Genomic DNA, 133,806 nt, shown 5'->3' with positions numbered 1-133,806 from the left:
AGATTCTCATTGGGATCAATTATTATTATTATTAATATTTATTTATATAGCGCAATTGATTCCATGGTGCTGTACATAAGGGGTTACATACAAATTACAGATATCACTTACAGTAAACAAACTAACAATCACAGACTGATATAGAGGGGAGAGAGGACCCTGCCCTTTCGGGCTCACATTCTACAGGATGGTGGGGAAGGAGACAGTAGGTTGGGAGGTTGCAGCAGCTCCATTGATGGTGAGGCGGTGGCTCCAGTAGTGGTGAGGGGGCAGCGGGGATCATTGCAGGCTGTAAGCTTTCCTGAAGAGATGGGTTTTCAGGTTCTGTCAGAAGGATCCAAGTGTGGTTGATAGCCGGACATGTTGGGGCAAAGAATTCCAGAGGATAGGGGCTATTCGGGAGAAGTCTTGGAGGCGGTTGGGTGAGGAGCGAATAAGTGTGGAGGAGAGAAGGAGGTCTTGGGAGGATCGGAGATTACATGAGGGAAGATATCGGGAGATTAATTCAGAGATATATGGAGGAGACAGGTTATAGATGGCCTTGTAGGTCAGTATTAGTAATTTGAATTGGATACGCTGAGGGAGTTGGAGCCAGTGAAGAGATTTACAGAGGGGAGAAGCGGAGGAGTAGCGAGGAGAGAGATGAATTAGTCGGGCAGCAGAGTTAAGGATGGACTGGAGAGGTTTAAGGGTGTTAGCAGGGAGGCCACAGAAAAGGATGTTGCAATAGTCGAGACGGGAGATGATGAGGGCATGCACAAGCATTTTAGTAGAGTGAGGGTTGATGAAGGGACAGATTCTGGAAATATTTTTGAGCTGGAGGCGGCAGGAAGTGGAGAGAGCTTGGATGTGTGGTTTGAAGGACAGGGCAGAGTCAAGGTTTACTCCGAGGCAGCGGACCTCCGGTACGGGGGAAAGCGTGATGTCGTCAATTGTTATAGATGGTTTAGGTAAGGAAGATCTGTGAAACGGGGGAAAGATGATCAGTTCAGATTTGTCCACATTCAGTTTGAGGAAGAGGGAGGAGAAGAAGGAGGATATGGCTGATAGACACTCTGGGATTTTGGAGAGCAGAGAGGTGACGTCTGGGCCAGAGAGGTAGATCTGGGTATCATCGGCATAAATGTGGTACTGGAATCCGTGGGACTTTATGAGTTGCCCCAGGCCAAGTGTATAGATTGAGAAGAGTAGGGGTCCTAGAACAGAGCCTTGGGGGACTCCAACATCTCTGAGGGTGGGATGAGGAGGTAGTGTGGGAGTGGGAGATGCTGAATGTGCGGTTGGAGAGGTATGAGGAGATCCAGGATAGGGCAAGGTCTTTGATGCCAAAGGACGAGAGGATCTGCAGTAGGAGGCAGTGGTCAACTGTGTCGAAGGCAGAGGACAGGTCTAGAAGAAGGAGTAGAGAGTATTGTCCATTTACTTTGGCTGTAAGTAGGTCATTAGTAATTTTGGTCAGGGCTGTCTCAGTGGAGTGATGGGGGCGGAAACCAGATTGTAGATTGTCAAAGAGCAGGTTAGATGAGAGATGGGAGGAAAGTTCAGCGTGGACGTGCTGCTCCAGGAGTTTGGAAGCGAAAGGGAGCAGCGATATTGGGCGATAGCTGGACATAGCAGTTGCGTCGAGGGTTGGCTTTTTGAGGATAGGCGTGATTGCAGCATGTTTGAAAGCAGAAGGGAAGGTACCGGAAGTTAGTGATAGGTTGAAGTGGTGGGTTAGAGATGGGATAAGAGTGTTGGCGAGGTTTTGGAGGAGGTGGGATGGGATGGGGTCAAGTGCACAAGTGGTGAGGTGTGATTTGAGAGAAGATGAGCAAGCTCCCCTTCAGTGATGTTGGATAAGGAGGTTATGGGGTTTGGGCATTGGTCTGGTATACAAAGAGGTTGTGGTGGTTGAATAATAAAGACTTGCCGTGTTTGGTCTATCTTGTTTTTGAAGTGCATGGCGAAGTCATCAGCAGAGATTAGGGAAGTTGGAGGGGGCAGTGGTGGGCGGAGGAGGGAGTTAAAAGTATTGAACAACTGTTTAGGGTTGTGGGATAAGGAAGATACAAGGAATGTAAAGTAAGCCTGTTTAGCTAAGGTGAGAGCTGATTTGAATGCAAGTGTTGCTTGTTTGAGTGCAGTGAAGTCGTCTTGGGAATGTGTTTTCTTTCAGTGCCGTTCTGCAGTTCTGGATGCTTGCCGAAGATTTTTAGTTGTGTTATTGTGCCAGGGTTGTCTATTGATTCGTCGCACTCTGTTATGCATGACAGGGGCGACCGAGTCGATGGCTGATGCAGGAGTGGCATTTTAGAAGCTAGTGGCAGTGTCTGTGTCGTGGAGTGAGGATATGGAGGACAGTGGTAGAATAGTCAGAGAGTGTGTGAGTCAGTAGTGTCACCCCGGGCCCCGAGGGGGCCCACCCAGCTACGCTACTGTAACTGTATCGGCGTGCACAGAGTGCCCATACAGTTACATTCTGCGGCATAGCAGGGAGAATCAATCTCCCTACTCTGCCGCCCAGCCACTATGGGCCCCTGAGAAGGCGGTGGGGGCCCCGGTTTCCAGCAGTGGGCCCCCCACCTCACAGCCAGCAATGTTGTCCTGGGTTATTCTGTGCGCACAAGGACCTGTGATGAGGTCACGGGAGGGGCGGAGTCAGGGGGTCACATGATCAGGGGCTTCAGCGGCTGGAGGGCTCTGCTGTGATGGTTGTCATGGTGCTGGATGAGGTGAAGTAAGTTTCTGTGTGGGGTCAGGAGGGGTTCACAGGGTGGATGTAGCAGAGCTGTGTGTGTATGAGGTGTACAGAGCGGAGCCGTGTGTGTAGAAGGTGTACGGAGCAGAGATATGCATGTATGAGGTGTACAGAGGAGCGGAGCCGCGTGTGTATGGAGTGAGCAGAGCCGTTTGTGTACGGAGCGGAGCCAAGTGTGTACGGTGCAGAGCCGTGTGTGCGGGGTGTACGAGTGGATCCGTGTGTGCAAGGTGTACGGATTGGAGCCATATGTGTACGAGGTGTATGGTGCGGAGCCGCATGTGTACGGAGTGTGCGGACCAGAGCCGTGTGTGTACAAGGTGTACAGAGCGGAGCCATGTGTATACAAGGTGTACGGAGCGGAGCCGCATGTGTACAGCGTGTACGGAGCAGAGCCGCGTGTGTACGGGGTGTAGGGAGCAGAGCCGTATGTGTACAAGGTGTACGGAGCAGAGCCACATGTGTACAAGTGCACAGAGCGAAGCCAGGTGCGTACAAGGTGTACGGAGCGGAGCCACGTTTGTACAGCGTGTACATAGCTGAGCCGCGTGTGTACAGCGTGTACATAGCAGAGGCGCCTGTATACAAGGTGTACGGAACAGAGCAGTGTGTGTACAAGGTGTACGGAACAGAGTCGCATGTGTACAAGGTGTACGGAGCAGAGGCGTGTGTACAAGGTGTACGGAGCAGAGTCGTATGTGTATAGGGGGTGTGGAGCAGAGCCGTGTGTGTATAGGGGGTATCAGGCGCAGTAATAGGGACACATACGGCAGCAGTGGCTCAGCATTGGGGTATCAGGTGCAGTAATAGGGACACATACGGCAGCAGAGGCTCAGTATTGAGGTATCAGTTGCAGTAATAGGGACACATACGGCAGCAGCGGCTCAGTATTGGGGTATCAGGTGCAGTAATAGGGACACATACGGCAGCAGAGGCTCAGTATTGGGGTATCAAGTACAGTTGTCAGGAACACCGCACTGCACTTGCTCACTGTGCCAGTGCGGGTGTCCTGAGTACAAAAACAGTACTCACAGATACCTGTGGAGCAGGGCAGCAGCGGTGACGATGCGTGCTTCAGAGTATCAGGACCTGAAGCACATGACTGCTGGGGGCGTGGCCTAAGCTCCACAGATCTAGGAGCTGCAGGGAAACTCCTAGAAAGGTAACTACGGGGCAATGTTACCAAGGGGCATAGACAGAGACAGAAACCAGATGAAACCAGGGTCAAAGCATCAGATAGCAATACAGTACCACGGGGTTTAGACAGAAAGGATAGTCAGGACGTAGCAATAGGTCAGAAAACCAGAACGGGAAATAGACGGTACAATAGGGACAAACTGTAACGGAGTAACGATAGCCAAGCCAGGAGGTCAGAACCGGAGAAGACAGTAGTACCAAAGCGAGAGACGGAGTACAGAGTGAGGGAACAGGCCGGGTCATACACGGGAATCAAACAAGCAACGCAGATACACGCACACCAGGGGTCAGACACATCAGAACAACAGTATAGCTGACAGAGAACCCTGGTAAAGAGTGAGTATAAATACCCCTCCCAGATCCAGAAAGAGGCCACGAACACTTAACCCTGTGAGTGCAGGGCAAGAACCCTGTTCAAACCATGACACAGTAATAGGGACACATACGGCAGCAGTGGCTCAGCGTTGGGGTATCGGGTGCAGTAATAGGGACACATACTGCAGCAGCAGAGGCTCAGTATTGGGGTATCAAGTGCAGTAATAGGGACACATAAGGCAGCAGCGGTTCAGTATTGGGGTATCAGGTGCAGTAATAGTGACACATACGGCAGCAGCAGCGGCTCAGCATTGGGGTAACAGGTGCAGTAATAGGGACACATACAGCAGCAGCGGCTCAACATTGAGGTATCAGGTGCAGTAATAGGGACACATACGGCAGCGGCTCAGCATTGGGGTATCAGGTGCAGTAATAGGGACACATACGGCAGCAGAGGCTCAGTATTGTGGTATTAAGTGCAGTAATAGGGACACATACGGCAGCAGAGGCTCAGTATTGGGGTTTCAGGTGCAGTAATAGGGACACATACGGCAGCAGCGGCTCAGTATTGGGGTATCAAGTGCAGTAATAGGGACACATAAGGCACATAGATCATGACTATGACTTTTTTTTAGTTGAAACGCGTTGATCCTCCTCACTGGTGTGCTTGGTGTTTGCTATAAGAGATTTTTAAAGAACCAACATATTTTTAAGTTGTCCAATAAAGCTTTGTAAAATTGCAGCCGCCTCCGTCTCAAGCTGGATCATTTTTTTTTTTCCTCTTGCTCCGGATTGGGTTGAAGGTGCAGTTGGAAGAAAGGAGAAGGCCCACTCCTCCACCATGTCTGTTGCCAGGGCGAGGAGTGTGAGTGAAGTGGAGGCCGCCATAGCATAGCGCAGCAGGGGAGGCGGTGTCGGAGGGTGTCAGCCATGTTTCAGTGAGGCCAAGGAAAGAAAAATTGTGAGAGGTAAATAGGTCGTGAATCACATGGCGTTTATTGCAGACAGAGCGGGCTTTCCAGAGTGATCCAGAGAGAGGGAGCAGGGTGGTGGGCGTCAAAGGCACGGATTTGAGGTTGGAAAGATTTTGGGTTTTTTTGGATTTGGAGTGATAGAAGGGGGTAATAATGGGAAGTATGAGCTGTGGGAGTCCAGAATTGGGAGATATGTCGCCAGCAGTGAGGAGAAGCAGACTTTGCCAATGGTACTTTAAGTTTAATACTTTGGGATGACAACCAAACCTTATCACTTATTTTAAAGACAGGAACTGTCACACATTTTCTATCAGCCTGCATTTTTTGTGAATCTGAGTTGCACCAATATTTTTTGAACCTTTTCAAACATCCCCAAGTTTTGGTATGGCAACCTCCACCCCAGATTTTTATGGAATAAATTCATGGACTTCAGTGCGCTGCTTGACAAATTCACGAATCCAGGTTATGAGAAAGATTAACTGTTTATTTCCCAACGCGTTTCGAAGTGTATACCACTTCTTCCTCAGGGGATGACACTTCGAAACACGTTGGGAAATAAACAGTTAATCTTTCTCATAACCTGGATTCGTGAATTTGTCAAGCAGCGCTCTGAAGTCCATGAATTTATTCCATAAAAATCTGAAGTTCTGGCGGTCACGGAGTTGACCTTTGGACATGCAGCAAGCTGACTACGGATCTTATATGCCTGAACCCCTCCTGGAAAGGGTGAGTGAATTTTTATTTATTCTTCTAACAATAACCCGGATAAGACCCTATTGCGCTTTTTGTTCCTATAGTTTATTTGCATTGAACCTCCACCCCAGGACAGTCAAAACTTATCCTAGAAAATTTACCAAACTGGGGATGAAAATCATAATTCCAAAAAAAAATTGAGGTTTGAGTGGACTGATTGACTCAAATGTTAAAGACGAACTCAGCAAGAGATAAAAGAAAACACCAGTCCTTCTGCTATTACGCAAAAAAACACCTTAAAATTTGTTCCAAAGATTGATTCGTCATTTCTGTCTGACTGTTGGTTTCAGGATGGTAGGCAGAGGAAAATGACAAATTAATCCCCTGTTTCTTACAAAAAGCTCTCCAGAATTTGGAGACAAATGACACTCCCATATCAGCCACAATGTTAAGAGGAACTCTATGCAATTTCACAACTTGAAAACATGACAAATGAACAACCTGGAGAGTGTCGTTGCATTAGGTAGCCTTGACAAAGCAACAAAATGATCCTGATTTTTGAATCGGTCAACCACCACCAAATAACAGTTTTCTCCTGAGACAAAAGAAAATCTGTGATGAAATCCATGGACAGATGACTTCACGATCTTTCTGGAATTGGCAGTGGTACCAACTCCCCTGCTGGCTGGTTATAACAGACCTTAGTGTGTACGCAAACTTCACAAGCGGATACAAATTCTTTAATATCAATATCCATAGACGGCCACCAAAATAGCCTAGCTATGGCTTTCTGCGTAGCTGTGTCCTAGAATGACCATGAAAATCATGAAACTTCTGCAACAGACACAATCTTAGGTACACAGCTCCAAATAATGTGGACCATGGAGTGGTGTTAGGAGCCAATGACTAGACATTATGGATCTCTGCTTCGAACTCTGAGGATACCACAGAGACTACGCTGCCCTTAGAGAGAATGGAAGATGGTTCTGGAGGAGAAAATAAATTAAGACAGCGTGATAATGTGTCAGCCTTCACATTGTTAGACCATGGCCTAAAAGTGATAGACAAATTGAGCCTAGAGAAAAATAATGACCACCTGGCCTGTTTAGGGCTTAGTCGTTTAGCTGATTCAATGTAAGCTAAATTCTTATAGTCGGTGACAAGAGTAACTTGATTAATTACACCCTCCAAAAAATACCTCCATTCCTCAAAATCTACTTTAACAGCGAGTAACTTATGATTCCCCACATCATAATTTTTTTCAGCAAATGAAAATTTTCTCAAGAAATTGCACCTGGCCTCAAATTTGTTAGAGTTTTTAAAACCCTGAGATAAAACAGCCCCTAGTCTGAACTCCGAATCATCCACCTTTTCAATGAATGTTTCTTGAAGAAAGGTTTGGATTAGAACAGGAGTAGACATAAAACACTTTTTCAATTTCTCAAAAGCCTTAATAGCATCAGGTGACCAAACCTTACGTGTGAGGTCAGTACGAGGTTTAGTAATCAGAGAGAAATTTCTAATAAATTTCCTATAATAGTCGGGGAATCCTAGAAAATGTTGCAACCAAATCTATTATGGCTTGGACCTTCCCAGAATCCATCTTAGGGTGTGTGCACACGCTGCGGTATGCTCTGCGGATTTCACCGCACGGATTTAGTAAAATCCGCAGGTAAATCCGCAGATCTGCAGATTAGCCTGCGGTTTTGCCCTGCGGTTTATCATCTCTACAATGGAGCAGATGGCAAACCGCAGCGGAATCTGCAGAAAGAATTGACATGTCAATTCTTTCTGCGGATTTGAAACAGCAGCAAATCTGCACAGAAAATTCCGCAGCATGTGCACTACGGTTTTCATTTTGCATAGAAAATAAAGGTACTGTACAACGCAGCAGAAACTTCTGCGGATCCGCAGGGCCAAATCCGCTGCGGATCCGCAGCAGAATCCGCAGCGTGTGCACACACTCTTAAACTTATCGGCCTCTAAAATGAACCCCAGGAATGAAATTTCCTGAACAGAAAAAATATATTTCTCAATTTTAACCCCTTTCCGACATCGGGCGTAATAGTACGCCAATGTCGGACACCCTCCCTTTGATGTAGGCTCCGGCGGTAAGCCCACATCTTTTCCGGGACATGTCAACTGTTTTGAACAGCTGACATGTGCCCGGAAAAGTCGCAGGTGGAATTGCAATCCACCCGAGGCTATTAAACCATTAAATGCTGCTCACAGCGACATTTAACATGCATTTCCAGCAATCACACAGGAAATCCGCCCATCGGTGACCCCCCCGTCACATGATTGCGGGTGACTGATGGGTTGGCATGACAACCAGAGGTCTCCTGGAGACCTCTACGCTTGTCACTGCCGGATTGCTATGAACACCGCCCGGTGGTTGGAGCTCTTAGCAAATGAGGTATTCTGCTACATACAGGCGTTCTGATCATCGCCTGTATGTAGCAGAGCCGATCGGGTTATGGCAGCTTCTAGTCTCCCATGGAAACGATTGAAGTGTGCAAAAAAAGTGTTTAAAAATATAAAAAAAATATAAAAGTTAAAATCACCCCCACTTTCGCTCCATTCAAAATAAAACAATAAAAAAAATCAAAATACACATATTTGGTATCGCCCAATCTCTGAATAAAAAAAAGATTAACCTGATCGCTAAACAGTGTAGCGAGAAAAAAAGTCAAAACAACAGAATTCTTCAGAAAAAACCCTGATTGAGGGAAAGAGGGAAGAAAGACAGGTGAGGCGCTTCCTCTGAGTGTAATACCTTTTTGCCAAAAATAAAAAATTCTTTTAGTTATGGTTATGCTCACCTTTAATCAATAGGAAATGCACGTTGAGATTCTCTAGGAATCGATTCTTTGTGCACCTCTCTTCCGTGTCTTGTATAATCCAATAAGGTGTAGCTCACATTGGAGAACTATGTACAGATCCTGCTTAAGATCTACATAGGTAGTGAATTCAGAGTAAGGAGGAACTCCAAGCAAATGTGGTGCTCGTCACCTAAGGATTTCTTAAATACATCCAATTCCAGTGAAAATCTATTCCAAAAAATTGATTTAATTTTTCAAAGAAAAATTGTTAAAATACAATACAACACGATTCGGCAGCTATTTTTACATTGCAGCCTTCATCAGGTTCGAAAAAAAACAAAAAGCAAACAACATACAATAGCACTATAGGATGACCAGCGCCACATTTGCATGGTAAAAAAAAAAAGGCAAAAAACTATCCTTTATCATCATACATAAATAATAGGTATTAGACCTACCGGTAATTGGGTTTCCAGGAGTTCATCCTGACAGCACCTTGGAGGACTTCCTCCTCCTCTTTGCAGGGACAGGAAAGCACCCGAGAGGTTAAAAGGTCCCACCCCACCCCCTTTTCTTCAGTGTTTTGACAAGTACGACACCATGGATAATGCAATTGACAAACTTTTATTGACTAAGTCATATTACAGCATATGTGTCACGTGCCCCATCTTGAGTGACACGGCCAGCAGGCCGGTAATTGATACAACTGGACGCGGCACGTGTAAATGTCCTATGTGACGCGGCCAGCAGGCTGGTAACTAATACAATAAGACATTGGGGAAAAGGGGGAAAACCTGGGTAACAATAACAATGGTGGCCCTGCGATAGGTAGTGTTGACTTGGACACCTCCTGCACTCCCCTGAGTCAGTGTCTCTACACTCCTAATGTTCCCTAGGCCGTTTTCGCACCGGGCGCCACTCAGGATACCTTTTAACCCTAGCTCGCCCTGCACCTAAACCCTCATTCGGGAATTGGTCGTGCAGAAACTAATCCCACCACTGCACTAAACACACATAAGGAAAAGTGACAAAAGAGGGGAAACACCACTTAGCTTTGCTCTGTTGCTTACGCTCCTAGCAACAGAGCCCACCACCTGCTTGCATCTTTTCCTCCACCGTGTCCGACATCTGGGTGCACTGAAACGGACCTTCTCAGCATCATAGTGCAGCCTTGGAGTAACCAGAGTCCACCACCTCCATGCAGCTGTCCAGAAACGGAGTCCCGCAAATGAGTCCAGCTTTTCTGCCAAAAAGTCCAGCATGCTTGAGTCCAGCTCTCAGCAACCAAGTCCAGCACCGTGAGTGCAGTTCTATACCGCAACGGCCACTCCACCAAGCCATGCAGGCACTCCTTGCTGACACCATCGCTACGACTCCACCACGCCATGCCAGCACTCCTTGCAGACACCATCGCTGACTCCACCAATCCACTCTAGGACTCTCTCTGAGCTGCCTGTGACTCTCCTTTAGCTCCATCCTTCACCCAGGCTTGCTTGCAAATGAATGCTTTACAATATCACCAACAGTGATTAACACACCTGACACTCTTTTATAGAGCTTCACACCTGTTACATAATTAAGTGCACAAACTAAGGTAACCAAAGTGCAATGACCCTAATGGCCACCGGGGGAAAAACTAACTGAAATCACCACAGTGCAATAATCCCAAAGACCACCGGGGGCAAAACCACCTTTGGCACACAGCCAAAGGAAAAAAAAGGTTACCTTGTGCATTTAAATCTGTCAGATCCAACCTGGATCATGACAATATGATATAGCATACCTAGGGGGGAATTAACCGTACTGTCAGGATGGACTCCTGGAAACCTAATTACCGGTAGGTCTAATACCTATTTTCCAGGACATCCCTACTGACAGCACCATGGAGAATACAAAAGAACCTCCTCAGGGTGGGATTACTGTCTGGAGAACCTTTCTCCCGAAAGCCGTCTGCTGGTCAGATAACACATCTAGTTTGTAATGCCTGCAGAACATGTTTACCCTGGCCCAGGTGGCAGCCCTGCAGATCTGCTCTAGAGATGCTCCTGCTCTATTGACCCAATATGCTGATATGGTCCTGATAGAATGAGCTTTTATCCCCTCTGGGGAATCTACCTCTTCTGATCAATAGGCGTTAGAAATTACAGTGGTAATCAATCTTGCGATGGACGCATTGGAAGCTTTTTTCCCCTTGTTTTACCCCCAACATCATGCACTAGTTAGGGTCCTTTCTCCAGCTTCGAGTGGCCTCCAGATAATCAATGACTGCCCGTCTAACATCCAGAGAGTGCAAAGCCTGATCTTTTTCGTTTGAGGGGTTCTTGCAGAAGGAGAGTAACACAATTTCCTGGTTTAGGCTTTGGCCGGAGGCTAATTTAGGTGTAAAAGCTGGATCCAGCCTTAAGATTATGCGATCCTCCCATATGTGTAGTTACGGGTCTCTAGTATACAGAGCCTGGATCTCCCCTACTCTCTTGGCCATGGCAATGGCCATCAGAAATGCAGTCTTCCATGTGCAAGCTGAAATGGGCATGTCTCTTTCCAGAACATAGGGTTCTGTTATGATGAGTCACCGAAGGAGGAAAAAACAAAATACCAGCTAAATCCAGAAAAACCAGAGAGGTTGGCAGCTATCGGATTGCAGACCCCTGAACCTATCCACAACAACTAGCAGTAGCCGTGGGGGGTTCCTATGGTGCCCTAGACCCCTCGATCACAGCCGGAGAGCTACATAGCCTAAAGACAGAAAGGGGAAAAACTAAACTGCCCCAGAGCAGACCCCAAAGCAATAGGCAGCCCCAACATATAATGACGGTGAAGCAAGATGAAAACACTAACACAGATAGAAAGATAGGTTGAGCAAACGATGGGGCCCAAGCTAACTACATAGGACAGGATAGGAAAGCTGCTGTCTGCCATTCGCAAAAACCCTATCAAAATGAGCCAACCAACTGATAGGAAAAACAGGCCCTGAAGTCGCTAGGCTTCAAAAGACTATATCAGCACTCAGGTATATACTGAAGACAGAGCAAAAGATCAACAGATCAGAGACAAAAATGGAATTCAGCTCACCCCTGGCCGGGGATGGCAGAACTCCCAAAAAACAAGGCAAAACAAAAACATAACTGAAGAGTACAAAGCAGAGCAGAAAAACTTAGCTTTGAGATGCAGGAATCAGACTGGTCTCCAAGAATCCAGCAGGAAAATCACCAGCCAGGAAGAAGGGCGTCGGCAGCCTTATATCCAGTCCTCAATTCCAGCCACCCAGTTATCATCTAGCTGCCCAGGTGTTTGGTAATCAGTCTCACTACCTTCCTTCACCAGAGGAGGGAGTTCATCAGACCTCAATGATGAAGGGAAAAATGAACTCACAACACGGTTCCTTACAAAGAGCCCTGAGGACCCAGTTTAGATCCCATTGGGGGTTAACTGCTTGATAGTAGGGCGCAGTCTCTCGATAGCTCTTACAAACCAAACAACCCATGGGTGAGAGGAGGTAGTCCAAGTAGGTACTTAGTGCCAAGATTTGAACTTTTAGGGTGCTAGGCCTAAGACCTTTATTAAACCCTGCCTGGAGAAAGTCCAAGACCCGTGGGATGTCGGGAACCCCTGCTACGAAGTTGGATCTGTCACCTTCCAGACAGAACCACTTCCAGATCTTGTAATATATTGCCGAGGTCACCGGCTCCCTGCTGGCCTGGATAGTAGATATGACCTGGTCCGACAAGCCCCGGGCCTTCAGGATGTCCCGCTCAGGATCCATGCTGAAAGGTGTAATCTTCCTGGTTTCCTGTGGAAGACAGGGCCCTGCTGGATGTCTCTCCTTAGAAGAAGCTCGATCAGATTCTCTATGACCAGGGTTCCCAGCAGTCGGAACCAGCTCCTCTTCAGCCAGAATGGAGAGATCAGTACAACTTTTGCCCGATCCTCTTGAATCTTCCAGAGCACTGCTGGAATGAGTGCAAACGGTGGGAAGGCATAGGAGAGCAGTTCGTCCCATGTCTGACTCAGGGCATCGACTGCCTCTGGCATGTCTGATGGATTCAGTGAATAGAACCTGGGTACTTTTGAATTTTTCCTTTTAGCGAACAGGTCTATCCAGGGAGTCCCCCAGTGGTGACACAGGTACTGAAATATCTCCTGATTCAGCTCCCACTCGGTTGGGTAAATCCTTTGCCTTCTCAGCTAGTCCGCTACGACATTTAGCAAGCCGTCCATATGTACAGCGGTTATCGAGAGAACTGTGTTCTCTGCCCAGGAGAATATCTTTTCCAACAGGTCCTGTAGTGCTCTGTGTCTGGGACCTCCCTGGTGCCTCAGGATTGCCACTGCTGTTACGTTGTCCGATAGCATTCTAACATGCTGGTTCCACAGTCGTGACCGGTATCTTCTTAGGGCCTCCCATACTGCTTAGAACTCTCTGCAGCTGGAGGACCTGTGGCTGATATCTTCGGGCCACCTGCCCTGGAGGATTCTTCCTTCTAGGTGGGCTCCCCATCCCCATGTGCTGGCATCCATGGTGATTGCCACACAAGGAGGAGATCTACGTGATGCTTGTCCGTAGGTTCCTGTGCCGAGTCCACCAGAGTAGTGATCTTCTTACCACTGCTGACAGACCTTTTGTCTTGTCTAGGGAGGCCTAACGACGATTCCATGCAGACAGGATCTCCCTCTGCAAAGACCTTGAGTGAGTCTGCGCTCACCTGATGCATGCAAGGGATGCACGCCGTCATCAGACCTAGAACCTTCATGGCTGATCTTATGGTGGCACGATGACTTAGTAACTTGCCGACTCTGCTTCATATCGTGTCCTGTTTCTCTGTTGGTAAAAAGGATGTTCTGCATCTATAATCAAGAAGTACCCCTAGGAATACCTTTCGGGATTCTGATGTTAGATCTGACTTCTGCCAGTTTACCGACCAGCCAAGGAACTCCATCACTGAAATGGTCCGATCTCTGAGCTGGGCCAAAGTCTCCGCCAATCCTGCCACCAGGAGAAAATCGTCCAGGTAAGGTATGATTGTGATTCCCTGGCTTCTTAGGTAGGCCACCACCTCTGATACCAGCTTCGTAAATATTCTGGTAGCTGAGACCAGGCTGAATGGGAGGCACTGGAACTGGGAGTGGCAGGTACGGTTTGGCAGCCTTACGGCGAATTTTAGCAGTTCCTGTTAAGCCGGGTGGACCGGGACATGGTAATAAGCACCCTTCAGGTCGAGAGTGCACATCCCCGAATCCCTGTCTATGAGAAGGACCGTCAACCTTATCAACTCCATCCTGAACCTCTTGTATCTGACCCACGTATTTAGAGGTTTCAAGTTTATGATCATGCGTGATTCCCCCGAAGGTTTCATGATTGGGAACAGGGAGAAGTGACCCTTGTCTACCTCTGGCGGGGGAACCGGCTTTATGACCTCTAAGCTGACCAGGTCCTGAAGGTCTGCAAGCATGGCGGAGTCTGCAGGTAAGCTCTATTCTGTAGCCCTCTGCTATGGTTTTTAGGACCTACTTGTTTTGGTGATTTAGCTCGTTTTCCGCAGTGTCTGAGCCTGCCTGCCGATACAGATGGCATCATTGCCTTTTAGACCTAGAGCCTGACCCGAAAAGGGAGCCCCTGCCCCTCCTGCTCTGGTTATAGGGACTTCTGTAAGTTCCTCTACTGGACCTTCCCTGACCACTGTAGTCGGAATGTCTGCGGGTGGGCACCCCTCTCTGAAAGGGCTGTATCCTTTTCGGTCTGTCCTCGGGGAACCCCTTCTTCCTATCAGATGCGAGCTTTAGAATGTCATCTAAAGCTTGCCCTAATACTCTAGACCCTGAGAAGGGAAAGGAGCATAGCTTGTTCTTGGAGGCATTATCCCCCGACCAAGATTTTAGCCAGATGGCTCTACAGGTCGCATTGGACAGAGAACTGTTTCTGGTGGCAAACCTTACTGACTCGGCCAAAGTATCAGCCAAGAAGGCAGTGGCGGACTTCATAAGGGGGAGAGAAGCTATAATCCCTGCTCTAGGGGTCTTACTGCATAGGTGTTCCTCCAATTGTCTTAACCATAGGAACATGGACCTAGCCACGGAGGTGGCCGCTATGTTTGTTCTGATCAGGGCCGCAGATGACTCCCAAGCCGGTCTCAGGAGAACGTCCGCCTTCCGGTCCATTGGGTCCCTCAAGCTTGACGAGTCCTCAAATGGGATGGAAGCCTTTTTAGCGACTTTAGCCACTGGCACATCAATTCTAGGAATTTCTTCCCACGTTTTAATGTCATCTGTATCAAATGGTAGGCGACTCTTAAAGTCTCGGGACAGCACCAGTCGACGTTCCGCCTCCTACCATTCTTCTAATATCATGGCACAAACGTGGTCACTTATTGGGAACACCGTCTGCCTCAGATGTAAGGCCCCCGAACATTAAGTCCTGTCTGGACTGTGGCCTTGGGACCTCCTCTATTTGCATAGTATTTCTCACGGCCTGTGGGTCGCCCTCACACCCAGGGCTGTGGGGTACTTGGTGTCGGTCCCGATGAGCCTCACTGAGAAATGTCACGGCAGCGGGGACCCGGCCCGTGGCCCTGGGCGCCCATTGTAAATGTTCGGTGTGAATAAGTCGTGACGCCACCTGTGGTGTTTGGCAATGTAGATGCTAAGCCGACGCTGCAGACAGTTCCTCTGGGACAGATGGTGTGGTGAAGCAGTGATGGTATAGCCCTCCACAGACAGGGCTGTAGTCCCAGGGCAGAGTGAATATAGCAACACTTAGATGGTGTAGTGTCAGGCGCAGGGGATGTAGCAGTGTCGGGAGGTTAACGCAGGAATAAGTGGAGGACACCAGGGCATGTAGTTCCAAAGCTTTACTCACAGTCTGTTGTGGCTCAAGAGCCCGCATCGATGCCGTGTCCTCCGGGTCAGGAGCTGAGCCAACCTCCAGGCAAGATGAAGCACACCTTTCCAACACTCCTCCAACTTATGTGCCTTTTCGGAACGTCTCCCTCTTAGCACCTTTAGTGAAGTACTCACAGTACTGAGTTACACTGGAGTTCCTCCTGTCAGATGTTCCTATGAATTCTACTTGTATGGCAGACAGCTGTAGCCTGCTTCGGGGACTCTCTGCTACCAATCCCGGCTCTCTATCTCATTGCTGCTGTGCCCCCAAGTCTGGTGTGGGAAGTGATGACAAACTTCTATTACTCCGGTGTCTGTTGCGGGACCATAAGCATCCAAACAACCTCGGGGACTGGACCACGGCCTTGCACTTAGAACTTGGAAAGGGTTGTCTTCTAACCCTCGATCCTCTGTTCTCATCCTCTCCTCACGTTCCGTACTAATCCTTTCCTTCTTATGGAGTCAGGCTTTCTTTCAGTGTTCCCTTCTTGTGCCAGCAGACGCAGATCACTGAGGTCGGCTGCAGCACTTTCCTTCCTCCATCCCTCTCAGGGGATCTCCTTACACAGGTCCGACCTCGTCAGACTCCTGTGACTGTCTAACTCCTATCCTCTTCCCGCTCTTTTGGTGCAATCTAAACTCTACTCGCCTTCCAGCACGCTTCGTGTTCCAAGCAGGGAGCCACCAAAGGGTGCTTTGCTACACTACTCTATTGTGTGGGGTGCAGGTGTTGGAGCGTGGTCAGGGGTCTCCACCTTACCTGGATGGTGGGGCACCACACCTCAGAAGGAGGTACAGTACCTCTGTGGCGACTTAACCCTCAGGGGCGTCACATACCCCCCCCCCCCGTTAAACACATCACGTCCGCGAGCTGCAAGAAAACAAAACTTGACAAACACAGGAAAATACAAAATTTTGTAATGCTTAATAAACAATAATTATCTAATCTTCTCAATATGACACTCATTCTTGAACGTTGCAAACAATTCTTAATTAACTATCTAGAGTCCTAATTCCAAAAGTGCAAGTTTCATCATCAACACATTTCTTCATCATCTATCCTTTTCACATTTTCTACTTTCTATCATTAACTTTAAGTGACAACCGCTGATGCCTGGTTCGTCACCGGTATTTTCCAAATCTGTATATTTTATTCAGATCTCTCATCTCTTTATTAAAACATTCCTAAATCCTATATAAAAGCTGTTCTCTATCTATTACTGTAATACTTTCATAAGACACATTATAAAATGCTTCACATTAAAACTTCAATAATTCTTGTAAGTGCTGGACACCGCTCCCAGCCGGGATCTCTTGCAGTGTCCTTGGATTGGAGCCACGCTCCAGATGAGGTAGTCCTTTTCTTCAAAAGGTCTATGTAAAACCAAGAGAGGGCACCTAAAGAGGTGCAACTACTTACAAACACAGTTCTGGATCATTCAGTGTCCATGATCTCCACAGTTCAGAAGAAAAAGCTCTGCCAATCAAACTGGGCTACTAAACTGGAAACAGAAAAAACATGATGAGCAAAAATAGAAGGAGGCACAACGGTGCAAATACCCTCCTGGGTAACAAAGTTAGGTTAGTTATTTTTCTTTAGTGTTGGTGGGATGCTCCTCCTGGGGTACTGGAAGCTGTTGGCTTGGGCTGCTTCCAGGGGAGATGCTCTGAGTGTCTTCATCCTGTCGCCGGCTGTCTACAAATTGCAGGTATTCTCTCTCCCAAGGAGTTAAATTGGTATCTGTTGGTGAGGGTAGCATTTCAGCTGCTGCTGGTTGTGATTCTGCTGCCACTGATTCCGCAGGGGTTGCAGCTGGTACTACTGGATGTTGTTCTTCAGCTTCAGGTGATACCACAGTTTTGATTTTCAGCCTGACGCCTGGTGTCTCTGGCGTCTGTGGGCGCTGGTAAGGGTTGAGGCGGGGGTCCTGAACCTGTGGCAAAGGAAACCCATGATGCATAGTAACACCCATCAGCTGCTCAGACTCCTCTGCTGGGATCAGAAGATGTCGAATGGGGCGCGCCTGCTCCAGCCGCACTCTTTTCAGTAAGGATTTCTTCCACTTCCCCATTGCAGTCAGCTTAGTGCGTCAGAATTGAGAGCATAGCTCGTCTAATTGTCCCATTTGGAGTTCAAGCATGCCAGCCTCACTATAGGTAAACTCGGGGGTTAATCCGTTTGGAGGGGTGGCAGTCATACCTGGGGCTTCCCGGCGGCGCACAACGTTCTCCGGCGCCATCAGACCCAAGGTTGGGGACGATAGTGGAGCAGATGGCAGTTCTGGGTCCGCAGGGGTCTCTGGTTGGACCTGCGCAGCCGCGTCAGGTCCAGGGGTCTCCGGTGACTCTTCCGGACAGGCCGCAACCAGCCGTATGGACAGCGTGGAGGTATAAACTTGCGCTGCCTGAGAATAGTCCAGTGCAGCGGTGGCAGGTACCACCGGTGAGGGTACCAGGGTGGCAGCTGTAACAGCAGGTACCAACAAGTTAGGCACCGGGTCCGGAGGTGCCGATGGTGTAGGCCCCTCCTGGGCGTGCTGCCAACTCAACTTCTGCAATGCCTCCTGCCTCAGTCGCAGACGGGTAGTCAACTGGGCTATTTCCTCCTCCAGCTGCCGGCGGTTCATTGTGGAAGCCAGATCAGAGCCTTCAGTTGCTGCGCCTGGGAGATTCAGCTCAACCTCCCTTCGCTCTTCAGGCCTCCTTTCTCCTTCCATGATGGCGTCTTCTCTTTCTCCTTCTTCTTCCTGTCTCTGCTCTTTTCCCACCACTGGCTCCCGCTCCTCCATCTCAGGGCGGCGTATTTTTCCTACTCCTCCATACCAGGCCAGTATACGAACCCCTCGGGGGGTGGGTCATGTTGCAGTTGCATAGTTCAGACAGGGAAGGCCAAGGACAGTCCGTGGTCTTTTCTTAGGACCACCCATGTTATCACGCCCCTCTTCTCCGCGCTGGTGGCCATTTTTAGCGTTCATTTTACAGTCTATCAAATTGGGTCTTCTGCACATTTCCACAAACTTTTAAGCTCAATAAATCGTAGGCACACAGAACCCGCTGGCACCGGGCTTCGTCATCCTGTTTGTGACGCCAATTTGGGTCGCCCTCACACCCAGGGCTGTGGGGTACTCGGTGCCTGTCCCGATGAGCCTCACTGAGAAATGTCACGGCAGCGGGGACCCGGCCCGTGGCCCTGGGCACCCATTGTAAATGTTCGGTGTGAATGAATAAGTCGTGACGCCACCTGTGGTGTTCAGCAATGTGGATGTTAAGCCGACGCTGCAGACAGTTCCTCCGGGACAGATGCTGTAGTGCAGCAGTGATGGTATAGCCCTCCACAGGCAGGGCTGTAGTCCCAGGGCAGAGTGAATATAGCGACACTTAGATGGTGTAGTGTCAGGCGCAAGGGATGTAGCAGTCCTGGGCAGGTTAACGCAGGAATAAGTGGAGGACACCAGGGCATGTAGTTCCAAAGCTTTACTCACAGTCTGTAGTGGCTCAAGAGCCCGCATCGGTGCCGTGTCCTCCTGGTCAGGAGCTGAGCCATCCTCCAGGCAAGATGAAGCACACCTTTCCAACACTCCTCCAACTTATGTGCCTTTTCTGAACGTCTCCCTCTTAGCGCCTTTAGTGAAGTACTCACAGTACTGAGTTACACTGGAGTTCCTCCTGTCAGATGTTCCTATAAACTCTACTTGTACGGCACACAGCTGTAGCCTGCTTCGGGGACTCTTTGCTACCAAGTCCCGGCTCTCTATCTCGTTGCTGTTGTGCCCCCCAAGTCTGGTGTGGGAATAAAGTGATGACAAACTTCTATTCCTCCGGTGTCTGTTGCGGGACCATAAGCATCCAAACAACCTCGGGGACCGGACCCCGGCCTTGCGCTTAGAACTTGGAAAGGGTTCTCTTCTAACCCTCGATCCTCTGTTCTCATCCTCTCCTCATGTTCCGTACTAATCCTTTCCTTCTTATGGAGAGTCAGGCTTTCTTTCAGTGTTCCTTTCTTGTGCCAGCGGACCCAGATCACTGAGGTCGGCTGCAGCACTTTCCTTCCTCCATCCCTCTCAGGGGATCTCCTTACACAGGTCCGACCTCGTCAGACTCCTGTGACTGTCTAACTCCTATCCTCATCCCGCTCTTTTGGTGCAATCTAAACTCCACCCGCCTCCCAGCACGCTTCGTGTTCCAAGCAGGGAGCCACCAAAGGGTGCTTTGCTACACTACTCTATTGTGTGGGGTGCAGATGTTGGAGCATGGTCAGGGGTCTCCACCTTACCTGGATGGTGGGGCACCACACCTCAGGAGGAGGTGCAGTACCTCTGTGGCGACTGAACCCTCAGGGGCGCCACACCTGCACCAGTTCCTCTGTATCCTCGACTGGGAATAGATACTTCCTGCCTCATTCCTGGCTTTCTAGGGGTAGTTCGCCCTCCTCCTGGTCTGAGCCCTGTAGATCGGATTCCTCGTCTAAGCTCAGTTCCAATTCTCTCTGCTCCGTCTCCCACCTAGGTCTTTTATGGCTCGGACCCGGACTGGAGGGTTGCTGGTGTGAGAGATTAGACAGGGAGGCCTGCACCTCCTCACGGATCAGAGTCCTCATTTCAGACAGGAGGGACTGCTGTTCCTCCCTTACAACTCTGGACATGCAGGGACCGCAGAGAGTTTTGCCGTATCTGCCAACTTCACATGGCATATGGGACATCGGTTGGACTTCGCAGAGGCCTTACCAGGCCGTTTAGCCATGGGCAGGGGTGTTGCTGGGGTTCCCTTATCCTAAATGGCACTGGTATCTATATAACCCCCATACTGGCACATAGCCCCCCTGTGCTTCTGGTACATTGGCACATTGCCCCCCATCCCATCCTGGATATGGCCCCCCTGATCATTATATGCCCCCCTGCTGGCACTCACATGGCCCCCCTCTCTCTATATGCCCCCCTGCTGGCACACACATGGCCCCCACCTCTCTCTATATGCCCCCCTGCTGTCATGCACACAGCTCCACCATCCCTATTTTCCCCCCTGCTGGCGTGCACACGGCCCCCCGTCCCTATATTCCCCCCTGCTGGCATGCACACTGCCCCCTGTCCCTATATTCCCCCCTGCTGGCATTCACAAGGGCCCCCCATCCCTATATTCCCCCCTGCTGGCAACCACATGATAAAATAACAAACACTTAACTCACCTTCCAATGATGGCTCCGTGCTCCCAGGTCCCCCATGGCTCTTCCTGTGTCTGTGCCGACATCCTCCTCCTGCGAGGGCACGCGGCAGGAGCTGCTCATTCAGGCACTTCATCGTAGCTTCAGGACCTTCCGTCACATGACCGCAGTGCACACTGAGGGTCACATGACCGCAGGTCCTAGTGGTCACATGACGGAACCCCTCATTATTAATGGATTATGGCGGAAAGGTGAGTATAGGTTGGTTTATTATTTTAATATAATTTGCAGGAGACGAAGGCTTCGGGAAATTAGGTGTGTGCGGTATGTACTCTATGCTATGTGTTGTATGCTATGTGTATATACTGTATGTTATATGTTGTATGTTCTGTATGTCTTTTTTTTTTTACATTCACATTAGCTGGATGGGAATACTACTTTCCCATCATCCGCTAAATGCTGTCACTGTAGCGGGCATAGCCAGATGGGACAAGTAGTCCCATTGGACGATGCCGACACAGCCCGTACAGCCGGCACAGGCCCCAAATAGCCCCGCAAAATCCGTTTTGGTTTCGTTTTGGTATGCTTTTTGGTGCACTGGTAAAAATGGCATGAAACTCTGACATTGTTTAAAGCTGTGAACTAGGAGTCAGAAATGCTTCCAGGGGTGATCCCCATGATGTCCCCGTGTCATTTGAGCAGTGTTTCCATCATTTTCTGACGTTTATAGACCTTAAAAGAACCCCTGGGGGGGAGATCGCGGTAAAAATGCTCAGGTCTCCCACAGACTTACATTGGGCTCGTTGCTCGGGTCGAGTACCCGAGTATTCCAATGTTCTCGGCTCGAGCAACAAGCACCCGAGCATTTTAGTGCTCGCCCATCACTACAGTTAATTCAACACAAATGAAATAGCATTTGTAGTTTTGTGGCTCCCCACACCTCCCCTGTCCCGGGACCACATTTTCTTGACGACCTGACCCCCGACGTTCCATTTTGGACTACTCTTTATGGTGACCATTTCTTTACTTTCTACTATATACTGTGGCATTTATCTCCATTTTTTTTTTTCTTGCCCTCAATATTCTATTTGGGTCTAGATCTCCTAACCATCCTTATATTGGATGGTTCCCTGCTCCCTCCTATATCAGGGCTATTTACAGGGCTCCTCAGATCTTATGGGGTCTTCTGGAGTGAGTGTTGGTATGATAGCCCCTCTATTCTTATAATGGATGGTCACCTTGCTTATAGTACCTTTTGGTCTATCTATAAATATAAATATTTTGAGTAAATAGCTACATTTCTCTGGGGATGCCCAGATTCAGGGTTGTTGGGTCATGCCCTATGTATTATTATGTACATTTTGGTGAATTTTGTGTAATTTTCCATAAGTGGTCTTTGCCTATCAGCATTTATTATTAGATCTGTTTGGGACATTTGGGGGTGTGCCTTCCTTTTTAAATGTTTTTATTCTGTATACCTGTTTGTCTCTCAATAAAATTTATATGTATTGGTCACATACTTTATTGCCTTGGGTGTGCGCTTTATATGCTGGGTCCTTTTTTCTTCTTTTGTTGATCATTGCTTTTGCCTTTGCATTGTGCAGCACCCCTCATTTATTTTCAATATTAATTATTCTCCTGCCCCTTAGTAGTGCTCCCTAACCATCTCTTTTTTCACAAATGAAACAGAAGCGGTCAGGCGAATTAACCCCTTACTGCCAGCTGACGGAATAGTACTTCAGCTGGCAATATCCCCCGCTTTGAGGTGGGCTCCGGCGGTGAGCCCACCTCAAAGCCGCGACATGTCAGCTGTTTTCAACAGCTGACATGTGCATGCAATAGGCGCGAGCGGAATCGCGATTCGCCCACACCTATTAACTAGTTAAATGCCTCTGTCAAACGCTGACAGCGCCATTTAACAAGCACTTCCAGCTGCTGGGCCTGAAACACGCGCATCGCTGACCCGTCATGTGATCGGGGGTCAGCAATGCATTGCCATCACAACCAGCCGTCTCCTGGAGACCTCTATGGTTGTTGATGGCAGATTGCTATAAGAACAACCCTGTGGTCGGCATTCATAGCAAGCCTGTAATTCTACTACATAGAGGTGATCTATGCATCTCCTCTATGTAGCAGAGCCGATCGTGCTATGGAAGCTTCTAGCCTCCCATGGAGACTATTGAAGCATGCCAAAAGTAAAAAAAAAAAAAAAAAAAAAAATGTGCTTAAAAATGAAAACAAAAATAAAAGTTCAAATCACCCCCTTTCACCTCAATCAAAATAAAACAATAAAAAAAAAAATCACACATACACATATTTGGTATCGCCGCGTTCAGAATCGCCCGATCTATCAATAAAAAATGATTAACCTGATCGCTAAACGGAGTAGTGAGAAAAAAAAATCAAAACACCTCACCCGACCCGAGATCACTAAAAATGGAGATGCTACGGGTATCGGAAAATGGAGCAATTTGTTTTTAGCAAACTTTGGAATTTTTCTCACCACTTAGATAAAAAAGAACCTAGACATGTTTGGTGTCTATGAACTCGTAATGACCTGGAGAATCATAATGGCAGGTCAGATTTAGCATTTAGGGAACCTAGCAAAAAAGCCAAACAAAAAACAAGTGTGGGATTGCACTTTTTTTGCATTTTCACCGCACTTGGAATCTTTTTTCCTGTTTTCTGTTACACATGGTAAAACCAATGGTGTCGTTCAAAAGCACAACTCGTCCCGCAGAAAATAAGCCCTCACATGGCCATAGTGACGGGAAAGTAACAAAGCTATGGCTCTGGGGAGGAGGGGAGTGGAAAATGAAATTGCAAAACCGAAAACACTCCTGTCATTAAATGGTTAATGACACTTACACAAAAGTCGTAATTTGGGGAAACAAGGTTGATGAACGAAACTCCAGAGCAAGGTTTTTGAAAACAAGGACCTTTCACTGACCACCTGACGGCCACCAGCCAATCACACAGTTCCTAGTGCTGTGGAGGGGGAAACAAAGTGAGCTGCCTGCTGCTGCTGATGATTGGGCCCAGAGACCCCATGTCACAGGCAGTGCCGGCCACACTGCCGCTAAACTGGGGCCTTTACCGCTCTGCAGCGCGGCCACTGGCAGTCCGGCTCCGCCCACACACGTGACTGCTACGTGACGCACGACGTCAGCGCAGGTCCTTTCTCCTCCTCACCAGTGCCTGATTCTGCAGTGCAGTGAGGTAGTGTACGGATGTGACTGTGTGACCCCGGGGGTGCACGGGAGAGGACGGCGCTGGTGTGGTGCAGTGTGAGCTGCGCTGTACGCACCACTCGACAGAGAGAGTCTCCACAGTGTATACACACAGTCTCAGAATTGCAGAGCTGGTGTTCCGTCACTGTGGCAAGAGTTCATTACCCCGCAGCAAACAGGCTGGGGCACATTGATGAAACTGTCCTAAAGAAGAAAAAAGCCGTTTGTTGCCCATAGCAACCAATCAAACAGCAGCTTTCATCTTATTAGAGCTGTTTAAAAAATGAGCTCAGTGCTCTGAATGGTTTCTGTGGGAACACGCACGTTTCATGACCCTGCCCCGTAAGTGGGGCTCCGAGCTCTGTGCGTTGTGCTCGGCTTGAGGCTGCCAAGACAATGTGGCACTGACAGCCCAAACCGAAGAACGGACCACACAGTACCGAGCTGGCACTTTGGAAACGTGGCGCTCCCTTCCCATTTTTGCCCCGTAACCCCTATCTGTGGGGCTGTGTTCACACCGGCGGCGTCAGACATACAGGCTTGTGCCAATCAGACTAGTACATTAGTGGGGGCCTCATGATGTAACCTAACTGCAGGCTATCCATGGGATAGGTGGTAGCTGATGATTGCAGGGGGGCTGCACTGATCGGCAGGACTGGGGACTAGTAGCCCCTTTACAAGATGGCGTAGCAAGTCAGGCACCTGCCCTCCACGCCATTCATTCTCTATGGGGGGAAAAAGCCAAATGGGCAGCTCCATAGTGACTGAACGGAGCAGCGGTCGGGCATGCGCCCTGCAGTGCCGCTCTCCAGATCAGTGTGGGTCCTAGCGGTTGGACCCCACCAAACACTTAGTTATCAGGTATGCTATGGATATCCTGCGTGTAGGAGATGATTTATTTTCCATGAACAGCCCCTTTAAGGCCGGAATCACACAAGAAACTCGCACGAGTCTCGCCTCTCAAAACCCAGCACTGCCTCCGGCACTCGGGACCGGAGTGTGCGGCTGCATGTATTTCTATGCAGCCGCACTCTCCGTTCCCGAGTGCTGGAGGCAGTGCTGTGTATTGATATGAAGAATCGCGCACGTTTTTCGCAAGTGTGTCCCCGGCCTAAGGGTCACACACGCCTGTTCTGTGTCCCTTAATTCCTGGCAATCAGTGTGGTCCTCTGAACAAGTCACCACTGACGTAAGTTACCATACCAGTACGAACAGAAGCCATGACAGATTTCTGATCAGAGACTTATAGAAAAAAAAATTCCCCTTGGGCCTTATTCAGACATCCATTTTTTTTTGTCTTGTGCATGAAAAAAAGCCCCTTTTTCTGTTGGATCAGCTTTATCTCCAGGTTTGGCCAACGTGAGCATTTTTTTTTTACCAACCATGTTTTATTGTTTTTTTTCTAAAAAAAAATGATACATTTCCAACCTCTCCTGCCGCCCATTAACCACCCAGGAATGTTTTCATTTTTCTCCTTTTGTTCCAAGAACCGTAACGTTTTATTTTTCCGTTATACCGGCCGTATCGGGGCTCGTTTTTCCCAGGACAGGTTGCACTTTTTTAATGGCACCGTTCATTTTACCATATCATGTACTGAAAATGGAACAAAAATTCCAAGGGCTGCGAAAAAACCTACAATTCGGCCATTGTTTTCCGAGTTTTATTTTAACAGTGTTTGTTGTGCTGTGATTCTTCAAGTCAGCTTGCTTACGGCGATGACGCGCTTGTTTGTTTTTTTCTTTATGCTGTATTTATTTATTTGTTATTTTAGTCATGAAAAAAATATTCTGAAGTTTGTGAAAAAAAAAATTGTCAGCCTATTCTGAGATCTGTAACTTTTATTTTCTGTCTTTGGAGCTGTAGGAGGGCTTGTTTTTGGGCGCAGAACTGACATTTTTATTAACATTTTGGGGGTACTTATTACAGTTTGATCACTTTTTATTGAATTTTGGGGGAAGTGCAGCAACTGAAAGGCAGGTTTGGGGGCATTTAGCTTGCACTTTAAGTAACTTTGTATTTTGATAGATCGGAGTTTCTTTGCACATGCCGATATCAAATGTGTTTAATTTCTTAGTTTAGAATGGAGAAAAATACAGTGATTTTAGTGTTTCCTTTTTTTTATTCTTATATTATTTTGTTAGGACTCATACAGAACTTCATCCTGCCATTGTTCAATCACTTACCAGTATACCGTGTATCCTGCAATTATTGCAGTCTTCCATGGAGGTCAGTCTTTGACCCAGCTATCATGTCAGTAGGAGAAGTGGAGGGGGTGCGATGGAAGCTCTTATGTGCTCACTGGCAATAACTTCATTTTAATGCCATAGTCAGAGATTGAGAGTGGCATTTAAATGCTTAAACCTTGGTGATCAGAGCAAGCTCCCAACTGCTGCAGTTACAGGCAGGTGCCTGCTGTATTACACAGACGCCATCTGCCTGGGATGAAGCAGGTTCAGCTCCTGAGCCAAATTCTTACTTAGCGACTTATGATGATAATTTACGTCGTAGGTCGTTAAGCAGATAACTAGACGAAAAAATTGAGTGGGTGAGCTTGATCAGTGACATGAATCAACAATGGATGTTTCCGTTTTTTTTTTTTTCCAAACGGATATTTTGTCCACAAAGTAAAACGGATGTGTTAACAGTCTCATAGACTGTGAAATCCGCAGGCAGAAGCCCCAAATGATTATCAGACATTTTTATTTGAAGGGCTCTGTATGGGTGAACTGAGCTCCTTGTCCTTCTTTGTGTCTGTGGGGCACAGCTTTATAATAGCACAGATCATCAATCAGTGGTTCTTGGGAAGGGGAGTCACAGTGGCTACCACTCTGTGGCCTCTTCTCCTAAGACTAGGTGGAATGTAACTAATGTGGGTACACACTAATAGAAATAGGCAGTAAAATATACATTCAGAGTCGTTGCTCAACAGTGGGTCCTAAGAGGAATCATACAGACCACAGACTGGGTGGGCGAGATAGCTGTAAGACCATCCTGGTCATCATCATTCTCACATTGTAACCCGGCTTTACAGTAGTGTGGAACCCCTTTAATAAGGAAATTGGTACAAGAAGTAACCATTAAAACTGTGTGTGTACATTACAATGTGTAAAATCACTGACATTTATGATGATCGCATTTAATTCTGCTCTTTAAGAAAAATCATGTTTATTTCTCTGCTAGATGGATCTTCAGTTGCCTTCCAGTGATCAGCTTATGGACCCTGCTCAAGCAACTTTGTGTGATGCCTTCCAGAGAGACTTTCTTTGTTGCCGGCGAATTGGATCCTTGCCATGGAAGGTGACATTTGGCATGATTGCCTTGTTTGTTCAGCAAAGTTAGCGCTCCTACTTAAGGGGATGAAGCTTCTTCCCCAATCAGGAGTGGATAAATATCCTCCAGATCACCACTATCCACCAGATCCCCAGCTCTAGTTTACAAGCCTCTTGTTAGTCAGTGGATTGAAAAGATGTCTTTTGTGAAGGGACAGATACTTCAGTAAGGCTACTTTCAGATTTCCGGATTTTAAATCCGGCGGGCTGCGGCGAAAAGTTGTCAAACTGGATCTGGTAGAAGCCGCAGCCCGCCGGATCATCTGTTTTTGCCGGATACGGTGCAGGAGAGGGAGAAAGAGTCTTCGCGCATGCGCTCTGCAAAAAAGCGGTCCGGCGCTGTAAAAAAAAACGTTGCATGGAACTTTTTTTGCAGACACCGGACAGGCATTTTTTGCCATTTCTGGCAAAAGCCGGACACACCGCATGGCCATCAGGCGCAATGTGGCGATAATGTACAGTAAGTCTATGGGAAAAAAGCCGGATCCGGTGGCAACAGGCGTCGAATCCGGTTTTTACATTTTTCGCCGCATCGCGCCTGATGCTTTAAAACGGAAATCTGAAAGTAGCCTAAGGGCACATTCAGACATTACCTGTTTTTCATTCATCAAAAACGGGACGTTTCTCTTGCACGTGTCATGCATGTTTTTGTCAATCCAAAGGAGGTAAATGCTGAACTTTTTCCAGTTGTCACTTAGCAATGTGTCAATTGAACATGGATGAAAAACTGATGTAAAACACATATTCTGTTTTTTCTTAATTTGTATTTAACAAATCTCCATAAGCTGTAATGACCAAGTCTGATCTACAAAAACCAATATGACATGTACTGAGTTTAATGGAATGACTACACGGATTCGTATGTGCGTCTATGGGTGAGAAAAAGGGATGAAACAAGGATGTGAAAAATTGATGTTTGAATGCAGCCTAAAGAGCAAATTCTACTGATCGAGTGGTAAAGCCGTATAATACTGAGACCCACCTGCCTGGGACAGGGTTCTTCTCTATTAGTAGTCTTAATAGTAAATAAGCTGTTATTAAGAGTTAGAATTAGAGACGGGGATACGTACATTGCTAATTTGCCCCAGAGCGATAGCCAAGTACCCAGCAGAGTCTCTGCGGTTCTGCCTATTAATTTGATTTTATCCCATGCTTCTCCTCTCCAGGAATTGGACCATCAGTTGAGCCTACAGCCATCATTTGCTCTCATTGTTTTGGGAAAGGTAAAAACATTCCTCTGCTAGTGATCATTACTATTGCTGATGTCCTGTACTTTTCATGAAACCAGCTTACAGCACTAGCTGTGCTTCAGCCTTGATGAAGTGTACATAAATGACTGCTGAACCCGGTGCCGGCATGTTCTTATGATAAAAATAATCTGTATAAGGCCACGTTCGCCCATTCAGTATTTGGTCAGTATTTTACATTAGGAGTGGGTGAAAAAATAGGTATTAGACCTACCGGTAATGATGTTTCCAGGAGTCCATCCTGACAGCACCATGGAGGACGTCCTCCTCCTCCTTACAGGGACAGGAAAGCACACGAGAGGTTAAAAGGCCCCGGCCCACCCCTCTTCCCTCAGTGATTTAACAAGTACCACAGCCTGGATAATGCAATAATTCTTTTAATGATACCATCATATTACATCATATGACATAGCATAACATAACAGGGAGGGAACTACCCGTGCTGTCAGGATGGACTCCTGGAAACATCATTACCGGTAGGTCTAATACCTATGTTCCAGGACGTCCCCCTGACAGCACCATGGAGAGTACCAAAGCACCTCCTCAGGGTGGGATCACTGCCTGGAGAACTTTTCTCCCGAATGCAGTATGTTGGCCTGATAACACGTCAAGCTTGTAATGTTTGCAAAATGTATTAAGGCTGGCCCAGGTTGCTGCTCTACAGATTTGCTTGACTGAGGCGCCTGCGCGCTCAACCCAGGAGGCCGAAACTGCCCTGGTAGAGTGGGCCCTTAAGGAATCTGGCGGGCTAGCACCTTCCGACTGGTAGGCGTCCGAAATTACCGAGGCAATCCATCTTGCGATGGACGCCTTAGAGGCTTTTTTCCCCTTATTTCTACCCCCAAAGAGGATGAACAGGTTTGGGTCAATACGCCAGTCATTAGTGGCCTCTAGATAGGTTATAACTGCCTGTCTTACATCTAGAGAGTGGAGACGCTGTTCCTTCCCATTGCGGGGATTGCTGCAGAAGGATGGTAACACTATCTCCTGATTTATATTCTGGTAAGAGGCTACCTTGGGGATAAACGCCGGATCTAATCTTAAGATTATCTGATCTTCTCTGATCTGGAGATATGGATCTTTGGTGGACAGGGCCTGGATCTCTCCTATTCTTTTGGCTGTGGTGATGGCTACAAGGAAGGCCGTCTTCCGAGTGAGAGTTGAAATGGTCATCCTTTCACTAGGGATGTAGGGGTCCCTACATAAGGATCTGAGTACCAGGCCGAGGTCCCAGGGCGGGGTGAGCTGCCTAATTGTGGGGCGAAGACGCTGCGTGGACTTTATGAATCTTACCACCCAAGGATGGGAAGCTAAGGGGTAGTCAAAGAAGGAGCTCAAGGCCGAAATCTGGACCTTTAACGTGTTGGGTTTATGGCCCTTATTATACCCCGACTGTAGAAAGCCTAGAACACTAGGGAGGTCGGGGCTACCTGCCAGGAGGTCGGACCTGCCACCTTTCAGGCAGTATCTCTTCCATATCTTCCGGTAGATTGCGGATGTTACTGGCTTCCTGCTGGCCATTAGAGTGGATATGACCTGATCGGATAAGCCCTTTGCTCTCAAGATGTTCCTCTCAGGATCCATGCCGAGAGGTGTAGTCTTGCTGGATCTGGGTGGCGGATCGGGCCCTGGTGGATGATGTCCTCCTTCAGGGGTAGCTCGACTGGGTTTCCTACTGCCATGGCCCCTAGTAGCGGAAACCAGCTCCTCCTTGGCCAGTATGGCACTATCATCATCACCGTCGCGCGGTCCTCACAGATCTTCCTGAGTACCGCCGGTATAAGCGCCAGTGGTGGGAATGCGTACAGGAGATATTCCTTCCAGGCCTGGCTCAGGGCATCCACTCCATCCGGGTGGTCCGCCGGGTTCAGGGAGTAGAATCTGGCAACCTTGGAGTTCTTCCGGTTTGCGAACAGGTCTATACTGGGGGTTCCCCAACGCTGACATAGTTGATGAAAGATCTCTTAGTTCCCACTCTGTCGGGCAGACCTGCTGTCTGCTTAGGTAGTCTGCCACTACGTTCTGAGAACCCTCCAGGTGGATTGCCGTTACTGAGAGGACAACTTCTTCTGCCAAGCGAATATTCTTCCTGCTAGTGCCTGGAGCGGACGATGTCTCGGGCCTCCCTGGTGCTTCAGGAACGAGACTGCCGTTGTGTTGTCGGAGAGTATTCGGACTTGTCGATTTCTCACTACCGACCGGTTCTGACGCAGGGCTTCCCAGACCGCATAGAGCTCCCTGAAGTTGAAGGATCTGTTTCTGATGCTGGCTGGCCATCTTCCCTGGAAAATTCTTCCTTCTACTTGGGCTCCCCACCCCCACGTACTGGCATCTGTAGTGATTACCACGTATGGCGAGGTTATCCATAGCACGCCCACCTGTAAGTTTCTGGGCTGCATCCACCACCATAGAGATTTTCTTACCGGATCTGGCAATTATATGGGCCCATCTAGTGAATCCTGACGTCTGTCCCATCTTGCGAGGATCTCTTTTTGCAGGGGCTTCGAATGGAACTGGGCCCATCTGAAGCACGGAATGCAGGCCGTCATCAGGCCCAGGACCTCCATTGCCCCTCTTATGGAGGAGCGATGTTTTAGGAGGCTCTTGGCTCTGTCCTGAATGATCCGCTGCTTCTTTTCTGGAAGCAGGGATACTCTGCTTCTTGAGTCTAGAAGGACTCCCAGGAAGATTTTCCTGCTTTCTGGCTTTAGGTCTGACTTCTGTTCGTTGATAAGCCAGCCGAGATATTCAAATGTTCTGATCGTTCGGCTCCTGTCCTGAATGAGCCTCTCTTCTGATCTTTCAACTAGGAGAAAGTCGTCTAGGTATGGTATTATAGTGACCCCCTGATTTCTCAGGTAGGCCACTACCTCTGTTACCAGCTTTGTAAATATTCGGGGGGCTGAAGCCAGCCCGAATAGAAGGCATTGGAACTGGAAGTGGCAGGTCCGGGCCGGTAGTCTGATTGCGAATCTTAGGCCGGTTTCACATTAGCGCTTTTTAAGCGCACGCACGGCCGGGGGTAGCTCCGCCCCCGAGCCGGCTCTCTGCCCGGCGTGCCCGCCCCTTGCTTGTAGCGCCGCCTACTAGCGGACAGCGGCGCCTGCGATCGGCGCACCCTATCTTTAGCATATGGTGCGCAGATCGTGCGCAGGCCGTGCGCTAGTTGCGCTTTGACCTGCGCTGCGCACTTTTGACGGTGCGCCGTGCGTGCCAAAATCCAACTTTTCGGATTTTGGCGCGCACGGCGCACCGTCAAAAGTGCGCAGCGCAGGTCAAAGCGCAACTAGCGCACGGCCTGCGCACGATCTGCGCACCCTATGCTAAAGATAGGGTGCGCCTATCGCAGGCGCCGCTGTCCGCTAGGAGGCGGCGCTACAAGCAAGGGGCGGGCACGCCGGGCCGAGAGCCGGCTCGGGGGCGGAGCTACCCCCGGCCGTGCGTGCGCTTAAAAAGCGCTAATGTGAAACCGGCCTTAGCAGGCTCTGAGATGAGGGATGGATGGGGACCTGATAATACGCACTCTTCAGGTTGAGGGTACACATAACGGCATTCCTGTCTATAAGATGAATTGCCGAACGTATTGATTCCATCCGAAACCTTTTGTATACCACCCAGGCATTTAGAGGTTTCAAGTTTATGATAGTTCTGGCCTCCCCGGATGGTTTTGTAATGGAGAACAGGGAGGAGTAGTGACCCTTTCCCCTTTCCTACTGCGGAACTGGCACAATGACCTTTGACCTGAGCATGTTCTGTAGGTCTGCCCACATGGCAGAGCCTTCCGGAACTACAGTGGGGACAATGTATCTGTCGGGGGGAGAGGAACAACATTTGCTATGCTGTAACCTTCTGTGATGGTTTTGAGGACCCACTGGTTGTGAGTTACCTGGCCCCACCTCTCTGCAAAGTGTCGCAGTCTTCCCCCGACGCCTATGGCGTCATTGCCTTCTGGACCTGGAGGTGGATGCAAAAAAAGGGGCTCTGCACGTTTCTATAGAAGCTTCTATTGGATCTACCCTGGCTCCTAATTTCGGTCTGTCTCCGGAAAAAGGGCCCCCTCCGAAAGGCCTGGGGACGCTTGGGTTTTTCCTCTGGAAACCCTTTGTTTTTGTCAGACACCTGCTCTAAGATGCTATCTAGAGCTGGTCCGAACACCCTTGAGCCTGAAAAGGGGATGGAGCAAAGCTTCGCCTTTGAAGCATTATCCCCCAACCAGGACTTTAGCCAAACCGCTCGCCTAGCTGCATTGGAAAGGGAGCTGTTTCTGGCTGCGAATCTTACTGATTCGGCCGATGTATCTGAAAGAAATGCCGTGGCTGATTTCATCAGGGGGAAGGAAGCTAGGATCTCGGATCTAGGGGTCTTGTTGGTTAAGTGCTCTTCCAACTTCCCCACCCATAGGAACATGGACCTGGCCGCCGAGGTAGCTGCTACGTTAACCCTAGTGAGGGCCGCCGCCGTTTCCCATGTTCTCTTTAACAGGACATCCGCCTTCCTGTCCATCGGGTCTCGGAGACCTGACGAGTCCTCGAAGGGGATGGCGGTCTTTTTGGTAACCTTAGCTACAGGAACATCGATCTTAGGAATTTCCTCCCACAATCGAGTTTCCTCTGGGTCAAAAGGCAGTCGGCTCTTAAAGTCCCGGGACAGCACGAGTCGACGTTCTGCCTCCTTCCACTCTTCTAGGACCATTGTCTTAATGTGCTCACTCACAGGGAACACAGTCTGTCTCCGAGCAACCAGTCCCCCAAACATCAGGTCCTCTCGGGACTGCGGCTTAGGAACCTCCTCAATTTGCATGGTGTTCCTTACCGCCTGCACCAAGTCCTCAGTGTCCTCTAGTCTAAACAGGTATTTCCTGTCTTGTTCCCGCCTGTCAGTCGGGATCTCTCCCTCTTCCTCGGGATCCGAGTCCCGGAGGTCTGACCCCTCAAGCGAGCTTGTTTCCGAGGCTAGCTCCATCTCCCACCTCGGCCGCTTCCGGCCTGGCCCCGGACTGGGGGACTGTGGCCGTGAGAGGTTGGATCTGGAGGCCTGTACTTCCTCCCGGATCAGGGATCGCATCTCGGCCAGGAGGGACGGTTGCTCATCTCTTACGACCCTTGAGGTGCAGGGTCCACAGAGAGTTTTGACGTGGGTGTCTGGCAGCTTTACCCTGCAGACCGGGCATCTGACAGATTTAGGTGTGGCCTTGGCCGGATCTTTAGCGTCTGCCGGGGGGGCTGGGGTACCCTTCTCCTGTATGGTACAGAACAGGGATAGTCGGGTCAATCGTCCTGGGCTGCGGGGGAGGCGGTGTGGGGGGTGGATTGCGCCAAGCGCACTTACCCCTGTCGGCTGGTGCCTCTGAGTCCATCACTACCAAAGATGCTGCTGGCGTGCGCTGAGCTTGCTGGCGTTCGGTGAGCCTGCTGGCCTGCACTAAGCTTGCTGGCGTGCTGATTCAAAGACAGCGCGTGACGTCACCGCCGCGCCACGGGTCCTCCCTGCTGCCGCTTCCTGCCCGGATCTGACGTGCCCCGGGCATTCTGTAATGGCGGCGCCCGTCTGCGGGGATCCGGCTTCCTGCGCCTGTGAGGCCGGCGCCTGCACCTCCCGCTGCCTGCGGGGACTCTGCTCCACTGCGGCGCCGCCTGGAGCCGAGAGCCTCCCTCCGAGAGGAACGGCTCCCTCCAGGAGCGCGTCCTGCTCCTGTCTTTGGGGCAGAGGGACTCCCCACCGGGAAGTGTCGGCCCTGGGCATCCCGGCAGGGGGAAGGTTTGGACTGGCTGCCCGATCCCCCTGCGCCCTCCGGTAAGCTGATCTTCCTCTCGTATATCCCTCCATGCAGGGACAGGAAAGACACTGAGGGAAGAGGGGTGGGCCGGGGCCTTTTAACCTCTCGTGTGCTTTCCTGTCTCTGTAAGGAGGAGGAGGACGTCCTCCATGGTGCTGTCATGGGGACGTCCTGTAAATTCAGAATACTGAACGTGTAAATGTGGCCTAAGGCCTGTTTCACACTTCCGTTTTTGTGTCCGCCAAACGGATCCGTTTCCGTTTTTTTGACGGAAACTGATGCAAACGGATCCGTTTTTTTAAAAACGGATCCATTTTTTTGACGGATCCGCGGTAACCGTAATGGAAGTCTATGGGACAAAAAAAAACGGATCCTGCAAAAAATGGCGGATCCGTTTTTTTACGGAAAACAACGGATTTTGACGGATTTGAGAAAACGGAAGTGTGAAACAGGCCTAAGACTAAGTAAAGGGGTTGACGTGGATTTTTAAATAAAATTGGCTACAAGGCAGGGTCTTTGATAAAAGAACTAATAATCGGCAGCTTCGGTGGCCCACCGGCTATTGTGCCAACAGGTTGGCAGGGAATTCGACAGGTAAGTATTAGTTTCCTAGATTTTTTTTTTTTTAATTATTGCGAACAACCATTTTAATGGTAACTTAAAGGGGAGACACTAAGGGGGGATGTTTTCCTCTACGTACTTTGAAGTTAGCCTTATGCAAGTGGGAGCATTTTTAATTAGAAAATGGCCTTAAAAAGCCCTTCAGAAGAGTCAGAGACATAAATTGTTACTCCAGTTAGAGCAAATGTCTATTTTTCTATAATGAAATGTTCTACAACTTTCAATGAAAGTTGTGGCATCAATTCTAAGGGTGTGTGCACACGCAGCGGATTCTGCTGCGGATTGATCCACGCGTATTTTGCAAAATCCGCAGGTAAATCCGCAGGTCAAAAGACCTGCGGATTAGCCTGCGGTTTTGCCCTGCGGTTTATCATCTCTACAATGGAGGAGATGGTAAACCGCAGCGGAATCCGCAGAAAGAATTGACATGTCATTTCTTTCTGCGGTTTGAAAACCGCAGCAAATTAGCGTGGAAAATTCCGCAGTGTCTGCACAGCGGATTTCATTTCCCATAGGCTATAAAGGTACTGTACAACGCAGCTAATTCTGCTGCGGATCCGCTGTACCAAAACCATTGCGGATCCGCAGCAGAAACCGCAGCGTGTGCACACACCCTTACTGGTTTTTCTGATATTTGCCGCCGTCGGTCAATAGAAACCTCAATGACGCTGAAGGGTAAATATCGCCCCATGGTCATGCGATGATCACACAGCTCTGATACGTGGTGCAGTAATTGCTCCAGCAAATAAATCCAAAGTAAACCTGAACTGCTCTTCCTCCGCATAACCTTTTTCGGGGGGGTATGCTGAGCCATCTAGAAACTAATCACACTCTTGGGTCATTGCATTTTATGCAGTCAGGTCATTGTGGAAGTTGAAGTTCTGTTGCTGATAAATATAGTACAGTGCTGGTCTATGGTAGACCGTTTATTACTTGGTTGCTAATGAGTGCTTTTCTTCTTCACAGACCATCAATCATCCAGTTTGTCAAAAGTGTCCACCATCATTACAGTACAGAAGACTATTTTTATCGGAGTTAATCAAAAAGGTGATCATTCACGTTGTACATTTTGGTGAAAGGAGGTTCCCAGCTCAGAATCTTCTGAGACCATGTAGAGACAGGTTCCTGCCTACAGTCTTAGGCCGGGATCACACATGCGAGGAATACGGCAGAGTCTCTCATGTTAATACCCGGCACTGCCGCCGGCACTCGGGAGTGGAGCGTGCGGCTGCATGTATTGCTATGCGTCCGCACGCTCCGATCCGAGTGCCGGGTATTAACATGCGAGACTCTGCCGTATTCCTCGCATGTGTGATCCCGGCCTTAAAGGGGGTTTCCCACTAATGAAGTTAATTTTAATCAACATTTTAATCAATAGATCTTGGAATAATAATAACTTCCACAATTGGAGGTGTTTCAATAAAATGTTCCTGTGCTGAGATAATCTTCATAAATGCGCCCCTGCTGTGTACTGTGTAATAGTCATGTCTGACCGTACAGGAACATGGTCTGTTCATACCACATCTCCTGGGCAGGGGGGGAGAAAAAGAGAGAATATAGACATTACGGCACGGGAACACAGCCGATTCATTCTTCGAGGTAATACATTGCTTAAAAACAGGCAGTGAAATGTTTTGCCTCATAAGAAGCAGTAGAAGCGATCCTATGCTGTAATGACTACATACTATCTTTTTCTTCCTCCCCCTACCCAGGAGATGTGGTATGATCAGACCATGTTCCTGCACGGTCAGACACAGCCACTACACAGTACACAGCAGGGGCACATTTATAAGATTATCTCAGCACAGGAACATTATTTCTTAACACATCCAATTGTGGAAATTATTATTATTCTAAGATCTGTTGATTGAAGTGTACTTTATTCATGGGAAAACCCAATTATAGGGAACCTGTCAGCAGGATTGGGCTCAGTAACTTACAGACAGTGTCATGTCGGTGCCTTTATACTGAATAAAATGACACCTGGTGATGAAATCTATTTTGTGGTTGTTGTGTAATCTTTATTTTCAGTTTTGAGTTAATGATATGCTTATGTTCCAGGGCGGCCTCTGTGAGGGTCTTTATCTGGTGCTCTGCTTACATGTTCATCCTTATGGCAGGTCACTGATCCTTCACTGACCTGCCACCTATTCTACCTACTGTATATCTTATTGTTTGAAAAAATAAAATAACATTAATCAAGCACACAGTTCCTGCTCTGTAGCATGACACAATCTATAATATCCATATTTTCAGAAATATTAAACATCAGATCACAGATATCAAGGTATTATTTTATTCAGCTTCCTATGACCTACATGTCCATATAGACGGCTTAGGAGGGACAATCCTACTGATAGATTCCCTTTAAGTGATTTGTCAGGTTCTTTAGTCTCAGAAAACTCTGTATACACATTCCCTTAGGAGTGTTATATGTGCAAAACTGGGCAGACAATGAGTGTAAGGGAAAATGTTAGCTGTTTGTTCTGTTATCTGAGAGCAGCATGATGTAGGGGCAGAGACCCTGATTCCAGGAATGTGTCACTTACTATTCTGTGTGCGGTTTCAATGCAATCAGTTTTATCAGCAGGAGATTATCATTAGAAGACTAAGTACCATACAAGTCAGTCCAGCTGTTCTGTATAACTACACCCCCCACCACTGATTGGCAGCCTGCTGCCATTGTACAGTGTACACAGGAATCTGCCAATCAGTGGTGTAGGTGGGGTTTTACAGAGCTCAGTATTTGAGCACTGCTACATCTACAGCAGAGAAAACAGGGATTCTATCACAACTGCACCAAGCAGCCCAGTAAGTGACACATCGCTTGAATCAGTTTCCCTATCCCTATGTTATGCTACTCTCAGATTAAATAGCAAAAACCTGGTGATAGATTCCCTTTAAATTTGGACAAATTAATAATTCAATATGTACATTATTATTAGACCACATTGTAATTTGGGAATAACATGTTAAAGGTGTTATCTAGAACTTTGTTCATTTTTCTCTATTGGTCTAAGATCTTACAGGTAGGTAGTTTCTCACTATCTGGCTGGCACAGATCTGCCAGCTCAGAGCAGTTATGCACCGCTCTTGATTGTGGTTCTTCTGCTTCATTTTACCTCAAGTCAACAGAGCAGCTCTTCCTTTTCCAGCTTACTCTTTTAAATGGAATCTGTCAGCAGGTTTTTGCTGTGTAATCTGAGAGCTGCATGATGTAGGGACAGAGAGCCTGACTCCAGTGATATATCAATAACTAGACTGCTTGGTGCTGTTTTAATAGAATCTCTGCTGCAGATGCAGCAGTGGTAAGAATGCTGACCTGTGTATAACATCACCCACACTACTGATCAACAGCAGCTTTGGTAGTGGGGGCTCGTTTACACAGATTAGATTGACTGGCTTGCATGTGAGACCTAGTCTGGCAGTGATAAACTCCAGCTGATAAAACACTAATTGTATTGAAACTACAGCACGGAGCCTAACAAGTGACACATCACTGCTAACATCTTGCTGATTGACAGCGGGGAGTCGGCTTTCAAATCAGCATGACATCGACAGAGCAGAAGAGAAAAAGCTGCTTTGTGGATGTGACATCACCTAAAGCCACAGGATTGCCGGCAGGAGCAGTCCGTTTCCACTCTGAGCCAGCAGAGATCGGTGGTGGGCAGAACAGGAAGGAAGTTAGCAACTATCTGCCTGCACGTTCTTCGCTCCATAGGGATAACCCTTTAACTTTATAAGTATTTGTTGTATAATGATGAAAAGTAAACTCCTCTGTAAATCTTCTGTGCTGCACGGCAGATGGATCATTCTTTGTTTTGCTATTTTCTACGTCTATGAATAAAACCCGTACATTTCTCTGTGGGTACAACGATATTGTTTCTATTTAAATATGAAGCTGCATAGTGAAGACGTATTATGTGCTGAGAGTTATACATATTGAAGATAATATTAAGGTCGTAATTCTTCCCGCCTTCTTCTCTGCAGCATGAGCGTACAGGAGCAGAACCGCTGGATGATTTATATAGTGCACTGGCGGAAATCTTAAATTCAGAAGACTCTGCAGTTTGCTACAAAAGCTACTGTTTGGTAAGTGTTGGCAGGTACAATAAGGGAGCAGTAACCTTACTGGAACCAAGAGATAGAGAGGTGTCATTCCTTAGCTTTACATGGTGTAAGGATTCACACTCTCAGGAAGGCATTAGGTAGCATTCACACAGGCAATACGGTTTTGTCCAAACATGCAGTTTTATTGCTTTCATAAAACAAGAGACAAAATGAGCGAAAACTTTGCTGTAAGTGAATAAGTAAAAAGCAGTGTAGGACCGTCCCGATCAGAGTCACCTTGTTGACGGTGGGACGGCTTTTATGCTATTTTTGACTAAAAACAGTATTAGTAAGAACTCTGTGTTATTTTAATGGACTTGGTTTTCACTTATTTAGTCACAGCAGGGTTTTTGCTCATTTTGTATCTTGTAGGTTTTGTGTGTTTTATGGCCAAAGTGAACATGCATTTATATGCTGCATGTATACCAACTCAAACCAAGCTCAATTTTTGTGTTTTTTTTTCTTTTTGCATTCTGTGCAAGCCGGGGTGTGGCCTCCCTCTCCTGAGCTGGAAATTGTATATAGTGCTTCCCCAGACTGGTGTTCACTGGTTGGGACCCGGTCCTTTTGTCTGCCCTTATTCACACACTGAGGTCAACTCTGACACATGGTAAGGTTTTTAGTATTAGTCAGTGAAGGACCGTCCCAGTCAGAATCACCTTGTCTACGGTGGGACAGCTTTTATGCTATTTTTGATCAAATACAGTATTACTAAGAACTCGGTGTTATTTAAATGCACTTTTGCTTTTTACTTATTCCCTTACAGCAGGATTTTTCTCATTTTGTCTCTTGCAGGTTTTATGTGTTTTATGGCCAATGTGAATGAGTTTATCTGCTGCATGTATATCAACTTAGACCAAGCTCAATCTTTGTGTTTTTTTTTTTTTTTTGCTTTCATAAAACTCTAAATGGATTCATGACCAAATATAGCCTAATCTGTGCACAAATGTATCACAGCAAGTAAACTGTTCATTCAGCAGCTGTCTAATCCTAACAGTTCACACTGAACAGGCTGCAGCTTCCACATGATTCTCTGCAGCACCAACACACAGACTGCTCAGCTGTCCTCGCTGACCCATGAAGTCTCCAGAGAGAGACCCATGCACGACTCTCAGCCACAGTTCTACGGCTTCCAGTCCAGCAGTGTGCCCTTTTTTTTAGGCAGACACCATAGCACGGTAAACTATGGTTTCGTGTCTGCCTTAAACAGTCAGGCACTGCCTGAATGAAGGCCCAAATGACTGTGTACCCCCTTATACTAATACTTATTGCTTTTTTACAAATTAATAAATAAAGCAGGTGAAGTTTACCTGTCGTTCAATGCAAAACGAATGAGCCCCAATGGTTGCTTGCATGATTTTCTTAAAAAGTGGCCGTCATTTTAATTTTTATTTCATAAATCAATAGTACACATGAAAATATGCAACTTTGTAATGTACCTTATTATATATGCAGGTAGAGTCCTCCATAGACCTTTATGGGCACTGTCATCTCCTATATCATGGGAAAGTCTGTATACAAAGACAGATTTTACCTGTGCATTGACTATTTTGAAAATCAGCTTTGAGAAAGAAAGATCAGTCATGGAGGTGAAAGAAGCCGATTTCTTGTATTACAACGTTTCTTACTTTCACATGTCCTATTGATTCCTGAGCAACCAGTCACTTAAAGCCGTATATCAGAATCTGATGCTGCAGTCGATCCAAACATTCACCTTCTCAGGTCTAATGAGAATTGCCTTCAGAATGCTGAATGCTGTTTTTTTTTTTTTGTACACATGTAAAGAAAATTAGTAGAGATCAGTCAATGCTCAGTTGCCTGACCCTCAGTAACATAATGATATGGCTGCAATGCGGTGTCATTAATTAGGCGTTCCACATTACGCTAATGACTTGAGGAAAGGGCTCTTCCTCTTAGGAAGTTCAGTAATTAAAAGATACCCTTTACATGCCGTCCAAACCTCAGAATGGGCTCGGGGCATAACATGAGTGGCATCCCAAATCACTGGCAGCGGATACATGCTGCCCCATCCACGGGCGTCATGTACGAGACAGGCTGCATGATTCTAGCCGTGTACAATGCTCCGGATAAATCAGTACACCCCTTTGAAAAGTAAAATGTTAATCAATATCTCGCTGACCACAGGAACAATTTCCAAAATTTTGACCAGCCCGGGTTTCATAGGACACTTTTTAACCCATAACATGAAAGTAAGGTTAGTAATATAACTTTCATTACAAAATCTTCAGTTTTACTCAAATTGGTTCACGCAAAAATGAGTACACCCCATATCAAAACCTGCTACATCTACATATTTTGTAAGACCTCCATGATTTTTAAAGACGGTACCAAGTATTGTAGGCATGGATCGAAGAAGATGGCGACACACTGCAACATCTATCTTTCTCGTTCGTCTTATTGGGGGACACAGAACCATGGGATAGTCTGCTGCCACCTGGAGGCTGACACTATTATTGCAATGAAATAAAATTGGCTCCTCCTCAGCAGACCTTACCTTGCCTGCTGGAGCCAGGCTTCCTCAGTTTAGGGTAGTGTCAGTTGGAGGCAAGGTCTGTCTCAGACCTGTCTTAGGTTAGGCGCTAATCACTTTTTTGTTTTTTTTCAGATGTGCATCTCATGGTAACAGAGTGTAATTGGGCACTCTGTCTCACCCACGTAGCGTCGGAGAGTACATGCTGTAATTGTTCAGTCTGTATCCTCTCGCGTCGATGTGGCCAGACTATGGTACCCTGGCAGAGTAGGTACGGGGGCGGCGGTCCGTAAGCCAACTAGCTCTTGCCACCACACCACATAACCGCGGTTGCTTAGAACAGAAGATAAAGGGTTCTGGAGCTTCAGGACAAGTAAGTATAACTCTGTCGTGAGTTTGTTCCATTTTCTGTCACTATTTAGGGAAGTCTTCTGTTTTTTCTTCCTATATTTTCTCTATCACTCATAACGTCTGAGTCTAGAGAGGACCGTGCACAGCCTGCACTTGTCACTTATTATGCTTGTGTGACTTGTAATAGTATGTTTTCCACTGTTTCCACTGGTCAGTTTGTGATCTGTTTCTTTGCTGGTAGCCACACAGGGAACCTCTATGATAGCTGAGGAGAATGTGGCCTCTCCTGCCTGGGCTTGTGATTTAGCTTAGCCCGTAGCCAAACTAACCAGGGTGTCCAGGACACTTGTTACTGTTGTAGAATGATTGTCGGCGACTACTACCTCCGCAGGAACGCCGATCACCACTGTAAGTGGGTCGGATCCTCCAGCCACCCCGTACCAATATGACCGTTCACGAAAACGTTCCAGACGGCCATGGGTACTTCCTCGTCCCTGTCACTTTCACATGGGAGGCTCCCAGATTCCTTTTCCACTTCCCAGGGGATTCTCTCCCCTGAGCACTCAGAATCCAGTTCAGAACCCGTCCTGGATCCATATCAGTTGGCAAAACTAAGGGAGATGATGGATAGTTTTGTGTCTGCAGTGGACACCTCTCTGGAAGTGACAGCTGCGTCACCTCCTCGCATTACTATATTAGGTTTCTCTAGGAAGGGTAAGCATGTTTCTAGATCCTTTCCTAACAGTGTGGAGTTTACTGAGGTGTTACAGAAAGCATGGGAACACCCCAGACAGATGCTCTCAGAAGTGTAGCCATATGGAGGTTTCATATCCCTTCCCAGCAGAGCTAGTGGCTGCTTTGTCTATTCCCTCCAGTGGCAGAATACGCCGGTATCTCGCTTATCTAAGGTGATCACTCTACCTCTTGTTGAAATTGCGGTGATTAAAGGTCCCTCGGACAGGCATATAGAGTTTGTGGCACAGTCCGCTTTTGAGGCAGCAGTTTAGCCCTTTGTCTAGCCTTTTCTGCTACCTGGGTTTTCAAGAGGGTAAAGGCTTTGGCTAGGCATTTGCAGTTTGTTGGCTGGTTACCATGATCTGGGATTAGGCAAGATCGCTGACCAGATAGCACAGGCAGGGAAGTATCATTATTCAGCATCTTTATAAAATACAAAGGAAAGAAAAGAAAAAAGTATCTGAATAAAACAACTCTTCTGTATGGGACTATATCAGGAAGTAGAGATAATTAAGGAAAAATTTGGACTTTACACTCTGTGAGTGGCTTTATAAACCACTAACAAAGACAAACATGCTTTCAATGAATTATAATCAGCCTGCAGCTTTTGATGCCGCAAAGAGAGCATCCTTGGATGTGACTGAGTGCTCTGCTCAGGTGGCAAGTAATAGTCGTAATTCGCCACATGCTGTAGCTCACGGTATGGAGGGCAAACTTGGTTTCAAGGAAATCTTTGACAGGTCTACTTTTCCAAGAGTCTTGTTTATTTGGGACCTGGTTAGATGAGATCATTTCAGACGTAACAGGAGTTAGAAGCACTCTGCTTCCTCCACCAGAGCCAGCTTTTCCTTTCAAAGGCATGGGGCCTTGCAGGTCCATCCTTTTTGCCAGTTTCCTGCACCCGACAACTCAGGTCGGCAGGTTAGACTGAAGGTCTCTCAGGAGCCTGGGAGAGCTACCTTTAGAGCAACACCCACCGGATGCTCCTCTGGGTTAAGAGCTAGGCTCACCAGGTCCAGAGGTGGTAGGAGGTTCAATACTCGATGGGCGGCCTCCTCTCGGGGTTTCTTTCAGGGTGGGTGGCCACCTCCACCTTTTTCAGAAGGCATAGCTGGGGGCAGTCAGTGATATGTGGGTCAGGGAGGAGGTCTGTATATTTTTTCTATCTTATATGATAGCTTTTGTTATAGTCATCACTTCAATTACAAGGGTCTCAGAGGTTGCGGCTCTGTCTTCATCTGGATAAGGTAGTGTAAAGGCCAGTTCCATCTTTTCTCCCAAAGGTGGTATCTATTTTTCACGTTAATAAAGATCTTGTTTAACTATCTTGTGTCCAGCACCATCTCATCCTAGGGAGAAAGCTCTGCACAGGTTGGCTGCTGGAACCATAAGGTATTATTTATTGGCCACTGGTATTGTTTTTTTTACCAAAGTGCCCTATTAAAGGTCAGTCTGCTTCTAAAGCGACAATTTCCCTCTGAATCAAGACTGCTATTATCCAGGCTTATGAGGCTAAGGCCCGGGTGGCTCCATTTAGGATTAGGGCACACTCTATTTGGGCGGTGGGGGCTTCCTGGGCGGTTCGTCATCAGGCATCCGCTTTGCAACTATTTAAAGCAGCTACTTGGGCATCAGTGCATACTTTTTCTATGTTTTACAGGGTGCACTCTTTCACCTCGGAAGATGCAAGCCTTGATAGGAAGATACTGCAGGCAGCAATAGCCCAGACTTCCGCTTAGGTTATGGCAGAAAACTAGGTAATAATGGTATGGTATGAAATTCTATCCTACTCTAGGGACAGCTTTAGGATGTCCCATGGTTCTTTGTCCCCCAATAAGATGAAGGAGAAAAGTAGATTTTTTACTGAATGTAAAATCTATTTCTCGCAGTTTTCATTGGGGGACACAGCTCCCTGCCTTGGTTGCCCGTTTGGGCGTTTAGTTATGTTTCTTCTTGCCTTAACTCTTTACTCCTCCTACTGCTTTCCCACAAAACTGAGGAAGCCTGCTCCAGCAGGCAGGGTATAATTCGCTGGGGAGAAGTCAATTTTATTTAATTGCAATAATCGGGTCAGCCTCCATGTGGCAGCAAACTATCTCGTGGTTCTGTGTCCCCCAATGAAGACTTTGACTAACAGATTTTACGGTAAGTAAAAAAATCTACTTTTTTCCATTCTTCAAGAACGGTCTGTTTTAGAGCCTCAGTGCTGTATGGAGAGTGACGCTCAACTTGTGTCTTCAGAAGGTTTTTGGTTGAGTTCAGATCTGGAGACATGCTTGGTCACTGAATTAGTTTCACCATGTTTTTCTTCAGAAATTCAACAGTGGCCTCTTATATGTGTTTTGGATCATTGTCATGTTGGAAAAGTGCACGTCGACCAGGAGCATGGAGTGATGGTAGCATCATCTTTCAATATAGAGCAGTACACATATCAATTCATAATACCATCAATGAACTGTACATCCCCGACACCAGAGCAGTCATGTAGCCCAACATAAGTACAACGTCACCACCTTGTTTCACTGTAGGCTCTGTGCATTTTTCTTTGTACTTCTCACCTTTTTGACACCATACTGTTTTGAAACCATCAGATCCAAAAACATTTATTTTTGGTCTCATTGCGCCAGAGTATAGTCCCAGTAGTCTTCATATTTTTCAGCATGTGCAAATTGTAAGCTGTTTTTTTGTTCACGGGCTTTAGAAGATTTTTCCTTTGTGGACGACACCTGTGCATGCCAACCCTCTCCAGTGTGTACTGTATTGTGTCATGGGAAAAACGCACCCCTGTTTGGCTTTCAACTTTTTTAGCTACCTGCATTGAACTTGCATGTTAATTTTCTTCAACCATTATGAGAAGATTTTCCCTTTTACTTCCATGCCTGGCTTGGATGTCCCTGAGATAGTTGCAGTTCCATCTTTGTTATATTTTTATACCACTTTTGCTACAATATTCTGAATGATAAGTAAAGCTTTGCTGATCTTTTTGAAGCCTTCATCTTGTGTAAATAAATGTTTCATTCTCAGGTCTTGTGACATTTCTCTACCATGTGGTGCCATTGCTGACAGCATGAAATTGCAAGGGGTTTTCTTTAAGTAACACCCTGTTATAGTTAATTGTCTGCTGCACACCTGTTTAATAAATAACTACACTTACCGCCGGTTGAAATTTTGTTAGTTTGTAGTCTAAACATTAGCTTTGCTCCTAATATTTTCATTGGGGTGTACTAATTTTTACAACATAGTTTTGAATGTATGTTAATAAAATTCCCTTTTTAGTGTGCAAACATTTTGTTTGCAATCAGTGGCCCACATTTATGGGAGTATTTTGAAGTTTGGTATCCCAAAGAAAATGTTCATACAGCCATGAATAGGGCAGCATGTATCCTCTGTCAGGGTCCCTTTAATGCCAATATCATTTTGTAATTTGTCGTCACAATTGTTTGTGAGGATTTAGGTCACACTTTTGAGCCTTTGCTGTAGATCATAGAACACCTTTCCAGTTTAATAAAAGTTGTTTTTCAGCCTACAGGGGACCTTGTAACGTTATCTGAAAATGTTGCAATGATCTCAGGAGGAACCACAGGCCTAGTGACATGGGAAGCCGCTCTATCCTTAGCTGAATGGGCAATTGAAAATAATGAAATCTTCAGCAATCGGTAAGCAAAGTTCTTGTTTATTCCATTCCCTTCACTAAATATCCTCTATGTTGCTTTTGCTTAAAATAAATGCCCACTGCCTAAATACTGCAGCTCTGAATTTGCAGTGATTGAATCAATTAGACCACATAGTAGAGGAATAGCCTGATATAGATTTGTGAACTTCTGTAGTTTTTTTTCTACACAGTTGAAGTTATTTCAGGCTTAAATCAAAATATATCAGAATAGGCTCACTCTTCTCGAGCTACAAGAAGAATTTGCCCTGATTCTTCCTTTACTTTGGTAGAGTTAAAAGCGGCAGGGAGCCATGTCGTACCTAATACGTCGTGGTTGGGAAGGGGTTCCTGACCAATGACATATAGGTACGTCATGGCGATCATGCGTGGTTCTACAGTAGCTGAACCCGCATGATCGCCACCAGGAGCTCAGCGTGATAGCCAAGCTCCGGCTGTCACAGCAAGGAGCGGTGCCTGCACTGCCCCTGGTGGTTTAACCCCTAAATGCCACAATCAGTATCAACCACAACATTTAGGGGAGCTCCCTCTCCCTTCTGATTGGAGCCCCAGCAACATCAACCCAAGGGCCCGATGGTAGTCATGGCAACCTAAGGATGTCATGTCAACCTCCGGGTCTGCTAGATATGGCGGCCTGTTAGTCTATTTCAGGAGCATGGTCTAAGAGGCTTCTGTCAGTGTAACACTGACAGGTGTAATGCATTTCAATGCATTACACCAGTGATCAGAGTAATAAAAGTTAAAGTTCCATAGCGGGACTAAATAAAGAAAAAAAAGTAAAAAAAAATTGTAAAAATATTTTTTTAGAAAGTAATAAAATATAAATGATAAAAAAATTATAAATATGTCTGTTTATGTAAAAGCAAAAAAATCACACATGCTTAGTATCAACATGTTGACCTGCTCTATAAAATTGTCCCACAAGTTAGCCCCTTCAGTGAACATTAAAAAAAAGGCAAAAAACTATGCTTTTTCATCATACCTGCAGATAAGTGTAGAATAAAACGCAATCAAAAAGAGGAATGTAAATTAAAAAGGTAATCTTGTCCTGCTGTTGATTTGTTCATTCTCCCTCCCAAAGATCGCATTAAGGCTCGGCTCACATTTATCCTGCGCTCGGTGTTGAGTGCTTACACCGGGGTTTCCATGTAAATCTGTGAACTACTGGATTCAGTTGGCACCCCCGATGGAAGATTCCTTATAATGAGGCAAATGGAGGCACAGTGGACACTGTCTGGCCTATGATCCAGCGGTGTCCGTCTTTTTAGGCAAGTATAAAAGGGCGGTCCGCCACTGTTTTGTGCATTTCTGAAAAGGACAACGCTGAACAGAGGCCAGACGGAGTCCGGAGTAACTCTGCTGCTTCATTATAGTGAATGGATCCTTCGGGGGTTTCATCTGAATCATATCACTCAGAGATTTAGATTGAAACCTCAATGTAAGTGCTCAGCGTAGAAAGCAGGATAAATGTGATCCAAAATGTTATGTAAAATGTTCCCAATAAAAGCTTCAACTCAATCCACAAAAAAAGGCAAGTCCCCACTCAGGGCCTTCATTTGTTAACAGAAATATAGGGGTAGATACACATTACTGGTAACACAAAGGCTCTGGAAAAGCACTATGGCTGATCGCTTCCCAATAGAAATCCAGCGATTTTTGCACTCCTAAGGCAAAATGCCCCTCTCCCTTCTGAGCCTCATATTGTGCCTAAACTACATTTAGCAACCTTCTGTAGCGATGAGAGCACGTTTAATTTACCTGTCCATGTCTCCAGAAGCACAAGTGGGCTTGGCACTACAACATACTGGGCACAACGATGGCAGATTTGCAATTTTCACTCGGCAACATCTACTGCTGTCTGTTTTTGGAAAACACTCATGGACTTAAAATCGTCACTACACCTTTTAAATAAATTCCTAGAGGGGTGTAATTTCCCAAATGGGATTCTGCTCTTCTGGCACTTAGGAATTCTATACATGGAGTCCACAAACTATTCTATCATAATTTGTTCTCAAAGAGTCAAATAGAGCTCCGTCCCTCCCGGGTCTCGCCATGTTTCTAAGCATTACAGACACATATGGGGTATTTCTACATTCAGCAGAAATTGTGAGACAAATTGGTTTCATTTTTACCGCTTCCAAGTGTGAAAATGTAAATCTGGGGCTAAAACAAAAATGTTGTGGTAAAAATGTATTTACCTTTTTCTTCACTAACCAATGGTACAGAATTCTGTGACCCACCCGTGGTGTCAATATGATCACTGTACCCGTAGATGAATTCATTGAGAAGTGAAGTTTGTAAATTGGGGTCACTTATGGAGGGATTCTGCTGTCCTGGCACCTCAGGGGCTCTTACAGTGGGTCATGGCACCCGTAAACCATGACCGCAAACTCTGCAATACAGTATGTCACTTATTCACTTCTGAGCTTTCCATTGTGCTTGAAAAGTAGTTCCCGAATATATGTAGGATATTAATGTACTCAGAAGAAATTGCACAACAAACTGAGGTCCATTTTTGTCCTATTAGCCCTTTTAAAAATCAAAAACTTGGGGCTAAAACATTTTAGTGGTAAATATGTAATTACTCTTTCTTCAGCTCACAATGGTATAAAATGTGGCGTCAACATGATCACTGCACCATAGATTAATTCACTTGAATTCAGTTTGTAAAATGACGTTACCTATGGGGAGTTTCGGGTGTTCTGGCAACTCAAGGGGCTCTGCCAATGGAATATGGCACCCTCAAACCATTGAAATAGCACAAAAAGAGGACTTAAAAATCCTCCAATAGAAGAAAACAGCAAAAAAGCAGAAAGGTTTACCCATCCAGGCCTCCAGACAAATGCACTATCAGGAGGCAGTGGACCCATATAATTAAGATGACAACACAGGTGCAAGAATACCTATGAAACAACCGCTCACAGCCTACCAATACATGGAGGGGGCGGCTGCCTGGTATGTTAATGCACAACAAAAAACTTGTATGCGGCGCTGTTCACACTATGGCCATGCACAGCATCCAGGCCAGCCTAGTAGTGACACCCTTCTATTAGCTCAGACGGGCTGCCCAGCGCCATCAAAATGCATGCCATGTGAACAGACGCCGCAGTTTACAAGACCAAATGGGCCCAACTGCACCCTGAAGATATTTTGTCCAAAATACGTGAGCCCGTAACCTGCGCCGAAGGTCTCCACGTTTACGGGTCCCTAATACTAAATCCTAACACTGAAATAGCACAGAAAGAGGACTTAAAAATCCTCCAATAATAGAAGCACGCAGGTTTCTAAGGTAAACATCGGGTAATTAAGTGACGCGCGCCCCTTAGTAACCCGATTTACCTTAGATACCAGCTCCCAGCGCCTGCTTAGAGCCTCGCTGATCATTGGCTCCTGCTGCCACACACAGCGATGCACGCTGGCCAACCGGAGAGCAACGATCAAGACGGCTGTGCACGATCAGCGATACCCGGCGGGGGGGCCGGTCGCTGATCCCTGTCACACACAGCGATCTCGCTGGTGAGATCGCTGTGGCGTCAGAAAATCAGCGATCTCGCTAGCGAGAATGCTGTGTATGACAGGGCCTTTACATCCAATTAAATATGCAAATTTCCTCTTTAGAGAGGAAAAGAGCTAACAACTGTAGTGCCAACTGCTGACTTTTAGGTTTGGTATTTCCAGAAGGTGGCACTAGAGGTTTAGTCCATTTCCTCTTTGAAGAGGCAATTTGCATGTTGGAATAATGAGAACTTGCTTATAAATTTTTAACCCTTCTAACTTCCTAGCAAAAACAAATTATTTCAAATTATGCTGATTTACAGTAGACATGTGGAAAATGTTATTTAACTATTTTGTGTGCTATAACTATCTTGTTTATGTGCATAGAAATTAAAAGTATGAATATTGCAACATTTTCAAAGTTTTCACCAAAATTCCAATATTTTTTTACAAATAAACACAAAAAGTATTGACCTATGTTTACCACAAACAAAGTACAATGTGTCACAAATAAACAATTTTCAGAACCACATGGATATGTTGCAGCATTTGAGTTATTACTATAAAAAGTGGCACTGGTCAGAACTGTAATATTTGGCCTGGTCAGGAAGGTGAAAATAGACTCGGGGTTAGCACAGCAGACATAAGTCTCATTATTGACACACTCAATCAGAAGAATTGATAGAGGGGTTTGTTTGTAATGTTGCACAGCTAACCTCTGCTCTGCTGCTACCCACTGAGGCAGGTGGTTAGACCAGGAGATCAGGGCTGCCTGACACATCAGTGTGTGGGATGTACAATCATCTCTAACCTATTGTGGGGGTGTTCTTCTTTCTATTGAGTGTTGCTGCCTGATTGGTCAGCATCATACAGGGGGACGAAGTACACGCCCCCCAGTGAAAACTTATAACACCCATCCCTGCTCTGCAAGTCACTATTACATCCTTTGTCCAATTCAACATAACATTTGGTGAAAGGTAATCTTTAGTTCCCAATACAATTTATTTTAACAAACCTGCTATACGTGATCACACACTTCAAAGTGTTTGTACCTATAATACCTTATGATGCATAGGATAGGGAATAACTTGCAAACTGCTGAGATCCCCATCAATTCCAAGAACAGAGCTCTAAAGAGCAAGCCCAATGTGGAAGGAGTTTTTAATGGGAGTGCTGAGGACGAACCATTCCGCCATCTTCGGAAGTCCCCTTGAGGATGAATGGAGCGGAGTTGCGCATGCCTGACTGTCACTCTTTTCATATGGGGCTCTCTAGTGCCCCAGTTCTCAGGATCAACAGAGGTCCCAGTCAGACCCTCAGTGTTTGGGAAGTTATCCCTCCATTGAAGACAGGGCTCTGCAGGTCCACATTCCCAGGATCACAGTCAGACCCCCACTTGCGATTTTGGGGAAAACTCTTTAGCTGAATGATCGTTTCTCCTGACATGACCACAAGCCCAGATGCTCAGCTTGGCGTGTATGTTTGTATGAATGGTGAGAGAGAAATCTAGCATGCCTGATCCTGCTTTACCTAGTGATCTACTGTCTTATTTTGTCATTAGCTAATTACAAAGAAATCAGTGAGTTCAGAAAAATTGTCTGTATACCTATACCCATATACTTCACCTCGGACTTGATTATGTAAGTGGCCCCCTGATTAATATAGGTCAATTTCTTTTTTTTCTGTAAACTATTACCTAAAAATTATTGTTCCCAAGCGTTAATGACGATGCAGTTATCCGTGCCACTTGGCACGTGCACATTGTTATATGGTTTGGCAAAGACAGACCTGCCAACTATGTATCCACATGCAATATATTTCTACTTTGCAAGCACTCCAAAATTTTTCTTAGTAATTTAACTTTGTTCCCTGTGTTTTGAGGACGATTCTAGAACTCGGGAGTGGAGTTGGTTTGACCGGACTGGTCATATGCAAGAGCTGTTCTCCTAAGAAATACACATTCAGTGACTGCCACCACAAAGTCCTTCAGCAGCTGAAAGAAAACATTCGGCTTAATGGCTTTATCCTAAGCGAAGCAGACTCAGTTTCCAGCAAAAACCAAAAGACTGTTCTATCAGTAACTGAGCTTGACTGGGAAACTGTTACCGAGCAGCAACTTCTACACCTGGATGCCGACCTGGTTATTGCCTCAGGTACTGACCACCTTATAACCCGAGGGAGTTCAAAAAATGAATTAGAAAACCGACAAGAAGAGAACGCCTCAAAAAATAAAGTATAAATAACAAATCTTTAATGAATATTCATGACAATATAAAAAGTGTACGCTTTGATTCCAACCACTTATCTTTCACTTGGGAATCCACCTAACGACACACTGAGATATTAGCAAATGTGAGAACAGGTTGTACTTTGTAGTATTCAGGAAGAAAAAAGACTTTTTCCCCCACAAGGAGCCGAACGGGAACAATGCAGTGACATGACAAGATAGATAACTTTTTTTTTTTTGCATTTTTGGGAATATTGTTCTCTGCATTCATTTTAATGCCACTTTTTCATTTTATTATATTAGTAAAATGTGGGGTCTTGTTGTTGTTGAGGCCTAATGAGAAGCCCGTGGGGAAAAATACCATGCAACATTACAAAAAATTATATAAATCATCATGTCATTAATGCCTGTTTTCAAGTACAGACAGCATTCCACATACCATCTCCCGGTCTCCTGAACTAAACTAGACTAGATAGCCTCATAGCCATATATGCGGCTGTTGAGCGGACATGTGGCTAGATTACAAGTCACAGGCAATACACTGACATGTGAATGCATCCTAACCCCCTAAAACAGCATTAAGACCCCAATTCATTAAGGCTGTGTGTGTTGCACAACCATTTTGTGACTTTTGAAAGAGTTACTCAATAATTCTGGCCAAGCTATTTGGTGAATCGGGGGCTTCACCTGCATCCATGAATAGGGCGAGATGTTATTCAAGGGTAGTCGGCAGAGAGAAGCTGCCGGGGACCTATCTGTGTCCATAGTCTCCTGTGCAGCTCAGTCCCCAGCAGTTTTTAAAGTATGGTTTTCTCTAAAATGTCACAGCGTTTCAGAGTCAGGCATACATGTCAGATATCATACAGCCCGTGCCTGATGCATGCTGCCCAGTTCACTATGAACAGGTAAATCCATTGAAGTAAAAGTGCTAGTTATGTGATATATGAACTGACCTGGTCCTTTACAGACTGTGCCCGATGAACGATAGTCCTGGAGAGGAACTCCATTTATTTACTCTGAATTTCCGGACAAGTAACCCTTTTAATAATTACATAGGCATTTTCTGCATGAGTTTTAACATGTGCATGACTGAAGCTGAAGTCCATGTTACCACTATGTTTTACTGTTTCTAGATGTTGTATATGATCCAGAACTCGTGACTTCGTTTTCAAGAGTATTGAAGAAGCTCTTCCATTGTACAAAAGCTGGAGATAAGTTAGACGTTTATGTAGCATCCACCATTCGTAATCCTGACACCTACAGATTGTTCCAGACGACGTTAAGTAAGCGATTTCTGTGTCTTATTGAAAAGATTGTTCACAAAGTAACTGCAGCCATTCTGTATTGGAGATGAGCAATTCATTTCGCACTAGCCTGGTCCTTTGTGGCTGCCGGTCTTCTCCGTTAAGCACCAGAGGGGCCCAGGAGTGAAGATCGAATGTCATGGAGGACTGGCGTAGACACCTGACCAGGGAAGTGCGGATCAATTGCTCATTACTGCTCTGTATGGATACAGTACTGTTATAACCATTTCTAATTAACATGCAACACTATGGTGAAAAAGAGTCATGGACATATTGAGATTAGCTGTGGCAGGCTATGGCTCATCACTGGATCCGTTACAAATTAAAAAAAACAGGTGGCTGATTAACAAATCAGTTTTCCATAGGCTTCAATGTTAAAAACCGGATCCAACAAATCAATTTTTTAAAAACGGACTAAAGTTGTGTCTGCTCAACTCTTTTGCCAAAGGACCATTCTAATGGATGATTGCTGCATAAGTACAGCAACTGTGAACACGACTATTATAAAGCTGTGATTTGGCATACAGCACTGACAGCTCACCGCTTGCAATCGACTTACAATGGTGTCCTTGAAGTCAAATCAATGTGTGGCTTGTGAACAACAAAAGCCAGTAATGTTGAATATCTTGCAATAACCGCAGTAAGTCGTGGGTTTCTATTTGCCCTCATTGGCAATCACTGGCTGCAGGTAGAAGCGCTGCACATATCGCCATGTAGTGCTAGCTCTAGCGAGAGTCTGTCTCTGAAATGCTATTTTTCCTGTACATTTGGAGCAATTTGAGAACTACCGTATATACTCGAGTATAAGTCTACCTGAGTGTAAGCCGAGGCACCTAATTTTGCCATGGAAAACTGTATAAGCTTATTGACTCGAGTATAAGCTGGGTATGCATTGTCCCCTCATCCCTGTCCTGGTATGCGTGGCTCCCTCCTCCCATCCTTGTATGCATACTTATTACAAAAAAAAGAATCCTACTCACCCTCCAGCGTGCCTTCGCAGCATCTCATTGGTCCCAGCGCCCTCGCAACACCTCGTTGGTGCCGGCTTCCGGCAGCCCTTCCTGTGCTGAGTGGTACCGTGGCGAGGGCGTCTTCTGGAAGCCGGCAGCTGTCACTGTTCGCGCTACAAGAGAAAATATTTCTCTTTAGCAGCGGGCACAGTTGCAGCCGCAGCCTCCCTCCCCCAGCAGCTTTCTGGGACAATTGACTTGTGTATAAGCTGGGGGGAGGGCCTTTTCAGCACAAAAAAAGTGCTGAAAAACTCTGCTTATAAACGAGTATATACAGTACATGATAAATCTATTCTTTGCTCAGTGCCGAAGTGAAGCATTTCTCTGCACTGTTCTTCATTGCGTGTTATGCCACTTAGGTGCTTAATCTTAGTGTTATAGGGCATGACAATCCTCTGTGCAATTTAAAATAAAGTCTTTATTTTTTTTCTCCCCCTTTAGATGATACTGGGCTAAGCTGGCAAGTGCTCCCGCATCACAGGAAGAATATATTTGCATATGATAAAACCTGCGAAGTGCAAATTCTGAAACTGACTTTAAAAATGTAAATATTTTTCCAAGAGGTTGAAAATGAGGCATATTAAGTTCTCCAACCAGGTCTCGTTGGGCTCAACTGTACGGATCCTGGCATCTCTGGGACAGTTTTCCCGTAATTATCTGTACAGTGTTATACAAATACATACAAGCTGCTGCTGGTTGACTGCACTAAATAAAAGCCTGTGACTATGGAGGAGACACGCGCTGAATGGCAAGGACATGCTACAACGCACAGATTACCACCATGGTTGGTCTTAGAACAGTAAGCGACAAGATTAGGGTTACACGTGAAATTGCCACCAAGCATGTTTCCATGATCGACAACCTTAATGTTACTGTGATGCAAGTCTCTGAATGTATTAAAGTTTTATGTTCTCGAAAATCTGTGAAACCAATTCATGAATGTTACAGCAAAGACAATGTATGTAGCATGGCTAGTCACCAAAACTATCTTTAATCTTGCCAACCAGTCGGACATTAACTCCAGACAAAGACATGACTAAGAAATCCCACCCAAATGCAGCTACACGTAGAAGTGTCCTCTTAAGGGCATCAGCCATAAGTTCAGATGTTTGCCCTTTGGTCCTTGTTATTGTAACAGGTTTAGAAGTATAGAATGGATCCGAAAACTGGAGTGAAAACAGTTTCTCAACTCCATACAGACTTCTCTTTCCCAGTAGGAGATGCTGGTATATATGGCCTTAGAGAAAGGATTCCCTCTTATGTTTTTCCGTTGTCTCTAAGTACTGGTAGGACGGTCTGATCCCAGCTTTCATCCCATCTCATTTGTTTCGAATCACGAAGATTTTGGCGAAACTCTTGCAGCTTGCTTACTTTGCTTGTAAAGGCCATAAATAACATCTGTGAAAAAAAAAAAATGATAGAATTTGAAAAGACATCTCTACATTATTTCATTTTCATACCTGCATGTTCATAGATCAATCCTGAGTCACAGAGCAACTCCATTACTGCAGTCATGTGTGTTTATCCCTGACGCACTGCAGCATTTCAGAGAAAACATACAGTGGGGAAGATGGAGAGGTGTATAATTTTTATCGTAAGTACACTTCAACTGTGAGAGACAGAATCTAAAAATAAAAGCCAGAAAATCACATTGTATGATTTTTAAATAATTGCATTTCATTGTATTAAATAAGTATTTGATCACCTACCAACCAGCAAAAATTCTGGCTCTCACAGACCTGTTTAGTTTTTCTTTAAGAAGCCCTCCTACTTTGCACTTATTACCTGTATTAATTGCACCTGTTTGAAATAGTTACCTGTATAAAAGATACCTGTCATCACACGTTCAATCACGCTCCAACCTCTCCAACATGGCCAAGACCAAAGTGCTGTCTAAGGACACAAGGGACAACACTGTAGACCTGCACAAGGCTGAGATGGACAACAGGCAAGCAGCTTGGTGAGAAGGCAACAACTGTTGGTGCAATTATTATAAAATAGAAGATGACTGTCAAGCTTCTCAGTTTGAGACTGCATGCGAGATCTCACCACATGGGGTAAGGATGATTCTGAGAAAGGTCAGGAATCATCCCAGAACTACACAGGAGGCCTTGGTCAATGACCTGAAGAGAGCTGGAACCACTGTCTCAAACATTACCACCAGTAACACTACGCAGTCATTGATTAAAATCCTGCAGGACACAAAAGGTTCCCCTGCTCACGCCAGCACATGTCCAGGCCAATTTGAAGTTCACCAATGACTATATAGATGATCCAGAGGAGGCAGTTGAGAACAAAATAGAACATTTTGGTATTAACTCCATTTGCCGTGTTTGAAGAAGGATGAGTACAACCCCAAGAATACCGTCCCAATTGAGAAGCATGGTGGGGGAAATATCAGGGTATGTGCAAACGTTGTGGAATCTTCTGCAGATTTCGCTAAATCCGCAGGTCAAAAGACCTGAGTTTTATCTACAGATTAGCCTGCGGTTTTCCCCTGCAGTTTGACAGCTGTACAATGGAGCCAGGTGTCAAACCGCTGCGGATTCCGCACAAAGAAATGACATGCTGCGAATTTAAAATCGCAGCAAATCCGTGCGGAACAATCCGCATCATGTGCACTGCGGTTTTCAATTTCCATTGACTTAAATGGTACTGTACACTGCAGCAGAAACTGCTGCAGATCCACAGGGCCAAATCCGCTGCGGATCAGCAGCAGAATCCACAATGTGTGCACACACACCCTTATACTTTGGAGGTGCTTTCTGCAAAGGGGACAGGACTACACTGTATTGAAGGGAGGATGGATGGGATCATGTATCCCAAGATTTTTGCCAACTACCTCCTACCCTCAGTAGGAGCATTGAAGATTGGTCGTGGCTAGGTCTTCCAGTATGGCAGGGACTCGAAACCTACATCCAGGGCAACTAAGGAGTGGCTCCGTAAGAAGCATCTCAAGGTCATGGAGTGGCCTAGCCAGGCTCCTGCCCTGAACCCTATAGAAAATCTGAAACCCAATGTTGCCCAGCGACAGCCCCGAAACCTGAAAAAGCTAGAGAAGAGCTATATAGAGGAGTTGGCCAATATCCCTACTGCAGTGTGTGCAAACTTGGTCAAGAACTACAGGATACATCTGACCTCAGTATTTGGTACAGAAACCTTTGTTTGAATTACAAAGTTCTGTTTTTCTATTGTATCAAATACTTATTTCATGCAATAAAATGTAAATTCTGTAAAAATCATAAAAAAATTCCAGCAAATCACATTGTAAGATTCTGTCTTTCACAGTTGAAGTGTACCCAAGATAAAAGCTACAGCTCTCTCCGTTCTTTGTAGGTGGGAAAACTTCGGCAGTGCATCAAATACTTATTTTCCCCACTGTACTTTGAAAAGTCTGACTGACAAGTCTTTCTAGATGCATCATCCCAAAGAAGCCAGTTTCCACTTTCCTGGAAAGAGCTTTCTCTATGTGCACACACACTGACAGACCTGTCAATTTTGGGGATCCCAATGAGAAGAGGCCACCGGAGCCCTGCCTCTTGGAGTAGTCATATCCCATCTTTTCAAAGAATTTTCTCTATAACTGCCACGTTTCCAAATAAATATACGTGGCTGCAGTAACACTGTTGGTTTCTGATTCACGCTTCCCTTGTTTTTGGACAGCCTGAATTTAGCAGACAAGTTCCCTTTAATTGACCAGCTTTTGTTACTTGTTGGACTTGTCTACTAATACAAACTACATCCATGAAAAGTGTCAGATTGACATGCATACAATATAAGACACTCAAACAGTTAAATACAGTTGCTTGCAGAAGTATTCAACTCTTGGCATTTTTCGTGTTTTGCTACCTCACAACCTGGAATTTCACTTTTGAGGATTTGCATCAGTTCATGTAAAGAACATGTCTATAACTGTGAACATTTTTGTCCAACAAATAGGACAAATAACTGTTTATCACTATTCATCCCGCTAAAGTCACTACTTGTAGAGCCTCCTTTTGCAGCAATTACAGCTGCAAGTTGCTTTGGATCTCCACATCTTGCCACTGAGATTTTTGCCCATTCTTCAAAGCAAAACTGCTTCAGCTCCTTCAAGTCAGTTTACTCTGATGAACAGCATGGGTCACCGTGGAGAATGGCAGGCCCAGGCTAAGCCACAGAAAACCAGAGAGGTTGGTAACTAAGCGGATTGCAGACCCCTGATCCTATCCACACAACTAGCAGTAGCCGTGGAGCGTACCTACGATGATCCTAGACACCTCTACAGCCGGAGAGCTAACTAAGCCTAAAGCAAGAAAGGGGAAATCTAAACTGTCCCAGAGCAGACCCCAAAGGAATAGCTAGCCCCCAAACATACATTGTCGGTGAGACAAGATGAAAACACAAACGCAGGTAGGAGAATAGACTGAGCAAACGATGGGGCCCACACTGACTAGACAGGACAGGAAAGGAAAGGAAAGACACTGTCTGCAAACACGCAAAACCTGCAAAAAGTCCCAACACGTCTGATGCACAAAAACATTGAAGTCGCACGACTTCACCCCCACTATATCAGCACTCTGGTATATTCTGAAAGCAAAGCAAAAAGAGACCAATACAACAGGGAACAAAACAAACTGGCACAAGCAGTAACATATGGGCGGTGATTCAGCACAGCCCCAGCCGGAGCTGGCTGACCCGCACAAAGCAGAGAGACAAAACCAGATCAAATGCAAACAGAAAAGCAAATGAACCACTTAGCTGAACCAGGCAGGCACAGAGCAGGCGACATCAGACCTCTGAAGGCACAGGAAGAAAACCACCAGCAGGGATAGAGGGAGATGGCTGTCTTAAATCCCAATCTGAAACCCCAGATCGCCAATAGTCATTCTCATTATCAGTTGGCAAGCCTGTCAATCAGATCAGCTCCACTACCTCCAGTAACCACCAGAGGAAGCCCAGAAAAAGAACTCGCAACCCCTCTGTCAATCTGACCAGCTCCACTACCTTCAGTAATAACCAGAGGGATGCCAGAAAGAGAATTCGCAACACAGCAATCTTCAAGTCTGACCACAGACTCTCATTTGGATTAAGGTCTGGGCTTTGACTAGGCCACTCCAAAATATTTACATGTTTCCCCTTAAACCACTCGAGTGTTGCTTTATCAGTATGCTTTGGGTCATTGTCTTGTTGGAAGGTGAACCTGTGTCCAAGTCTCAAATCACTAACAGACAAACAGGTTTTGCTCAAGATTATCCGTTTTTTCGAACCATCCATCTTCCCCTCAACTCTGACCATTTTGTCTGTCTCTGCTGCCAAAAAGCATTTCCACAACATGATGCTGCCACCATGTTTCACGGTGGGGATGGGGTTCTTGGGGTGATGAGCTGTGTTGTTTGGCACCAGTCATAGCATTTACCTTGGTGTCCAAAAAGTTTAATTTTGGTCTCATCCAACCCGGAGCACCTTCCTCCATACACTACCGTTCAAAATTTTGGGGTCACCCAGACAATTGTGTTTTCCATGAAAACTCATACTTTTATCAAATGAGTTGCCAAATGAATTTAAAGTCTAGTCCAGACATTGACAAGGTTCGAAAAAAAGATTTTTATTTGAAATAATTTTATCCTTCAAACTTTGCTTTAGTCTAAGAATGCTCCCTTTGCAGCAAATACAGCATTGCAGACCTTTGGCATTCAAGCAGTTATTTTGCTGAGGTAGTCTGGAGAAATTTCACCCCATGCTTCCAGAAGCCCCTTCCACAAGATGCTTTGGCTTGATGGGCACCGCACTTTTTGCGTACCAAACGGTCAGTCTGCTCCCACAACAGCTCAATGGGGTTAAGATCTGGTGACTGCGCTGGCCACTCCATTACAGATAGAATATCAGCTGCCTGCTTCTTCCCTAAATAGTTCTTGCATAATTTGGAGGTGTGCTTTGGGTCATTGACCTGTTGTAGGATGAAATTGGCTCCAATCAAGCGCAGTCCACAGGGTATGGCATGGCGTTGCAAAATGGAGTTATAGCCTTCCTTATTCAAAATCCCTTTTACCTTGTACAAATCTCCCACTTTAACAGCACCAAAGCAGCCCCAGACCATCACATTACCTCCACCATGCTTGACAGATGGCGTCAGGCACTCTTCCAGCATCTTTTCAGTTCTGCGTCTCACAAATGTTCTTCTGTGTGATCCAAACACCTCAAACTTGGATTCATCTGTCCATAACACTTTTTACCATTCTGTCCTTTTGCCCATATTAATCTTTTCCTTTTATTAGCCAGTCTCAGATATGGCTATTTCTTTGCCACTCTGCCCTGAAGGCCAGCATCCCAGAGTTGCCTTTTCACTGTAGACGTTGACACTGGCATTTGGGTGTACTATTTAATGAAGCTGCCAGTTGAGGACCTGTGAGGTGTCAATTTCTCAAACTGCAGACTCTAATGTACTTGTCTTTGTTGCCCAGTTGTGCAGCGGAGCCTCCCACTTCTCTTTCTACTCTGGATAGAGCCTGTTTGTGCTTTCCTCTGAAGGGAGTAGTACACACCATTGTAAGAAATCTTCCGTTTCTTGGCAATTTCTCGCATGGAATAGCCTTCATTTCTAAGAACAAGTATAGACTGTCGAATTTTACATGAAAGTTTTTTTTGTTCTGGCCATTGTTGAGAGTTTAATGGAACCAACAAATGTAATGCTCCAGAGTCTCAACTAGCTCAAAGGAAGGTCAGGTTTATAGCTTCTCTAATCAGCCAAACTGTTTTCAGATGTGCTAACATACTTGCACAAGGGTTTAAGTGTATTCTAACCATCCATTGGCCTTCTTACACAGCAAACACAAATACTGGAGTGATTGTTGTTGGAAATGGGCCTCTATACACCTATGAAGATACTGCATTACAAACCAGACATTTGCAGCCAGAATCGTCATTTACCACATTAACAATGTATAGAGTATTTCTGAATCATTTAATGTTAGCTTCACTGGAAAAAAATGCTTTCTTTCAAAAATAATGAAATTTCTAAGTGACCCTAAACTTTTGAATGGTAGTGTACAATTGGGGAGTCTTTTGGCAAACTCAAAAAGAGCCTTACAATGTAAGTAAAGGCTTTTTTATGCCCACTCTTCCATAAAGATCTACTCTATGGAGTGTATGGCTTATTGTGGTCATATGGATAGATACCTCCAGTCTTTTAGGAACTCTGCAGCTCCTTTCATATTTACCTGTGCTGCCTCTCTGATTAATGCCCTCCTCGCCCTGGCTGATAGTTTTGGTGGATGACTCTCTCTTGGCAGTTTTTTGTGGTAGCATGTTCTTTCCAATTGATTCGATGGTGCTTTTGGGGGGGGGTTCATCAGAGATTGGGATATTTTTTTTTTTTTTTTAATAACCCAACCCTGACTTGAACTTCTCAACAACTTTGTCCCTGACTTGTTTGGAGATGTCCTTGGTATTCATGGTGTTAGAGTAGTGGTGCTTCTTGCTTAATGGTGTTGTAGCCTCTGTGGCCTTTCAGAAAAGGTGTGTATATACTGACGGACCATGTGACAATTACCATATATACTCGAGTATAAGGTGACCCGAGTATAAGCCAAGGCAACTAATTTTGCCAAACGGTATACTTATTGACTTGAATATAAGCCGGGTATGCATTGTCCTCTCATCCCTATCCTGGTATGCATGGCTCACCACTTCCTGTCCTTATATGCATGGCTCCTTATCCCCTATCTTTGTGTGCATGGCTCCCATTAAAAAAAAAAAAAAAAAAAAAAAAAAAAAAATAATAATTCTACATACCTTCCTGCGCGCCCTCGCTGCATCTCCTTCGTTCCGACACCAGCAGCACTTCCTGCAGTGCAATCATGTGGTTCCGCTCATTAAGGTAATGAATGTTCATTCCACGCCTATGGGAGTGGAGGTGTGAATATTCATTACCTTAATGAGCGGAGCCACATGATCGCTCTGCAGGAAGTGCTGCTGGCCCTGAAACAAAGGAGATGCAACAAGGGCGCGCAGGAAGGTAAGTAGCATGCTGGATGCCGGCGGCTGCAGCTATCACTGTGCGCGCTATAAGAGAAATGAATATTCATTTCTCTTTAGCAGCAGCACAGGCTTTAGCCACAGCCGCCAGCTCCTGCCTCTGTGACCCACTGCTCCCCCTCCGGCTTTCTGGGACAACTGACTTGTGCATAAGCCGAGGGGGGAGTTTTCAGCACAAAAAACCATGCTGGAAAAACTCAGCTTATATACGAGTATATACGGTATATTGCACACAGATGGTTGTCACTAAGCATGTAACTTATGATGGTAATTGCTCACACCAGAAAGTTTTAGGTGCTTCATAGCTAAAGTGGTGAATACATATACACAAGGTAATTTCTGGTTATTTGATCCATTAAATTTAATTTGTCTATATTTTATGCCTATATCTGTGGTCTTTCCTGATGAAGAAGTCATTTGTTCTTTGAAATGGGTACAATAAACCATTTTGTTTTATTTCCTGGGATTTACGTCTCATTAACTGTCGGCAAGAGCAGAAACCATCCACAGACCTTTCCTTCCATCCTTTTATGTTTTATGGTCAATTGCTGATTTGCTGCAGCTAAAATTCCATTGGAAATGCTTTTTAAACATGTCTAGGTGAGTGTAATCTAATTTTACCGCCTGTCATATCTCTTAGATAAGACCCTGTTTTTGTGCTGATTTCTCCTACAGCTCTGTGATTATGGGCAACATTCTTAGAATAGTGGTTGCTGTTATTTTGTGGTGTACACTGCACTATAAATGTGACATGACTTTCATACAGTAGACGGGTTACGTGAGAAGATTAGGAGGTTGCAGTCGGTTTCTTTTTTAAATTAATACTACGCTTTTTTTTTTCTTACCTCTTCTTAGGTGGCCAAAATGCTTGCAAAATCCTTCTCGTTGGACATACTTTGCAGTCTGCTCACCATCCTGGTAGCTCTTCTAACTTGCTCAAGCTTTTTAATGTGTTTTTTAAAATGTGGTGCCCATTACTGCACACAGTATTCCATATGACGTCTCACCCAGGATTGGATGGGGATACACGGGTATTACATACCTGGTAATGTGTTTTTCCAGGGGACATGACGGCACCACGAGAGAGGGGATCCGCCCTACGAGGACAGGAAACCTTCAAGATAAAAGGGGGCGGCTCCTCTCTCCGCATCAGTTGTTTTACAGAGCACAAGAGGAACTCCGCCAGTTAGTGCACACATAAATAATACCTATTTTACACTGCTAAATTTCCCACACCAAGGGAGTGTATAATACTAACAAAAAACACTCAACTAATGACGTGATCAAATAGGGCGGGAATATAAGGGTGCCGTCATGTCCCCTGGAAAAACACATTACCAGGTATGTAATACCCGTGTTTTCCCATGGTACATGACGGCACCACGAGAGAGTTACAGAGATTTGTATTCTCTTTTAGGGGGGGATCACTGCCTGCAACACTCTTCTCCCAAATGTGAGATCAGAGGTAGCAGATAGGTCTAATCTGTAATGTCTGAAAAAGGTAGATGGAGAGGACCAAGTGGCCGCCTTACATATTTGGTCGATGGAGGCGTCCGCTCTCTCCGCCCAGGATGTTGCCATGGCTCTCGTGGAGTGGGCTTTTAGCCTTTTTTTTTTTTTCTTCCCTCTGGACCAGCTGGTCTCGCACCTGTGTGCGGACCCGTGCGCGCCCGTGCCCCCCCCGGGACCGCGCACTCTTCCTGTCACTCCCAGGCCCCGCGGTGCTGTGCGCCCCCTCCACTTCCGGGTCGAACGCAACCGCTTCCGGTTCGGCGGCCATCATGCGCGCTCCGAGTGCGCGCTGCCCCTGGTGCGGCCAGACGACCTGCTGTGCGGGCCGGGTGAGCGCTTGGGCCCCCTATTTCGGGGCCCCCAGACACCCCTTACCCCCGATGGACCTGGACCACGGATCAGCCATACCTGCCGCACTCCGCTGATGTCATCCATCCTGGACTCCCATGCTGCAGAGCACCTTCTGACTGCAGGTATGCTGCGGGGTCCGGTGTCTGGCCTTCGACAGGGAGGGTCACTGTCCGTGGCCTCCGAGGAGCTCTTCTGCCCGGGCACCGATGTGTCTCCTGGGCTGCATGGCCACTATATGTCGACAGGGAGGGAGCACGGAAAGTGGCCTCCGTGGACTTCTATGGGGCAAGTTTTGGTCATCTTGGAGGGTACACTAACTATGGTCTCCGAGGCATCATTACTTCACCCGGGCAACTGCCTCACGGGCTGTGGCCATGCACTCGCTCAGGGGGGACATAGGAATATATGGCCCCCGAGGCGACTACCGGTACCTGGTGACGGGTGTAGCAGACCAGTGCCTGCCACTAATCACCCGACCCAGGCCCAGGCATCCTCTTCGGAATCTTCAAAGAGGCTTTCATCTTGAGGGTTCCCCGTCGAGGACAGGAAACCAACTGATGCGGAGAGAGGAGCCGCCCCCTTTTATCTTGAAGGTTTCCTGTCCTCGTAGGGCGGATCCCGTCTCTTGTGGTGCCGTCATGTACCATGGGAAAAATTACTTCATGTGATCTATACTCCATGCGTCTCTTAATACATTCTAGAACTGCTTTTTTTGCTGCGCATCACACTGTTGACTCATGTGCAGTCTGTGATCTATTAGCATACCCAAGTCTTTCACACGTGCTGTTGCTTAGTTCTATTCCTCCCATTCTATAGATGTAATTTTAATTTTTCTTGCCCAGATGTAGAATCTTGCATTTCTCTTTGATAAATACCATTCTATTAGTCACTGCCCATTGTTAAAGCTTATCTAGATCCTTTCTCTGTCTCCTCTCATGTTAGCTATCCTTCCTAGCTTTACACCGTCTGAAATTTTGATTAGTTTACCTTCAGTTCCCTTATCTAGCAGTGGATGGTCTCCTAGGCAATGGTTACAATTTCTTTACTATACAGTTTATAATCCCTGCTTTGACGATGACTGGATCCCAACAGCGCCTCCAATACTGCAGAGGAAAACCTGACTCAGATTGCAGCATATGAGAGCACAGCTAGAAGTACACCGCACCCTACCAAGATTCTGGGGAGCAGTGCACAAGAATGTGGTTGATACAACCCCTTTAAATGTAGCATGGGACTTTCTTTTACTTGAAACATATACAACAGCTACATTCCCTTTAACCCTCAGTCAGATATAATATGACGAGACAGAATGAATACCTTTAGCTGCGCAGCAAGTTCTTTGGAATCTTCAAATGTCAAACCGTTTTCATTGTGTTTTACAAGTTCGTGCAAGCTGTAAAGAAAGTAATCATGCTTATTATTTCAGCGTTTTTGCAGCAATATATTGTGCGCTGCTGAGTAACAACCCACCAAGCCCCTCGTAAATAGCAACATTTTGGTTGTCAGTGAAACTACAGTGCGGACTGAAGAAAAGTGATGCTGCAGGTAGACTCCGCATTGTGTGGGGACGCAGCACAGCTCAGTGGTGAGTGTTAGATTCTACAAAACCTGCATTTCCCAATCTACAGCACCAAGCAGAAATCTGCATACAAACAAGTGCACAAAGTGCAGAAGTACTGCGGAAATGTGCAGTGGGTGGTCTCTGCAGCTAAAAGGGGAACATGTGTATTTGTTAATTTCCTACAAATTCCCTGGTAGAGTGACATTGTTCACCTAGGTTCAGTTTGATCATCAGAAGACTGCCATTCCCAACTTCAGGTGCCTCATTAAGAGGTTCTTTCAGACGGGGGGGGGGGGGGGGGGCAGTATCCCCTCTGCATGCAATGGACGTCCCTTACCTCATCTTCTGGAAGTGTACAACTGATGTCACTTCATCTTGGTGATCTCAGAAGTTTACTGCCTGTATGTACCAGACAGGAGCATGGCAGGGTTCAAAAGGCCAGCTCCTGCCGTAATCAGGGAACCCCAGTCCCAGCACTACCCACAACCTGCTCGAGATCTCTCTCTAGATCTCTATTATAATTGTCCGGAAAATTATATATATTTCCAGACAACCCCTTTAACTAGTGAGAACTTACATGATCAAAACAAATTGTAAGCAGACAGGAAATCTGGTGCTCAAGATAGACAGGCCATGATCATCAGATATAAGGTTGCTTAATTTGTGTTATTTTGTGAGGTGCCTGGCCATACAACTGAATTTCTAGGGCCACTTGGAAACCCCCCTGGGTATGGGCAAAGAGCTGCTGATAAAAATAATTTTTTGTTGGATTCAGCTATCAATTACAAGGATGACCATTCATCTAGATCAGGCCTGCACAACATGCGGCTGTACGGGAGACGCAGCTCCCTTCTTCCTACATCCAAACGTATTTGCATCTTTCAGAAGTGAATACATTTGAACACTACAGCAAAAGCAGGACACGTCAGTCCCGGCCCCGATGCGCAGCAGCATGATGAGGTCAACATGCTGCTGCTGCCGGAGCCACACAGCCCAACTAGACGTTGGGCACCGGTAAGCGCTCCATGGAAGAGCTGAAAAATGTGCTTTCATTTTAGATGGGGCCAGGGGGAGGAACGGTTGGATTTACTGCGAGGGCAAAAGAGGACACTATGGGGCAAGTGGCAGATTGTGAAAGGGGGCAGTGGTGACAATATGCAGAGACGCATTGTGGGAGAGATATGGAAAGGGGCAGTTTGGGGTGATATTATGGAGAGGGGCTGTTGAGTGGGTATTTTTATGTAGAGGGGCATTGTGGGGGTATATTTTGAAGAGGGGCAGTGTGGGGGATATTAGAGAGGGGTAGTATGGGGGGAATTTTTTGTGCAGGAAGCACAATGAGGGGCAATTATTTATTCAGGGGCACATCACAGGATATATTTATGGGGCAGGATGATACTTTTACAGGCACCGTGTCGGGATGTGCAGCTGAAGACAGAGATGAGGGAAGTCCACAAAGACGAGCTTTGGGCATGAAATCTCATCATGGCTTCATGACAAAATGGAGAAGAATAATGACTTCAATTAAAACAGGTCATCTATAAAAGGTACCTGGATGTAAACATTTGGGATACTGCCTGCGCCTCATCAGTACTGTGGCTCCTGTATGAGTCGCAGTCTGATAATGACTGGTAACAGCAACACCCAGCATCTTGTCATCATTGGTTAAGGACATACTGGGAATTGTAGGTTCATGACGGTGCTTCTGGCGCTGCCTTCATGTACCGATAGTGGTTCTCGTATTAACGGTGGTTCCGGCACTGCATTTATGTACTGATGGTGGTTCTCGTGCAAATGGGGGTTCTGATTTGTACACATGTAGCAATCCAGAATATGCTTCATGGCTATGTTAAAACATAAAAATCATCAAAACTTAGATTTGAAATGATGAAAATAATTTGGTTGGTTTTTGCTCCAAAAACTCAGTTTAAGTTAGCGTGTGTTCACACCGATTAATTTTTTTTTAGCAGAAACTCTACAACTCCTCAAAACTTGATATATTAATGTACTAATGGTACCTGCCCGCACGCAACCTTCGATCCTCTCAAGATCTCCTTCTCTACTCCCCACAACCGCATACAAGACTTCTCCCGCGCTTCCCCCATACTCTGGAACTCTCTGCCGCAACACATCAGACTCTCACCAACAACGGAAACCTTCAAGAAGAACCTGAAGACCCACCTGTACTGACAAGCCTACAGCCTGCAATGATCCTCGGTCTACTGAATCACCGCACAACCAGCTCTGCCCTCTCCTAGTGTATCCTCACCCATCCCTGTAGACTGTGAGCCCTCGCGGGCAGGGTCCTGTCTCCTTCTGTACTTGTGTGTCCCTTGTCTTACACATGTTTATTGTACTTGTCTATAATTTTTCCTTTTCTTATGTAAAGTGCCATGGAATAAATGGCGCTATATAATTGAATAATAGTAATAATGTTGGTTCTGGTGAAGTATTCGTGTATTTACCTCTTTAAATTTTATTGTGGCCCTTGGAATTGGTTCGTTATGACAATGGGGCCCTTGAACCAAGAAAATGTTGTGCAAACCTTGATCTAAATGGCCACCTTGTAATACTGTCTTCCAGTATGATCTGCTGATGACCACTTTGTTTCAAAAAATAAGGCTGCAGTGGTTGAATCTTCCCCGTCATTTCAAGAGATTTTTTGCAATAAAACAAGCCCTCTACTCAGTTAGCAACCCATGGTGTAAAAAGAAACAAAGTTTTTGCAGAAATGCCGGGTTCGGTTTCTGATATTGTTAACGCTTCATTATGTGCATTTTTATTTTAGTGCTCTAGGACATATAGTCAGTACACGTACGAGATCAGAGTCAGGAACATGGCTGGATTCAACAGCCCAGCAGACATAGAATGGTACCAATACCCACCACCCTCGCCAGGCCCTGAGCCATTTTTCAGCTGCAGCTCTGGCCTTTGTTGACAGACAGCACTGAAGTCACAATTACAGAGCGTTATGACTAATGCAGCCAGCCATTTAGCTCAGTGATGATACCAAAGTAGACCGCATGAACTGCTGAGTCCAGTGATACGGCGCAGTAGTGATACCATGACTAGTGCATGTGCTGGCTGCAACCAGTCAATGAAGACTGTGGGCGATTGCAAAAAAGGTAGTGCTAGACCTGGGGAGAGCAAGTAAGTATTGCAGTTTTTATTCTCCATGTCTTTAAACCTGCAATAAAAAAGGAAAATATTCCCAGACATCACTTAAAGGCTCACTAAAAAGATGACAAATAACCAGCTTTCTTCTAGATTACTTACTGTTGTAAGAAACCCCCACAGTCTTGAGAACGGGAACTGACTTTTTTTTTTTCAATCTGCAGACTGACCGTACAAAAATATTTTTCTGTATCACATCTAGATTTTTATTTCATCATAAAAATTACCATTGAAAGTTAACTGCACACACAGGGAGACAGCAGCCGAACATATCAACCACCTTCATGGGAAGGTCCAAACTGCTAGATGACTTGTGAAGACAGACTCCTAGGTCAGCTGAACCTAAAACAAAGAGTTCTGGTTATAACACGTCTACAGTCTGTACAAACATGGCTGCTTTTTATTAATGATATCTGGTATTACTGTACCCTAACAATAGGATGTACTGTACGGTTTGTAGAAGAAAGCAGACATTTCTCTAATATTGGGGCACTTTTAGGGTAAGCGCAAACGTTACGAATTCGTCTGCGGATCCGCAGCGGATTTGGCCCTGCGGATCTGCAGCAGTTTTCCATGGGAGGTACAGTACCATGTTATGCTATGGAAAACAAAAACCGCTGTGCACATGCTGCGGAAAAATCTGCACGGAAACGCAGTGGCTTATTTTCCGCAGCATGTCAATTCTTTGTGCGGATTACGCAGCGTTTTTACACCTATTCTATTATAGGAATCCGCAGGTGTAAAAACGCAGGCGAAATTCACAGGGAATCCGCAAGCATTTTGACCTGCAGATTCTGTGCAGAAAAATCCGCAGATGAAACCGCAACGTGTGCACGTACCCTTAAAATAAGTTTAATTGCTGAAATCCAAAATGTGTAGTGAAAAGAAAAACACATCTGTGTTGGATTATTTCCCTACCTAGTAATATAGGATAGTCTTCAGCTTCCAGCCAAGGAGTGCAGATTTGTATGTTCTCCAGTTGTAACTCATTAATCAGATTACAGTAGTATTCCTTCAGGGGCCCCTTACCTAGAAATGGCACAGGCACAAAAACACCACTAGAGATGAGTGAATTTTTAAATATTCGGTTCAGATTACGATCGCCGGCGAATATTGTATTTTCAATATTCGCCAAACGCCATTGGATTCAATGGTAGCAGAGATGAGCGAGTATGTTCTAAAATGAGCGTCAAACGTAAACTTGGCACAAATTTGGTACCAATATGGCAAATTTGGATTTGGCGACCAGTTTCCGACCATATTTGCCCATCTCTAAACATCACCAGTACTTACACACTAGATTTCCTTTCAAAAGGATATTAAAGCGAACCGGCCACCACCTTTCAGGCCTGATATACAGCATTCTACAATGCTGTATATCAGCCCCCAAGCCGACCTGTAAGAGAAGAAAAAAGAAAAAAAAAAAACCTTTCATTATACTTACTTGCTGTTTAACCCGGTCCGAGGGGTGTCGCTTTCTTGGTCTGGCACCTCCCATCTTCTTACAATTGCCGCCCTCCTTCTTGCTTCATGTGGATGATGAGTTCCTACATGATCCACAGTTTCCCCGGCATCACGCTCCTGCCAGGCGTACTTATCTGCCCTGATGAGGGCACAGCAAAGTACTGCAGTGTGCAGGTGCTGGGAAAGGTCAAAGAGCCCGGGTGCATGTGCACTGCAGTACTTTACTCTGCCCTGGTCAGGGCAGACAAGTACGCCTGTGCAGGAACGCGATGTCAGCAAAACTGTGTGGATGACGCAGGGATGAGTCATCCACACAAAGCAAGAAGGTGGACGGCGAGAGACCAAGACCACAGAGACCCATCGGACCGGACCGCCGTGCAGGTGAGTATAATAAAAGGCCTTTTTCCTTGTCTTGGAGGTCGGGCTGGGGGCAGATATACAGCATTAGAGAATCCTGTATATCAGGCCTGAAAGGTGGTGGTGGTATCTCATATCGGTCAAACCTGGTCACAGGTTCCCTTTAAGTATCATGTACACTACCGTTCAAAAGTTTAAGGTCACTTCGAAATTTCCTTATTTTTTAAAGAAAAACAGTTTTTTCCAATGAAGCCAACATTAAATGATTCAGAAATACACTCAATACATTGTTAATACGGTAATTGACTATTCTAGCTACAAACATCTGGTTTGTAATGCAATATCTTCACAGGTGTATAGAGGCCCATTTCCAACAAACATCACTCAAGTAAGTGTTCTTATGGTTCTTTGTGTTTGCTAACTGTGTAAGAAGGCTAATGGATGGTTAGAATACTCCTGAAAACCCTTGTGCAAATATGTTAGCACAGCTGAAAACAATTTGGCTGATTAAAGAAGCTGTAAACCTGACCTTCCTTTGAGCTAGTTGAGAATCTGGAGCATTACATTTGTTGGTTCCATTAAACTCTCAAAATGGCCAGAAAAAAAGAACTTTCATGTGAAACTCGAAAGTCTATTCTTGTTCTTAGAAATGAAGGCTATTCCATGCGAGAAATTGCCAAGAAACTGAAGATTTCCTACAACGGTGTGAGCTACTCCCTTCAGAGGAGAGCACAAACAGGCTTTCTCCAGAGTAGAAAGAGAATTGGGAGGCCCCGCTGCACAACCGAGCAACAAGACACATACATTAGAGTCTGTAGTTTGAGAAATCGACGCCTCACAGGTTCTCAACTGGCAGCTTCATTAAATAGTACACTCAACGCCATTGTCAACGTCTACAGTGAAGAGGCGACTACGGGATGCTGGCCTTCAGGGCAGAGTGGCAAAGAAAAAGCCATATCTGAGACTGGCTAATAAAAGGAAAAGATTAATATGGGCAAAAGAACACAGACATTGGACAGAGGAAGATTGGTAAAAAGTGTTATGGTCAGACAAATCAAAGTTTGAGGTGTTTGGATCACACAGAAGAACATTTGTGAGACACAGAACTGAAAAGATGCTGGAAGAGTGCCTGACACCATCTGTCAAGTATGGTGGAGGTAATGTGATGGTCTGGGGCTGCTTTGGTGCTGTTAAAGTGGGAGATTTGTACAAGGTAAAAGGGATTTTGAATAAGGAAGGCTATCACTCTATTTTGCAGCGCCATGCCATACCCTGTGGACAGCGCTTGATTGGAGCCAATTTCATCCTACAACAGGACAATGACCAAAGCACACCTCCAAATTATGCAAGAACTATTTAGGGAAGAAGCAGGCAGCTGATATTCTATCTGTAATGGACTGGCCAGCACAGTCACCAGATCTCAACCCCATTGAGTTGTTGTGGGAGCAGATTGACCGTACGATACACAAGAAGTGCCCATAAAGCCAAACCAACTTGTGGGAAGGGCTTCTCGAAGGGAGCATTCTTTGACGAAAGCAAAGTTCGAAGGAGAAAATTATTATTTCAAATAAAAATCTTTTTTTCAAACCTTGTCAACGTCTGGACTAGATTCTAAGTTCATTTGGCAACTCATTAGATTAATAAAAGTATGAGTTTTCATGGAAAACACAAAATTGTCTGGGTGACCCCAAACTTTTGAACGGTAGTGTAATATGGTCTATTGTTGGACAACATGCAGTGAGGCAAATCAATAAAAGCTGATGCATTACAGTTCGTTCACATATGACTATTTTTGGTGCAAGTGCTGACCATAAAAACAGACAGTACTTGGATCAATGTTATTCAATGGGGCAGTGCAAATCAGCAATTTTCTTTTTTCACTGACCGAATCTGCGTGAAAGGGAATAAGAAAAAAAAAAAAATGCTGGAAACACTGTACTGCACTAGTGTGCTTTCACATTGTGTTCAGGCACCCATTAAGTGGCCCCTTCAGGGCTTACATCCAAAGCACCCGCAAAACGGGATTTGGACATATGTGCTGACAGAGAAAACATGCGTCCTGCTGTGCATCATTTTTGGGCGTGTAGTAGACTGCGTCAGGGTGTCCGCCTCCAGCAGGGGTATATATGTGACAATGATTCAAGGCAGGGCGCACATTTGCTCTGTCGGCACCATTCAAGTCTAAGACCTCGTTGGCGCATACGTCAAAATCCCGTTTTGCGGGGGGTACGGACGTAAGCCCCAACTGGGCCACTGAACAGGTGACTGATTGCAATGTGAAGTAAAAGCCAGAAAAAAATTGCCAGGAATGGAGTTGATGTCTTCAGAAGGGGCACACTGGATCATAGAAGCAGACCAATAAGTTGTAGAATATTTGTTTAAGGCACATTTTTAAAGTATAACATTTTCCACCTGGACAACCCCATCAACTTATAATCTATACTGTATGGTGACACCAATAAGAACAAATCTCAAAATACAATGACAAAATGGTCATTTTTATTAACCATTTTTTTTTTTTTTTAACTATAAATATATTTCTGAAGAAAATCAAATTGATTACAGTATGTAAAAATTGTTCCTTTACCTGTTATAACACATACTAAAGAGGGAAGCTTGCATCCATTTATGATAAATGAATCATAATCTAAAGAGAAAGAAAAAAGTACAAATGTAATAATGTGTTAATAAAATATTTGGGTGAATCGATTAGAAAATCCACAATTTGATATAAGAGGAGAAATCAGAAAAAAATTATTCTGCTTACGGCTCTACAATTCAGGTGAACCAAATAGCTCAAACCAGGAGACTGAATATTTGGGATGTTGTTTAACCCATGCTGAGACACCACGCATTTCATAATAATAATACTACAGCACACGTTTAAAGTGCAACATGTCACAAGTGTTGGAAGCTGATCACAGTATTGGAATAAAGCTTTTAAAGGTCCAACTTTACGATTCTGTGTTTTATAAAATATCTTCTATTTATCATGTGTAAAAGAGTCAGGACAAGTTGAGGAAGGGTGGGCATCAATTGCCACATTCTAATCCTGGTTAGGATTCTCTAATAACGCCCCCTGAGTGTTAATGTCACCTTACATACACCAATTCATGGCAGGACCACCAAAAAATCTCATGCATTAGAGTAACAGGCTGACGGTCCTACTATGGAGTGGGGCTGGCAGTCCTGCCATGAAGTGTGGTGTGATTGACCTCCTTTATAGAATCCACTCCATGGTAGGACGACCAGCACAATGCTTTGTCAGGCTTGCCATGAATTAAGAGTGTTAACAAGATTTCAAATACACCCATGGGAGTGCAACTAGAGTTCCCACGTTATGGCAGGATGACAGGCATATTGTTCTTAGGAGTGAGATTTCCAGCAGTCCTGCCATGAAGAATATATGGAACATTTTAAGTCATTCCCAGGGGGTGATATTAAGGAAACCGATCTAGGACTAGAATTTGGAAAGTGATGTTTTTCCTATTTTCTGCTGTTTAAACTGGGGTGCGTCTTATGGTAAGGTGCATCTTACAGTCCAAAAGATGTAATTACCGGTAATGGGATTTTTCAGAACCCATGACAGCAGCACGGAGAAAAGGGATTGGCCCTTCAAGGACAGGATAAAAGGCCGATGCCTCTCCCACACATCAGTTGGATTACAGAGCACGAGAGGACCGCCATATGGTTATTTACAAACAGCATTATACCCCAATACCACATGCTTCCCTTAACCCCTTAACGACCAGGGGTATTTTTGGTTTTACATTTTCATTTTTCCCTCCCCTTCTTTCCAGAGCCATAACTTTTTTATTTTTCCGTTTATATGGCCATGTGAGGGCTTATTTTTTGCAGGACGAGTTGTACTTTTAAATGACATCATTGGTTGTACCATATCGTGTACTCGAAAACGGGAAAAAAATTCCAAGTGCGGTGAAATTGCAAAAAAAAGTGCAATCCCACACTTGTTTTTTGCTTGGCTTTTTTGTTAGGTTCACTAGATGCTAAATCTGACCTGCCATTATGATTCTCCAGGTCATTACGAGTTCATAGACACCAAACATGTCTATGTCCTCTTTTATCTAAGTGGTGAAAAAAAATTCCAAAGTTTGCTTAAAAAAAAAAAAAAAAAATTTGCGCAATTTTCCGAGACCCGTAGCGTCTCCATTTTTCATGATCTGGGGTCGGGTGAGGGCTTATTTTTTCCGTGCCGGACTGACGTTTTTAATGATACCACTTTTGTGCAGATATGTTCTTTTGATCGCCCGTTATTGCATTTTAATTCAATGTCTTGGTGACCAAAAAAACGTAATTCTGGCGTTTTGAATTTTTTTCTCGCTACGCCGTTTAGCGATCGGGTTAATGCTTTTTTTTTTTATTGATAGATCGGGCGATTCTGAACGCGGCAATACCTAATATGTGTATGTGGGATTTTTTTTTTTACTATTTTATTTTGATTGGGGCGAAAGGGCGGTGATTTGAACTTTTAGGTTTTTTTAATTTTTTTTTATTTGTAAACATTTTTTTTTTTTTTTTACTTTTGGCATGCTTCAATAGCCTCCATAGGAGGCTAGAAGCTTGCGCAACCCGATCGGCTCTGCTACATATGGGCGATGAGCAGATCGCCCATATGTAGCAGATTTACTGCAGTGCTTTCAGTGCCGACCACCGGGTGGCGCTGAAAGCCATATGCCTGGAACAACCATAGAGGTCTCATAGAGACCTCTGGTTGTCCAGGCAACATGACGCCGACCCCCGATCACGTGACGGGGGTCGGCGATGAGGTCATTTCCGGCCCGGCGGCCGGAAATGCTATTTAAATGCCCGCTGTCAGCTTTGACAGCGGCATTTAACTAGTTAATAGGCGCGGGCGGACGGCGATTCCACTCACGCCTATTGCGGGCACATGTCAGCTGTTCATAACAGCTGACATGTTCTGGCTTTGATGCGGGCTCAGCGCCGGAGCCCTCATCAAAGCAGGGGAAATGTCTGATGACGGACTGTGTCCGTCATTGGACATTAAGGGGTTAAGCACCAAGTGACCTTACACCAAAAATGAAATAGTGTTTACACATACAAGTGATGGAAAGAAATATAAGGGTGCTGTCATGGGTTCTATAAAATCTGCTTACCAGTAAGTAATGACATCTTTTTCTCTCACCCATAACAGCACCATGGAGAGAACTACAAAAAAATAAGTAATCAGGGAGGGACCACAGCCTGCAGAACCCTTCTTCCAAAAGTGAGATCAGAAGAGAAAGTCAAATGCAGCCTATATTGTCTATAGAAAGTAGATGTCACGATGTGACTGGCCCTGCGTGACACGACCCGATGATCAGTCGGTCACAAAACCAACAAAGACAAACAAGGGGACATCGGGGAAACAATTACAACAGTGGGCCCTGCAATAGGGAACGGGGAAATGGACACCTCCTGCACTCTCCTAAGGAAGTGCCCTGAACTCTCCTGACGTTCCCTATACAGGTTCTTTCAACCTGTCACCGAACAAGATACCTGGGTCCCTCACTAGGGAACTGGCAAGTGCGGACACTGGTCCCACCTCTGTACTAATAAGACACCAAGGAAAATACCAGACAGGGAAAAACAAAACACTTATCTTTCTCTGCCGTCATGCTCCGGACCGCAGAGTAAGGCTGGTTTCACATTTGCGTTAAAACAACGCTGCGCCCTGCGTCGTTAAGCCCCGCCCCGAGCCGGCTCCCTGCCCGCCCCATCCGGGATCACCGCCTACTTTCGCATTTGCACGCATGCGATCCCGGATGGGGCGGGCAGGGAGCCGGCTCGGGGCGGGGCTTAACGACGCAGGGCGCAGCGTTGTTTTAACGCAAATGTGAAACCAGCCTAAGACACCTGAACACAGCTTCCAGCAGAATAACCACTGCTCCAGATAAGCTGTAAACACCCCTGCCCAAGATAGCTCCTCTCTTCAGAACGGTTGTCTTCCAAAGGACCTGTATTACCAACAGTCAGCTGGTGTACCAGGTGACCTTATATAGGAAGGTGGGAGTGATCTCCACCAGCAGACTAACTAAACATGTAGTAACACCAAAAATGTAGTAACACCAGCAGCCACCGGGGGGCAAAAACTGATATTAATCCCCAATGGCCTGAAAGGAAAAAAGTTTATACCAGAGGAGCCCAAACTGATACAGATCGAAAAATGGATTGTGACAGTAGAAGGTGAGGACCATGCTTTACAAATCTGTTCAATGGAGCAGGGTAGAAATCAGGTTAGGGAAAAACCCTCTTAACAGCGACCTCTCAAGTTCCATGCTGTTAAGCTGTTAAATATATGCTGGATACTTGAGGATGCCATACCGGCCCCTGGGACCGAAGATCCGTAACCTTCGATAGCACCCATGGATTGGTGACTGACATCGTCAACCTTGAAAGCCACGGCCTCTTGGGCTAGGGGGGGTGATATCAGGATGACTTCCCCGATTTTCCTCAGCCCTGCTGGAATTCGAAACACTGGTGGAAAGGCATATATGCTAGATCATAATTCCATTTGATCAAAAAAGCATCCAGTACCTGAGGATTCTCCCTGGGATTCAGAGAACAAAACTGTTCCACCTGTTTTGTCTGCTTGCAAATAAGTCTATGTCCGGCAGGCCCCACATCCATAATGTGATGGAAAATTGATTGGTTCTATGCACATTCTCTCTGCTTAAGCCAATTGCGGCTTAAAAAGTCTGCCTTGTGGTTCTCTTTTGCTTTTTGTAAATAGAGCTCTCAGAGAAAGGAGATAGTTTTCTGCCATTTGTCAAGGAATTGGACAGAGTTCCTCCCCCGATGATTTACATTGGTCACTGTTACCAGATTGTCTGTACGGAATCTTACATGGTGACCCTGCAAGGAAAATAGGAGCTTCCTTATGGCATATTCTACCACTAGTAACTCATTCATTTTTGAAGAAAATTACTTTTCTTCTCCTATCCAGACTCCCTAAACCAGATGATCCCATAAATCGACTCCTCATCCCTTGGGGCTTGCATCTGTTGTAATAATCCTAGAAATGTGCTTTACTTAAGGAACTCCTCTGGCTAGATTTTCTATTTTCAACCACCCATGAAGGGAATGGATAGTTATCGGGGATAATGTTGACGTGCTTTCAAGGTAACTTCGTTCCTTAGAATGTCCCACTGCAACTGTCTGGAATGAAACTGGGCCCAAAACACTGCCAGGATACATGAGGTCAGAGAACCCAGCAAGCACAAAGACTTCCTGAGGGACATGGTGGGGATGTTTACTGCCTCCGATACCTGGCTGCATATTTTTTGTATTTTACCCTCTGGAAGACAACATTCACAATTTCTGGAGTCCAGAATGAGACATAAGATTTGCACTTTCAGGGGCTTTAGTCTCGATTTTTTTTTCGATGCAATAGCCAACCTACGTTTTTCAAGGTAGTCCTGATCACATTCAGCTGAACTTGCAGTGATGAACTGAATTGTCTATAATTAGGAAAGACCCAAGGGGTCACCGCAAGTCTGAAGGGAAGGGTTTTGTACTGGAAGTGTTTGATTTATCCTTTTATGGTTAAGGCTACTCTGAGGAATTTCTGGTAGGCCACATGTATCGGCACACGATAATATGCATCTTCTCCTGTTGTACCTTCTTTTCTAAAAGGATCTTCTATAAGCTGGGAAGGGCAAATTAGAAAATCTTTTTTTGCCATCTCCTGCTTTTTGCAAAATGTCATCCAAGACTGGCACAAATCGGTATTCCCCTTCACACGGGATAGGGCATCGCTTTGACTTAGCTTCAATATCCACCAGCCAGCATTTCAACCAGAGAGCTCTACGGGCTGCATTAGAAAGTGGCGCTGATCTAGCTGCCAGATTTGCAGAATTTGCTGATGCGTCAGATAGAAACACTTCAGCTCCCTTCATTAAAGGAATTGTGGCCAAAATACTGCCCCTAACCACCATATTCTTCAGCTAACCTTCCAGAGGATCCAGTCAAACCATTAAAGATCTGTCAGTACATGTTGCTGAAATGGCTAGTTTCAGAGCTTCAGCTGACAATTCCCAAGTACCCTTAGAAAAAGCTGTCCGTCTTCCTTTCCAGGACATCCTTAAATGGAAACTTGTCACCTCATTTTTCGCATATAAGCTGCGGCCACCGCCATTAGGGGCTTATCTACAGCATTCTGTAATGCTGTAGATAAGCCCCCGATGTAACCTGAAAGATAAGAAAAACAAGTTAGATTATACTCACCCGAGGGCGGTCCGGTCTGATGGGTGTCGCAGGTCCAGGTCTGGCGCCGCCAATCTTCATGCGATGACGTCCTCATCCTTGCTTCTGTCGCGGCTCCTGCGCAGGTGTAATTCTCTGCAATGCGCAGGCGCCGGGAAAGGTCAGAGAGAACCAGTGCCTGCGCACTGCAGTACTTTACTCTGCCCTCAACAGGGCAAATCAGTACACCTGCGCAGGAGCCGCGACAGAAGCAAGAAAGAGGACGTCATTGCATGAAGATGGAAGGCGCCGGACCCGGACCCACGACACCCACTGGACCGGACCGCCCCCAGGTGAGTATAATAAAAACTTATTTTTCTTCTCTTTCAGGTTACATCAGGGGCTTCTCTACAGCATTACAGAATGCTGTAGATAAGCCCCTAATGGTGGTGGCCGCAGCTTATACACAAAAAACGAGGTGACAGATTCCCTTTAAGCATCCCCAAATCTTCAAAGGGTAAGTCAATCTTTTGGATACTTTTGAGACAGCTACATGTAATTTCAGACCTTTATCCCAAGATGATGTCTAGGCCTCATCAAAAGGATATTTCCTCCTAAACGAGGAAGGAAAGGAACCTTGTTTCTCGTGGTTTCTTCTGACGAGGGCTTGGACCTTTTCATTACCAGGGAAAGTCTGACGCTTCCTTTGTTCTAGGCCCCCCAAACATGATATCCTAGAGAGATTTGGATTTCGGTTCAACAATACAAATTGTGGATATAACTGCCTTTACTAATTCATCCCTATCTTCTACAGGAAAGCACAGACACCCCCCTGTACAGCCATCCGATGATGAAGTAGAAGAATCCGAAGACATTTCACCATCTGACCTGTCTGATTCGTCCGACTATGGAGATCATCTCCTAGACTTCCTAACTTTCCTACCCCTTTCTTCCTCCCCATGACATAGGAACTTTAGTGAATTCTTGATCTCTGCCCTAATGATGGATTTTCTGAGACAAAGCTAATGGATTCTTCACAAACTGTCTGTTCAATACAGGATTGACAAAAGTCTTTTCTGCCAAGAACAGGGGAAGCCTTTACCCTGTGATTAGACTTCATTATATATACTTCCTAGGGTTTCCCTGACAATAAAATGACAAAGCAAACTCTTTTATAAAGTGAACTTTCATGAAGATCACTTACTGATCAGAAGTTATCAAGGGTATCGGATTCGGAGAAGGAATTATAACACTCGACAGATCCCCTCTAGAGGCTTTGGAAACAGCCATTCTGTCAAGATCCACATTACTGTAGCAGTGGCTTTGCCAACTGGGCCCACTATCACTCCTGGTGCCACACTTCCCACCGGAGCAATTAACAGTAAAGCTGCCACGCGCCACCGCTGATATTGCTGCTGCTACTTCCCAACATGCTCCTGCTGGGGCTCCCGCTGCAGCTCCATTACTGCTGGAGGGACTGCTGGAGCATAGAACCCGCACTTCTGGTGGTCTAACCACGTTTTAAATGTGGGACCTGACAGACACAGTCCATCCCTCCATTGATGCCTCTTACGATCCCGTCCCGGAAGTGAAAAATCACCTCCGGGTTAAATGTCACGCCTGTTTGGTGCGTGCCCTGTGCAGACTAGGGACACATGGTAGACAGCTGACCATCGGAAATGGCACAGTTATTCGCAACTGCACTCCAGTCAAGTCCCCCTTAGCCCACTGGGGCGCTTCCAGGACCCCTGCACCGGCTGAGCAGGCTGGAATCCGCTGCCTGAATCGGCAGAGCAGACCTGGCAAGTCTTCTCAACTTCATCCAGTACAACTGATCCGAACGCAGGTTCTCCAGTCAAGAACAGGAAAACCCAACTGATGCGTGGGAGAGGTACCAGCCTTAAATCTGGTAGCTTTCCTGTCCTTGAGGTGCGGATCCCCTCCCTCTGTGGTGCAGTCATAGGTGAGAGAAAAAAATGTGGTATTTAGGTACTGACAATAATTTTCTCATTCTCACTAACAGGAATGTCTCTAACGTCTCGTTTACACATTGCACTTAAATCGTGTTTTTTTTCTGTCAGAGGTTTGTCTTTAGGTCATGAGAATATCTGAAGACATTGGTCCAGATTTCTTACCTAGTTGTAACTAGTGGAACACATAGCTGCAAAATCAGAAAAAGTAGATGTGGTCTCCAAAGACAACGCTGGTGAAAAATCTAGCCTAAATTAAGAAAAAGGTGCAATTTTTACATAAAGCTACACCCACTTAATTTCTTCACTATTTCATGACAAATCTTACACCTGTTAAGTTTTGTACAAATTACTTCAACTCCTTTTCATACTTAAACTGGTGTAAAATGAATAACCTTAGTGAATTCGGGTCACACTTTCTGGGTTTAGGGTTTCATTGTTAATTAGTGTAATACATCTGGGAAGTGATAGAACAGCAGAGTCGCAGTAAACCCTTCTACAAGTCACAACTGGGTTTTAAGAGAAGAAGTGAAAGTGGAGATCATACAGAACACTACATACGGACCTTGCAGAGCGCTGAGCAATACACTGAAGTCTTCATCCTCTGCAGAGACAGAAGAGTGCATTGGGATAAAGCAGACAGGTAATTACATGCAAACAGCAATACGTACAAAATCAAGGAACCCGTGAATGCTGCAATAAGAGTCCTAGCCTTAGGCAGAACTTAGGCCACAGCCACAGATCTGTTGTACACGTTGTAGCACACAGACGCAACTTTTTTGATCCATACATACATGTTTCTGATCCACCAGACTCCAGAGCATGTCCTATTCTCATACGATACGGTCCAACACCAGGCGTCGGCTCCAGTGCAGGTGACAATAGAGGTTAGGCTGCAGTACCTTGAAACGGCCACTGCACGGTGTAACGAGCCAACAGGTTCCAGCTATGGACACTGGTTACATCTGAGCACCGCAGGAGTTAATAACATGAGATCGGAGGTGGTGTCGAACCCCACAGATCAGCTATTAATGACCTCTCCTAAGGTCCTGAAAAATCTCTCTAGCCTTTATAAAAAGCTTTTTAGGGTCATTAAATTGGTAAATTCACTAATCAAAAGTTAAGCTGTTATTTATAGTCGAAAAGAGGAAACCAGAATACCTGTCCAGCTTGTACTGCTGATCAGTAGGGCAGGTCGTCCCTCACTGAATGTAACAGCACCCGATGTAAGGTTTTTCTCTGTAAATGCAGATCTTTCAATGTGGGCTTCATTGCTCTCTAATCTGGAAAAAATAAAAATACGGGCCTTTTAAAGCATAGTGAACGTGACTTTTCTAGCTGACAGAACTGTTCTGAAAGAGGTTTTCTGCACATACAGATAAAGGGAACCATTCATCACATCCCCCACGGTACTGATCATACAGGGAGAGCAACGTATAAATAATATTTAAGAGGTATGTCTATTGGGCCGGCACACAATGTGCCAACAGCAGCATTATAGGGGGGAATCTGATGTTCGGATCCATTTGATCACTGTTTTTGTTAAGTTCTTGAACGTAAGAAAAATGTGCTTTGAGCATTTTAAGTGTATAGACCAGGAGTGGGCAATTAATTTTTCCGAGGGGCCACGTGAGAGACTGACTAATGTGGAAAGCCGGACCAATGGGCTCAAATTATTTCTGTTCAATTTTAATATTAACATTCATAATTATTTTGTATTAATTGTATCACTCAATATTGAGCAGAATTAAGTATTCAGACATCCCCCTATATACCGACTGAGCGCACACACAGCCCATTGTATAGCATGAGACCCCCCACATAGCCTCCCCATGAGACCCCCCCCCAAGCCCAGCATGAGACCCCCCCCCCCATGGCCTCCCCATGCCCAGCATGAGACCCCCCCCCCCCCATGGCCTCCCCATGCCCAGCATGAGACTCCCCCCCCCCCCACCATGGCCTCCCCATGCCCAGCATGAGACTCCCCCCCCCCCCCCCCCCCATGGCCTCCCCATGCCCAGCATGAGACTCCCCCCCCCCCCCCCCCCCCATGGCCTCCCCATGCCCAGCATGAGACTCCCCCCCCCCCCCCCCCCCCCATGGCCTCCCCATGCCCAGCATGAGACCCCCCCCCCCATGGCCTCCCCATGCCCAGCATGAGACCCCCCCCCCATGGCCTCCCCATGCCCAGCATGAGACCCCCCCCCCCCCATGGCCTCCCCATGCCCAGCATGAGACCCCCCCCCCCCATGGCCTCCCCATGCCCAGCATGAGACCCCCCCCCCCATGCCCAGCATGAGACCCCCCCCCCCCATGCCCAGCATGAGACCCCCCCCCCCCATGCCCAGCATGAGACCCCCCCCCCCCCATGCCCAGCATGAGACCCCCCCCCCCCATGCCCAGCATGAGACCCCCCCCCCCATGCCCAGCATGAGACCCCCCCCCCCCATGCCCAGCATGAGACCCCCCCCCCCCATGCCCAGCATGAGGCCCCCCCCCCCCCATGCCCAGCATGAGACACCCCCCCCCCCATGCCCAGCATGAGACCCCCCCCCCCCCATGCCCAGCATGAGACCCCCCCCCTGGCCTCCCCATGCCCAGCATGAGACCCCCCCCCCCCCCATGGCCTCCCCATGCCCAGCATGAGACCCCCCCCCCCCCCCATGGCCTCCCCATGCCCAGCATGAGACCCCCCCCCCCCCATGGCCTCCCCATGCCCAGCATGAGACCCCCCCCCATGCCCAGCATGAGACCCCCCCCCTGGCCTCCCCATGCCCAGCATGAGACCCCCCCCCCCCCATGGCCTCCCCATGCCCAGCATGAGACCCCCCCCCCCCCCATGGCCTCCCCATGCCCAGCATGAGACCCCCCCCCCCCATGGCCTCCCCATGCCCAGCATGAGACCCCCCCCCCCCCATGGCCTCCCCATGCCCAGCATGAGACACCCCCCCCCCCATGGCCTCCCCATGCCCAGCATGAGACACCCCCCCCCCCATGCCCAGCATGAGACACCCCCCCCCCCATGGCCTCCCCATGCCCAGCATGAGACCCCCCCCCATGGCCTCCCCATGCCCAGCATGACACCCCCCCCATGGCCTCCCCATGCCCAGCATGACACCCCCCCATGGCCTCCCCATGCCCAGCATGAGACCCCCCCCCCATGCCCAGCATGAGACCCCCCCCCCCCAAGCCCAGCATGAGACTCCCCCCCCCCCCCCCATGGCCTCCCCATGCCCAGCATGAGACTCCCCCCCCCCCCCATGGCCTCCCCATGCCCAGCATGAGACTCCCCCCCCCCCATGGCCTCCCCATGCCCAGCATGAGACTCACCCCCCCCATGGCCTCCCCATGCCCAGCATGAGACTCCCCCCCCCCCCATGGCCTCCCCATGCCCAGCATGAGACTCCCCCCCCCCCATGGCCTCCCCATGCCCAGCATGAGACTCCCCCCCCCCCCCCCATGGCCTCCCCATGCCCAGCATGAGACTCCCCCCCCCCCCCCATGGCCTCCCCATGCCCAGCATGAGACTCCCCCCCCCCCCCCATGGCCTCCCCATGCCCAGCATGAGACTCCCCCCCCCCCCCCCATGGCCTCCCCATGCCCAGCATGAGACTCCCCCCCCCCCCCCCCCATGGCCTCCCCATGCCCAGCATGAGACTCCCCCCCCCCCCATGGCCTCCCCATGCCCAGCATGAGACCCCCCCCCCCCCATGCCCAGCATGAGACCCCCCCCCCCCCATGCCCAGCATGAGACCCCCCCCCCCCCCATGCCCAGCATGAGACCCCCCCCATGCCCAGCATGAGACCCCCCCCATGCCCAGCATGAGACCCCCCCCCCCCCCCCATGGCCTCCCCATGCCCAGCATGAGACCCCCCCCCCCCCCCATGGCCTCCCCATGCCCAGCATGAGACCCCCCCCCCCCATGGCCTCCCCATGCCCAGCATGAGACCCCCCCCCCCCCATGGCCTCCCCATGCCCAGCATGAGACACCCCCCCCCCCCCATGCCCAGCATGAGACACCCCCCCCCCCCCCATGCCCAGCATGAGACCTCTATAGCCTCCCCATGTCCACCATGAGACCCCCATAGCCTCCCCATGTCCAGCATTAGACCTCCCCCAGTGGCCTCCCCATGCCCAGCATTAGACCCCCCCCATGGCCTCCCCATGCCCAGCATGAGACCCCCATGGCCTCCCCATGTCCAGCATGAGACCCCCATGGCCTCCCCATGCCCAGCATGAGACCCCCATGGCCTCCCCATGCCCAGCATGAGACCTCTATAGCCTCCCCATGTCCACCATGAGACCCCCATAGCCTCCCCATGTCCAGCATTAGACCTCCCCCAGTGGCCTCCCCATGCCCAGCATTAGACCCCCCGATGGCCTCCCCATGCCCAGCATTAGACCCCCCCATGCCCAGCATTAGACCCCCCATGCCCTCCCCATGCCCAGCATGAGACCCCCCCCATGGCCTCCCCATGCCCAGCATGAGACCCCCATGCCCAGCATGAGACCCCCATGGCCTCCCCATGCCCAGCATTAGACCCCCCCCATTGGCCTCCCCATGCCCAGCATGAGACCCCCCCATGGCCTCCCCATGCCCAGCATGAGACCCCCCCATGGCCTCCCCATGCCCAGCATGAGACCCCCCCATGGCCTCCCCATGCCCAGCATGAGACCCCCCCATGGCCTCCCCATGCCCAGCATGAGACCCCCCCATGGCCTCCCCATGCCCAGCATGAGACCCCCCCATGGCCTCCCCATGCCCAGCATGAGACCCCCATGGCCTCCCCATGCCCAGCATGAGACCCCCATGGCCTCCCCATGCCCAGCATGAGACCCCCATGGCCTCCCCATGCCCAGCATGAGACCCCCATGGCCTCCCCATGCCCAGCATGAGACCCCCATGGCCTCCCCATGCCCAGCATGAGACCCCCATGGCCTCCCCATGCCCAGCATGAGACCCCCATGGCCTCCCCATGCCCAGCATGAGACCCCCATGGCCTCCCCATGCCCAGCATGAGACCCCCATGGCCTCCCCATGCCCAGCATGAGACCCCCATGGCCTCCCCATGCCCAGCATTAGACCCCCCCCATTGGCCTCCCCATGCCCAGCATTAGACCCCCCCCATTGGCCTCCCCATGCCCAGCATTAGACCCCCCCCATGGCCTCCCCATGCCCAGCATTAGACCCCCCCCATGGCCTCCCCATGCCCAGCATTAGACCCCCCCCATGGCCTCCCCATGCCCAGCATGAGACCCCCCCCATGGCCTCCCCATGCCCAGCATGAGACCCCCATGGCCTCCCCATGCCCAGCATGAGACCCCCATGGCCTCCCCATGTCCACCATGAGACCCCCATAGCCTCCCCATGTCCAGCATAACTTCCCATACACATGAAAAAAAGATTTACTTTGCTCCCGTTCCCCCGGCGCTCTGCCTTCTGCTTCTCTCTCCGGTTCACCGACTTTCCACCATACACAACTGACGAAATGAAATTATGTTATCACATCAACTGTTTCACACGCTGATTGGTGGAAGTCCGCTCCTCCACCAATGTATTCACCGCTGTCTGCATGATAAGGATGCAGAGAGCGGTGATGGTTTGCGGGTGGAGGGCACTGTGCAGCATGTGGGCCATTGTTCAAAGCCCCTCCGATGTCTGGGTCGGCAGGCCGGAGGGGAAAAGCCAGATGGCTCTAAAAAAGTTAGACAGTTTTAGTAAATCTAAAGTAAAAAGAATCTTGAAAACTGTACCGAGCTTTGAACGGAGTGTAATCCACTGCGAGCTTCATGAAGAGCAGATGCTGGAGCTCCACTGGGGTCTCTTTAAATATGGCTGCTGGCTTATCATACAGAGTGATGGCTCTGCGATAGGAAAGAAATGGATGCAGTGATACAAGTGAACAGGAAATACATCAATCATGCACAGATCTATTTCCAGTACAAAGAAAAAAACAGCGTCATTTATGATAAAAACCTTTTCTTGCCTTATTCAGTGGGGGGGCAGAGGCCTAAAGATCATGCAGTATGGCCGCTGCTACTAGGGGGCAGACACAAAGTAGTTACCGTAAGCGTTTCCCACCCCCCTCAGCGAATACCGCTTGTGCAGGCACAATACAGGACAATACGTTTTTTGCTGGCAGTAGTAAAATTAGAGAAACACTTATACGGGTGCCACAAGTAAGATCTACGGGGAAAAAACGACTCCCATTATAGGGCTTCTTCCATTTTAGATAATGTTCTGCCCTTGATGCAAAGGGTTAAAACAAAATGAAGATATAACCCATGATCTTTGTGCCCCCAATGACACAAAGGGGAAAAAAAAAAGACAAAAAATGAAAAAAGGAGATTTTTGTGTACTCACCGTAAAATCTCTCTCAGCCTTTAATTGGGGGATACAGAACCGTGGGTGTTATGCTGCTGTCCACTAGGAGGCGACACTATGCATAATCTGAAAAAGATTAACTTTGGCTCCTCCTCTGCAGTATACACCCCTGGACGGCGTCAGCCTTCTCCAGTTTTGTGCAAAAGCATTAGGAGGAATATACCAGAAACATTACAGTAGCCTTTTTTTACAGGCATGGTTAACAGGCTCAAACAACAATATGAGAACCCAACCATAACAACGGCCCGCAAGGGCAACAGGGTGGGAGCTGTGTCCCCCAATTAAAGGCTAAGAGAAAGAGATTTTACGGTGAGTACACAAAAATCTCCTTTACTCTGTCGCCTTATTGGGGGACACAGAACCGTGGGATGTCCCAAGGCAGTCCCTGGGTGGGAAGCAGCGGACGAATATTGTGCTGACAGTCCCCTAGACTTGGGGTACTGCCGCCTGCAGGACCCGTCTACCCAGGCTCACATCCGCTGAGGACTCGGTATGCACTCTGTAGTGTTTTGTAAATGTGTGCAGGCTAGTCCAAGTGGCTGCCTTACACACTTGATGTGCCGAGGCTTGATGCCGAATGGCCCAAGAGGCCTCTACCGCCCGCGTAGAGTGTGCCGTGATACCGGCCGGAAGGGGAGAATTGTTGAGGCGGTAAGCCTCTTGAATGGTGGACTTGATCCACCTAGCAAGGGTGGCTTTGGAAGCCGGTAGGCCCTTGCGAACGCCTTCTGGAAGAAGGAAAAGTGAATCAGACTTCTGGAAGGGAGCAGTCCTAGACACGCAAATACGCAATGCCCTGACAAGGTCAGGCGTATGCAGAGCCTTCTCTACCCTATGAACGGGAGCCGGGCAAAGAGACGGTAGTGATATCTCCTCATTGAGGTGGAAGCTGGACACGACCTTCGAAGGAAGGATGGTACTGTACGGAGAACCACCTTGTCCTGATGAAAAACCAGGAAGGGTTGTCTGCAGGAAAGAGCTGAAAGTTCAGACACCTTGCGTAGCGAGGTGATTGCCACCAGGAAAACCACTTTCTGTGATAGAAAGCGGAGTGAGACCACCCTAAGGGGTTCAAAAGGAGGTGACTGTAGTGCTGTCAAGACCAGGTTGAGGTCCCACATCTCCAACGGACGTTTGTAGGGGGGAACCAATCGGGAAACCCCTTGGAGAAAAGTCTTCACTTGCGGCTTGTTAGCAATACGCCTCTGAAAGAGCACTGAAAGCGCTGACACCTGGCTCTTCAGCGATCCCAGGGATAGCCCGGCGTCCAGGCCTGACTGAAGGAAACCGAGGACCTTTGGAAGAGAAGTCCTTTGAAAAAAAATCCAGGAAAAAGACGGAGTAAAAAAAATCTTAGGCGTGCCTCCTGCGACACTAAGCAAAAACTGGAGAAGGCTGACGCCGTCCAGGGGTGTATACACCAACAGTTCTGTGTCCCCCAATAAGGCGACAGCGTAATCGAGAAAATTGCAGCTTCCCGACAGGTGAGATCGGCCAGCTGTGTGCTTACAGTATTCTCATCAGATGTCATGGTGGAGCAGATCTCACCACACTTTTCCAGCTTTAGCATGCTGCGGCATTGACACTATTAGACTACTTTAGATCATAATCTTGGACACAGATACATCACACTTGTGGTCACCGTGCAATTAGTCTTACTTTATTCTCCAGTTTTGCAACAAGTCTTCCTTCATGGCATTTGTTACACAGAAATTATAACTTGACAGTCTGCCAAATATTTTTTCATACCTGCAAAAATTAAAATATATATGAAAATAAATAAATAGATATCAATTGTTGAAAATTACAAATATATTTTCAAGAAAAATTAAGCAGGAAATAGATAGAGGAGACTAGAAAAAAAAAAAAAAAAAAAAAGACTTCCGAAAGGTTGCCGTATCCACAACATCATACAGCTGTGGTCAACATTACTGACACTACTGAACATTATAAAAGATGCCGATACCTTCCGAAATACATGGATCTGAACCAACTAATATCCAGATACATTAAACAAAAAATAAAAAAGGAACATAGTGTATGTCAAGGATGGGATTAAAGTTGTCAAAGTTCGGATTGGGTACCAGAACTCTACCCAAACATGAACCAAAAACCAATAGAAGTCAATGAGGACTCGCTCTCAAAGACTAAAACGGACTTCCCGCACTTGAGAAGAGGTAATGAAAAGGAAAAAAAAAAAAAAAACAATGTAAAAATGAAAAGGGGAAGTGGTTAAAGACAAAAAAAATATATTAAATATCTTCCTTTTTAACCATTCTGGTGTACTTTGGGCCGCGTTCTTTGGGTCGTTCTCCTGCTGACGGGCCCATTTTGTTAGACTCACACCTAGCTTCCTGACACTTGGGAGCACGTTTCACTGCCGAATTCACCAACAGTCCTCGGATTTCATTTTCCAGAGGCGGCAATCAGCCCCACAAAGAATTTTGGATCCACCACATTTTATGGTAGGTAGGGGTGCGCTATTCTTTATTGGCTTCATTTAGTCAAGGAGCTCGGGTTTGGTTTCAATGGTCCATAGAAAACCTTCCCAAAAGGATTGTGGTTTGTCCATGTCGCTTTGGGCAATGTTCAGTCACTTTTTATTCTTTAAGCAGTCTTCCCCAGTAGAGCCCTGTCTTGTTCAGTGTGCAGTCAGCCTGAAGTTCTTTGGAGGTTGAATGCGGGTTTTTTGACACATTTTTAACCAACTTTTGTAGGGTTCTCATTAATTTTCCTCTCTCCACCATGGAAAGTAGCAAACTTCTTCATAACTGTTGAAACCGAGATGCCAGGGCCTTTGGAGATGGTCGTGTTGCCTTTAGACAGCTTGTGCTTGGTGATATTATTTCTCATCTGCTCAGACTGCTCTTGCCTTTGCCATTTTGAACACAGAACAGGGAATTACGTTTCCTTTTTATGGATGAAAGTCACCATGGATAGGCTTATTTAAGGGAACCTGTCAGCAGGATATCATCCCCAAACTATACATAAGTTCATGTAGCTCTTTCAGAGACAATACTTTTACATCGCCAGTCCATTCCTCCATTACTGAGAAATCAGCGTTTGAATTGATATGCAAATGAGGCTGTAGATCTGAATCCTGCATCACTCCAGCTCTATTCCTTGCCTCCTGCTGGACTTACTGCCTCTATGCTGTGCGACTTCAGCTACAGGAATAGTTCGTCTACAGGAGGAGAAGGCGCTGGGAGTGGAATAGAGCCGAAGCGACAGAGGCTTCCGATCTACAGCCCCATATGCATAGGAACTCAAATGCGGATTACTCAGTAACAAGCTGGCCATATTTATATTATTGGACTCGTCTTTGAAAGAACTGCATGAGCAAATGAATAGTTTGGAGGGTGAAATACTGATGATAATTTCCTTTTAAAGTCAGGTAAGCACTAACAGTATGAAGACAACTAGTCTAAACTTTTTTGCTTTGATCTAGTCAGAGCCATAGTTCACATAGTGGAATAGTTTTTAGTCCATTATCCCTTTTCCTGCCAATTTTTTATTTTATTATCTTTCTTGTGCCTTATTGTATCAAAAATCTGAGAAAATACATTATAAGAGCAGATTCCCTAATTAGAAGATGAATTCCAGTAGTAGAATAACAAACGTCAATCAGGCGCTGTCAGCTGGTATTAGGAGCATGCGGAGAGCTTGATTCTTTTCTCAAATTACCTGATTAAGACTTTGGTTCAAAGTCAAAACCGCATTCATTTTAGCACCTGATATTTTATTTGATGCTTTTATTTTACTTTTTGGAACTAATAAATAAGCTAATTTGAGAAAAGAATCAAGCTCTATGCATTTTATTAACACCAGTTGACAGCGCCTGATACAATCTCCTTCTATAGTAATTTAATGTGTGTGCTTTACCCGCGGTTTCCTGACCAGGGAGACCAGGATAAAAAGGCAGCAAAAATAGAATTGTTCTATGCATTTCCACATAGCTCACAAAGTGATCACAGACCTTGTCTCCTCTTTAACTTTTGCCCTGATGGTATGTCACTAGCAACTGCTTTCCCAAGGCTTTTTTTTTTTTTGGAGGGGGCATATAGTATTTGTGAAGAATATGGAGGATTTACATAATGCCCATTAACCATATCATATCATACTAGAGTCCTCCTTCAGCATGGGTAGCTGTAACAGGACACCTGGCTTAGCAGGTGGTCCAGACTGCTGACATGTTTCAACTGCCTATATATTTTATAATTCACCTGCATTTGCACATCTGACCATTGTATATGTATTACCATTGTGTATATCATGCATTGTGTATTGTCTAGTGTGCCCTTTGGGCGATTAAATATATAATTTAACCTTGGGCTGCTCTTCTACCTTGATCCAAACGTCAGCATTCTCGGTTTTAACTTCACATGCTACCGGGGCTCATTTCTAGCCTTTCACCTAATGAGGAACTTGTTGGTGGCAGTCCTACCAGGCTGACAGGGCTGTTTCACTGGTGCTAGTGAAAAGAGTCTCTAAGCCTTTCAGGGTTGTGAGTGATTGTGGTGACACGTCAGTGGCTGCGTGGGTCACCTTCTCTACTCCCCGTGCCCCTGTGGACAGAGGGTGTCTGTGTAAAACTGTGCCAAGCTGAGTTTACTTGTCACCAGGGGGTGTGGAGCGCCACGTTGGTGCAAGTGAAGAGATCGTACCGCGTAATGCCTCTGACATAATAGTGGCGGGGTGGCGAGGTGCAGGTTCATCGCAGTATTAATCTAAACACTATTTTAGGAGAGATTTCACATGGTGTACCTAATATTCAGGGGTAAAAATATTTTTGACTACAGCTGTGTTGGTGAAGATCCCATCACTACACCAATGTCGAGAAGAAGCCAGGTACATGCACCGTTACCTCCCTTTTATATTTTGCCTGGATGAGACAGATGGTAGCTACTTCATCAAGCGAGATGTGGGACTCAGACATTTATGGCCTAGCCTATAACAAATGCACTGTAATATCCAGGACAGAGGTATTCCCACTATAGCTAATCTTTAGTATTAAATATTACACTTATACGAACCATTTGGCAACGCGTACAATTGGATGTCTAGGTCCATTTGTGAGACTCATAATAGAGTAGCCATAGTTATGCCAGTCAATTATCAGTTGACATCTTCTCAGAAGACAAAAGAGCCATGTTACTGCTATGGCTGGTAATCCTGGAGGATTCTACCTTAAAGAAGACAGAAACAAAATTCTCAGATTGTACAAACAGAAAAAGAATAAATCATATAGACATCAAGTAACGTCATCTTCCTTGTTAGCGGCATTCAGACAATCCCTTTTAATTAGATGTATCCTGCAATTGATCACTGTGTGTCTGTGACTGTGCCCTCCAATTATAAGCTGCAGTCTGGCAGGAATCCACAGCTGAGCCATCGCTGGGAATATGAAGCTGTGACATCCGTGAGCTTCGTGTACTGGTTGGTGGTACAGATCGAGGAGGCTCTTGTAGCCACTCTTGGCCCTGCTTGATACGTGAACCGTAGACTACCCTCTTAATAAACTAAAGCTTTTAGACAGCCTGCACACCCACCAGCTCTTCTCTGGTGAAGCTATTTCAAGAAAATACTAGCGTTTTTTGACATTGTCCTCTATCTTTTTTTTTTTCTCTTGCATGATGCTTCCTGCTTATGTTTGGTCAACATCCTACAGGAGAAAAGACATAAAAAAACTCTCCCAGAGATGAGCATCTGCTAACGTTCCTAGGATTGACGGGGAAATTATCATAGAAGCATTACTATTAATGATGATCGCAAGTGCTCGTTACTCGGCTACACAACGAGTATCGCGGGTGCTCGAGTAGTCCCCGTGCCGCATGATTTGCAGATGTTAGCCCCAAAACAAGCGGGATTGCCCGTATTTGTTAGGAACTCCCTTCATGTTGTCTAGCTGTCTAACAGCTGCAAAACATTCGACCACGAGGACTCAAACATGTCAGTCGAGCACCCATAATCAGGGGCGTATCTAGGGGGGGGCAACCGGGGCAGTTGCCCCGGGCGCAGCCGGCAGGGGGCGCAGTCCGGGCCGGAATGCAGCGGTCCGCAGTGTCCTCCCTGGCGGCTGCGTTCTGCCGCCCCCCCGGCCTGAGAGTCGGCGGTTCTCTGTGTCAGCTGTCAAGCTGACAGCAGGAGCAGAGAAGGTGCGCGTGCCGGCTCCCAGGGAACAATTGTACTGACGTCTGTATAGACGCCAGTACAATTGCAGCTCTGACCGCGCCGGGCCAGAGCGACGTCAGCAGAGTGACATGTCATGTGATCACGCTGCTGACGTCACTCCCCGGCGCCCAGAGTGAACGCTCAGCACTGGTGGTAAGTGTGCTCCAATGTGGAGCTGAAGAAACCACCGAAGATGGGGGGTGTTAATGTGTGGCGATGGGGTTAATGAGTGGAGATGAGGTTAATATGGGGATGGGGATTAATGTGTGGGGATGGGGGTTATTAAGTGGGGATGGGGGTTAATGTGTGGGGATGGGGGTTAATGTGTGGGGATGGAATTAATTTGTGGAGGGTTAATGAGTGGGGGATTTGGAGTGGGAGGGTACATAATGTGTTGGGGGATTTGTGAGTATGGACGGGTGGGGGGTTAATGAGTGGGGATGGAATTAATGAGTAGGGATGGGGGTTATTGCTTGGGGGGGTTAATGAGTAGGGATGGGGTTAATATGTGGGGGATTTGGAGTGGGGGGTACATAATGTGTGGGGGGGATTTGGGAGTGGGGATGGGGGTTATTTAATGTGTGGGGGATTTGGAGTGGGGATGGGGTTAATGTGTGGGGGATTTGGAGTGGGGGGGGGGGGGGGGGCGCGCCAAACCAAATTCTTGCCCCGGGTGCCAGGAAGCCTAGATACGCCTCTGCCCATAATACTTGGTGCATACTCGAGCACGTGCGCTCATCACTAATCACTATCTAATACTTCCACAACGGAAAAGACAAACTTAAAACAATAAAAATGTTTTTCTCTCTGCAGCTACTATTTCAAGATCTCGCCAGTTTAACATGCTTATTCTGGTGAAAGGGAATCTGTCAACAGATTTTTGCTATATGTAGTCTGAGAGTAGCGTGACGTAGGAGCAGAGAGCCTGATTCCAGTGATGCATAACTTACTGGGATGAGCGTTGCTGTTTCAATAAAATTAGCGTTGAATCAACAGGAGATTATCACTACAGGACTAGGTGTCTCATGCCTACTAGTCAACTGCTCTGTATAACCCCGCCCCCACCGCTGATTAGCAGCTGTCAATATACAGTTTACACAAATCTGCCCCCCAAGGAAGCAGGACGAAACTTGCGCGTCAGGGTCTGCTGAAAGGGCTCCTGGTCCACCTCTATATGTTGCTGGGATCCAGGTAATGTGTGCATGGCGGCTCATAACGTTTTTGGTGCTAGTTGATACATGGTATGTAGGGCGCTGTATTCCTCTGTGAGCGCCCCACAAGGTATATCTCTGGCGGAGAATCGTTTAGTGGTTGGAGGTCGTGTGCAGAGGGTTTAATGTGCTAGGTTTCCTGCCATGAATCCCCGATGTGGTACTCTTGGGTTATTGTGCTTACAAAGTAATGTGCACTGGGGGTTATGTTACAACTTTTTTGAAATAGGAAGTATTGAGTGAGCGTCATGTCACTTGCCATGCAGCAACACATGTAAATAGTGAAGAGTCTGTGTCACTGATTTTTGTTCTTGCACTCTGTTATGTATCTATGCAAATATTTTTAATGGATAACTAATAAATTTGATATTTTTAATATTAATGGTTTGATGCTCATATATTGGGGCTCTAACTCAGCTACCAGGTGGACATGTGTTGTAACTTGTGAGCTTATTCTCTATATTATTTGGCAATTGTATGTTTGACTAACAGAAATCTGCCAATCAGTGGTTATACAGAGCAGTTTACTAGTAGGCACTAGTGATGAGCGAGTATCCTCGTTGCTCGGGTTCCCCTGAGCATGCTCGGGTGGTCTCCGAGTGTTTTGGCATGCGCGGAGATTTAGTTTATGTCGCCCGCAGCTGCATGATTTGCAGCTACTTGACAGCCTGAATACACGTGAGGAATGCCTGTTTGTTAGGGAATTCCCACATGTATTCAGGCTGTCAACTAGCCGTAAATCATGCAGCTGCGGCAACAGAAACTAAATCTCCGAGCACATCCAAATACTCGAGAGACCACCCGAGCATGCTCAGGGGAACCCGAGCAACGAGTATGCGCGCTCATCATTAGTAGGCACAAGGCACCTAGCCCTGTAGAGAATCCCCTGCAAAGAACTAACTTATTTGAAAAAGCCACACAGCACAGTAAGTGATGCATCACTGGAATCAGGGTCTCTGCCCCTACATAATGTTATTCTCTGACTACATAGCAAAAGCCTGCAGACAGAATCCCTGTGTTGAATGTGTTATTCTCATCGATTTGACCTCTCCGTCTGCAGTGCAGAAAGACAGCAGGAGTGAAATAATTCCAAACATTACAGATAAATGTAGCCCCCTCCATACCTGAAGAAGGATAAAGTAGGGAGCATCCATCTTCACTAGCTCCCAAAAGAGCTGAACAGCCTGCACAGCAACCTTGAGGACATATCGAAGTAGTCTTGGTCCAACTGCAGAAAAACAGAAAATGTGTTTTAATTTATGCAGTCTAAGATTTGATTATAATGATCAAGCCTTAAAGGGGTGTTGTCAAGGTGTCTCGAGCCGCTCCGAGCGATGCAGTCTCCCTACTTTCTGGTAGGGCTGGCACTCCTCCTTCAGTGACAGTTCTGGTGAGAGCTGTAGTATTAGTAGAACTTTAAAACACTGCACAAGTTCTGCTGTAACGCACTCAGCTATCAGTATTTGTTCAGCGTTTATAAGTCAGCTTGTCAGGAGCTGAGAGGGAGGGAGGTGAGCAGTCAACAGCTGTATAGGGCCAGAGAGAGCTGACTTTTATGTTAAGAGTTAACACCTCTCCTAGAATAAACCACCTGCCCACACTTGAGAAGGATCTCGGCTGCCTCTAGTGGCCAAGCTCCATGGAAATCAGGTGAACACTCTGAAATAACAGCTGTTATTGCGGCCTAACAACAGCACTTAAAAAAGCAAGTCAATTGCAAACTTGCTTACTTTCTTGCCCTCTAAATAATGAAAGCAATTTCATAACTTGAGAAATTTGGCACAGTGTATGTGCTGTTCTATTGTGGGCTGAGTGTTAGAGACAGTGGGAAAATATTCAGTATAGCTTGTCATGTAGCTAATATTCAGCATAGTTTATCAAATTCACTGCTCATGTTCTGCTTTGGAGTCCAGTGGGCTGTCTTACTCATTGATTGACAGTCATTTCTCTATACACATTCACACAGGAAAGGCCATCACTCTACCCCATTTTTCTAACTGCATGGTGCCTACAGTAAACCATGGTGGTGGCAGTGGTCTTATGTGGGGCTACATGACTGCTGCTGGTGTCGGGGAGCTACATTTCATTGATGAATTCACAGGTGTGCCGCTTTATATTTATAGAGATCATCACTCCATGCTCTGGGTCGACGTGCACTTTTCCAGCATGACAATGATCCAAAATATAAAATTGTTTCTTTTCTCAAGAAGAACCGGATGAAAGTGATTCATGGGCCCAGGTTCTCCTGATCTGAACCCAATACACCTATGGCGAATACTGAAGAGACAAGTTGTCCATCACTTTCCATCCAGCATCCAGGCTCTAAAAGACGTCGTTCTTGAAGAATGGAAAAAAGAGAAATGTTGCAACATGTCGCCAACTTAATTATTAATTCCATGCCTAGAAATCTTGGTGGTGTTCTAAAAAAATCATGGCGGTCATACAAAATACTAGGTGTAGTAGTTTTAGATATGGGATGTACTCAGATTTGCATAAATTAATTTGAGTAAAACTGAATATTTTGTAAAGAAACATTATCAACCTTACTTTCATGTTATGGGTTAAAAAAATGTTCTATGAAACTCAGGCTTGTCAAAATTTTGGAAATTATTCTTGTATCCAGTGAGATATTGATTAAAATCCAACTTTTCAAAAGGGGTGTACTCATTTTGGTAAGCCCTGTATTTAGGGCGGGGATGGCTCTCGGTCCCACTCTCGGACACACAGTCATCACAGATGGATGGACATGGGGTTAGGTGGGACGACTGACAATGATAGCTAGACTATTATCCTACAACTACCTCACATTCTGTACTGCCCAACATATATAGCAAGTATCGCAGGAACAATATAGGTATATTTATTTTAAGAATTCTATCTCAGCTCGAAATATTCATGGTAGGGAATACAAAAGTATAAGGACATTAAAATCAATCCTCCAGAAAAAAATATATATTTCACACTACCTAGCCCTGCTTGTGCCATTGACAGCATTCTACCTACACTGTGCATAGGCAGAAAGCTGCCAATTAGAGCTGAAGGTGGAGAGTGACTGTTCGTTTGGCAATCCCTTCATTGTCGCACAGCCGTGAGACATGCAGCCACGGGGGCTCGAACATATTATTCAAACACGCCAAAAACACTCGGTTTAGCATCCAAGCATGCTGGGATTACACCTTATCCGAGCAAGTTTGCTCATCCCTAATAATTATATATACAGTGGGTGCGTAAAGTATTCACACCCCTTTATATTTTTCACTCCTTGTTTCATTGCAGCCATTTGGTAAATTCAGAAAAGTTCATTTTTTCCTCATTAATGTACACTCTGCACTCCATCCTGACTGGAAAAAAAAAAAGAAGTGTAGACATTTTTTCAAATTTATTGAAAAAGAAAAACTGAAATATCACATGGTCATAAGTATTCAGACCATTTGCTCAGTATTGAGTAGAAGCACCTTTTGAGCTAGTACAGCCGTGAGTCTTCTTGGGAATAATGCAACAAGTTTTTCACACCTGGATTTGGGGATCCTCTGCCGTTCTTCCTTGCAGATCCTCTCTAGTTCTGTCAGGTTGGATGGTGAATGTTGGTGGAAAGCCATTTTCAGGTCTCTCCAGAGATGCTCAGTTGGATATAGGTCAGGGCTCTGGCTGGGCCAGTCAAGAATGGTCGCAGAGTTGTTCTGAAGCCACTCCTTTGTTATTTTAGCTGTGTGCTTAGGGTCATTGTCTTGTTGGAAGGGGAACCTTTGGCCAAGTCTGAGGTCCAGAGCACTCTGGAAGAGGTCTTCATCCAGGAGATCTCTGTACTTGGCCGCAATCATGTTTCCCTCAATGGCAACCAGTCATCCTGACCCTGCAGCTGAAAAACACCCCCATAGCATGATGCTGCCACCATGTTTCACTGTTGGGATTGTATTGGGCATGTGATGAGCAGTGCCTGGTTTTCTCCACACATACCACTTAGAATTATCACCAAAAGGTTCTATCTTCGTCTCATCAGACCAGAGAATCTTATTTCTTATAGTCTGGGAGTCATTCCTGTGTTTTTTAGCAAACTATGCGGGCTTTCATACGTTAGGTACTGAGGAGAGGCTGCCATCAGGCCACTCTGTCATAAAGGCCCAACTGGTGGAGGGCTGCAGTGATAGTTGACTTTGTGGAACTTTCTCCCATCTCCCTATTGCATTTGTGGAGCTCAGCCACAGTGATCTTGGGGTTCTTCATTACCTCTCTCACAAAGGCTCTTCTCCCATGATTGCTCAGTTTGGCTGGATGGCCAGGTCTAGGAAGACTTCTGGTGGTCCCAAACTTCTTCTATTTAAGGATTATGGAGGCACTGTGCTCTTAGGAACCTTGAGTACTGCAGAAATTCTTTTGTAACCTTGGCCAGATCTGTGCCTCACCACAATTCTGTCTGAGCTCCTTGGCCGGTTTCTTTGACCTCATGATTCTCATTTGGTCTGACATGCACTGTGAGCTGTGAGGTCTTATATAGACAGGTGTGTGCCTTTCCAAATCAAGTCCTATCAGTTTAATTAAACAGCTGGACTCCAATGATGGAGTAGAACCATCTCAAGGAGGATCACAAGGCACGAAGAGGATGCTTTTCTATTGGAGCAGGCCGATGGTCAGGTCTGGTCACATGCTCCTCCATCAGCAGCCATTTTTACAACACGAGCTGTGTGCAATCAGTGAAAAGAACACTTCTATAATGACACAGGTCATGTTACCGACACAATGGTTAAAATGAAGATAACATGGACAACTCCATTAAACCCAATTGAAACAATAATGAAAAACAGAGACGCAAGTTGAGCCGAATAAATGAAAGTTCCGACAACACTGACCTCTCAGCACCTTGAAGTCTGTCAGCTGATGAATTTTTATTTTCGGATTGTTCAAGACATCACTGTGAGGCTCGGTTTCTATCAAAATAGAGAAGGAAAAAAATGACCATCCCGCTACATACAACACGCAAAGTACATTCCGCCTGAAGATACTGTGAGGGTCAGTACCAGAGACAGCAAGAGCGCTGAAGCCTCATGTACAAGCAAAGCCTTCCCTTTAGTTCCCTTGATGAGTTTATAACAATGTGTCTTTTCCCTGTGCAGAAAATGTAGCAACTTACAGTTCCAGCAAAGATGAAGGGATTTATAGAAATCTCAGCCCACTGATTTATTGCTTTTTTTTTCTTTTTTTAACACTACGTAAACTGACCATCGGTGTGCGTTTGAAATCTGGATGTCTTCTTGACACCCTAATCCTTTTGGCTGCGCTCCTTCAGGTTTCCCCCGTTTCACAGGTGCCTGTAGTGGTTGCGAGCCATGTTCTCTTGGTCCAGGTACTGACCGCAACCATTGAGGTCTTAGAGTATCCTCCCACGGTCAGTAAGCGCTGCAGGTTGGACGCTGCATACATCCGCAGCGTCCAGATGTTACAGCATAGTGGATGGGATTTCAAGAAATCCCATGTCCACTATGCGTGCACCGACACCCGTGGCTCACCTGCGGAGATGGACATGTGGCGCATTATTCCAGACCGCTGCCAGTCAGCCTGCTGGATCCAGGGAGGGAGGGGGGTAGGGTCAGCCTGCTGGATCCAGGGAGGGAGGGAGGGGTAGGGTCAGACCGCTGGATCCAGGGAGGGAGGGTCAGACTGCCGGATCCAGGGGGGGGGGGGTAGGGTCAGACTGCCGGATCCAGGGAGGGAGGGAGGGAAGGGGGTAGGGTCAGCCTGCTGGATCCAGGGAGGGAGGGGTAGGGTCAGACCGCTGGATCCAGGGAGGGAGGGGGGTAGGGTCAGACCGCTGGATCCAGGGAGGGAGGGGGGTAGGGTCAGACCGCCGGATCCAGGGAGGGAGGGGGGTAGGGTCAGACCGCCGGATCCAGGGAGGGAGGGGGGTAGGGTCAGACCGCCGGATCCAGGGAGGGAGGGGGGTAGGGTCAGACCGCCGGATCCAGGGAGGGAGGGGGGTAGGGTCAGACCGCCGGATCCAGGGAGGGAGGGGGGTAGGGTCAGACCGCTGGATCCAGGGAGGGAGGGGGGTAGGGTCAGACTGCTGGATCCAGGGAGGGAGGGGGGTAGGGTCAGACTGCTGGATCCAGGGAGGGAGGGGGGTAGGGTCAGACTGCTGGATCCAGGGAGGGAGGGGGGTAGGGTCAGACTGCTGGATCCAGGGAGGGAGGGGGGTAGGGTCAGACTGCTGGATCCAGGGAGGGAGGGGGGTAGGGTCAGACTGCTGGATCCAGGGAGGGAGGGGGGTAGGGTCAGACTGCTGGATCCAGGGAGGGAGGGGGGTAGGGTCAGACTGCTGGATCCAGGGAGGGAGGGGGGTAGGGTCAGACTGCTGGATCCAGGGAGGGAGGGGGGTAGGGTCAGACTGCTGGATCCAGGGAGGGAGGGGGGTAGGGTCAGACTGCTGGATCCACACTTATTGACCCCCTCTTGCCACTATTATTCTCTATGGGTCACATGGAAAACGCCAAAATCAGCGCTCAGCAGCCCCACAAGGAATCATGGAGCAGTTAGTTGGGGATTTACAAGGCCTCCAAGCCGGAGGCCCATCCTGACTAGCAGCCCCGCTCCCAACATTCAGACCCCCCGCTGATCAATACATGATCGCCAATTCTGTGGACGGAGGAGCTCTCCCCAGACGACCCCTCTAATTAGTGGATCCCTTTCACTATATTAGAAGCACAATAATCCAGCCCTCCTGCTCTGTAGCCCTGCACCACGTGACAGGTTCGGGTCACAGCCTCCGGAGCAGTGCTACCCGGGTGTGCAGGGACCACAGTCTCCCCGTAGTTGTACAGGCAGGCACGTGACACCCCGGTCACAGCACTACAACACAGGCAGAAGCGCAGCTCAGGGGTCTCACCACGGAAGCCGGCGAGGGTCACAGTGAAGCCGTTTCTGACCAGTGACAGGCCATGATACGTCATCCGCGGGCTGCGGCCCAGGTCTCCCAGTACCAGCACACACACATGGGACGGACTGGCGGGAAACAGGACGGCGACACACAGCAGAGCGCCCACCAGCGTCACCGCGGACAGGACACAGGGGAAGCCGGCCCCGGAGAGGAGCAGAGCCGCCGCCGTGCACCCCGCCAACAGCGCCGCACTCAGCCCGGGCATCCCGTCTGTACAGCCCAGACTAGGGCCAGCCGGCATAGCCACACCCCCTCCTGCTGATTGGCTACTCCACTTCCGATAACCCCGCGTCAGTATCCGTGCGAGACACACGACAGCGCGGCGGGCTCCCTGAGTGAGCTCAGCTGTCTGCAGTGAAGCTGTGCGGCCCCGCTCCTGTCACCTCAGCACTGACCTGTGGAGAGCGGAGGCTGAGGCTCCAGTGAGCTCCTCACTGCAGACACTCCAGATACGGTGCATGTCAGACCAAATGAGGATCATGAGGTGAAAGGAACTGGCCCAGGAGCTCAGAGACAGAATTGTGGCAAGGCACAGATCTGGCCAAGGTTAGAAAAGAATCTCTGCAGTACTCGATGTTCCTGAGAGCATAGTGGCCTCAATAATCCTTAACTCCCGGGGTTTTTTTCGTTTTCGTTTCCCACTTCCCTTCTCCCCAGAGCCATAACTTTTTTATTTTTCTGCCAATATGGCCACGTGAGGGCTTTTTTGAGAGAGAGAGATTTCGCCGCCAGAAAGGAATTTGGGGTTAAATTTCTGGCAAGGAAGTTCAGCCGGGCATGCTCAGTGTAAGAAAGTGGATCGTTGCCGGATTCCGTCAATTAACGGTTGGCAACGGATCCGCGGCCCATAGGCAACCATCATAACGAATGGTGGATCCGTTGCTAGCCGCTATTTTGACACAGCAAAAAAAGTTTCATCGTCCCTCCACTCAAGTCAGCTGACGCCAAAATTTTGAGTGCATCCGTCAAAAAATGGATGTTTGATCATCCATGACCATCCGTCAAAATCCTCCGCTAATGCAAGTCAATGGCGGATCTGTTTTTTTGGCAAAACGGCAGATTTTGACTGATGGCAATAAACGGAACTGTGAAACAGGCCTAAGTGGTGAAAAAAAAATTCCAAAGTTTGCTTCAAAAAAATAAAAAATCTCTATTTTTCGTGATCTGGGGTCGGGTGAGGGCTTATTATTTGCGTGCCGGGCTGACATTTTTAATGATACGACTTTTGTGCAAATACGTTCTTTTGATTGCCCGTTATTGCATTTTAATTCAATGTCGCAGCCACCAAAAGAACGTAATTCTGGCATTTTGAATTTATTTCTCACTATGCCGTTTAGCGATGGGGTTAATCCTTTTTTTATTGATCGGGCGATTCTGAATGCGGCGATACCAAATATGTGTGATTTTTTTTTTTTTGTTTTATTTTGCAAAAGGGTGGTGATTTGAACTTTTAGAGTTTTTTTATTTTTTAATTTTTAAACACTTTTTTTTTTACTTTTGACATGCTTCAATAGCCTCCATGGGAGGCTAGAAGCATGCCATACTTGATCGGCTCTGCTACATATGGGCGATGAACAGATCGCCCATATGTAGCAGATTTACTGCATTGCTATGAGCGGCGACCACTGGGCAGCAATCATAGCAATGTGCGTGCAACAACCATAGAGGTCTCTATGAGACTTCTGGTTGTCAAGGCAACACGGTCACGTGACTGGGTCAGCGATGTGCTCACTTCCGGCCCGGCGACCGGAAGCGCTAGTTAAATGCCCGCTGTCAGATTGACAGCGGGATTTAACTAGTTAATAGGCGTGAGCGGATCGTGATTCCGCTCACGCCTATTGAAGGCACATGTCAGCTGTTATAAACAGCTGACATGTCGCGGCTTTGAGGTAGGCTCACAGCCGGAGCCCTCCTCAAAGCAGGGGATACTTACCGATGACGCAGTAGTACGTCATCGGTAAGTAAGGGGTTAAATGGAAGACGTTTGGGACCACCAGAAGTCTTCCTAGACCTGGCTGTCCAGTCAAACTGAGCAATCGTGGAAGAAGAGCCTTGGTGAGAGAGATAAAGAAGAACCCCAAGATCACTGTGGCTGAGCTCCACAGATGCAGTAGAAAGATGGGAGAAAGTTCCACAAAGTCAACTATCACTGCAGCTCTCCACAAGTCGGGCATTTATGGCAGAGTGGCCCGACGGAAGCCTCTCCTCAGTGCAAAACGTGAAAGTCCGCATAGAGTTTGCTGAAAAAATACATGAAATAAGATTCTCTGGTCTGATGAGATGAAGATAGAACCTTTTGGTGATAATTCTAAGCGGTATGTGTGGAGAAAACCAGGCAGGCACTGCTCATCACCTGCCCAATACAATCCTCACAGTGAAACATGGTGGTGGCAGTGTTATGCTATGGGGGTATTTTTCAGCTGCAGGGACAAGGCGACTGGTTGCAATTGAAGGAAACATGAATGCAGTCAAGTACAGAGATATTCTGGATGGAAACCTCTTCCAGAGTGCTCTGGACCTCAGACTTGGCCGAAAGTTCACCTTCAAAAAAGATAGTGACCCTAAGCACACAGCTAAAATAACAAAGGAGTGGCTTCAGAACAACACTGTGACCATTCTTGACTGGCCCAGCCAGAGCCCCAACCTAAACCCAACTGAGCATCTCTGGAGAGACCTGAAAATGGCTGTCCACCAATGTTCACCATCCAACCTGACGGAACAGGAGAGCATCTGCAAGGAAGAATGGCAGAGGATCCCAAATCCAGGTGTGAAAATCTTGTATCATTCCCAAGAAGACTCATGGCTGTAGTAGCTCAAAATGGTGCTTCTACTCAATACTGAGCAAAGGGTCTGAATACTTATGACCATGTGATACTTCAGTTTTTATTTTTTAATAAATTTGCAAAAATGTCTACATTTCTGTTTTTTTTCAGTCAAGATGGGGTGCAGAGTGTACATTAATGAGAAAAAGATGAACTTTTTTGAATTTACCAAATGGCTGCACTGAAACAGAGTGAAAAGTGTAAAGGGATCTGTGTTAGGCATCAGGTTCCTATCGCTGCACAGCAGGAATCCCGAGACTTGCCTTCGGTGGGTCTCCCATTCCTCTCCGGCCACAGAGGAGGCTGCTCAGCATGCTCGTTGATCCCAGCGCTCTGCTCAGACTAGCACTGTGGGTTTGGTTGCTGCTGCCACCTCTGGTCCAGCTATAGCAACGCATGCTGGTCAGCAGCGAGCTACTCCAGGGACTAAGTCCTCCTTTCGGTCTCTTAAGCATGCCCGTGGGACGATCTCAAAGGAGATTGGAGGTCACATGCTCAGGTCCTTCTCCAGCTCGGATTGGACCATCAGGAAGATCCTGGAAGGTCGCTGCTATAAAAGGTTCGCATGGCCGCTTGGCCATGCGCTGGTATAGACAGTAATTGGTAGTGATGTGTGTGATAATGGATGCTTGTGAATCGCTGAATGACTCATTATGAAACCCCTTCCCTTTGATACGCATGTTGGTAGGGTTTAGAGTCCTGAGTCAGCTCCGAGAGGTGGCACTGCATAGCGCCGCAGTGCTTACAGCTTCTCACACGTTATGCCAGAGTGTCATCTGCACGAGACACGTGTGTACCGCATACGCTGCAGTGTCCGTCTCAACGGTGCCGTGCGCAGTTACTGCGCTTTCCAGCGCTAAGCTTAGGCTGGCTAGTGGCATCCGCCAGGGCGGTGCTGTACGCACGCAATGTGTGTGGAGGAGGACTCCCAGGTAGTGACCAGGCAGGTACCCAGGGGACCGCCATCAGGGTTCCTGAGGGAACGATACTGGGAGGACAGTAAAGGGAGAGACTTGACTGAAGTTGTCAGGGAAACGGGGCAGGGCAAGGATAAAAGGAGCAGGGGGCGCGCTGAAGTGGCAGTTGGAAGAGAGTGTGACAACAGGCAGGAAGCCGTGTGAGACAGAGAGGACCGAGGGAGCGGACGGTGTGTTCTGGAGGGACCGACAGGGGTCTGTGAAAGTAAAGCTGCGCACTCATCGACAAGTGACACGTGAGGGACTCTCACCGGCGGCCGCTCCCCGCATACGGATGCATACAGCCGCCCCCGCTGTTTACCGCCCTGCTGTGACAAGTCCGCGACCTCCAGTGACCGCTGCGACTACAGACCATTCCGTTACAGCGGTCAGGACACTGCCCCCCTGCCTTCTCCCACAATTGCAGCCCTGTCATCACCGGCCCCTGGGGGCGCCACCTCGCTACAGGCGGCCGTAGAGGCCCCCGTCCGGTTTGCTAAGGGACCCTGAGCAGAGGTTGGTGAACGGTTATATTTAGAGACTGCGTCATAACTCCGCGGTGAGACGAGAGCCGCAAGGAGACGCCTGTTGCGCCCATCGGCATCGTTTCTTCAGGGCCTGTTGCGCCCGTCCGGCATCGTTTCTTCAGGGCCTGTTGCGCCCCACCGTCATCGTTTCTTCAGGGCCTGTTGCGCCCCACCGGCATCGTTTCTTCAAGGGCCTGTCGAGCCCAGTTTCATCCCAGAATATCAAGGCAGCCGCATCAGCGACCTCTACGCGGCCACGCCTGTGATCCTGACTGATCCCTGGAAGGATAAGTTACTATAGGAGATAAGGTCCCCCAGTTTGGTCATATGTGGCCTATAGCACCCGGGCCAACCAGGTTAGTCGCATTTCAATAAGAAAGTGTTGTTAGGTTTGTTGAGTCCCTGCGTGGACTGGTTGTTGTTAACACTTTTTGTTTGCTCAATATAGCCCCTGCGGCTACAGTTTATAAAAGTTATTTCCACAAACCACACTCAGTCTCGTGTCTCGTCACTGCATCCTGCGAACCTGCTGAACCCTACACTTGGCATAGTCGGCAGGGTGCAGTCTCCGAGCACAGACAGTGGTGCCCCAGATCAGGGTAGAGCTGTAAACTCTACAAATGGTGAGGGTCCTCGTACCAGCATATCATTGGGAGCCATGCTGAACAACCTGCCTAGATTTTCCAGCTCCAATACTATGTTATGGAGCTGGACAGAGCGGATGCGGGGGCTCTTTCGGATGCACCCAATGACCCCTGATCTGGAGGCCGAGGTGGCACTCGTAGCACTGGACGGGGAGGCGCGGAGGTCAGTGATTTTGAAACCTCCGGGGCACCGTAACACTTTTGAAAAAGTGTTACAGATAGTAGAACAGACCCATGGGGACCCTACTAATGTGGGAGAGTTAAGAACCCGTTTGTTTAGTCGGATGCAAGCAGAGGGGGAGACGATCACAGAGTATATGAATGTCCTCCAAGAATTGCATACGGCTATAGAAAGAAAGGACGGGGTTGAGGCAGGACCTGTTGACATTACCCTACATGACCTACTGGTGACTGGTTTGCGAGATCCATTAGTCAAATAAGCACTGCGGGAACAGATCAGAATGAATCCCTGAATAGATTTTTCAGAGGTGGGAAGTCAGGCACGTGCTTGAGAGCAGGAGCAGGGGATGGCGGTCCCCGTGGGGAAAGTCAGAGGTGTGGAGGCCTCCGTGAATGTAGTCAAGGAGCGTCAGTGGGTGGAAGAGGTGAAGCAAGAGCTGAAAAGTATTAAGGGCGAGTTGGCCGAAGTAAAGAGAAGGACCGAGACCGGAACTGGACGACCTAGCTTTAATCCCGGCTCTTGGGGATCATGCTCCTCGCAGGTTGGTCAGCCTACACAGGCCCGGTGTTTTGAGTGTGGAGCTACCCACCCCCGGCGGCCATTAAACTAAAGGGCTCCGGGCCGGGGGGACACCGCTCGGAGCCGAAAACCACAACTAGGGGTGGTGGAAGTCCTGAAGATTTGGTAGCAAAATGTCCAGTGGTTTGGGCAGAAGTGGAGGGCCGGGCCGTCCGGTGTCTGGTAGACACGGGGTCACAAGTAACCACCATGCCTGCAACGTACTTTCAACAAAACTTCCCGGAGGCAGCAAGACCCCAGTGGGGGCCCATGATTAGAGTAATAGCCGCCAACCAATTGCCGGTCCCGGTTGCCGGGGTAGTGTGGGTGCAGGTGACGTTGTGCGGTAAATCCCTTGGTCGCAGAGGGGTGGTGCTTACTCAAGGGGAAGCTGATCAACGGCACCCCGTCACCCTAGGCATGAATATTTTACTTGAGTTCGGCAACTTGCTACTAAATGATCCCACACAGAAGATTCTGAAGCAGTGGTGTTCTCGCACAGCTCAGGGACAGGTATTCCAGCAGCTGGTGCGCGGGTGCATCAGGACTGCCAGGAGGGCGAGGCTCTGGGCAAAGTTATCGCATCAGCAGCTCCCCTGCTTGTGCTACCTCCTGGACAGACAGTGGTGGCCCTGCCAATTCGAGCCCCGATACCTTTGGAGGGCGTGGAGGTGCAGGTGGAGCCGTGTCACTCAGAGCGCTTACTTCCTGGCATACTGGTGGCCCGTTCCCTGGCTACGGTGCAAAAAGGAACTGTCCTGGTACGCTGCGTTAACCTTGAAGACCGAGACACCGTTCTGAAAGCACGGACTGTACTGGCCAAACTAGTAAGGCCTTTAGAAGAAGTGCTGCCAGCTCCTGCGGTTCAATTACGAGTACACCCAGAGGATCCTTGGGAAGTAACAATACGAACCTTACAGGTCCACGAAGTCTCGGCACAAGAGAAGGGCCGAAATATTTTGGAGCAAATGCGGGCCGAGCTTTCTGGATTAACTGCAGCCCAACTCTCATAGATAAAAACATTGCTTGGACAGTACCATGAAGTATTTTCTAGTCATGAGGACGATTTTGGGTGTACCACCTCCATCACTCATGAAATCCCCACAGCAGGAGCGGCCCCTATCCGGGAACGATATCGACAGATTCCGCCACAACTCTATCAGGAGGTGAAAACTTTGCTGGCCCAAATGCTGTGAAAAGGGGTGATACGGGAAAGTCAAAGCCCCTGGGCGGCCCCAATCGTGTTGGTCCAGAAGAAAGATGGTCCACTACGAATCTGTGTGGATTATCGTAAACTGAATGCTTGCACTATTAAAGACTCATATCCACTGCCCCGCATAGAAGAATCCCTGTCCACCTTGGGAAAAGCAACATATTTTTCAACCCTGGACATGGCCAGTGGGTACTGGCAGGTGCCCATGTCAGAAGATAGAGCCAAGACGGCGTTCATCTTGCCCATGGGACTGTTTGAGTTTAATCGGATGCCGTTTGGGCTGGCCAATGCCCCCGGGACCTTTCAGCGATTGATGGAGCGGTGTCTGGGAGATCTCAATTTTGAGGCTACGTTGATCTATCTGGACGACATCATCGTTTGTGCCGCCACCTTTGAGGACCACCTGAAGCGGTTGGGACAGGTACTCAGCCGGTTGCAAAAGTACGTGTTGAAGGTGAAGCCTCAGAAATGCCACCTATTTCGCTTTCAGATTGAGTATCTGGGTCATGTCGTTTCGGCACAGGGTGTGAGGCCATCCCGGGAGAAGGTTGCTGCTATCCAGGAATGGCCTACCCCCGAGACGGTGAAAGATGTGCGGGCTTTTCTGGGGTTAGCTGGATATTACCGTCACTTCGTAAAGAATTTTGCATGTCGAGCTCAAGCCCTGCACGACCTGCTGAAGGGGGCTCCCGCTGGGGCCAATGGGCGAAAAATCCAGTGGCAACACCCTCAGGAAGAGGCCTTCTGAGACCTCAAGGCTGCGCTCTCAGATGCCCCAGTGTTGGCTTATGCAGATTTCTCTCAACCGTTCATCTTGCACACTGACGGGAGTCTTCACGGGCTGGGGGCTGTATTGTCACAGGTTTAGGATGGCCGGGAGAGGGTGATCGCATATGGAAGTCGCTCACTCCATGACTCCGAGCGTAACCCTGACAATTACAGCTCCTTTAAGCTCGAGCTACTCGCAGTGGTGTGGGCTATGACGGAGAGATTCGCAGAGTACCTAGCGGGCTCCGAGGTGGTAGTGTGAACTGACAACAACCCGCTGGCTCATTTGGAAAACGCCAAATTGGGGGCTCTGGAACAGCGATGGGTGGCCCGGATGGCGAAGTATAATTATAAGATTATCTACAAAAAAGGGGCCGAGAATGTCCATGCAGACGCCCTCTCCAGGATTCGACATAAAACTCCAGGACAGAATCGAGACGAAGAATTAGAAGGAGAGGAAATACCGTTCGCTCTCACTGCTGCTGTGCTCACAACTGACAATAAAAAAATATCTTCCTCTGAGACCCCAAGTGGCATATTGGAACAATCCCGGGATAAGTGGATACAACAGCAACAAGAAGACGAAGAGGTTGGCCTTCTCAGTACATGGGTCGCAGCTGGGCAATTACCCACTGACTCTCAACGGCAAAATTTGACTCAAGACCTGTTGCTTATGCTGCGACAATGGGAGAGGTTGGTTATCCGAAAGGGATTATTGTATCGTAAAATAACATCACAAACAACTTCGATGACGGTTTGGCAGGTGGTTACGCCAGGAGCCCAACTTCACGTACTGGCTCGGGAGGCTCACGAAAAAGGGGCCCATTTCGGAACAAAAAAAACCTTGCAATGGCTGCAACAGAAAGCTACCACCCGCGCTTGCCGGCTGTTGTGGATGAAATTTGCCGGACCTGCCACCTGTGTGAACTAGCCAAACCACCCGCTCAGCGAGCCGCAACTCAGACTATTGTGACCTCAGCGCCCCTTGAGCTCCTGACGGGGGATTATCTGACCATTGGGCCCACATTTCAGGGATACGAACACTGTCTCGCTATGGTAGATCATTTCACCAAGTTCGCTGTGGTCACCCCCACTCGGGATCAGACCGCAGAGTTAGCTGCCTCCGCAATCTGTAGAAACTTTATACAAGTATACGGCTGTCCTCAACGGATACATCCTGATCAGGGAGCATGTTTTTTAGGAAAAGTCATGGAAGAACTGCATCACCTCTATGGAATTGACAAATCCCGGACCACACCGTATCACCCACAAGGGAATGGGGCTTGTGAACGATTTAATCGGACATTGATTCAGATGTTGCGCACTCTGGAGAGTGACAAGAAGGCCCGTTGGCCCGAATATGTTTCTGAATTAGTTTGGGTCTATAACAATAGGGTACATCGAGTGACTGGCTATACCCCCTATTCCCTGTTGTTCGGACGAGAAAGTAAAGGGATCACGGAGGTGGAGTTAGACCCCGAAGAGCCTCAGCCTTGGACTGGAGTGTCGTCTTGGGTCCGAAATCATCGTCACCGGCTGCAAACTCTTCACTGAATTGTACACACCAAGCTCCGAGACTGGGAGCACCCAGGGAAGAATGCAACCCCACCTCCTCACCTCCAAAGCGGGGACCGGGTGCTTGTACTAGATCAACGCCCCCAGAACAAACTGGAGCCGCGTTGGGAAGAAAGTCCTTATCGGGTCTTACGCCGTATCTATCCAGACGGACCGGTGTATGAAATACGACCTGAGGAGGATGAAACACCGCCCACTCGTATTGTGCATCATAATATGTTACGACCATGTACTTCCTCCGACCCGAAGCAACCGGAGCCTACCCTGTCGAAATCCGTACCGTCTTCCGTATGTTGGGACCCGGACGACGACGAAGATTGTCTCCCAGGACACGGAGGCCCTCCACTCAGTAATGAATCATCTGACACAATTAGCCCGCCCGCACCAATCAGCCCACCGATGTCCACCACCCCAGACGACTCTACCCCAGTTGAACTTAGACGCTCCGAGCGGTCAACAGACGGCAAACCCCCTGAATGATATGAGCAAGATCAATTCATATGGCAACGAACATTGAAACCCCTACAGACCGATCTCAAAAGACTAAGGCCCTCGCCCGAGGACTGGCGAGCTTACAGGGTGGGAGAGTGTGGGGAGGAGGACTCCCAGGCAGTGACTGGGCAGGTACCCAGGGGACCGCCATCAGGGTTCCTGAGGGAACAATACTGGGACGACAGTAAAGGGAGAGACTTGACTGAAGTTGTCAGGGAAACAGGGGGCGGGGCAAGGATAAAAGGAGCAGGGGGCGCGCTGAAGTGGCAGTTGGGAGAGAGTGTGACAACAGGCAGGAAGCCGTGTGAGACAGAGGACCGAGGGAGCGGACGATGTGTTCTGGAGAGACCGACAGGGGTCTGTGAAAGGAAAGCTGCGCACTCACCGACAAGTGACACGTGAGGGACTCTCACCGACGGCCGCTCCCCGCATACAGACGCATACAGCCACCCCCGCTGTTTACCGCCCTGCTGTGACAAGTCCGTGACCTCCAGTGACCGCTGCGACTACAGACCATTCCGTTACAGCGGTCAGGACACTGCCCCCCTGCCTTATCCCACAGTTGCAGCCCCTGTCATCACCGGCCCCTGGGGGCGCCACCTCGCTACAGGCGGCCGTAGAGGCCCCCGTCCGGTTTGCTAAGGGACCCTGAGCAGAGGTTGGTGAACAGTTATATTTAGAGACTGCGTCATAACTCCGCGGTGAGACGAGAGCCACAAGGAGACGCCTGTTGCGCCCATCGGCATAGTTTCTTCAGGGCCTATTGTGCCCCACGGCATAATTTCTTCAGGGCCTGTTGCGCCCCACCATCATCGTTTCTTTAGGGCCTGTTGCGCCCCACCGACATCGTTTCTTCAGGGCCTGTTGCGCCCCACCGTCATCGTTTCTTTAGGGCCTGTTGCGCCCCACCAGCATCGTTTCTTCAGGGCCTGTTGCGCCCCACCGTCATCGTTTCTTCAGGGCCTGTTGCGCCCCACCGTCATCGTTTCTTCAGGGCCTGTTGCGCCCCACCGGCATCATTTCTTCAGGGTCTGTTGCGCCCCACCGTCATCGTTTCTTCATGGCCTGTTGTGCCCCACCGTCATCGTTTCTTCAGGGCCTGTTGCGCCTCACTGTCATCGTTTCTTCAGGGCCTGTTGCGCCCAGTTTCATCCCAGAATGTCGAGGCGTCAAGGCAGCCGCATCAGCGACCTCTACGCAGCCACGCATGTGATCCTGACAGATCCCTGGAAGGATCAGTTACTATAGGAGATAAGGTCCCCCAGTTTGGTCATACATGGCCTATAGCACCCGGGCCAACCGGGTTAGTTGCATTTACCATAAGAAAGTGTTGTTAGGTTTGTCGAGTCCCTGTGTGGACTGGTTGTTGTTAACACTTTTTGTTTGCTCAACATAGCCCCTGCGGCTACAGTTTATAAAAGTTATTTCCACAAACCACACTCAGTCTCGTGTCTTGTCACTGCATCCTGCGAACCTGCTGAACCCTACAAGTGCGGTAACACAACGGTCAGCTGCATCCTGTGACTGCTAAGGCTGGTTTCACACTAGCATTACCGGGTGCAGCGCATGGCCGCCGCTAAGCTCTGCCCCGGGCGTGCCCCCTCCACTCAGCTCGTCCTCTGATTGCATGACGCTGCACGCGATCAGCATACCCTATATTTAGCATTGGGTACGCTGGTCGTGCACTGTGTTGCATTTTTGTGCACTCGGCGCAGCGCCAAAAGGGCGCAAGTGCCGGCAAAAGTGTACCAGTGCACGACCAATGCTAAATATAGGATACGCTGATCACATGCAGCGTCATGCGATCAGAGGAGGAGCTGACCAGAGGAGGCGCGGCCGGGGTCGGGGCTTAGTGGCGGCCTTGCGCTGTGCCTCAGTACGCTAGTCTGAAAGTAGCCTTACAGAGCACAGCGTTTCTCTAGGGTTAATCCCTGGCGCCGTGGTAGTGGTTCCCCAAGCCGTAGTCTGTGAGGTAACAGGCTTCGATGTCTCTTTCTGCGGCTCTAAGCTGTAACAGAGTTCGCTCCTGCTCACACCAGGTTAGTGGTTCCTCCGCTGGTGTGCAGCTAGTGTCCGCCATTACCGAGCAGCAGTTTACCATCTCTGCACGGTGGACTCCGGGTTGCGATCGCACTTTATTATATTTTATATTTAGTGCGATCTGCAACCGAAACAGTCTGAATACTTTCCGTACCCACTGTATATTCCCTTTGCTTTATAGATGGGGAATGATCATAAAATATATATAGATAATATACATCTGTTTATATGGGATATGTGTTCATTCCTGTATTATCTACATATATTTCATGCTCATTCACCACCTATCAAGCACAAGGAATATAAAATACACAGGGGCGGACACTAACAGCATGGGGCCCCTGTGCAAGAAATGTTTCTGGGCCGCCCTCCTTTTATGGCGACAAAGATATTGTTAGGCGTCGGGTTCCTGTCGCTGCACAGCAGGAATCCCGAACCTTGCATTCAGCAGTCTCCCATTCCTCTCCGACCGCAGAGGAGGCTGCTCAGCAGACTCGTCGATCCAGGCGCTCTTCTCAGACCAGCTCTGTAGGTTAGGTTGCTGCTCCAGGGACTAAGTCCTCCTTTCGGTCCACTGAGCATGCCCGTAGGACGATCTCTCATTGGAGATCGGAGGTCACATGCTCAGGTCCTTCACCAGCTCGGATTGGACCATCAGGAGGGTCAGGAAGGTCCCGGAAGAACGCTGCTATAAAAGAGCCGCATGGCCATGCGCTAGCATAAACTCAAATTGTTATGGAGTGTATGATGATGGATGCATGTATCTGGTGACTGACTCATTATGACACCCCTACCCTTGGTTGTGTTTGTTGTTAGGGTTCAGAGGTTAGGGTCAGCGCCTGTCAGTGGCTACTGTATACACCACAGTGTAGTCCAGCCTTCTGCACACTAGCGTCCAATGGTGTCGCCCACTGCAGGGCACTATCATACCGCGGCAAGTGACAGCCACGCCTGTGAAACGCCTTACGCAACCTACGCTTATCTGGCCAAATCCTGGGCGATTAGTGGCATCCGCCTGAGCAGCGCTGTGCACACTTGCACGTGTTATAGTTAGCTGGCACCGCAGCTGCGGTGCCGAGCACTAGCGTGTCTAGAGGGACTCTAATCCTGTGTCTCAGGGGCAGAGTCCTGTGACTATACGCTAGCGCTCACACTGCCGAGTTTTGTGAGTACAAACAGGCTACAGCATTTATTATTTGGCGGTTGTGCGGCTCTGTGAGGTAACAGAGTCCGCCTCTGTACACACTGGGTGAGGTTAACCCGTGTGTCCCTTTATTATATTGCCATATCACATCCGCCATTACCGAGCAGCAGTTAACACCTCTGCACTGTGGAGCACGGGCTGCGAACGCACCTAAATACCATCTTTACTATTTGGTGCGTTCCGCCAGCCCCTAACAGATATATATATATTCCCAGGCATCTGGTAGAGGACCCGAGAATGAGAAAGGACAAAAAAAAACGTGGGTGAGAAAGAAGTTTTTCTTTGGCACCTGTCCACACTGCCAAAAGTACCATATAGGGATGAGCGAGTATACTCGTTAGGATTCGGTACTCGGCGAGTAATGCGGCTCGAATCCTGGCGAGTATTTCACTACTCGCCTCACAATATTCGGCACAGCCCAGCACAGTCCCTGCACAGTCCCCGCACAGCCCAGCACAGTCCCGCACAGCCCGGCACAGTCCCCACACAGCCCGGCACAGTCCCCACACAGCCCGGCACAGTCCCCACACAGCCCGGCACAGTCCCCACACAGCCCGGCACAGTCCCCACACAGCCCGGCACAGTCCCCACACAGCCCAGCACAGTCCCCACACAGCCCGGCATAGTCCCCGCACAGGCCAGCACAGTCCTGCACAGCCTGGCACAGTCTTCGCACAGGCCAGCACAGTCTTCTCACAGGCCAGCACAGACCCACACAGCCCGGCACAGTCTTCTCACAGGCCAGCACAGTCTTCGCACAGTCCCAGCACACACACACAGCCCATTACTCGCATTTCCCATAGACTTATATTGGACTCGCTACTTGTTACGAGTACCTCCTAATACTCGGGTACTCATAACGAGTAGCGAGTCCGAATACTTCACTACTCGCTCATCCCTAGTACCAAAACCTGGTTTAAAAACAACAGTATCACTGTGCTTGATTGGCCAGCAAACTCGCCTGACCTTATCCCCATAGAGAATCTATGGGGTATTGTCAAGAGGAAGATGAGACACCAGACCCAGCAATGCAGATGAGCTGAAGGCTACTATCAAAGCAACCTGGGCTTCCATAACACCTCAGCAGTGCCTCAGGCTGATCACCTCCATGCCACGCCGCATTGATGGCAGTAATTGATGCAAAAGGAGCCCCGACCAAGAACTGAGTGCATTTACTGAACATTCATTTCAGTCGGCCAACATTTCGGATTTTAAAATCATTTTTTCAGGCAGGTGTTATAAAGTTTTCTAATTTACTGAGATAATGACTTTGGGGTTTTCAGGACGAGAGGAAAAACAAAAAAAAAAAAGACATTGGCTTTTATACTCACATTGTCCAAAGTGGAGATTCTTCACATGTCAGAGCTTCTTCTTTGCTTGTTTCCAGTCTGCAGAGTTGTGGACTGCCAATGCACACTCCCTCTTTTTATCTAGGTTTGTGTGGGGGGTGGCTAATTAGTGTCTAGACAGCTTTATTCAGGAAAAACACATGCGTTCAAATGCAAACAAACACATGTACTTGCGAACGCATGCGTTCGTATATACTGCAGTGCATTGTTTTGACGCATTACTTCTGCAAACAACCACATGTTTCTAGGCGGCAAATTGACGCCTTCAAAATTGCAACATGTTGCATTTACCGCGCCCAGCCACAGACGACGAAATGATGCATGCGTCGTCAAACGCGGCAGAAAGCATCCAATTGGATGTACCTGCGTCCCCAATCTTAAAGATAGGTAAACAAGACGCATGCGGAAGTATGCGGTAGAAACGCTGCGGAGACAACCGCAAATATGAAACCAGCCTTAGAGAGAGCACAAAGTGACTCCATCTGGTCAATTGAAGTCAATGGTGCCATTGGTGGACCTGCTTGAACTCCATTTGTCAGGACTTCAGATGGAAGAACAGCATGGTGGCTCATTGGTTAGCATTGTTGCTTTGCGGGTGGGGCCCTGGGTTCACATCCCACCAGAGACAACATCTGCAAGTAGTTTGTATGTGTTTTAGTGGGAATCCTCCCACACTCCAAACTTAGACTTTAACCCACAATGGGGACAGCGATGCTAAAGTCTGTAAAGAGCTGTGTGCGCATTCCCCAAGGCTGCCTTTATACACAGGTTTGAACTTCCCTTATTTTGGGGCAGTGCCCACTTATTTTGTTTGTATCGATGCATACAAGCCAAACTAATACTGAATAGAGCGTAGTTAGACTTCTCCATTGGTGGATTTTCTCAACGTGTGCACCAAATGGTTACCACAGACATGGCGTGAACCTACCTTGTATGTACAGGATGCATTGCTTGTGTTACATCTGCTGATTTATAGAAAATGTACAAGGTTTGTTTTGAGATCAAGCACAGAAATAAATACTCTATGTCACATTATCATCTATAGTAGCAAAATCCTTTTCCTCTGTTTAAATAAATGACTTGTTGGAAATGAGACGTGTTGTGTTTCCAGCGGCCGCCCGAGAGCATCAGCGAATCATCTACGCTATATTTATATGTTTATTGCACAGATGTTGAGGAGAAATATATATTGGGACAAAAAGCTACAAGAGTTTTTATTGAAAGGAAGCGGCATGTTCCTTTTCATACAGCCAATAATGGTGTATGCGGAGAGCAGCATTAAACTCTTCAGATGAGCGTGAGTAGTCCTTAGGCGGCTGTAATGCTCCAGGAGTGTTTATATGTGGTAGGAAGGAGATTCAGACTGCAGTGCTTACAAAGCAGAGGATTGTTATGTAGACTTCATGTCCTTTGTTCCTTCCATTAAATTAATTAACCAGTTCAAGACCAGCCTTTTTACATCTGATCCTGACCAGGCACATTTACGTGCTTTTTTCGTACATGTGGTTTAAAGAGCTGTAACATTTTTTCAGCTCTTGGAAATTCAAATAATAATCTTTTTTTCGTGATACTTAATTTATATGTTATTTTCATGCTCTCTTTTTTTTCCAACATCTGATAATATCGATGGGAAAAAAAAGGTAAACGCCTGTTTTTCAATTTTTTTTAATCTATTTTTTTTAATGACCACATAGGACCGCTGAAATAAATTTTAAAATTTGTTCATCTTTTCATCACAAATTAATGTTATGTGACAATTATTTTAAAGTTTTTCCTGCTTTTAATTTATGTAGCGTATATACTGTATGTATTTTTCATTTATTTCACATATTTTGCCCCCCCTTAAGGTCGTAAAAGTTCTTTAAACCTTTCACGACATTTGACATACCTATACATGATGGTCGCGCAAGGGTTACCGAACAATGATGTATAGGTATGCCATGCCGATCATGTGTGGCACAGGAGCTGTGCCAGCAGGATCGTAGCTGAGAGCTTGGCTCACATGATAGATGAGCCCCAGCTGTCATAGTCCAGAGCGATGCCCACACTACTCCCAGCTGTTTAACCATCTAAATGCTGTAACTGATATCAATCACAGCAATTAGGAGACTTGGAGAGGGAGAATGCTCCCTCTCATATCCAAACAGCACCCCGCGAGATCAGCGAATTGCAACGCAATACATCAGCGATCAGAGTATTAAAAGTTAAAGTCCCATAGAGGGAGTAAGTGAAAAAAAGAAAAAAAAGAAAATTGGAAAAATATATATATATATAAAAAAAATCACAGGATAAAAAGAAAATACAAAAAATATGCCTATAAATAGTGATCTTTAGGTAGAAACAAAAATAAATGAAAACAGAACACAAATTTGGTACAGCCATTTCCGGAACGACCTACAAAACTGAAAAACTAGTTAACCGCTTCAGTGAATACCATAAAAAAAGTGGCAAAAAAACAATGCTTTTTCATCATACCGCCAAAGAAAAGTGGAATAAAATGCAATCAATAAGTGAAATGTAAATAAAAATGGTATTTCTGAAAACAGCATCTTGTCCCACAAATACAGCTACCATACAGCTCCATCAGCGGAAAAATAAAAAACCTACAGCTCCCAGAATACAGTGACACAAAGACAATTATTTTTTTCTATAAAATAGTTTATATTGTGAAGAAGCTCCAAAACATTAAAAAAAATTATATAAATGTTGTGTTGCTGTAATCGTAATAACTAAAAGAATAAAGCTACATTATCAATTTTACCGCATGATGAACAGTATAAACAAAAACAATTCCTGAATTGCTGGCTTTTGTTCACACTACTTTCCAAAAATCGGAATAGAATGCTCCACTATGCGTGCGCAGACGCTCCTGGCTTTCCTGCGGAGACGCACTTGCGGTGCATCTTTACAGACTGCAGCATGTTAATTTATGTAGAGGAGACGCTCAGTCTCCACTGCGTAAATTACCCATAAAATTTCATTTGATGCGATTAAACTGCATTATCTTTCTAGTCACATGCGTATTAAGTGCGGGAATGCAGCTTACTATGCATTTGTACTAATTTAAATAAAGCTGTACCTTGGTTCATCCAGAAGTACGAGTACACTGCAGTTCTTGTGAAGAGCTGAGCTAATTGCGAGAACTGCCGGGCATGTAACCGCCTGGGACGGGGTTATTTCCGGTCACTAGCCAAGTTCTCATGATCAGCTGACCACGAGAACTGCAGTGCACATGACTGCCAGGGACCAAGCCGTCTCCGGTGATCATCTTTAAGCTCCGCTGTGTCTGGATGTCAGGCTGAATGGTGGCATAATGTCACCATTCAGCATGACATCCAGATGAGGTAGAGCTGGACTCGTGGAACAGTATGTATATCTTCTCGGCGGACAGGTAAGGATATTGTTGCTGTTTTATTTTACTTCTCTTTCAGGAGACGTTGGCATTGGTGGAATAGGTGATGCAGTAAGTATGGTTTAATTAAGATCTATTAAAGGAGTCTGTGGCATTATTTAAATTAAAATACTTTATTCTGGCTGTGTCTTTATTTACCATGTAACTATAGGATTAATAATGGATTGGTGTCATATAGACTCCATTACTAAGCTGTGGGATTGATGTCACCTGACAATACAAAGGTGACATCAACCCCACAAATATTACCCCACTTGCCACCGCTACAGGACAAGTAGGAAGAGCCGGGTAAAGTGCCACAATTGGTGCCAGGCCACAGCTGTTTGCTTTTTCCTTGGCTAGTTAACAAAAATAGGGGGACCCCAAGCTACTTTTTTGGTGGGGATCCCTCTATTTTGCTAACCATCCAAGGTAAGCAGACTGCTGTGACCTGGTATTATCAGGCTGGTAAGGTTCATGGATATTGGATCCTTACCAGCGTGAAATACCAGTCCCAGTAGTCGGCTTTACTCTGGCTGGATAACAAATATAAGGGGAGCCTACACCATTTTTATAAAATTATTATTTACTAGCTGAAGAGCCCGGCGCTGCCCGGGAATAGTAACTAACTATGGTTAGTTATAACAAATTATAATGATTATATCTATATATATAAAGCTGAGTGTAGAGTCCTGCTCACTCCCCATTGCCACATTCACTATAATATCCCACATCATCCAGTCAGTCAGAGCCACCGGACTACTACCCCTAATATCCCACATCATCCCATCAGCCACAGCTACCGGACTACTACCCCTAATATCCCACATCATCCCGTCAGCCAGAGCCACCAGACTACTACCCCTAATATCCCACATCAACCTGTTAAAGCCAACAGACTACTACCCCTAATATCCCACATCATCCCATCAGCCAGGGCCACCAGACAACTACCACTAATATCCCACATCATCCCATCACAGACGCCGGACTACTCCCCTTAATATCCCACATCATCCCGTCAGCCAGAGCTACCGGACTACTACCACTAATATCCCACATCATTCTGTCAACCAGAGCCACCAGACTACTACCCCTAATATCCCACAGCATCCCATCAGCCAGAGCCACCGGACTACTACCCCTAATATCCCACATCATCCCGTCAGCCTGGGGTCAGAACCAGAACGCTGAGTGGAACGGTCCTAACTTCCATATCGGGGATCCCTTTAAGAGAGGCCTGGGGTCAGCACCAAAGTGCAGAGTGGATTTGACCTCACTTCCATACCGGGGATCCCTTTAAGAGAGACTGGGATCAGAACCAGAGCGCTGAGGGATTTACCCTAACTTCCATACCGGAGATCCCTTTAAGAGAGGCCTGGGGTCAGCACCAAAGCGCAGAGTGGATTTGACCTCACTTCCATACCGGGGAGCCCTTTAAGAGAGACTGGGATCAGAACCAGAGCGCTGAGTGGATTTGCCGTGACTAGCATACCAATGATCCCTTTAATAGAATCCTGGGGTCAGAATCAGAGCGTTGAGGGATTTGCCCTAACTTCCATACAGGAGATCCCTTTAAGAGAGCCTGGGGTGAGAACCAATGCGCTAGATGGATTTGCCCTGACTTCCATACCAGAGATCCCTTTAAGAAAGGCCTGGGGTCAGTACCAAAGCACAGAGTGGATTTGCCCTAACTTCCATACCAATGATCCCTTTAAGAGACCCTGGGGTCAGAACCACAGTGCTGAGTGGAACGGTCCTAACTTCCATACCAGGGATTCCTTTAAGAGAGGCCTGGGGGTCAAAACCAACTCCCTGGATGGATTTGCTCTGACTTCCATACCAATGATCCCTTTAAGAGGGAAGATGTGCCTACGGGATGGAGGATGTCTGATGGGGATATGGGCGGGGGGGATTCATTTCTGTCATGTGCTCTCTGCTCCTTTCAGGGAGGCAGACAATGGCTGGGAGCTTATGTTCCCAAAGATGCAAGATTTCTCCCACCATGTCAGTGTCTGCTGAGGTGTTGTCAAGTGGGAAAACTTGCTCATAACAACCAATCACAGCTCAGCTACTTTTAACCAGCTCTGGTGAAATGAGAGATGCTTAGTGATTGGTTGCAAGGAAAACTGTTGGTCATAGCAACCAATCACAGCGCAGTTTCTTTTGAACAGCTCTGGTAAAATGAAAGATCCTTTGTGATTGGTTGGTGATACACACATACATACATTCAGTTTTATATATATAGATTTATTAAAAAGGAGGGGACCTCTTTCTGTGCTTTCCTCCAGTTCCTGTGTCGTGTACGTCTGGCTGTGTCACAAGATTCACCATTATTTAAATTAGTACACATGCGTAGTAAGCTGCGTTCCCACACTTAATACACATGTGACTAGGAAGATAATGCGGTTTTACTGCATCTAATGAAAGTGTATGGGCAATTTACGTAACATAATGCTACATAAATTGACATGCTGCAGTCTGGAAATCCCATCCTCTATGCTGTAACATCTGGCCACTGCAGGTTTGACGCTGCAGATGTTTGAAGCATCCAACCCCCAGTGTTTACTGACCATGGGAACACACCCCAATATATCTGCAAACAGGAAATCACTTTTTTTCCTTCCCAGAAGCCTACTTTCAATTAGCTTTATTTCAAGTGACAAAAAAAACGCATGCAGTGAGAAAATGCATCAGAAACGCATGCAGAAAAAACACATCAAAAAGCAGGTGACCTGCCAGTGCCCTCAGATGCAGATTTGGTGCAGATTTCACCTGCATGAAATCCTGAGAAAATACTGAGCCAGAAAGTGCACACGTTGCAGATTTACCGGTGGAATTTTCTGCACGGATTCTTCCATTGTTGGCAGTAAACGCAGTTAAAAATCCGCGCGTTTTTGATGCGGATTTTCATGCATTTTTTTAAGTGGATTTGTACGCGTTTTTGTAAGCTAAATAAAGATATATTATTTAACAAAAAAAAAAGAATTGTGATGTAATTTCTTGTCCAACCTCTTCTTTTACATACTCCATTAAATACCATAATATCATCACATATCATGTTCAAATATAATGTTTACACACACACTACAAATATAAGTGAATATATATACTGTGTGTATATATATATATATATATATATATATATATACACAGTAGATAGATAGATAATACCAAGCCTGATGTTTAGTAATGAACATAATAAAATGGTACATAAAGAGTTAAATAAAGACACACACACAAAATCTGCGTTAGGCCGGGGTCACACTTGCAAGAAACGCCCACGAGTCTCGCACCTCACTACCCGACACTGCCGCTGGCACTTGGACCGGAGCGTTCAGCTGCATAGAAATACATGCAGCCGCACACTCCGGTCCCGAGTGCGAGCGGCAGTGCTGGGTATTGAGGTGCGAGACTCATGCGAGTTTCTCTCAAGTTTGACCCCGGCCTTAAAGGCAATATCTATTTAATTTTTTTTAAAAAGGGGGAAAAATGGCGTGGTCTCCCACGCAATTTTCAAAATCAGAACAGGGAAAACCAGTGATGGGGGGCAGATGTTTATAGCCTGGGAAAGGGGTAATACCCATGGATCTTCCAAGGCTATTAATTAACCCCTTCACTACCAAGGGTGGTTTGCACGTTAACTACCGGGCTAATTTTTACAATTCTGACTACTGTCCCTTTATGAGGTCATAACTCTGGAACGCTTCCATGGATCCCGGTGATTCTGACAATGTTTTCTCGTGACATATTGTACTTCATGTTAGTGGTAAAATTGCATTCAAATAACTTGCGTTTATTTGTGAAAAAAACGGAAATTTGGCGAAAATTTCGCAATTTTCCAACTTTGAATTTTTATGCCCTTAAATCACAGCAATACGGCACACAAAAAACTTAATACATAACATTTCCCACATGTTTACTTTACATGAGCACAATTTTGGAACCAAAATTTTTTTTTGTTAGGAAGTTATAAGGGTTAAAAATTGACCAGCGATTTCTCATTTTTGCAACACCATTTTATTTTTAGGGACCACTTCACATTTGAAGCCACTTTGAGGGGTCTATATGATAGAAAATACCCAAAAGTGACACCATTCTAAAAAATGCACCCCTTAAGGTGCTTAAAACCACATTCAAGAAGTTTATTAACCCTTTAGGTGCGTCACAGGAATTTTTTGAATATTAAAAAAAAATGAACATTTAACTTTTTTTCACAAAAAAAATACTTCAGGTTCAATTTTCTTTATTTTACCAAGGGTAACAGGAGAAATTGGACTGCAAAAGTTATTGTGCAATTTGTCCTGAGTACGCTGATACCAGATATGTGGGGGGAACCACTGTTTCGGCGCATGGCAGACCTCAGTAGGGAAGGAGCGCCGTTTGACTTTTTCAATGCAAAATTGGCTGGAATTCAGATCGGACGCCTGATGTACCAAAACACTAGAAACCCCCCACAAATGACACCATTTTGGAAACTAGACCCCCCAAGGAACTTATCTAGATGTGTGGTGAGCACTTTGAACCCCCCAGTGCTTCACTGAAGTTTATAACGTACAGCAGTACAATTAAAAAATCATTTTTTTTCCACAAAAATGATCTTTTCACCCTCAATTCTTATTTTTCCAAAAGTAACAGGACCCTAAAAGATATTGTGCAATTTATCCTGAGTACGCTGATACCCCACATGTGGGTGTAAACCACTATTTGGGCGCATGGCAGAGCTCGGAAGGGAAGCAGCGTCTTTTGACGTTTTTGGCTAGAATTGAGATCGGACACCATGTCGCGTTAGGAAAGCCCCTGATGTACCAAAACAGTAGAAACCCCCCACAAATGACACCATTTTGGAAACTAGACCCCCCAAGGAACTTATCTAGATGTGTGGTGAGCACTTTGAACCCCCCAGTGCTTCACTGAAGTTTATAACGTCCGGGCGTGAAAATAAAAAAATCGTATTTTTTCCACAAACATCATCTTTTAGTCCCCATTTTTTTATTTTCCCAAGGGTAACAGGAGAAATTGGACCCCAAAAGTTGTTGTCCAATTTGTCCTGAGTACGCTGACACCCCATATGTGGGAGAAAACTACTGTATGGACACACGTCAGGGCTCGGAAGGGAAGTAGTGACGTTTTGGAATGCAGACTTTGATGGAATGGTCTGTGGGTGTCATGTTGCCTTTGGAGAGCCCCTAATGTACCTAAACAGTGAAAAACCCCCACAAATGATCCCATTTTGGAAACTAGACCCCCTGAGGAACTTATCTAGATGTGTGGTGAGCACTTTGAACCCCCAAGGGCTTCACAGAAGTTTATAATGCCCAGGCATGAAAATAAAAAAATCGTATTTTTTCCACAAACATGATCAATTAGTCCCCATTTTTTTTATTTTCAAAAGGGTAACAGGAGAAATTGGACCCCAAAAGTTGTTGTCCAATTTGTCCTGAGTACGCTGATACCTCATATGTGGGACAAAACTACTGTATGGGCACACATCAGGGCTCGGAAGGGAAGTAGTGACGTTTTGGAATGCAGACTTTGATGGCATGGTCTGCGGGTGTCATGTTGCTTTTGGAGAGCCCCTGATGTACCTAAACAGTGGAAACTCCCCACAAGTGACCCCATTTTGGAAACTAGACCCCCTAATGAACTTATCTAGATGTGTGGTGAGCACTTTGAACCCCCCAGTGCTTCACAGAAGTTTATAACGACCGGGCGTGAAAATAAAAATATCGTATTTTTTCAACAAACATCATCTTTTAGTCCCCAATTTTTTTATTTTCCCAAGGGTAACAGGAGAAATTGGACCCCAAAAGTTGTTGTCCAATTTGTCCTGAGTACGCTGATACCTCATATGTGGGAGAAAACTACTGTATGGGCACACGTCGGGGCTCGGAAGGGAAGTAGTGACGTTTTGGAATGCAGACTTTGATGGATTGGTCTGCGGGTGTCATGTGCATTTGGAGAGCCCCTGATGTACCTAAACTATTGAAACTCCCCACAAGTGACCCCATTTTGGAAACTAGACCCCCCACGGAGCTTATCTAGATGTGTGGAGAGCACTTTGAACCCCCAAGTGCTTCACAGAAGTTTATAACGCCTGGGCGTGAAAATAAAAAAAACATTTTTTTCCGCAAAATTATATTTTTGCCCCCAATTTTTTATTTTCCTAAGGGTAACAGGAGAAATTGGACCCCAAAAGTTGTTTTGTAATTTGTCCTGAGTAGGCTGATACCCTACATGTGGGGGTAAAACACTGTTTGGGCGCATGGCAGAGCTTGGAAGGGAAGGAGCACCATTTGACTTTTTCAACGCAGAATTGGCTGGAATTGAGATCAGACGCCATGTTGCCTTTGGAGAGCACCTGATGTGCCCAAACAGTGGAAACCCCCCAATTATAACTCCAACCCTAAACTCAACACACCCCTAACCCTAATCTGAGCCCTAACCCTAGCCCTAACCCTAGCCCTAACCCTAACCCTAACCCTAGCCCTACCCTAACCCTAACCCTAGCGGGAAAATGGAAATAAATACATTTTCTTTTAGTTTTATTATTTTTCCCTAACTAAGGGGGTGATAACGGGGGGTTTGATTTACTATTTATGGCGGTTTTTATGTTTGGCGGCTGTCACACGCTAAAAGACGCTTTTTATTGTAAAAGTAGTTTTTGCATCACCACATATTGAGAGCTATAATTTTTCCGTATTTTGACCCACCAAGTCATGTGAGGTCTTATTTTTTGCGGGACGAGTTGACGTTTTTATTGGTACCATTTTCGGGCACATGACATTTTTTGATCGCTTTTTATTCCGATTTTTGGGACGCAGAATGAACAAAAACCAGCATTTCATGAATTTCTTTTGGGGGGGTGCGTTTACACCGCTCCGCGTGCGGTAAAATTGATAAAGCGGTTTTATTCTTCGGGTCAGTACGGTTACAGCGATACCTCATTTAGGTCGTTTTTTTATGTTTTGTCGGTTTTTTGCAATGAAAACAATTTTATATAAAAAATAATTATTTTTGTATCGCTTTATTCTGCGAGCTATAACTTTTTTATTTTTTTGCGGATGATGCTGTATGGCAGCTCGTTTTTTGCGGGACAAGATGACGTTTTCAGCGGTACTATGGATATTTATATGTGTCTTTTTGATCGCGCGTTATTGCACTTTTTGTTCGGTGGTATGATAATAAATCATTATTTTTTGCTTCGTTTTTTATTTTTATTTTTTAAGGGGTTCGCTAAAGGGGTTAACTAATGGGACAGTTTTATAGGGCAGGTCATTACGGACGCGGCGATACCAAATATGTGTACTTTTATTGTTTTTGTTTTTTTTTATTTTGAAAAAATGGATTTATTGGGGAATATTTTTTTTTTTTTACTAATTTATTTAGCGATTTTTTTTAAATTATTTTTAACACTTTTTTTTTTTACTTTATTACCATGTCCCAGGTGGGACATCACTGTCCTGTGACAGATCGCTGATCTGTCACATCACAGATCACTGTGACAGATCAGCGATCTGTCACAGGCACTGCTGCAGACTTCCTCATGCCTGCGCTTTGCAGGCACTGAGGAAGCCAGCTTCCTCAGGCCCCCGAAGGCCCCCGTCGCCATCTTGGATTCGGGGGCCTGGAGGAAAGGAGTCCCCCGCAGCAGCGCTGCACATTGCGCTGCCGTGGGGGGCTCAGGGAAGCACGGAGGGAGCCCCCTCCCTGCCGATGCTTGCCTTTAACCCCCCGGTACACCGCGATCGCGTTTGATCGCGGTGTGCAAGGGGTTAACGTGTCTGGGGCGGTCCGTGACCGCCCCTGACACATTGTGCCGGGTGTCAGCTATGATAATTAGCTGACACCCGGCCGCGATCAGCGGCGCTCACCACGTGGGCGCCGCTGATCATGGTGACGTAATATTCCGTCCATGGTAATTAGGTTCATGGTCACATGGACGGAATATTACGTCAATTGTAGGTAAGGGGTTAATATCAGCTCACAGTTGTATATTTAGCCTTTACTGGCTATTAAAATAGGGGAGCCCCCCAAAAAATGATGTGGGGTTCCCCTATAATTAATAATCAGAAAAGGCTATGCAGACAGCTGCAGGCTGATATTAATAGCCTAGGAAGGGGCCATGGATATTTCCCCCCTATGACTAAAAACACCAGCTCTCAGCTGCCCCAGAAATGGCGCATTTCTAAGATGTGCCAATTCCAGCACTTAGCCTCTTCTCTTCCCACTTGACCTGTAGTGGTGGCAAGTGGGGTAATAGTTGTAGGGTTGATGTCACCTTTGTATTGTAAGGTGACATCAAGCCCACGGCTTAGTTATGGAGAGGTGTCAGTAAGACACCTATCCATTAATAATCCTATAGTTGTTACATGTTAAATAAAGACACAGCCAGGGTAAAGTATGTTAATCAAATAAAACAACACAGTTTGCCATATTTATTATACACCTAATTCCTGCGACGCCCTCGTTCTCCTGCAAAAAAATAAAATAATAAAACAACACAAATACTCCCTGTTCCAATGTAATCCATTTAATAATGAGTGTCCCACGATGATCTCCCATGAAGAGCTGTCACATCAGGAGATGTGACCTCTCTACAGGGCCTCCGATGACACACTGACCGGAGATAATACTCCCGCAGTGTAGTTCATCGGCGTTCGTGCTCTCAGTTTATGGCACTACTGCTGCGTCAGAATTTTCTCACGCAGCGGTGCCGCAAGTGACAGGACGAACTCCGGTGACCTCTAGGAGGCGGAGTGATCCACTGCGGGAGGATCACCTCCTGTCACTGTATTCCTGGAGCCGTGTAGAGCGGTCAAACCTCCTGATGTGACAGCTCTACATGGGAGATCGTTGTGGGACACTTGTTATTAAATGGATTACATCGGAACAGGGAGTATTTGTGTTTATTTATTTATTTTTTTTGCAGGTGATCGAGGGCGTCGGGGATTAGCTGTTTGGTGAGTATGTGTACTGTATGTATATATATCGGTTTTTTTACTATTCAACACAGTAGCCGGATGTTGGGACTAATATACCATCATCAGCTAATGCTGTCACTGTTCTATGTGACAGAAGACATAGCCGGCTGGGACTAGTAGTCCCATCAGACGATGCCTGCCTACACACAGACCAGTACACACACACAGCTGCGCACACACCCACAGACCCCCCCGCAAACACACACACACAGATACACACAGACACTCTTCCTCCTGCCTTTCTGCAGCGTTTTTTGTATGCAACTCCACAGCAAAACCGCATTTGACTGACTCAAAGGAAGTCAATGGGTGCAGAGCGCTGCAGATCCGCAAAAATAATTGACACGCTGCGAAAAATAAAATGCTGCGAATCCGTGCTGATTTTTCTGCAGCACGTGCACACTAATTCTGGATTGTTTAACATTGGTTGTGCCCTACACTGCGGATTTGATGAAATTTTGCGCTCTCAAAAACGCAATGTGTGCACATAGCTTTAGGCTACAGGAGCTGGAATTACCACTTCTGAACTAACTAGTACTTTGTTTCTATACATTTGTGGGTGCTTCTTGAAATATGATTGGGGTCATTATCCTGCTGGAAGACACATGACATAGGATGCAAACCCAGCTTTCTGAAACTGAACACTACATTGTGACCTTAAATCCTTTGAGAATCTTCACATTTCATGATGCCTTGCACACAGTCAAGGCACCCAGTGCCAAAGGCAGCAAGACAACCCGAAAATATCTTTGAGCTTCCACGATATTTGATTGTAACTACTATGTTCTTTTATTTGTAGGCTTCATTCCATTTACAATAAACATTAGAATGATGTGCTTTACCAAAAAGCTCTATATTGGTCTCATCTGTCCACAAGGTGCCTGCTGCCTCTATAAAAATAGTGAGGGGCCGCCGGCTGGCCCTATATAAATTGTGAAGGCCGGCTGCTGGCTCTCTACAGATAGTGTGCGGGCCACCTGAAGGCCCAATAACAATAGTGAGGGCCAACTGCTATCCATCTACAAATAGTGGAGGGCCACCTGTAACTACTATATTCTTTTATTTGTAGATCTCATTCCATTTACAGTAAACAGTAGAATGATATACTTTACCAAAAATTCTATCTTGGTCCCATCTGTCCACAAGATGCCTGCTATAAAAATAGTAAGAGCCGCCTGATGGCCCTCTTCAAATAGTGATGGCTGCCTGATAGCCCTGAAAAAAAAATTGTGACTTTCAGAGTCTCTCCTTCATAAATTAAACAGGATGTGTCTGATCATGTCACACACACCACATGACCAGATAAGGTAGTAACATTTACTGGTGAATGTTTTTTTTCACCATTGAAAGCAATGCAAGCGTGAAAAACCGCAGCAAAAACACTTGTGAACATAGCCCAAGGTGAGGAGGAGCATTTTATTTTCTCTTATTTATTTTACCTTATATGCAAGTCATTATCCTTGAAAGAATGTTTCTTAACATTTTTTCCAGTAAAATCCATTTTAACTTCGGTTTTGAATGTTTTATTGTCAGTCCGTATAAGTGGCGTAATGCTCTGACAACATTGTTCCCAGCAGCAAACTGGGATTCAGAAATGCTTCCAGTGGTCTTCCCTAAGCTGTTCCCATGCCATTTTAGCGCTGTTTCCATTGATTTCAGCAATTTTTCGACCCCTCCTGACCTCCGGGGGGCCTCCGGAAAAATGCTCGAGTTTCCCATTGATTTTCATTATATTCATTACTTGGGTTGAGCACTCAAGCACTAAGATTTGCTAGGATGTGCAGAAGTAAAGAAGAAGTGATGTGTAGAAATAAATGTTTTTTTACAAATTAAAACCTATTTTTTCTTTATTTATTTTTTCCATTTAATTATGATATAAAAAGAATGTATTCCTACATTTGTACTAGCAGACTTAGGGGATTTATCTAACGTCAAATCAAGTAAGGCCTCAATTAGAGGAATTGTAATACAATAATACGATCATTTACTTTAACCAGCTTTGCTCATTTTCATTTTAGCCAAGATCCTAAAGTCATTATCTGGTCTGTCATTTTTCAGTGTAAATAGTGATATATGCCAAATTTGAATATGGAAGATTCATTACATTGGAAAGTATCCTTATAACCACTACCTTTATCCATCAAAAGGCATACTTTAATTTTGCAAAATAATGAAAAAAGACAGAGGCATTTACAGCAGACTTGTCACAACTTTGTTAAAAGAGAGAGATCAATGTATCCAGGCCAGGATAAGAAGAATAAGTATATATTATAGCAACGTGTCTTCATGAGACAAGTTTCTTCCCTTTTGTCTTCATTTATGTATGCAGCCTTTTAAACTTTTATACAAAGTAACACATTGTGTGCTTTAAAAAGGGTTACAAAGGACAGATCGGAAAATATATTATTTACATACAGGTAATGCATATTGTAACTGATCATAACAGAAAACAATATCCATATGTGAAGAAACAGCATAGTGTCTTATTTAACCAGATGACTATTATTTCAGTAAGCCCAGGGACATGAGCTAAAGTTCATGTGACAATGACTGATGACTAGTGTTGAGCATTCCGATACTGCAAATATCGGGTATCGGCCGATATGCGCTGTATCGGAATTCTGATACCATGTACCGATATTTTTACAATATCGGATACCGAAATCGGAAGTTCCCATAATGCAATGAGCCACTGTTGTGGCTGTGATTGGCTGCTGAAATGATGTCATCATGATGCGCGGTCTGTGCTCATCATGATGCGCGGTCATTGTGGGCCTGCCGGGGGTCTGTACGGGCCTGCCGGGGGTCTGTGCCGGCTGCCGGTGGTCTGTTTGGACTGCCGGGGGTCTGTACGGGCCTGCCGGGGGTCTGTACGGGCCTGTCGGAGGTCTGTGCGGACTGCCGGGGGTCTGAGCGGACTGCCGGGGGTCTGTACTGGCCTGCCGGGGGTCTGTGCCGGCTGCAAGGGGTCTGTGCGGGCCTGCCGGGGGTCTGTGCCGGCTGCCGGGGGTCTGTGCGGACTGCCAGGGGTCTGTACGGGCCTGCCGGGGGTCTGTGCGGGCCTGTTAGGGGTCTGTGTGGGCCTGCCGGGGGTCTGTGCGGTCTGACGGGGGTCTTTGTGTCTGTGTGCAGGCATCGTCCGATGGGACTACAAGTCCCATCAGGCTATGCCTGCTACAATGACAGTGATTGACACATTAGCCAATGATGGGACAGTAGTAGTCCCATCATCCGGCTAATGTGTTGAATGTAAAAAAAAAAAATATATACATACTACATACATACTACATATATACAACATTCATACAACATACATGCATACTACATACATACAACATATATACTAGATTCATACAGCATAGATACATACTACATATATACTACATTCATACAACATACTACATATATACTACATTCATACTACATACATACTACATATATACTACATTCATACAGCATACATACATACTACATATATACAACATACATACATACATACTACATACATACTACATATATACTACATTCATACAACATACTACATATATACTACATTCATACAACATACATACATACTACATATATACTACATTCATACAGCATACATACATACTACAATATACAACATTCATACAACATACATACATACTACATACATACTACATATTGTGGCAGGGCTAAGGGTCGTGTAATTGATGGGAGATATGTGTCTCATAAATGGCTTATCTCCATAATGTAAGGCAGAAGTAAAGCATACCAGATATTGTTATTGTTTTTGTTTGAAGGACCTGTGGTGAGGTCACAGTCATGTGACCAGTCAGCTGCTGGGAACGTGGGTGTGGCTACAGCCTTATAATGTGACCTGCTCCTGAACCAGGGAGTTGTGTGTGGGGAGGACTAAACCTCCCATGTGTGCTGAGACTCCTGCTCTGAGTCTACAACTACGGACATTGTGTTATTTTGCCTGAGCTAAAAGGCTATTTGTTTGCTGTTACGTTGCCTTGTGCGTTTATGCCGTGAATAAACTGCAAGCACTGTGGAAGAACCTGTCTCACATTTGTCTCCCGCTGCACCTAAGCGAGCCACATCCCCACAATTGGTGGTACACGTGCGGGCAGCGGTCCCAGCAGAGACTTGAGACAGTTGCTGCATGTCCTGGGTGAAGTTTGCAGCGGGGCAACAAGCATTGCCTGGAATCATGGAGGACCTCATGAAACACCTGGTCCAGTCCCAGGCACTGCAGCAGGAAACCAACAAGCTGTTGTTACAGCAGATCCAGCAAGGCCAGCAGGAACAACGGCAGCAGATGCAGCTTCTGGCAACTGCCATCCAGGAGGGCAGGACGAGCGCCCCAACCCCAGGTCGGGCTGATGCCACCGACGTCGAGAAGGCGGTAAGACGCGCATTACAAAAAATGACCCCTGAGGATGATGTGGAGGCCTTCCTGACAGTGTTTGAGAGGGTGGCTGAGAGGGAAAAACTTCAGCCAGAGCGGTGGGCAGAGGTACTGGCCCCTTACCTAACGGGGGAGCCCCAGAAGGCGTACTTTGACCTGACGGTACAAGATGCCAGAGAGTATCCCAAATTAAAAGCGGAAATTCTCGCCCGCTTGGGGGTAACAATGACTACCAGGGCACAGAGAGTGCATCGTTGGGCCTATCACCGGGACAAACCCCCGCGCTCCCAAATGTTTGACCTGTTGCACCTGGTCCAGAAATGGCTGCAGCCAGAGTCGGCTTCCCCTGCACAGATGGTAGAGCGAGTTGTGATGGATCGGTTTGTGCATTCTCTGCCGAGACCTCTACAGACTTGGGTTGCCCAGGGTGATCCCCAAAATGCTGATGAACTGGTTGGGCTGGTCGAGAGATACCAGGGGATGGAAGGTTCCTTGGGGAAGCAGCCCATTCCATATTGTTGGTCCCAGCAGGGGGCGGAGTCACAAAAAGGGGTGGTGCGTCCAAGGTCAAAAGGGGCGGGGGAGGCGGTGCCCAAGGTCCCCTCGGGTGTTATTTGCTGGAAGTGTCATGGGCCAGGACATATAGCGGCCCGTTGTCCCCAGACCACCGAGCAGATGGACTGCAGCATGAGACGCCATAGTTCATACTACGCATATCCAGCTTGCAGTGTGAACTCGCTACCTAACAAGGGGCCACAAGCGTGTCCCGTGAAGGTGAACGGTCGAGCAGTAATGGCGCTTCTGGACTCCGGGAGCTTGGTGACCCTTGTGAGGGCCAGTTTTCCTCTAAACATACTCCCGGGTAAAAAGATTGGTGTTCGGTGCATACATGGCGATGCAAAGGACTACCCTATGGCTAGGGTGAAGATTGAAACGGCGCATGGCACCGAGTCGCATGAAGTTGGCGTTGTTCGAGACTTGTTGCATCCCATAATTATTGGCCGGGATTTCTGTCTGTTTTGGGATCTGTGG

General features: G+C 46.9%; 2 protein-coding genes across 10 annotated transcripts; one reads left to right on the top strand and one right to left on the bottom strand.

Moving 5' to 3' along the window:
- The first annotated feature begins 23,761 nt into the window (after positions 1-23,761).
- On the top strand, positions 23,762-55,290 carry EEF2KMT (eukaryotic elongation factor 2 lysine methyltransferase). Of its 6 annotated transcripts, none has more exons than XM_073542789.1 (9): positions 23,762-23,782; positions 27,186-27,302; positions 28,501-28,557; positions 35,945-36,025; positions 38,969-39,070; positions 46,188-46,321; positions 51,712-51,983; positions 53,191-53,340; positions 54,813-55,290. In XM_073542789.1, exons 2-9 carry the CDS (start codon positions 27,186-27,188, stop codon positions 54,917-54,919), a joined length of 1,020 nt encoding a protein of 339 aa, XP_073398890.1. In that variant the 5' UTR covers positions 23,762-23,782; the 3' UTR covers positions 54,920-55,290. The 6 variants fall into 6 exon arrangements, with proteins under 6 accessions (XP_073398890.1, XP_073398892.1, XP_073398888.1 ...); XM_073542787.1 differs by lacking the exon at positions 23,762-23,782 and adding an exon at positions 23,835-23,994; XM_073542785.1 differs by lacking the exon at positions 23,762-23,782 and adding an exon at positions 24,020-24,866.
- Positions 55,291-55,343: 53 nt separating this feature from the next.
- Positions 55,344-116,046, bottom strand: ALG1 (ALG1 chitobiosyldiphosphodolichol beta-mannosyltransferase). Of its 4 annotated transcripts, none has more exons than XM_073542784.1 (13): positions 115,986-116,046; positions 99,594-99,671; positions 95,871-95,974; positions 92,398-92,550; positions 89,024-89,113; positions 86,734-86,844; positions 82,140-82,261; positions 81,544-81,582; positions 73,394-73,453; positions 69,904-70,014; positions 69,213-69,327; positions 65,568-65,643; positions 55,344-55,769 (listed from the first exon to the last, which is right to left on the bottom strand). In XM_073542784.1, the coding sequence occupies exons 4-13, from the start codon at positions 92,445-92,447 to the stop codon at positions 55,629-55,631; spliced, it is 915 nt and encodes a 304-aa protein (XP_073398885.1). In that variant the 5' UTR covers positions 92,448-92,550; positions 95,871-95,974; positions 99,594-99,671; positions 115,986-116,046; the 3' UTR covers positions 55,344-55,628. The 4 variants fall into 4 exon arrangements, with proteins under 4 accessions (XP_073398885.1, XP_073398884.1, XP_073398882.1 ...); XM_073542783.1 differs by having other exon boundaries at positions 92,398-92,546; XM_073542781.1 differs by lacking the exon at positions 115,986-116,046 and adding an exon at positions 101,624-101,956 and having other exon boundaries at positions 92,398-92,546.
- Positions 116,047-133,806: the final 17,760 nt, after the last annotated feature.

The sequence above is a fragment of the Dendrobates tinctorius genome, unplaced genomic scaffold (genome assembly GCF_039654945.1).
Source record: "Dendrobates tinctorius isolate UK_male_01 unplaced genomic scaffold, ASM3965494v1 ptg000129l, whole genome shotgun sequence".
NCBI lineage: Eukaryota > Metazoa > Chordata > Amphibia > Anura > Dendrobatidae > Dendrobates > Dendrobates tinctorius.
The sequence above is the reverse complement of the archived record's forward strand: the minus strand, read 5'-3'. Positions and strand labels throughout refer to the sequence as shown.

What these genes read in the sequence shown, in the direction of transcription:
- EEF2KMT (XM_073542785.1), top strand. Translation starts at nt 24,792, where the DNA reads ATGCGCCCTGCAGTGCCGCTCTCCAGATCAGTGTGGGTCCTAGCGGTT. An exon ending in ACCAAACACTTAGTTATCAG is followed by an intron (nt 24,867 to 27,185) that starts GTATGCTATGGA and finishes TTTCTCTGCTAG; the next exon opens with ATGGATCTTCAGTTGCCTTC. An exon ending in ATTGTTCCAGACGACGTTAA is followed by an intron (nt 53,341 to 54,812) that starts GTAAGCGATTTC and finishes CTCCCCCTTTAG; the next exon opens with ATGATACTGGGCTAAGCTGG.
- ALG1 (XM_073542781.1), bottom strand. Translation starts at nt 101,915, where the DNA reads ATGCCGGCTGGCCCTAGTCTGGGCTGTACAGACGGGATGCCCGGGCTG. An exon ending in AGACTATCCTATATTACTAG is followed by an intron (nt 69,328 to 69,903) that starts GTAGGGAAATAA and finishes TCTTTGTTTTAG; the next exon opens with GTTCAGCTGACCTAGGAGTC. An exon ending in AACTTGCTGCGCAGCTAAAG is followed by an intron (nt 55,770 to 65,567) that starts GTATTCATTCTG and finishes TTTTTTTCACAG; the next exon opens with ATGTTATTTATGGCCTTTAC.